This window comes from Saccostrea cucullata, unplaced genomic scaffold, assembly GCF_032062105.1.
Source record: "Saccostrea cucullata isolate Sc308-1 unplaced genomic scaffold, CSIRO_AGI_Scuc_v1 ctg866, whole genome shotgun sequence".
Classification (NCBI taxonomy): Eukaryota; Metazoa; Mollusca; class Bivalvia; order Ostreida; family Ostreidae; genus Saccostrea; species Saccostrea cuccullata.
Window position 1 is genome coordinate 106 of NW_026941041.1, and position 128996 is coordinate 129101.

The 128996-nt window shown below is 32.7% G+C and overlaps 11 protein-coding genes, 2 long non-coding RNA genes and 1 pseudogene across 13 annotated transcripts in view; 4 read left to right on the forward strand and 10 right to left on the reverse strand.

The window, feature by feature from the left end:
• LOC134256995 (uncharacterized) overlaps nucleotides 1-554 on the reverse strand; it is a 659-nt gene extending 105 nt beyond the window's left edge. Inside the window, exons 1-3 of the long non-coding RNA XR_009989836.1 lie at nucleotides 396-554; nucleotides 151-240; nucleotides 1-12 (exon numbers count right to left, since the gene is read on the reverse strand). The exon at nucleotides 1-12 is cut by the window's left edge and continues 105 nt beyond it. This is a non-coding gene — a long non-coding RNA (uncharacterized LOC134256995). The remainder of the gene's footprint in view (nucleotides 13-150; nucleotides 241-395) is intronic.
• A 20336-nt stretch (nucleotides 555-20890) lies between these two features.
• LOC134256996 (uncharacterized) lies at nucleotides 20891-22833 on the forward strand. Its single transcript, XR_009989837.1, has 3 exons — nucleotides 20891-20979; nucleotides 21114-21177; nucleotides 22654-22833. It is a non-coding gene; the product is annotated as an uncharacterized LOC134256996 (long non-coding RNA).
• Nucleotides 22834-25321: 2488 nt separating this feature from the next.
• On the forward strand, nucleotides 25322-36620 carry LOC134256999 (von Willebrand factor D and EGF domain-containing protein-like). Its single transcript, XM_062739660.1, has 9 exons — nucleotides 25322-25521; nucleotides 25678-25942; nucleotides 26890-27045; nucleotides 29951-30134; nucleotides 31995-32185; nucleotides 32267-32533; nucleotides 34908-35028; nucleotides 36187-36319; nucleotides 36420-36620. The coding sequence occupies exons 1-9, from the start codon at nucleotides 25322-25324 to the stop codon at nucleotides 36496-36498; spliced, it is 1596 nt and encodes a 531-aa protein (XP_062595644.1). The 3' UTR covers nucleotides 36499-36620.
• Nucleotides 36621-44594: 7974 nt separating this feature from the next.
• LOC134256994 (von Willebrand factor A domain-containing protein 7-like) lies at nucleotides 44595-60674 on the reverse strand. The gene is made up of 21 exons (XM_062739657.1): nucleotides 60526-60674; nucleotides 60167-60342; nucleotides 59577-59699; nucleotides 59011-59184; nucleotides 58759-58834; nucleotides 57494-57579; nucleotides 55907-56089; nucleotides 55439-55666; nucleotides 55228-55347; nucleotides 54879-55055; nucleotides 53968-54083; nucleotides 53717-53882; nucleotides 52459-52514; nucleotides 52185-52338; nucleotides 51671-51843; nucleotides 51428-51539; nucleotides 50854-51052; nucleotides 50697-50766; nucleotides 49092-49321; nucleotides 47880-48015; nucleotides 44595-44891 (listed from the first exon to the last, which is right to left on the reverse strand). Exons 1-21 carry the CDS (start codon nucleotides 60534-60536, stop codon nucleotides 44724-44726), a joined length of 2934 nt encoding a protein of 977 aa, XP_062595641.1. The 5' UTR covers nucleotides 60537-60674; the 3' UTR covers nucleotides 44595-44723.
• A 2338-nt stretch (nucleotides 60675-63012) lies between these two features.
• On the reverse strand, nucleotides 63013-71873 carry LOC134256993 (uncharacterized). Its single transcript, XM_062739655.1, has 13 exons — nucleotides 71765-71873; nucleotides 70891-71106; nucleotides 70040-70143; nucleotides 69308-69446; nucleotides 68847-68950; nucleotides 68639-68695; nucleotides 68264-68431; nucleotides 67807-67937; nucleotides 67125-67267; nucleotides 65691-65775; nucleotides 65506-65564; nucleotides 65125-65229; nucleotides 63013-64846 (listed from the first exon to the last, which is right to left on the reverse strand). Exons 2-13 carry the CDS (start codon nucleotides 71089-71091, stop codon nucleotides 64760-64762), a joined length of 1383 nt encoding a protein of 460 aa, XP_062595639.1. The 5' UTR covers nucleotides 71092-71106; nucleotides 71765-71873; the 3' UTR covers nucleotides 63013-64759.
• Nucleotides 71874-72534: 661 nt separating this feature from the next.
• On the reverse strand, nucleotides 72535-73492 carry LOC134257004 (uncharacterized). The gene is made up of 2 exons (XM_062739663.1): nucleotides 73415-73492; nucleotides 72535-72965 (listed from the first exon to the last, which is right to left on the reverse strand). The coding sequence occupies exons 1-2, from the start codon at nucleotides 73457-73459 to the stop codon at nucleotides 72609-72611; spliced, it is 402 nt and encodes a 133-aa protein (XP_062595647.1). The 5' UTR covers nucleotides 73460-73492; the 3' UTR covers nucleotides 72535-72608.
• Nucleotides 73493-79126: 5634 nt separating this feature from the next.
• Nucleotides 79127-82489, forward strand: LOC134256997 (proton-coupled folate transporter-like). Its single transcript, XM_062739658.1, has 4 exons — nucleotides 79127-80368; nucleotides 80771-80854; nucleotides 81746-81902; nucleotides 82359-82489. The coding sequence occupies exons 1-4, from the start codon at nucleotides 79258-79260 to the stop codon at nucleotides 82420-82422; spliced, it is 1416 nt and encodes a 471-aa protein (XP_062595642.1). The 5' UTR covers nucleotides 79127-79257; the 3' UTR covers nucleotides 82423-82489.
• A 1649-nt stretch (nucleotides 82490-84138) lies between these two features.
• On the reverse strand, nucleotides 84139-84995 carry LOC134257000 (uncharacterized; annotated as a pseudogene).
• A 2114-nt stretch (nucleotides 84996-87109) lies between these two features.
• On the reverse strand, nucleotides 87110-88385 carry LOC134257001 (uncharacterized). The gene is made up of 3 exons (XM_062739661.1): nucleotides 88347-88385; nucleotides 88036-88120; nucleotides 87110-87607 (listed from the first exon to the last, which is right to left on the reverse strand). Exons 1-3 carry the CDS (start codon nucleotides 88383-88385, stop codon nucleotides 87168-87170), a joined length of 564 nt encoding a protein of 187 aa, XP_062595645.1. The 3' UTR covers nucleotides 87110-87167.
• A 1007-nt stretch (nucleotides 88386-89392) lies between these two features.
• LOC134256998 (colipase-like) lies at nucleotides 89393-90620 on the reverse strand. Its single transcript, XM_062739659.1, has 3 exons — nucleotides 90528-90620; nucleotides 90042-90239; nucleotides 89393-89627 (listed from the first exon to the last, which is right to left on the reverse strand). The coding sequence occupies exons 1-3, from the start codon at nucleotides 90570-90572 to the stop codon at nucleotides 89463-89465; spliced, it is 408 nt and encodes a 135-aa protein (XP_062595643.1). The 5' UTR covers nucleotides 90573-90620; the 3' UTR covers nucleotides 89393-89462.
• Nucleotides 90621-90958: 338 nt separating this feature from the next.
• Nucleotides 90959-100036, reverse strand: LOC134257006 (universal stress protein in QAH/OAS sulfhydrylase 3'region-like). The gene is made up of 4 exons (XM_062739666.1): nucleotides 99876-100036; nucleotides 96633-96713; nucleotides 91970-92076; nucleotides 90959-91688 (listed from the first exon to the last, which is right to left on the reverse strand). The coding sequence occupies exons 1-4, from the start codon at nucleotides 99949-99951 to the stop codon at nucleotides 91470-91472; spliced, it is 483 nt and encodes a 160-aa protein (XP_062595650.1). The 5' UTR covers nucleotides 99952-100036; the 3' UTR covers nucleotides 90959-91469.
• Nucleotides 100037-102321: 2285 nt separating this feature from the next.
• Nucleotides 102322-104006, reverse strand: LOC134256992 (fucolectin-like). The gene is made up of 2 exons (XM_062739654.1): nucleotides 103462-104006; nucleotides 102322-102575 (listed from the first exon to the last, which is right to left on the reverse strand). The coding sequence occupies exons 1-2, from the start codon at nucleotides 103742-103744 to the stop codon at nucleotides 102361-102363; spliced, it is 498 nt and encodes a 165-aa protein (XP_062595638.1). The 5' UTR covers nucleotides 103745-104006; the 3' UTR covers nucleotides 102322-102360.
• A 10141-nt stretch (nucleotides 104007-114147) lies between these two features.
• On the forward strand, nucleotides 114148-115581 carry LOC134257003 (uncharacterized). The gene has a single exon (XM_062739662.1). It carries the CDS (start codon nucleotides 114148-114150, stop codon nucleotides 115579-115581), a length of 1434 nt encoding a protein of 477 aa, XP_062595646.1.
• A 3995-nt stretch (nucleotides 115582-119576) lies between these two features.
• Nucleotides 119577-120389, reverse strand: LOC134257005 (fucolectin-1-like). Its single transcript, XM_062739664.1, has 2 exons — nucleotides 119996-120389; nucleotides 119577-119818 (listed from the first exon to the last, which is right to left on the reverse strand). The coding sequence occupies exons 1-2, from the start codon at nucleotides 120276-120278 to the stop codon at nucleotides 119604-119606; spliced, it is 498 nt and encodes a 165-aa protein (XP_062595648.1). The 5' UTR covers nucleotides 120279-120389; the 3' UTR covers nucleotides 119577-119603.
• Between the last annotated feature and the right edge of the window lie 8607 nt (nucleotides 120390-128996).

The following is a 128996-nucleotide window of genomic DNA, read 5'->3' on the forward strand; positions in this document are numbered from 1 at the left end:
TCTGTTTTAACACTGTTTGAAAAAGAAATGTTAAAAACGTATTTTCATAATAAATGGTTTTGTTTGCCTGAAAATTAAAAAAACAAAAACAAATGCATTTACATAATTTTTATTGAAGTATCAACATATATAATGAAATGTTATAGATACCGGCTACTCCCTCATTTCTGTTAGTTGATTGAATTATCCCTGTGCTGGTAGTGTCAGCTGTTGTAGTTGATATGTCACAATGGTAGTCTCCTTGAATTAAAAAAAAAAGATAATGCTAACGTATTGTTTTCAGATAAAAGGGTTACTTGTTGGTGTTAGCATACTAAATACAGACACGATTCATTTTTCATCTAAAGTTAAAATTCGTTGTTATGAAGACTGTACATGTATACAGTTTGGATTACCAAAGCAATATCGTTGAGAACATGCAGATATGCCAGTCAAATTAAAGCTGATAAAAGATGTGCAGTTCTTCATTTGAATGGTAAAACTTGATTCACAGCAAGATATGGCAGACCTGATACATACAGTTCTTGTTGCAATTCCATCCGCTTTCGTAGGGTATGAATCTAAAATTCCACGGCACAGACGTTTATTATAAATAATTCATAAACAATCAAACTGATAAACTTTTAAAATTTTATAAGCATAAGTGGGTATTTTAATTTTTTTCCAGCAATTGCTGCGACGCTAATTCCCATACTTACAACCATACACAGCATTTTATAAAGTTTATATTTACATATGTATTAAAAACCACATTTGTTAACTATTGTTTTTAAGATAAATATGTCATTGTATGTAGAACTGATGGAACAACCATTGTTTACGAAAACTACACACGCGGATTGCTCATTTTTGTTCATGCACTGATTAATGACAATGACAAAAGAAATAAAAGAAACAATATTCAGTAGATGTAGATATTTTAAAATGAAAACCATTACTTTCATTGAGGGAAGATAATATTAGGCAAAAATAAAAGTAATTAATTATACCATTTAACCAAACTGGATTATCTGTTCCACAATGGCCATGTTGTGGGCAAAATTGCGGCATGTCTAATATTTTGGATTTGTCTGCTGCAAGAATTCTGCGCCACCCAGAGGTAGAATTATCACATAAATCATATTCATCTCTCTTACAATATGGAGAGCGAAAACCGTCATCAATTATATCAGCCTCTCTGTCCATATCCTCACAGGGATCTTAGAATATAGTACACGGTAAAAATAATAGAAAATACAAAGTTAAACGGGGAAAAAAATTTTCAACTAGAATTAAAACAAGAAACTACATAAAACTTGCAACAACGATCACCGTAGGACTTTTTCAGGCAGACTTATTCTTTAGCAACAATTTTTTAGATTTATAATCTAAAACTCTGATAACATGATTATTATGGCCGGATCTACTCTGGCGGCCATAAGTTAAAGGACAAGATAGGGTAGCAGCCGAATCTGGCCCCTTATTTGATATAAAAATCAGAACACTGGTAAAACTGTGATAATTTGCAGTTAAGAAGTTAAACTGATGCTTACTTCAAGACAAGCACTAATTTTGATTCAAAGCCTACATGGCAGCCACTTGAGGGTAGACATTTTCCCAATTTTCAATTCTGATGGAATTTCATCATATTTGGGATACAACGGGAAGCACAGTTGCCTATCTGAGATTTTTACATATATACTGCATCTGATATCAGTGTATAAAATATATAAATTTAGTAGATAGGCAAGCGTGTGCTCTATGTTTTCCAAAAGAAAATGTGCTGTAAAATTAGTGAAAAATTGCATAAAAATGAGAAATTTAGAAAATTGACCTATTTTTCACTCTGACCCCTGTATTTCCTAAATCTTAAAACCAACATTCATTTTGTGGCAGGGGTGAAAACAGGTTTTCATGGATAAACTGTTGCATCATTCAGAAAGACACCCCAAATCGGGGGCCAAATACTGTTCTTACCCTATCTTGTCCTTTAACGAACTTCATAACACAAACTTTGCTCTAAGATTGTTTCTGACTGGTTTTGAAGGTAAAGACTTTAATAGATTTTTTCTATTATATATTCCTATAGCGAATATTTGATCACTTATTCTGGTCCATCTTTTTCCTGAGGTCAAGATTTGAAGAAAAAATTTACATTCCAACTGGAGGATGTTTCAGTATGACTAAACTATGCTTTGTTGTTCTTAGGAAGAACACTTTTAGAAAATATCCCTATGTAAAGATTTGATTGCACGTACATTCTCGCCTACCCGATAACTCTGGGGATAATAATGTGAATAAATTTATTTTTGCATTGCAAGAGGATGTTTTCATGACGATCATAAAATGATTAAGCTTGGATTTAGTAGAAGATAATAAAACCTTTATCATCTTGTGAAAAACGTCATTGTCCATCATAGCTTACGTACCTACCCTGGGGTAATGATTTGAACTAATTTAAATGAAAAGTAAGGTGATTTCCATATAAATATAACCTATCATGGCTTTGTTCTACATGAAAAAATAAAGGCAACAACTACAGACTACGGGAAAGAATGATCAGGAAAAAGGTACTTGAACCTTCGGCTAAAAGATTTACTTTTAATTAAAAAAATACTTACCTAAAGGCGGGCATGTCACATTTGTTCCTATTCAAAGAAAAGGAAACGTGTTAGCTGTTAACGGTATAGCGGTCTAAAACAGTATAACAATTTTGTTTTTTTTCCCTTTATTTGCATTTTTAATGTATGTTTTACGATTTTACTCTGACGATTGGATGTTTGAAAATTGAGTTTAATTGAAATGTTATACGGTCGTTATTTTTATTCAATGTTGATTTAAATGTACAAAAATCCTAGTTTTTAAAAGTAATAAGTGCGAGGGTCATTCAATAAATAATGCAATATATCATTTAGAAATCAGAAGCGCACATAATGCAATTTCTTAATAGTTTCAATCCCCCGTTAGCCTTTACACATGTCTTAGGTCTCTTTTTCCATAACCAGAAAACAACAGCAAACTCAACTTATTATAAATATTATTTCCCATCAAAAATCTTACATTGTGCAATCCTCCGTTGATTTTTACATACGCTTTCATTTTCATCTTCTTGGCAGATATCATTAATTTATAAATAGTTTTCAGCTCAGTCTCATGGTATCTTTTAAATTGATTTTCTTTGCGATGACAAGAGGTATATACCTGGGGTTTTCTGTGTTTTTAACTATAAAAGATAAAATCAAATGTCCAAACAGTTTATAATGATATCCTGCATATTGCATTACTTATTAAACGACCCTCGTACACTTAATTAGGTATATACAGAATGATAATTAAATGGATTAAAGTTTACTTGATATACACACCAAAGCAATATCCCTCACTGTTACTTGTACTTCGCTTTAAATAGTATACATAGAAACCAGTACAATTTTTCACAGATATGTTTATAGATACGAAGCATTCATCTAGATGTGAAGTAAAACAGACTGTTCTGTTAGCTTCCCCTTCCTCAACGGTGGGATGTTGGCCTGTAGGAAATAAAATGAAGCTGGCATTTTCTCTGATGTTAATTTAAAATAAGTGCTTAAATTCATGAATTATTAAATCTAAGCAAAATTGTTTTATCACATTGAGATATGGATTTTGCAACAACTTGAGGAAAAAATGTGTTACAAGTGTAGCAGAATATAAATACTTTTCACAGAGTCTGACACATCAGTTTTATACTTGGATATTTTACTTGAAAAGACGGTATTGGTAACCTAACGACCAAGCTATATGATAAACGTGAAGACTTTAACAAATTGCCTTACTTATGCAGCAATATACCTTCATCACCTGCATATGGAGTGTATATACATGTATCTCGGTTGATTCGATACGCAAGAGCATGCTCTACGTATGAACAATTTCTATCAAGCAAGTTGGTGAAACAAGCGTATCAGCAGTCTCGTTTAAAGTCATCATTTCGTACGTTCTATGGTCGATACATCATCTCGGGTTTTTCCGTCAGAGGTCGGAAAAACAACCTCGAATGTATTAACATCGCCGGATGTTAAAAATTTATACATTTCCTGTTTTAAATTAGTCAAATGTAGGATAGACGGAGTTAGAAGTCCCTTCCATAGTATATTTAAGGTAATACCGTTACATTAAATAAAGTTAAACTCCATATTCGACAGATAAATGGTCTTCATGCATTTATTTCAAAGATCATGAAAAAGGAGGGTTGTCATGGCGTCTACCATATACTTTCGTGGTCGTTTTTCCGCTAGTCGGAAAGGCCCGAGAAGTTGCGATTGGGTCGATACAGTGACCTTGTCAGCAAATACAATTTATCATTGAGTCAAATGCTTACTGGCGTTTTTCACAAGAATTGTTAATCCATTATTTATACACTGAATTGACAACGGATTTTTCGGTTATTTCCCGATCAAGACAAGGAGTACACAGCGGGTGTGACCGGTCGGCAGGGGATGCTCACTCTTCCATGGCACATGATCCCACCTCTGATGTTTCGGGGGTCCATGTTTGCTCTCCTCCTATTTTGTTTTGTTTTATGGACTTTGATTTTAAATACTGTTCGTTATCTCCTTATCCTACTTACATAAAAAATGCAGAAGAATTGTAAGAAAATATATCCAATTAAAATAATATTTATTCTGTATTTGACTGTTTTTGACAAATTGAAGTACAACTTTACTTCTGTTATTAAAGTTCACACTTTATGTAATTATCAAATCATTCTGAATTACTAAGTCTTATTTTAATTTAATGCTAGACTTTGGGGGTGTATTGAGTCTAAATCTGTTTATTTTAACCGCATTTATTGTGTTTACACATTGTTACAGCTTATTATAAAAAAAACTCTTTCGTACTTCTTATCAAAAAGTAAATAAATTGCTAAAAATTATAGTTACAGAGTTACATCTACTTGTTTTTACAAAGGGGTTACGCAAAAATAGTTCTATAATTTTTTTAATGTAATATTTCGCAGTCAAGATTGTCATTTCTCTTAAACATGTTAAAGTATTAAAGAGAGGGAGAGAAAGAGAGAGAGAGAGGGACAGATAGAGAGAGAGAGAGAGAAGAGAGAGATTTATTGATTGTACCAGACATCCATCCAGGAAATACAGTGCTGCATTGAAAAATGGGAACTGGTTCTGTAGGCATTGTCAGAGGCCCATCAGCACCATTGATCTTGTACCACTGCTCTGTTATGTCCCTGTCAGATGTCGTTTTGCCTATCCGGTGTGGACATAGAGTGCCCCTGTATTTCTCCCTGTACAGAGTACCGTGATTGCCGTCATTGCAAGGATCTAGAAAGAAACATTTTCATGTTTTTATCATGTACAGTAGTTATCATTATCGTTAATTATGATAATGTTTATTTACTCACAAGCTGTGGTTTTATGTGACATGTGACATATTTGTTATGTCATTGTCATACTTTTGACTACAAAGTTACACGTATGCATGGCAAATACATAGGGCTTAAAAGCTAACAGTTTAAAAAATCTGAATGTATTTTATTTTGTTGATTTACATTTCCTTTAACAATACTCAAATTGTTTTCAAATAAACGGTTTACTTTGTGTTAGTGTTATGCTAAAAGAAATTCCTTTATTAGATATAGCTCTTCCTTTTTCTCTTCGTAAACATTGATATTGTCTCAAATGATATTGATTGATATTGTCTCAAATGATATTGACAAGTTATTAATTTATTGGTTGCTAAGACTATAATTCTTTTAAGGATATATTTTTATTTAACTTTAGCAAGCAATGCATAATCTTTGTGGAAAAATCTGAGAGGAATGGCGATGAATGATGTTTTATGAATCATATATTTCAGTGGCGGATCTAGGAATCCTGGAAGGGGGGCAGTTTTGGGTAGAAGGGGCACACAGCCACATAAAAAATAGGTTTATCAAATGTGATGTATATTTTGGACTCAAAAAAGGTGCAGGCCCCCCTGGGCCCCTCTAAATCAGTTCAGTGATATTAATGCTTAGACATAGTCTTACGAAAGTAATTGCAATTTGATATCCTATAACGGTTAAAGTAATCAAATATACAAATACACGTAAACATATTTTATCAAAAAAAATAGTACTTTTAAAAAAAGAATAATTAACATAAAAAACATAAAAAATACTCACCATTGTAAGACAGGATTTTCTCTGGTAAAAAGGTAATAAACATCAATAGTATTGCTTGTGCATGCATGTTGTATGGAATGTCGACATTGTTGTGTGACTGAAATGTTTTATTCATTTATGACACGTTTTTATTTATTGTAACAATCGGTCAATATGTCAGAACATATTGATTGTGCCATACTGAATTTATAACATTATATTAACAGGAGAGACCTGATATTGATTTATGCACACCTTTAAATTGTAAATTTAAAATGCCTCATTGCTACGGGGTCGGTAAAGTCAAACGTTTTCCCAAGATAATAAATCTTTTAATCTTATTGGCATCAATAAATATTGGCAAACTGCATCATAAGCAGACCCACTGAGACAAAATATACTAAATCTGTAATATTTATAACAGTACGTCATAAAACTCTCAAACCTCAATAATCAAAGAAATATTCTCAGACGTTTTTAGAGAGAGAGAGAGAGAGAGAGAGAGAGAGAGAGAGAGAGAGAGAGAGAGAGAAAATATACATGTTGCAAATGGTTAAAGAAAAAGAAATAGTGTTGGAGGAGAGAAGGGAGAAATCGGAAGAGACCAGGCTGTTAGAAAATATACGTTATATTTAATATTGAATAGAATTGTATTTTGTTGTCCAATAAAAAATCCAATATTCTATAAAAATAGAACAAATAAATTTTTCAAGAAATTATCACGTATTTTCCTGTTAAAATCGTGTTGACTTGTATAAAGTCAGTTATCATTTATCATAAGAATTGACTAAACACCTTCAGGCAACACATGTTTTAGAATGATTGCTAAATTAACTGCAGGAATTATTTGTATGATTTGTCATATAATTTTATTACTCATCTTGAAGAATGAAAAATACATACGTATAAAGAACCATGAAATATCCAGAAAAAGAGAAGGAACAGTTGCTACCTATTTTTTATTGACTTGTGTCAGTCAAGGTCGAGATTCGAACTCACGACCTTCCGAACACGGAGCAGTCACTCCACCGGCTGAGCTACCATGTTTTATTTACCATGAAGAAATCCCTTACAATTCCACAGTTAGTTTATGCACACGCTCTATTTTTTAATCTAAAATTATCATTTCCATCATATAATTGACACTTTTCCTTACATTTCTGATGCTAATTTATTCTGTTGGAGGTAGGATCCTGCCATCAAAAGTAATGAGAATTTTTTTATCAATTACATTTTTAGAATTTATAAACAGAGCTTTATCAAAAATTAAAACAAAAAATGTGGTTAAATGCGCTTCTTTTGGCGCTACAGAGCATTTAATTTTACCTTTTTGCACTGTAAATAAGTCTTACACATTAATAATTTTTTTAGAAGTTTTCCCTCCAATATTTTTGTGTTAATAAATTATGGGAACAGGCAGTCTTATTTTATAGACACATTAAATTTTGTGCAACGAAATTTTTTTCAAAATACTCTGTATGTACAATTATTTGGCCTTTTTGCATTCAAACATTTTCGTTTTTCAGGCATTAAAAATTTAACAAGCGTAATAAAACATTTGAAAGTAATGACATGTTACCGTATTTAAGAAGAATGGTCAAAAATATCGTATTTATTTATCGTTTTTTTCAGAAAAGAAAATTAAAAGTGGGGGTCTGTGACATTAATTTTAAGAAATTACTGAAATGGTGCTAATTTTACGCTAAATTTAGTGCTATTTTTTTTCTTATCACAATCTATTTACAAAATTTATCAAATATAACGATAGAATTCATGAATTCATGAAATTATGGAGAGGACATATAGGCAGTGCCTGCTGTCCAATCCTGTTATATTTATTCATAATAAGAAATATTGTTTAAGTTAAATAGAATTCATGACAGTTTATTAAACTGATAATTTAAGGCAGTATAAATAAACAAATGCACACACACAAAAAAAAAAAAATCTGTGGACAGACTGCATGAAAAATTGGAAACCAAAATTAACATACTTTAAGGTAGGATTCTTCTCATATTCTTGTATTTAAAAATTGAAATTTTCACAGAATCAAGAAGACAATATCACTAAGTGATGGTATCATTGAAATTAAATTTGACTGTTTTATATAAGAGACAAGGTAAGGCCATTATCTTTTTCGTAGACTTTATTATTAAAAAAAAATGCTGTTTCCATTTATGCAATCCCTACTTGTATTTCAAAACATTGAATATTTTTCTTTTTGGATAAAAAAAGATGCTACCATAAAGGGTTTATATGATGATAGTACTAAATTGACATAAAAAATTCAACTAAAACGGATATTATCTAATCCGAATTTTCTATACTCTTCACAATTTTTAGGATATATTAGTTATTTTATAGGCTTCTTATATTGAATTTTTTCTCATTTTCACATACTGTAAATTCATTAAGTTTCATGGGGTCAAATTTTTGTGGTTGGAGGAGAAAATGTTGGTTTGTGGGGATTTGATTTCGTGGATGAAGAACTTTTTAGTAGTTGTACATCTAAAATTTTACATTTCGTGGTGGACATGCATTCGTGGGTCTCTTCATATCTCGAAAATTAAACCCCAAGGAAAATAAGTGATTTCACAGTATGGTAAAAATTTCACAAAAAGATACAAAATGATACAAAAACAAAAAAGTTTTGATCAATTACTAAGAGAGAAAAAATTCTTTGTTTTGAATTTTGGCTCAATTCTCTATTCAAATTGGAAGCTTATAAAAGCTTACACAATTCTAGTGTGTTTGAAAAATCATATTCTTTCGATATATTTAGGAACATTAGTTCCTTATTATCAATTCAACTTACATTTGAAAAGTTCTTCAAGTCTTTCATTGTGTAAAAATTATATCTAAAAGAATGAACTTCAAGATATTTTCATATGCCACTATTCCGCCAAAAATATAGTCCCTGCTAGTTTTCAAACGCGATTTACGATTTCTGTTTTAAGTTGTACAATTGTGATGAGGAAAGAAAAATGTGGTCTTTCAAATCTCTTACACCTAAATATATTAAATATATTAGCTTAATGATGTACTTTGAATATTTCATCTAGTCAGAAAAGAAGAATCTTACCTTGAATTCTTCAAAAGAAAAAAAAAGATCATTTTCTTTAAGAAAAAAAACCCTTCCGCCACAAAATTTAGTCCCTCACTTTATGGTTTTGATACTGCATTGTGGCAACACACTTTGAAAAAATTACGCACTTTGAAAAAAATTTTCAAAGTGCGTTAAAATTGGGACAATATCAACACACTTTGAAATTTTTTTTTCAAAGTGCGTTAAAGTTGGGACCAACTCAACGCACTTTGAAAAAAATTTTCAAAGTGCGTTAAGATTCTACATCAATATATTTTACCATGGAGACACTTAACGCACTTTGAAAAAAATATATTTTGACATGGAAAGATTTCATTTGTTATTTTACTTATTTATCTTTCAGAAAACTAAGCCTAACCCTAACCTCAAAAATGAATTAATTTAGTCCCGTCGTAAAGAGGAGAAGACGGGTATAAGATCCCTCAGTCCAAATCTTCATCTTTCCAATACATAGGTGTCGGTAACAAACGGGGGAGGGGAGCAATAAACCTAAAAAGGGTACGCTGCATTTTCAATGCTTATACGATGTAGATATCTTTCCAAAATAAGTGGGGGGCTTAACCCCTCATCACCTCCCCTGGCCCTTCGCCCAGTCTCGATGTCTATGCTATACTCAAAGCATTCATAAAATTATGTATTTACTTAACTGGTATGACGTTGAAAACTTTCAATAATAAATGAGTGAATTAAAACAGATGAAAACAAGAAATTTTTAAGTACAGTAAAAGTATGAGAGAGAAAGAATTTTCATAGTTTTGAACAATCAAATTGGCCCCTTTTTATTATGATAGATACTAAGTTGCTCGAAGCTGTCCTCTGTTAGTGTCCCCTATACACCTTCACATCTACTTATCAAAGACTAGAATTAAAAAAAGAAGAAACGAATTAATGAACTAAAACAATCGTCATTCTTTTTTTCAAGACCCTTTAATTTTCTCTTTTATTTTATCAAAACCTTAAATATTTAAAACGTCAATATCTCAGGTCCTACTGTGACTTTATCATAAAAAAGTTATCAAACCAGAATGTGTTTTTTATCAAACCGATTATTTGAAGGAATATTGATCAATCTTTACATTTTTTTTCAAAGTGCGTTAATATGGTCGATATTAACGCACTTTGAAAAATTTTTATTTTTTTCAAAGTGCGTTAGCTTGGTCCCAAATTTTAACGCACTTTGCAAAATTTTTTCAAAGTACGTAATTTTTCAAAGTGCGTTGTAACACTGCATTTAATTATGAAGTTTTAACTGAATATAATTGAATTGGCATTGTGAAATCCAAATTTACTGTAAGAATTAAAACAATATGCAGAATTTTTAAAATATAGGTTAAGATAAAAATCTGCTCAGAAGCTCAACAGAGAACCTCATTAACGTCCCTCTCAAGAATTTTTCACTCATATGGAGACGCCACCATTTCCAGGTGGAGAGCTCCAAATTTTGATTTATACTCGGCACTCAGGACCATTGAGCAGTGAGGGTTATTTTTCGTGCCAGTATTTACTGCGACACAGGACCTCGGTTTATACGGTTTCATTCGAAGGACTGGTTTCCACGTCCGACAGTGGGATTCGAAACAGCGACGAAAGCAATACCCATATTTTTATTCAGAAACAGATTTCAAATCAACAATCCAAATGGCAATCGGATATTCAAAAATCAGGAACAATACGTTGCTATGGACTTGCCGAAACCAGTTAGGTCTCGAATTCCGGTGCGGGGTGCTCCCTCTGCGTACGAGACTGGTCGCTTACTTTGCGAACTTCTTAAATGTGATCTATATAAATTCTGTAGACGAAAGGGTCAATATAATGATTTAAACTCCCTACTTTGCGACTCCAGATCAGACGCAATAACCACTGCGCCTCGCGGGCTACAATTTATTTTCATTTGGTATTTGATTAATTGTATGCTGAACATAATGTAATTCATGTACTCATCATGTGACATAATCTTTTTGCATATACATGCTAAAAACTTTTCTTGATAAGAATGTATGTTTTGCGTGTTTACCTTTTATACTTCGAGTGTTATGTTTTCATTTGAATCAAGAAATCAAGAATAAAAGAAGCAATTGTGCATATATCATTACATTTGTCAGCATTTTGGTATGTAGAAAGATAAATAACTGAAATACATACATTGTTTTTAAAACACTAAGTTTCATAAAAATAAGAAGATTGAAATGCTCCACTTTAACTTTATATATTTAACCAATTGATAAAAGGCGTTCAGGTCTTTTCACTCTCACAGTTTCAATGGATCAAAATAAAGAAACTTTATTTTCATTAAATTTAGTTTAAATTTACCAATAATTGGAAAAAAATGTACAGGTTGTTATATTGCTTAATAGAAATATAGACATAAATAAACAGAAGTACCTGTCATCATTAAATTAAAGATCACGCATTGTTTGTGAAGAGTATTATAAAAATTATGTAAAAACTGGTTCAAATGCAAAATTCTGAAATTTACGAAATATTTGCTACTAATAAGTGAATATCAGGCAAACTATTTTACATTAGAAGTGCAATGAAGAAAATGCCTGAATGATTATACCGAGAAAGAGCTATTGCCCCTGTCAACAATTTTTAAAGAAAAAAGAATTGATTGGAAAAAAAATAGATACATTTTTAAAACTCTTTTTCTTAACTATATTTATTATGAAACCTATTGAACAGCATTCTTTTAAGAGATATTATTCTATCAGGTATGCGTTTTGATAAATAACAAATTTTGCAAAAACCTATATCTAAAGAGGATGGAAATATCCTAAATGGCATTTTTCCTCAGGAAAATATATATATATATATATATATATATATATATATATATATATATATATATATATATATATATATATATATATATAATCATACAAAAATAACGAAAAAATAAATTCAAATAAAAATGTTTCTCAGTTCGTTGTCCTGATGTCAGGTGTAATTTTATTTGTAATTTTTTTCTTTGCTCACTAAACATTGAAAACCTATACATTTATTTATTTCCGGTTTAATGACATGACTTTTAATCAAGTTAAGATCGTTTTTATTCCACTTAAATCAAGTTTCGATGAAATAATTCATTAATAATGTCAATGGATATAATTCAACGGCTTTTTATCAGTTTCTTTTTAAAAAAAAATTACTTAGTAAGAATCGTTTACAATATTGATATTTAAATGCCTTTCTTCCTGGTTTTCTGATCCTTATATTTATCCTTGTTCAAGTACGCTTATAGCACTTGACCCATTTCTTAAAAATATATCATAAATATCCATTCGACGTATTTTTACAGTATCAATTCCCAACCCCAATCTTCAAGATTGAAACAAATATGTAAGTATCTTAAGTAGGATGATACGTTGACAGATTTATTATTGAACGCCTTCATTGTATAAAAACATTTTTTAACATAATGTTTTCACAATTAGTTGAAATGCATCATCTTCATTATTTTAAAGTTTGGCTGATATTATGTAAAGTTTTCATGCTGGTTTCCCTTGAAGATTTTGAAGGGATTTTGATTCTTTTAAAACAATTGTTAACATGTACTTTTCTTTATTTTTTTCATGAACAGTATATCTGCCCTGTGGATACACAGATCCTTGTGATGCCTCGGTGTACAAACAAATACCATTTGCAGGATCAAGGTATGTGAAAAATGTAATTAGTCCCGGTGACGGGGATCCAGTTCTAGGAGACAGAGAACTTCCGGAGGGATGGTACAGGGCGGGAGACGAGACCATGCCTACAAATCCCCCGCCTCTATTTTCATGTGGAACGGTCTTCCCTATGTGGTTTGACGGTTTGTATTTCATTTCAATCGACAGTTAATGCATCCTTAAGGATATAGAATTATATCTTTTAAATACCAAATAATCTCATTTAAAGATTCACTGCCAGTAAATCCAGGCATTGAAGAAAGCATGAAAAGGGTTTGCCAAAATGGCGTGGATGGACCTTGTTCTTCTATACAATATATTTCTGTGAAAAACTGTGGCGGGTATTACGTGTACAAACTATCAGCATCCCCTGGACATGATAGTGCTTATTGCTTCGGTAAGAAAATCGATATGGAACTTATTCGGCTATATGATCTTCAAAATCGAAAATGACCTTTTATATGTTTATCCTTTAAAGATGATAAATGTGACGCGCCAAGCAAAAACCTCCCTTAACGAAGAATTTTGACATTTTCAGTTTTTTATTGATTCTTGTAGAGTTTTTCTTTCTCTTTCATTTGATGTATAACATGACATATATTTCTGTATATAAATGTATAAAAGATCGCATGACAAAGACGGAATATTTACTTAATTTGACGTACAATGTAAGCGTGCGTAACTGCATGAATTTTCATAACGTAAAATCCTAAAATGACGTAAAGCTATATAATAATTGGATGATATTCATTATTATTAAACTTTTTATTTGATTGCCTTAAAAGTATCAACAATTAAGATTTTTTCATTGTAATAATAGAAAATAAACATTCTAAACTATATCTTTGAGAAACAAAAAGCGGGGGGGGGGGGTGGACCGAAATCATCGTCAAGGGAATAAAAAACAAAACTCAAGACAAAATCAAAAATCTTCTCTTCCTCTGGGAGATCTTCCAATTCATGGCTTTTCAATGCAGTAAAATGGCAGAAATCTACATCACTGAAATTGTAAAAGAAAATAAGCAACATTTGGATAAAAAAAATCCTATTGTGGTAGTACAGAGGACACACGTACGGCTTCCTACTAGCTTAGGCTAGCGGGATAACCTTAAGCTTATTCGGTAAAGCACAGAGGCCTCGGGTTCGTTCCCAATTAAGCAGAGGCACGTAATTTTCTCTGTTACCCTGTCAAAGTATTTATCTTAAAAAAAAGTTCGAGACAGCCCTTAAAAACCCCCTCCCCTCCCCCCGGGCATTAAAAGTCTATACAATACACAGAATAGATAGAAAGTATTGCAATAGTACCTGAAATTTTAAGGAGTGCGACAGGTTTTTTTTCTATCTAAAGGAAAAATAACATTTAATTCTTTTACCAAAAGTTAATTATTTACATGTTTTAGTTTCGAATGTTTTAATTCTGCATGAAGACTTTTTGGCTTATTGAAAAGATATTCTGCACCCAAGAATAAATTGTATTTGTCTCTTGTAGTATAGTTTGATCCCTTTCTTCTTCGGGTGTCGTTATGAAATCAGTCTTTCATTCACAAGAAGAACTTGAAAGTTGTCAAACGTGTTTCCAATGCTTTTTTATAATTCAATAAATGCATGTTTAAATCAAATCAATAAAGATTAGGTGCATCAAATTTTAAAGTATCCAATCATTATTTCTTGGTAATTTTTAACATTTGATTCATTTTTCCTGGCCTTCCGTTTCCTATTTTATATTTATGTTTAAATTATAGAAAATAAATATATTTAGAATTATTTTTGTAACTAAATGCGTCTGCATACCTTTCAGTGAATCAGAATGTAACACCCATCCCCACCCAAAAAAATTTTTAAATCTTGTTAAATAAAAAAAAAATCTGCAATTTATATGTATGAAGTTAATCATGAATTAATTTTGGACCGAGCATTGTATATGAGCCGAATAACAAACCACAATACCAGAATATATAAGAATCCCAAAAGTGACACGTACACTCCACAACTTCATTTCTAGACATAGAATATAAGGCATATACTCAGCTTCACTGTTACCTTCCTGAGAAAGTACATGCACACATTATGATTTATTTTAATCATATTAAATGCTATTTGCATTTTAGAATTGGTTAAAACACGCATGTTAAAAATAACAACAGAAAGTAAGAGAACGGGTAAAATATTCTTCATATTCTTCGATCATCGTAAACGGGAGGGGGACATGTCTCAGCTATGGACATTCACGCTTAATTGATTACCTGAATTAATTGATACAAGAACAAGGCACACATGTACAATCTTCAGTTGTAACTTTTGTTATTTTTTAAAAAATAATTAATTGTTGTAATTAATACATTTTTTAAACACGAGAAGCTGTACATTGTGAATGGGTTAGTTGATCAAGCTCGCAATATTCAAGCCGACCAACATGTATTTTCTATGTTCGATAAATCCTTTATTTTAGAATATAGAGCGATTTGATCATTGACTTAATAAGTAAAATATACATTGTATTCAGATATTTATATCCTCCAACTTCAATATATCTTGAACAAATATAGGCATATAACCACGGATTAATATATTTTGCATAGGTGTCGGAACCGGGGGGGGGGGGGGGGGGTAGGAGGTCCCCCCCCCCCCCCCCACTTTTTTTCCCCAAAGATAGACTTAGTATAGACATTGGACATTGCTGCGTAGGCTTAGCCCCCCCCCCATTTTCCATAGACATGTTGCAGTATAGGTTTAAAATGGGGAAAGTGGTGGTGTTTGGAAAAAAAAATTTGGAACTGGAATTCGAACCTACCAAAATTTACTGACATTGTTAAAGTTTGTTACATGTATACATTTAATAAATTACGTATAATTGGTAGCAAATTTTCATAATTTGAAACGCAAAGACATATTCATTTAATTGCGATTCAACTGAAGGAAACAAGATTATTATTTTTCGAGGTAGATGTTAAATCATGAAAATTTGGTAGTAAAGTCTTTGTCGTGGAAATAATTACTAAAGGTTAAATAATCCTTAATACTGAAGGTTAAAATAAAATCATTAAAAGAAAGAAAGTCTTTAACCTCTAAAACGTTTAATGTATACTTTCATACTGCATTGATGTTTTAAGCTAAGAGGGCTGAATGAGCACCGGAGACGTTACTACATATATGTACATGAAACAGCCTGATTCAGCAATTTTATAATTGACCGAAATTATGGTTGTTTTCAGGAATCCAGAACTCCAGAATCTTCGTTAGTACATGTAGATAAAGAATGCACAAAATAATAATAGGTTGGAATGTTTTAAAAGTGTTCAGACAAATTGTATGAATTTGTAACAATTTGTATTAATTATAAAATTTTAGCGATGTATCATGTTTGCCATTTTCACAATTCGGTGTATTGAGAATAACCTCATCGAACAGATTAGGAAAAGGTCGATAAACGATAAACAGATGTTCAATCTGTTTAATTCTCAATCATGAAATAATTTAAATAGTGGGACTGTAACTTACAATGTATGCGAGCATCCGTAAATTCAAGACGAAATTTGCACGAAGGATCCAAAGAAATAGAGCAGACACGCGACACAGGAGAAAGGGGGGCGAATTTTTTCTACATTTTTTCTACAACATGAGAAGGTGTTCAACAATAAAATAGATTGAGAAGCTCAAAAGGTCTTTCTTCAAAATATTCATTTTAAATCGACAACTAAAACTAATTCCGGAAGAAGTGTCCAAATAAAATACTCTGTGTCGTATCTATAGAGAATACTTTTTAAAAAAACTAAACTTAACTATTTATCAATAACAGTTCACGTTTTCTTTGAAATATAAACGGTAGCGTTAACTGTCCCAACCCAGTTTATACCGTATAAATTGGGTAGCTGTTAAATTCATTCCATAAGTAAAAGAGAAGTAAATCAGGTCAATTTTCATTGGATCGCTATTTAAATAAAAATACCTTAGTTTAATGCTCCTGTAAAATTGCATGTGCATCACGATGAAACAGCTGGACATTAAATTTAAAAAACTATCTTTAAAAACTTGTTTGTTTGACCTTTTAAAATGAACCGACTAAAATATTTTTAAAACTTCCAAATTATTCATTCCGGAATTTTCTCATCCTATCAACAACTTTTTTTTTATTTCAGAAATGCCTTCAATCTTTTTCAACACTGAAAATTTCCGACATAAAAAAATTCGACCTACCTACCGATGTAATTCTTTAACCCGAATAGGGAGAGGGCAAACAAACTTCATTTTAAAAACGGCCTTACGGGAATTTTTCAGCCACCACTGGAAATCTTTAAAAAATACATGCACACTTAATTGTGAAAAGATCACACAGACACTTGACGCAGACTAAGTTTTAAAGGAATAAACTACATCAAATTACACCCAAGAATGCGTCTTAGCATATAAATAAAACAACATCCCCTTGTTCTACTGGGGAGAGTTTCTCTCAAGGAGACGTTTTTACGTCGCATTCACCTTATTGACTTTAGACGCGTCTTTTGACGTTACGTCATAATAGACATAAGGGAGGTTTTTGCTTGGCGTGTCACATTAATAGATTTCGAAGAGAAGGATGATTGCTTCAATCAAAACTATTGTAATCTTCTTTATTGTTATCCACAATAATTTATTCACATGTTGATATTTCAGGTGAAGGCGTTGCAGGTGAGTTAATAAATATAACCTATTATGTTTAAAAAACTCTATTTGTTTTTGAAACAATTAAAAAGATACTACAAAAAGTACATCCTTAGGTGCAAGGCCAAATTATACACCCCAAGGTGTGACAGCTACCGTTGAGTTAGACAATAGTCAAGGAGTGTCTGGAATATTGGTTGCCAAGTGCAATTTTCAAGATGATCAACTGAACGCTGGCGTTTTACTTTACCAAGTTACTTGGCTTTTTGACAATGAATTTGGCTTGTCTACAAACACAGTGCCGTATAGTGACAGAGAAAGTTCCAACATAATTCTTGATAAATCAAACATAAGAACACTTGGAAAAATGGTAAGGTGATTTAAATATAAATCATTATCTTTTCACAACATTCATGTAGAAATATGATAAAATATTTTTGTTCGAACAGGTATCTTGTTCTGTAGTAGCCAAAACGGTAGACATGGGCCCCCCAGGAAGAGAGGGAAAAAGTGAAGCAGTTTTTGTCGGAATAGAGGTATTTAAAATAAGGACTTCTTGATTTTACTCACAGAGATTATTTTTAATCCAAAAAGATAAAGTGAATGTGTTTGTTTTTGATTGTTTAACATCCTTCTGGACAGTTTTTCACCCAAATGGAGAAGCCACCACTTTCTGGTAGAGAACTATTGCTACAAATAGTCCTTTCTCGGCATTTATGTTAAGGACTATTAAGCAGTAAGGAATCAATTTTGTAGAATATCTTGCAACACAGGACAATTGTTACAATTTTGTAGTGCCTGAGTATACCATGTTTTTAATTACCTGGTCAGAAAAAAAACTATATAATTTATTTTTTTGTATTCTAGCCTCTCATGCTTTGATTCAAAAAGGGAAACGCAAATTATTCTGTATAATCTGGTTTGGTATGGAGACACGCTCCCTTGACAACCAGATGAATCATCTGTATCTATGCAATTCCCTCATGTCAAGTCCTCGGGATCCATTGAAAATTTCAGTTTAATAATTGTACCTTTAACTTCAAACAGTAGCCCGATCTTACCTCATGTAAACAAACATCATGACTGTTAGGTCTATGTATCAGTTATTACCTCCCCTCGTTTCCCATCACTCCCGTTACTACGGTTGCATTACTGAGCGGCAAATTTTAACTTATGAAAAGCAACACAATGTTACATTTGTTGGTTTAGCAACCACCCACCCATCCACCCACCCCCTTTCAATTTGCTTCCGATGCCTATGCTATGCCACAGTTTAAATCTTATAGCGAGCGCAGCATCGCGAAGAGAAAAATCAGACTACAGCAAATTCATTCGAAAGAATTTTTTTCGCAGTTACTTTGGACCTTCGCAGTTACTTTGGACCAATAATGCATCACTTCGCGTGCACAAAGGCTAAAGGAACGTTCTCGCTTGAATAACAACAAAAGTCGAACGATTAATAAACTTGCCTTTATTCAATGGATTTATTTTTGAAAAATAGTCAATAAAATGGTTCTTCATTAAAATCAGCCCAGTTCAGGCTTCGATTTGGTAAACAACATGCATACGACTTTATGTGACTTCAGAGTCTTAGACTTATCGAATGCGATTTGAAGAGCCCGATCTAAATGAGAACTGAATAGGTATCTGCGCTCGCCCTACCGGTCGCACCTTTAACATATTAAGGTCAATATTTTCCATTTATATATATGGATTTGTACACCTCTTCTTAAAGAATTTTTGATGAAAAAATATCTGAAATTCATGTTTTGTAATTTTTGTACATTTTTATTTAAATAATGCGAAAATTTTCAAAATTTGATATTTTTTCAAAACCCCTGGTAACGCATGCTGATTTTTTGTCTAAGAACATGTAATGATATTATACGTTTAAATTTAGAATATCTTGGAAAATTATCAGTAGGTAAGGTACGTTGCGTATGTCCTTAAAAAGTACAATGTCTTCAATAGCATACTTGTTTGCCATGTCGTAGATTTACAAATTCAAACGTCCTGTAGAGTCAAATTTATACTTAAACTCTTCAGAAAAAAAGAAACGCATAGTAGAATTTTAATGAGACATTGAACATAAAGATTATTTAAAGATTCAAAGGATCTTCTCAAGAACCACTGGGCCAGAAATGCTGAAACTTATTTAGAAGCATCCTTGCAATAGGGTAGTATAATCAACCGCGTGGCGCCTTGATTATAGCATCTGCTCTAGAGTTGTGGAATAAGGAGTCGATCTTTACCTCCTAGTTTCGAATCCCACTGTGGGACCTGTCAACTTGTCCTTCAGATAAGACCGCAAGGTAAAGTTACGCAGTAGGTGCTGAAACGAAAAAGATCCTTCATTGTTCAATCGCCCAGTGTCGAGTATAGGACATAATTTGTAGGTACCCAACGGCAAGTGATGGCATTCTCATATGAGTGAAATATTTCGACTCGAGTTGTACGTTAAACCACATTCAAGCAATCAGTCATTGGGCAGTGAAGATTTATAATTATTTAAAGCAAGACCCCAGGGGATAGGGCTGGGCCATAATGGGGATTTACCAGTTTTACATTTATTAAAATATATATGAAAAAAAAGCTTTTAAAAATTTCATTTCAAGAACCACTTTGCATGAAACTTATTTGTAACTTAATGCATTTTGGGGTGATAAAAATTGTTCATACCAATACCTTTTCGGGGATAGGGTTACATGTACGCTATAATAGGTAAACGTAGCAACTGAGAGTGGCTGGTAAAGAACAGCATAGTCAAAGAAACTCAGGTGAGCGTTGTTGTCGATTGACCTCTTGTTTAAATTCATTTATTATTTTTTCATTGGATTTCATACCAAAACATTAAATCAATAGACCAAAAGCATTGCTAATCTATTTAAAAAAGTACATTGTATTGATTATTGTAGGTGCTTACTCCTATTGTTAAATTCAAAAGAGGAGGAACTGGGGAAATACGATTAAGACCAACGGTTGGAATAGGTTGTCTTCACTCGAATGGAAATGTTGATTATTGCAAATTGAGCGTCCGGATGGTTAACTTTGACACAAACAAATGTTCAGCTAATGTAGGGGTGGATAATGATATTGTTGATCAGGAAAGGTGTTCTAAAGAAATTCCGGCATATGACTGGAGTAAAAACCATAGTATAATTATTTCGGCTCGGGAGGAGGAGTTCCACTTATATTCTGCCACATACACAGTAGAACTAATAACTGATAAACATGGACATCACCGTATATGGGAAGATTACAGATTACAAGACATCATTGTAAGACTTGTAATTGAGACATTTTTGTGATGAAAAAAGGGACGTACTCGTAACTGTACATTTTTGTTTTTCATTTTATTAGGTGCAAATTGAAGAGGCTGCCGAGACCCACTGGTCTACAAAATATTGCCAGGCACAAGACGATCCTCATTATTTGACGTTTGACAAACGGTATCCTTCAAACTTTTTTTTTCATATTTTTTCTTCATTTTTTTTTTAAATCTAAAAGTGTTAAAAGAATTGAATTTTCTATTCATACTTTCAAATCTTTAATTTATGTTTATTCGAAATATTTTTTCTTTAAGTCCATTTGATTTTCACGCTGCCGGGGTTTTCACAATGTACAGGCATATGACAGAAGCAATCGAGGTGGGATATAAGTCATCCGAAATAATTATATTTTTAAAACAAGAGGCCCAGGGGCCACAGCGCTCACCTGAGCACATCGGCTAGGAAAAAGCACATATCAGATCAGAACTAAAAGTTTACTGAAGGGTGGGGGGGCTTGAATTTAACCCCCGGGGGTTCATGATTTGAACAAACTAGAATCTACACTACCTGAGGTTGATTCCATATAAATATCACTAATCATGGCTTTGAAGACTTGAAAAGAAGATTTAAAAAGGTTTCCCTATATATATGTAAAATTTGGGTCGGCCATTTTGGCCCCACCCTGGTCCCGGGGGTCATAATTTGAACAAACTTGAATCTTCACTACCTGAGGATAATTTTACATGAGTTTCATCTTTCCTGTCTCAATGGTCCTTGAGAAGATTTTTAAAGAGTTTCCATATATTCCTATGTAAAACTTTGATCGGCCATTTTGGCCCCACCCTAGCCCTGGGGGGTCATGATTTGAACAAATTTGAATCTACATTACCTTGAGGATGATTCCACACGACTTTCATCTTTCCTGGCCCAGTGGTTCTTGAGAAGAAGATTTATAAAGAGTTCTCCTATATATTCCTATGTAAAACTTGGGTCGGCCATTTTAACCCAACCCTAGCCCCAGGGGTCATGATTTGAACAAACTTGAATCTACACAATCTGAGGATAATTTTACACGAGTTTCATCTTTCCTGTCTCAATGGTTCTTGAGAAGAAGATTTTTAAAGATTTTTCCTATATATTCCTATGTAAAACTTTAATCGGCCATTTTGGCCCCATACTTGCCCCGGGGGTCATGATTTGAACAAACGTGAATCTACACTACCTGAGGATGACTCCACATGAGTTTCATCTTTCCTGGCCCAGTGGTTCTTGAGAAGAAGATTTTAAAAGATTTTTCCTATATATTCCTATGTAAAACTTTGGTCGGCCATTTTAGCCCCACCCTAGCCCCTGGGGTCATGATTTGAACAAACTTGAATCTACTCTACCTTTGAATGATTCCACATGAGTTTCATCTTTCCTGGCCCATTAGTTCCTGAGAAGAAGATTTTTGAAAAATGCCATTAATTATTCACTAATTCATAATTATCTCCCCTTGGAAAAGAGCGTGGCCCTTCATTTGAACAAACTTGAATCCCTTTCACCTAAGGATACTTTGTGGCAAGTTAGGTTGAAATTGGCCCAGTGGTTCTTGAGAAGAAGATGAAAATGTGAAAAGTTTACGCCGACGACAACGACGACGACAGACGACGGACAAATTTTGATCAGAAAAGCTTGAGCCTTCGGCTCAGGTGAGCTAAAAATATTCATCTTAGTAGAATTTGCATAGTGACCCTGAAGATATCATTTAATTTTATGTTTGTATATATCTTTGAGATATATCAAGAAAAAAGAGTTATAAATAGATTCATTGAATGGTTTTTCTATCGTTGTTTTAAAAAGTATTTATTACAGGTGCAAGTCAGGCAAGAGTCTTGTGGAGGCGGCACTGTTTTTTGCACTTGTGGTGTTGCCGTACGAGTTGGTGGTGACGTTTTTGTTATTGACAGATGTGGGACAACATATACCAAAAAAATTAAGTATACTTCATGTCTTGATGGGCAGCTTAGTGTTCACAAGGAAACAAATTTAAAATACGTTGTAAGTGTAACAACGAATTTCATGATTTAATATTTTTCAAAGTTCTATACAACATTTGGGCTAGCATTATTTTTTAATGTTTACAAAGCTGCCGCTAAAGTTTTCAATTTTAGTATAAAGTATAATAAAATTGAGAAAAATGATTTTTTTTTTCTTCCCGATGTCTAATTTGACTCGGGATTGAGATTTTTATTTACAAACTCGTATTTGCGATTTTAGATAAATTGGCAGGTAGATAAAGTTACTTTGAAAAGTAGACCTGTATAGTCCATAGCAACATCATAGCTTTTTTTATACTAGTGCAAATGTTTTCGATTAGAGTTCATTAAAAACTTTAATATAAGAGGACATATAAAATGCTGACGACTTTGTTGCATAATGACTTGTGGATAAAATTTTAAAAAATTGTTACACTTGAAAAATGTTGACCCCCTTACGAATTCTTCCTGTATGTAATATGATAAAATATTTTCTTAGGTCTTATATATAATAATATATTTTTTGTAAAGCATCTGAAGATAGAATGAAAGGCCTAAAGCTTTAAATCGAGAGCGAGACTATATACATGTATATATATATATATATATATATATATATATATATATATATATATATATATATATATATATATATATATATATGTATATATATAATTTAAGAAAAATCCAGTGTTTTGGTACAGTAAAATATATCCAATGAAAAAATATTTTGAAAAATTTTTTGAAATTATATACATTTGAATGTATAGAAATGTTCAATATATATATATATATATATATATATATATATATATATATATATATATATATATATATATATATATATATATATATATATATATATATTGAACAATTTCTATACATTCAAATGTTGTATATAATTTCAAAAAATGAAGATATTTTAAAAGAGTTAATAAAATTATTTTCTTTTATTTAAGGAATGAATTTAATAGTTACCCATTTTATACTGTATCAACTGTATGGGGCAGTTCACTCTTTATAAACAGCGAAGCGGTTTATAAATTATAAAAAGCGTAAACTGTTCCTACCCAGTTTATACCGTATAAAAAGGGTAGCTATTAAATTCATTGCTTATGATTTAATTTTCTTTCATTTGGTGTAAGAAAAAAAGATTATTGTTCTAACAAATGACTTCAATTTGTACATAATTTGAACGTAACGTCAGGCGGATTGATACGTTTTAGACGAAAGTCATTGTGACATGGGCAACCCATTTTATACATGTACGATATTAAAAAAAATTATCCAGTCAAATACAGCGTTACAACCAGAATTAAATTATTTATATTTTGACCAACATCTTATAATTTTTATAACTCGGCACACATGGCAAACAATGAAAAAAACAATTAAACGTTCAGCCTTCTAATTTAAAACCATTGTGTGGCAACAGAAGGCATCAAAGGAAGGAAAAATGAATTAACAAAAGTCGTTAATATATCAACAAAAAAATAATTTCCTCCTACTACGGTACATTTTTATTCTGGTGTTCGTTAACATTAAAAAAAATGCTGGCGTCGGTATTAAGGCAACTGGCTTTATGTATTTAATATCAAGACATTTTTTGACATTTGACATTTTTGTCTCAATCATTTACGAAATCTGCTAATATAAAGGGTGTCAAGAAATTTCGTTCAATGATGAAATATTTTCAAAAATTTCAAAGTATTATGCTTAAATCAGTTGATGCACTTGCAAGTATGACAAAATCACAAGACTATTCTTTAGATTTATAGCAATTAATTTAGGACACGAAGTTATATTATTTTTCTTCCATATGGAATATATATATATATATATATATATATATATATATATATATATATATATATATATATATATATATATATATATATATATATATAACATGTTTAAAGCACTCGAACGATAGATATGCTGGTCATTTGGAGTGAAAATAAAGAATAATTTACTTTTGTTTCCTCATAGCTTCTCTTGCATAAGACAACCTGATGAGCGTAGGTATAAGGATGATAGATCACTTTTCAAATGAATAGGTTTGACATTTAGAAATTTTTCAGCGACTTGATAATTTTTGCAAAGTATTTGAAAGGATACTTTGACCTGTGTGTTCAATAAATGTCAAAAATATGCGTCATTCCTAATTATTCTGCACAGACATAATCTATTTTAATACCTGCCCTATTCTTATTAATTCAACAAAAGACAATTAAAACCTCATCAGAGGCAAAAATGGATTCTGTAAACATGAAATATCAAAAATTGTAAATATATTCTCATCGTATTTCTTTTCGAAAATAAAAAAAAAATGTGGACTGAACTTTCTGAACACCCTTTAGAAAGTACGCTGTAAACGAGGACACACTTAATATATGTAGTTGATATTAGTTGTAGTTTCAAAATTTGTTTTTTTATTCTTATTTTCGTAGATGTACACACCACTAGGCACACGTATAGTTGCTTTACTTTACGGAGGGACGTTTATGACGGTCCAAATATTCCCATCCCTCCGTGATGTTGGTAAAACAAAGGGATTATGTGGTACCCTCACTAATGATTGTAAAGACGACTTCCTCAAATCGGATGGAACACATTTTACAAACGGAGATACAGCAAGAGAATGTAACACACTTGGATTGACAGATTATAGCTTTCAGCCGGATGAATTTTCTTTTTCATGGAGGTAGAGAAGAATTTTATAATGATTTTAAAACTATGAACTTTTTTCATTTAATAAATAAACATCAGGCTAGATGAATTGAACAATTTATATATAAATGAATTTATCGTTTGGTTCTTACATGTCCCTTTTCTCGTTTGCTGTGTTTGTTTCCTTCAGAGTCGATGAAGGAAATAATCTTTTCAAGGAGGAGCCTACTTTTGATGGAAATCACTGGGGAGCCAACAAGCAATTATGTATTTGTCGAAAAGACACTAACAATGTTGACGGCGATGAGTACATAGATTGTTCGTCAAGTTCAATTGTTACTTGCAACAGAGAAGAGGAAGTGAAAACTCCTCAGACATGCAGCTCATTTTTAAAAAAGACGTGGTCAGCTCCCATCATACGAAGATCAAGATCAAAAAGATCTCCGTATATTACAGTATTTATTTCCGTTTTTTTTTTTCGTTTTAAAAATTCAACAAAGTAACATTGATAGCATTTTTTAAAAACTGAAATAGGATAGGAGAGTTTAATTAATGCTTGAAAGACATAATTTAAATATATTAAGAGGAAATGCAGGTTCACAACGTTTTTATATTTTATGCAAAGTATTCCTTGAAAATATTAAAACAATTAATTAGATGCAATTACAAGTAGAACTTAAATTTCTTTAAATTTGAAATATATCCTTTTCATAAAATAGAATTGGAAATAAAATAATGGAATAATTTTGTTTTTGTTTCTCTTTTTGACTTAAAATCAAAGCAATAATTTTTGTAAATAGTTTGAAAGCTTTAAATTTCTTATTAATGAATAATCGACTCTTCAACACTATCACAACTAATTTTAAAACACTGCCATTTCCACAAATTAGAAAAATATTCTAATGCAATTGTTTTGTAAAACACGTTTTAATTGGCTAATGCGCTGATGTTTGAAGCAGTAAAATGAGCATTAACGTAAATGAAAACTTTTCATTATGACGTCATAATAGAGCGACGCAAAAACACAATGCTCCGTGACGTATTTTATGTAATGAAACGCAACAAAATAAGACGTAAACAACAAACAAAATGCATGGATTGCATTAGATTGGGAATAACTAATCTTCTAATTTGGTTTTTGCGACCGTTAATGCTGATTTAACGGTCGCAAACATTCGTTTTACCGGCTCCACTGACGCACCACCGGTAAAACTCAGTTTGCGATCGTTAAATCAGCATTAACGGTCTCAAATACCAAATTAGAAGATAGTTATTCCCTAATTAATTCTATAAATCTAGTTTTCCTATTCAAAGTTCACTTCTTATATATTTTATATCTTAATAAAATTAGAGACAAAATAACAGGAGCATACTAGACCTATTGATGCTTTGTATTTTTCAGTCACAGGAACTTGATAAATCAGTAGCATGGACTGAAGCTGAGGCAATTGAACAATGCAGATTGTTTATGGATAAATCAGCATCTTTCAAATTGTGCAAAGATGTTCCAAACGTTGACCCTACCATAGCGATTAACACTTGTGTTCTAGATATCTTGGTAAGTCTTCCTCAAATTTTTAATACTCTGTATATTGGAGAAACATTTCTAAAGAGCAGGAGCCACTTTACGTCTTATTTGGCCCTGAGAATTTCTGAAAAATCAAAACCGCTCAGTTTAGGTTGCAAATACAGTTTTTATCACTTGGGGTGTTGGTGACCACGTATCTACTAATGGTGACGTAATTTTTCATCTAGTCAATGCATTATGACGTCATAAAATGCGTCATTTTCCTCATATCCTGTACATTCCTTTGAAAATGACTTAAAGTTGAAGCATTTTTAGGTCACCTGAGTAAACTCAGGTGACCTATTGCTATCAGTTTTCGTCCGTCGTCGTGCGTCGTCCATCGTCCGTCGTCCGTCGTGCCTTAACATTTGAGCATTTTCAGCTTCTTCTCTGCAACCACTGAACCAATTTCAACCAAATTTGGCACAAAGCATCTATGAGTAAAGGGGAACAAAAATTGTGAATTTCATGATCCCTGCCCCCCTGGGGCCTGAGGGGTGGGGCCAAAACCACTAAAATTAATGCAATCTTTAAAAATCTTCTTCTTTACTCCTGGACATCAAGCAGTCAAACTGTTTGCATGATTATAATCAGCAAAGAGTCTTCTACAAAAATTGTGAAATTCATGGCCCTGGGGTCAGGGGTTCTAGTGCTAGGGTGGGGCTAAATAAGTAGTTACATGTAGTGAAAATGCATTATTTCTTTGAAAATCTTCTTCTCTGCTCCTGGGTATTAAATAAACCAACTAAGTACATAGTTATGATGAACAAGAGTGCCTCTACCAAATTTATTAATTTTATGGCCCCAGGGTCAGAGTTCTGGTGTTAGGGCGGGGCTCTATTCATTATATAGTGAAAATACATGAATTCTTTGAAAATCTTCTTCTCTGCTCCTGGGTATTTAATAAACTAACTAAGTACATAGTTATGATGAGCAAGAGTGCCTCTACCAAAATTGTTAATTTTATGGCCCCAGGGTCAGGGGTTCTTGTTTTAGGGTGGTGCTCTAATGATTATATAGTGAAATGCATGAATTCTTTGAATATCTTATCCTTTGTTCCTGGTTAATATACTAATGATCTAATTACATATTTAAGGCCAGGATTTATTTTATTTTCAGTTTTAAGAAACTCCACTCAAGGTTTTGAATTTTCAGGAAAAATTTTTTTAAAAAAATTCTTTCCGATGTCAAATATGAGTCGGGATCGAGATTTCAAATTAACGAACTCGCACTTCCGGTTTTAAGATGAAACAGACATGAAACAGCGGGTAAATAAAGCTAGATCTGAGAAGATAGCTTGGTTTAGTGTAAAATTCATCGATACGAGTGCCATTCAAAACGTTTCACCCGTTTGACGACTTTGCTGCACAATGACATGCTGGTGAGATAATTATGTATTCGTTTCAAAAGTATCTGTCTGTAAATTATTTTCCTCCCCCAGGTTTTAAACTGCCCGTGGTAGCTCTTGCATATTGCCAGCGACATTGTTACAGTTTAGGTCTCTGTTATAGCTTACAGTCTAAGCATCATTCTTCAGAAACGGGTTGCTAATGCATCAGATGTAATGAGTAAAACTATGGGAGAAGTTAAGTCCATTTGAGGAAGAAATAAGCAATAACCTGAAGAAATAAAAAAAAAATTCAACTATTAAAAGGCGGCAAGAATATACATATACAGGCATGTAGTATCATTTGTATCAGCCCGAAAAATTATTTTACACTTAATTGAAAAAATGTTCACCCTACTTCCCAATACTCCCTGTCTGTTTTATGATAGGAATTATAATTTTAGGCATCAAGTAAATTTTAGAACAATGTCTACACATTCACTTAACACATATTTAAAAAATGAAGATGTATTGAAAGACTTTTAAAGAATAGATTTTTAAAAATATATTTTGACCAACATCACAAAATTTATATAACTGGCCCAAACTGGCAGATGATGAAATAAGCAATTAAATGTTCTACTTTCCTTTTTGTAAGCATTATGTGTCCAGTGGTAAGGAGCCTTTTAGAATAGCATAAAAAAGAATGTACAAATGTTCATAATTGATTTATCAATTTTTTTTTTTATTTCCTTCTCCTTCGGGACTTTTTTATTCTCATGTTCATAACTAAACCTGAACATAAAAAAATGCTGTCCATATAATGAAGAAAGGGGTCTCTTTCAAAATAGATAATTTCAGGGCCGCTGGGTCAGGGGTACCAGGGGGGTACTTTGACTAAAAATAAATTAATGCTTTGAAATCTGCCCTTTGATAAGCAATGGTGCCTCCTTCAAAATTTTGTGAATTTCATGGCTTTTGGATTAAAACACGAACCAAATACAATCGCTGGAAAGTTGGGCCTCTTGTTTTCAATATTTCTTATAGAGCATAACCTCTGATCCAAAATATAAAAATACATAATGCTCTGTTTCTGAAGATAATAAAGCAAGTTTATTTTTTAGATCATGGGCTGTGCTCATATTTTACATTTGTAATTCTTTGCTGAAGGTAGTCAAATACGTATGTTTTCTGCAAATTTCAAGAACATTGCAATTTCTCCAACCTGTTTTTTTTTCTAATATCTGTATTCTCAAAACGATATTTTATAACAGAATATGAAAGCACCAAGTGTCTACTTCATTTTGAAATATGACATGGGAAAGAGGGTGATAGTTAATTAATTGATATAAGTACAGGGCCATTTTATGCATAAGATGGCTCTTGCTCTTTTGATAATTTATTTTTGGTTAAAGTCATATTTTTCTAGTGATCAAAATACAATTCCAGATTATGTATATTTACTTTAAAAAAAACTATACTTATCAGCTAATTTTCTCATCCATATTTTCCTTGCTTTAGACAATCATTTACTTTTCATTTTAAATGCAAATTCTTTTGTATTTAAAGCTTACAAACTCTACTCAGTGGATGATAAATGCAAGAGAGGGCATCAAGGGTAAATGCTTAGCGGAAGTTAGAGTAAACGCGACACTGCAAAATGAAACCGAAAGTGGAGGAGCTTCCATCGCTGAAATAGTAAAAAATGCCAGCTGCATTAATGATTGTCTTGAAAGGGGACGTTGTGAGAATGGTATTTTTATAGAATTGCTTCATATTATTTTTGTTAAATTTATGTTCTAAGATGCAGGCATAGTTACAGAAGCGTATAAGTGCCACTTGGACACTTTATTTTTCTTTATTTCTACACTTTTGCCTGTAAAATTTACACTTTAATCTGTAAAATATACACTTTAATCTGTAAAATCACACTTAAATCTGTAATTTTTTCACTTTAAAGTGTAATTTTTACTTTTTTAAACTTTAAAGTGTAATTTTAAGCTCACCTGAACCGAAGTGAGCTTTTTAGATCACATTTTCTCCGTCGTCCGTCCATCCGTCTGTCTGTCTGTTTAGCTGTCCGTCTGTAAACTTTTCACATTTTCGACTTCTTCTCAAGAAGCACTGGACCAATTTTGACCAAACTCGGTACAAAGCATTCTTGAGTAAAGGAAAATTAAAATCGTCAAAATAAAATACCAAGTCCCCTCACAAGGGGAGATAATCAAGAAAAGACGAAAATAGGATTGGGTCATTAAAATTCCTCTTCTCAAGAAGCACTTCTCCAGAAAACCTGAAGCTTATGTGGAAGCAGCCTGGGGAAGTTTAAATTCTAAATTGTTTAAATCATGGCCCCGAGGGTAAGGCAGGGCCACAATGGGGAATCAAAGTTTTACATAGAAATTATATTGGAAAATCTTTGAAAATGTTCAAAGAAATATATAAATGTAGGACAAATCTTTAAAAATCTTCTTCTCAGAACCACTGGGTCAGAAAAGCTGAAACTTATGTGGAAGCATCCTGGAGAAGTGTAGATTCTAAGTTATTCAAATCATTACCCCAGGGGTAGGGCGGGGCCACAATACGGAATCAGAGTTTTATATAGAAAAATATTGGAAAAACTTTAAAAATCTTCTCAAGAACCATTTGGCCAGAAAAGCTGAAACTTATGTGGAAGCATCCTAGTGTAGTGTAGATTCTAAATTGTTCAAATTATGACCCATGGGGTTGGGCGGGGCCACTATGGGGAATCAAAGTTTAATATAGAATTATAAAGGAAAAATCTTTAAAAAGCTTCTTCTCAAAAACCACTGGACCAGAAAAGCTGAAACTTATGTGGAACATCCTGGGGTAGTGTAGATTCTAAATTGTTCTTCTAATGACCTCTAGGGGTAGGGCGGGACCGCAATGGGGAATCAAAGTTTTACAATGGGGAATCAGAGCATCCTATGGTAGTGTAGATTTTAAATTGTCTACATTTTGATCAGGGGGGTAGGGTGGGGTCACAAGGGGGAAATCTGGTAAAGAACGGAATTGTCAAAGTTTCTCAGTGAGCAATGTGGCCCATGGGCCTCTTGTTATACTTTAATCTGTAAAATTTTCACTTTAATCTGTAAAATTTACAACCACAATTGTTTGCATATACATGTACATTTATATAATATATATGATAAAAAAGGATAGGCGATTTATTCATTGGCCTAATAATCCCCAGCACAATATCGGGAATCTGCTTTCAATCCAATGTATTTCCTTTGTTGTACGATAGTGCGACAAACAGTAAAAATATATATATCAAAGACTTTTTCTTCTTATTTTCAGTTCAGATTTATATTGCAAGTTTATATGATCATGATGATATAAAGTACAACATGAAAATTACGATTATTTCTGAACGTAGCAATAAAGAAACGTCATTAGGTCAAATGATATAAATTTCTTTGCTGTTCCAAAATTAATGTAAGTCATTATAATTAACGTCATCAAAGTATTTATATATTAAAAATTCATAATTGATTCTCCTAAAAATATATTGGAAATATTTAATATTCCAAAGTGACTTGCCTATTTAAAAATGTGAAATTTGCTTGAAAACAATTCATGGTGTCAATAGGAAGTTGTATTTGTGACGACGGTTATGGCGGAGGTGATTGTGGAATAGACTTATCCATTCCACCGATCATTTATGGTATGATTGACAGCGGATTGTGTGACCAAAGTTTGGTACCATGCACGGAAGCATATATTGAAGGGGACGGGTTTACCAGTGAAGGACGTCCAAACTGCAGAATCAAGAAATTTCAAGTATTTACTTTTTTATATGAAAGCTGCTCTTCACATATATTTTTATAAACCGCCAAAAACAATATCTTTTGTGTATTTCAGATTAGTCTTATCGGGTCATTGCAAATAGAAAACCAGTCTGTAGACCGAAAAGGAGATCCTAGCACTTTAATGACAATGTTCTGTCCTATTAGTAGTAGTACGGCCAAAGTTAAACAATCGGTCCAAGAGCCACCGTTTATTACTGGATATAGAATATCAGTCAGTAATGATGGTTTAAATTTTGGGGAAGAAGAGGACATGTTCATTTTTAACTCAACATACCAAGACTTTACGGTTGTGGACGGGAAATATCAGTTTTCTCTCAAGGTAAATGAGATCATGAGGTTTATTGATCTTTTATTTACAGCTTAAGGATATCCGATCTTCTGCAAGGAAGGATAACTCCAAAAGTTAATGATTAATTTGAAATGCATCAAAATGAAGCTTGAAAAGGATTTTTTTTTCATGCAACAATTTTCATTTTATTCAACTTTATAAGATTCAAGGTTTTTGAAAGTCTTAGAAAAGGTCTTATAAAAGTTGAAATTTGTACTTTATAAAAGGAAAAAAATAATAAAGTTGGAAAAAAATTATAAAGTTTTAGAGAAATAAGATTTTCTTGAATCCAGCTTAAGATACCAATGCTTATTAGCATGACATGACAAAATGTGATTGTGGTTCTTGCAATATTTTTAGCTCACCTGAGCTAAAGGCTCAAGTGAGCTTTTCTGATCAAAATTTGTCCGTTGTCTGTCGTTTTCGTCGTCGTCGTCGAAATCATCCTCAGGTAGTGTACATTAAAGTTTGTTCAAATCATGACCCCCGGGGGTAAGGTGGGGCCAAAATGGCCGATCAAAATTTTACATAGGAATACATGTATATAGGAATTTTTTTTGAAAATCTTCTTCTCAAGAACCACTGGACCAGGAAAGATGAAACTCATGTGGAATAATCCTCAGGTAGTGTACATTCAAGTTTGTTCATAAGATCAAATCACGACCCCAGGGGTATAGGGTGGGGCCAAAATGGCCGATCAAAATTTTACATAGGAATACATAGGGAAAATCTTTAAAAATCTTCTTCTCAAGAACCACTGGGCCAGGAAAGATGAAACTCACTTGGAATCATACTCAGGTAGTGTAAATTCATATTTGTTCAAATCATGACCCCCGGGGTAAGGTGGGGACAAAAATGGTTGATCAAACTTTTACATAGGAATATATAGGAAAAATCTTTAAAAATCTTCTTCCCATAAACCACTGGACCGGGAAAGATGAAACTTATGTGGAATTATCCTCGGGTAGCGTAGATTCAATTTTGTTTAAATCATGACCCCTGGGGGTAAGGTGGGGCCAAAATGGCCTATCAAAGTTTTACATAGGAATATTAAGGAAAATCATTAAAAATCATCTTCTGAAGAACCACTGGGCCAGGAAAGATGAAACTCATGTGGAATAATCCTCAGGTAGTGTACATTCAAGTTTGTTCAAATCACGACCCCCGGGGGTAGGTGGGGCCAAAATAACTGATCAAAGTTTTACATAGGAATATATAGGGAAAATCTTTTAAAATCTTCTCCTCAAGAACCATTGGGCCAGGAAAGATGACACTCATGTGGAATCATTCTCAGGTAGTGTAGATGTAGTGTAGATTCAAGTTTGTTCAAATCATGACCCCGGGGGTAGGGTGGGGCAAAAATGGCCGGTCAAAGTTTTACATAGGGATATATTGGAAAAATCTTTAAAAATCTTCTTCTCAAGAACCACTGGGCCAGGAAAGATGAAACTTATGTGGGATCATCCTCAGGTAGTGTAGATTCAAGTTTGTTCAAATCATAACCCCCTGGGAGGTTAAAATTTAACACCCCCCCCCCCTCAATAAACTTTCAGTTCTGATCTGAAATGTGATTTTCCTAGCCAATTGTTCAGTTGAGCGATGTGGCCCCTGGGCCTCTATTAATGATAGTTATGGCTTTCTATACTATGTAAAAGTATAGAATGCATGACGGAAATAGAGGACAAAATATATCAAATAAGTATAAAATCATAACAATTTCTCTGAATGCCTGGATACCTATCGTTTTTTAACTTAAAATATATTTGTTGAGGAATTTGCACTTAAAAGAATGCATTGCTGATATTCCAATTAGCTTTTTCTGCAAAAATATTAATGATTTGATAATTTTCCCTATATAATATGATTTAATTTGATTTTTTTTTATTTTAAAGAAATACTGTGGATACATTTTCATAACTTCGTGGATTCAGAGTATTTTTTAATAAAAAATTAATCAAGCCTGTCCTGTATTATGGTATAAATTATTTCATAAAACTTTACTGCACTTAATATATTGTGTACTTAATTGGTCTGTCCGTCAAATTGCAGTGATTCAAAAAACATTTAAATTTAGCCATCTTAATTAAAACTCAGATTTCATTATTGTGATGATCTAGATAGAATTTCTGTCATATCTGGTGAAAAAAAAGTACGTGTAAGATATCTCACTTTGTTTTATAGTTTTTCTTGTCTAAACACCTGTTTAAGTATTTTAAAGAAAAAAAGTCAAGAAAAAGGGGACCTTTGACGTGGATAACCGTTGGACTATGTTTTCAGTTGCCCTTGATGGAATAAGATTACTAATGATAAGTGTGGAACTAAAAATGAAGGAATTAATTGTCATATGAATTTTTTTTTTTCATAGTCAGGATTTTGCTTTATCGACGGTGATCCATATCTTGAAGGAACAGTGTCTTCCTTTGACGTTTGTCGAGTGTGTTTACCTGGAAAATCCTTAACGGAGTGGTCAAGCAGAGCTGATCCAGGTAATTAACAGATATAAATGGATTTTTACTCTACTACTCGTCTACTATATCACACGTCAAAGAAAATTGTAAGTGGTGATGCTTTGAAAATTTAATTTTTAAATGTATGTGTGCATGTACTGAGTATTTTTTTTTTGAGTACTTTTAACAAACCTGAGCCAAAGGCTCAAGTGAGTTTTTCTGATCACCTTTTGTCCGTAGTCCGTCAGTGCGTCCGTCCGTACGTTACCTTCTCACATTTTTGACTTCATTTCAGAACAACTGGGCCAATTCTAACCAAGTTTGGTACGAAGCATCATTGGGTAGAGGCGGGTTTTAAATTATAAAAATGAAGGGCCAATTCCCCGTACAAGGGGAGATAATCAAGAAAAGACAAAAATAGGGTGGAACTTAAAAAATGTTCTTTCCAAAAACCATTGGACCAGGAAATATGAAACTTATGTGGTAGCACCCTGGGAATTCTAAATTGTTAAAATCATGACCCCCTAGGCGGGGCCACAATAGGGAATCCGTTTTACATAGATATATATATATATATATATATATATATATATATATATATATATATATATATATATATATATATATATATATATATATATAAAAGCTTTAAAAATCTTCTTCTCAAAAACCTCCGGGCTAGAGGAGCTGACACTTATATATGTATGAAAATATCCTGAGGTAGTGTTTTACTTAATTTTCAATTGTTAAAATCATGACCCCGGGGGATAGGTCGGAGCCACAATAGGGAATCCATGTTTTACATAGAAATGTATAAAGAAAATCATTTAAAACCTTCTTTTCAAAAACCACTGGGTCATGAAAGCTGAAACTTATGTGGAAGGATCCTGGGGTAGTGTAGATTCTAAAGTATTAAAATCATAACAGGGTAGGGGGCCAAAATAAGTATAAAAAGAGGGAAAATCTGGTAAAGAACTGCATCAACCAAATTACTAAGGTGTGCGATGTGGCCCATGGGCCTCTTGTTCGAAACTACTTTTCGACATTAAACTACTTTATGTGGTGATTTTGCACGTAAGGAAGCTACAATTTTCCTTATAAATTATGAAAATAATTAAACGTGGATGTTCCCGAGATATTTAGGTCACAGGAACATTTCGAGTCGAAAATGAATAACAGTTAAAAACATGATTTCAGAATGTAGAGTTGTGTTAAAATCAGAAACAACTTCCGGTTTGGGTACCGGTGCTATTACTGGGATTGTAATTGGCGGAGCTGTTGCTATTATTTTGGTTTCCGGTCTAATACTTTGGAAATACAAAAGTGCAAGGTAAAGTATCAAATACATGTATTAAATGTATATATATATTAATGAATTTCATCCTATCTTTAGACTATTAAAATTGTCAGTGATCTTTGATACATTTCAGACCAAAACGTTTTAACTCCAAAGTTAGTATGCACGGTTTGGATAATGAAACAGCTGTTACAATGCAACGAGACGCATAGGAGTATGAACATATATTCTCATTTGAAGTAAAAATCTCTGCTAAAGATTTATGAGTGCTACAAGAATGACTTGATGCAGCAGACAAAAATAAATAAATATATATATATATATATTAGATATATTGTTTATTTGAAATTCGAATGCACTTTTATTATTCCATATTCAGAATACTAGATGATTATACAAAATGTAGATGTATTATTGAAAAAAAAATAATTTCATACAAAAATAAAGAAATAATAAAATATATTCTTAAATGTGTTGATCTAGCTTTCTAGAAAGTCATTTTTCATTACAGTGCAAGAATATTGAAACTCGAAAACAAAATTATTTTCTTGTTTTTGTTCTCCTTCCTATAACTAGTCTTGCTAGACACGTCAAAACTGATAATGTCAATAAAGTTGAAAATATTACGATCTTAACGCAGTTATTTTGAGAGGTCCTACATCCAAAACCATTACATTATTATTAAAAAGGAAAAATTGATATTACAGGAATTACAAGCTCATATCCCTTATATAGAAAGGAAGTGAGAAAAATAAATAAGAAGCTTAATGTTAATTGCACAAATAGAGAATTAAGAGGCGAAGAAAATATAGAATCTACAATAATTACAAGAGAAAGAAAACAGATTTTGAAAATTTGAGAAAAGAAAAGCTGCAAGATCATGTTTTAAGGTCAGGAGCCAGATGGGGTGAAGATTGAGAAATTTGTAAACAAGAATCTCGTAATTATTTAAAGGTTAAAATTTTAAAGCCGCTTTCAAAAATACCTGGTCTGAGTAGCCCTGTCATTCAAATGCATTAAGGTCCTTCATTGAATGCTAGAATTTGACTAATTTGACTTTGTAGTCTCTCTGTTTACCCTGTACACCTTCTTATGCACTTTTGGTGATCTTCAAACCAACTTTTGATCTTTGATAGGTACCGCTCGTGGTATACTTTTTAGCTTGAGAAAATTTTAAGCTTGATAATGTAATGTAAAATATCTTTAGTAGTTGAAGGGATCAATATAATATTCTTAATGAAAATATTCAAGAATCAGCCTTTGGAATAATAACTTTTCTTTCAATTGATATTTCTGTATTAAGTTTGATATGCATAAAGTGGATTATTATATAATTGAAAAATCATCTCTCCCTGACATGATTGGCTGCAGTACTGATTTTCAACAATGTAGGGTCGCCCGTGTGGCGCAGTTGTTAGAGCGTCTGCTCCTGAGTCGCGAAGTAAGGAGTCAATCCCACTATGGGACGTGGACACCGGTCCTTTTGATATCTTATTAGATTTAAGTAAGTATAAAATAGAAGGAATTCGGCAATAAATTGAAGATTAAATGAACTTTTTAAAGTGCGTGAAAATGCGTGATTGCGGGGAAACGGTATATGCGTGATTTTGCGTTAGAAATAGGAAATGGTATATGCGTTAAAATGCGTGACTGCGGGGAAGGGGGTTAAAATATATTTTTTACGCAAAATCGGCAATATTTCAGCCATATTTCGGCGGTTATAGATAATTGAGATGAAATTTGAATCATTGAGAACTTTTTACTTCTAATTAAAAATTGTCTCTAATTTCCCCAACACAGGTTTTGACATCTGGGGGTATTTAAATGTGTATCGAATCACTTCCTGTGTGTAGGGTTGATTAGGCCCACGGCCCCTCCCTCACCCAGAATTTATCAAAGCAGAAGAAACGACTTAATATTCTAACAATCAGTCAGAAATTTTAAAAAGAACTAGACGTACCTTGAGCACTGAGCTGACTAAATGATACCCTCGCCTCCAATATCATTACAATGGCAAAGAAATGTTTTGCTCGAAATACCCGAAATAATTCTCAGATCAAAAAGGTAAAATAGAAGGTGCACAATGGCATTATGAAATAAAGAAAATGCGAAAGTATCATTCAATTCTATTTTGCAGTAAAGGAGGAGTTGCAGATAAGAGATTTCTACCCTTCAATATTATACATGTAGAAAGAATGACAGTGTACATGTTTTGCTATGGGGAACCTAAAATATATGTCCTATCCAAAAGTAAAAGAGGAGGTGCATAATAGCATTATATATGAACAGAGATTTTTTGAAAGGCTCATTAAGTATCTGGTATGAGAAGATTTGTGGATAAGAGATGAGTACATGAACCCCCAAGTGCAACATCCCGATCACTATATATCTTATATATACGAGTATATCTTCCGATTTTTTAACCGGGGTTATAATTAAAAAAGCATCTCAAATCACTATCAACTTCTCGATATAGAACTGGAAAAAATAATTACAGTTACTGAAATCTTACCAAATCACTTGAGGGAAATATCTTGGAAAGTGAAGTTCTACAGGTGTTAAAAACAATAAGTCACCAGTGAAGGTTTCTGCTGCATTTTTAGACATTTTGGTCTGATTCAAAACATTCTGTTGTACCTTTCATAAATAGTATATTTCTGAAAAAACTCCATATTTCTCAAGAAGAACGATACTAATATGCATTCAAAAAGGTGACAAGCCCAAATATTTTCTGAAAAATTGGCGTCCTTTTACACTTTTAAGTGTGTTTTATAAACTTATATTAAGTTGTATACGTATTAGTTGTAGAATACGAATATATTGAAAGAAGATGTCGACAGGGAGATCCGCCGCATCATATCGATTGAAATTCTCATGGGTACCAATTAGCAGACCTATTTCCATATTCATACGAGGTAAAATTTGTTCAAAGTCTTTTACGTAAAAAGACGAAAACACTTGTAGTGGCCTTCAACTCGAAATTTAAAAACATCGGCGACGTATTGTCAATATAACAAGTAATTTCAATTTTTATGTCGACACTATATATCTCGCTGATCTTGAAATAAAAAAATATTATTGAGACGTATCTATTTAATTTTTGTATATTTTACAAGGAAAAAAAGACTTCAATGGTTATTGAACAACAAAGATTTATGATAAAAAGATGACGTTATCTTTACAATCATCAACTTCCCTTACTTATACGTCAAACCTTCGCCTCTTGCATCCCGGGTTTTATTCTCTCAGTTGATTCGATATGCAAGAGCATGCATTTAATTACATATGAACAATTTTTAAAACGAATTAAACTATTGACAAAATGCTGAAAACAAGAGAGTTGTATGGTCGATAAAATGATCTTGACAGCATATACATTTTTTATCATAAAGTCAAAATGATGACTGACGTTTTTCATACTAATTGTTCGGCCATAATATACAATTTCTTTGTGCAGAAATACCTGCAATTTTGATTAAACAAAATTAGAGCTTTAGATAATTGTAACCAACGAGACAAAACATGTATAACTCAATATTCAGGTGATACCTGGCTTGCCCTTAATGGTTCACCTGAATCTTTCGGGAACAAATATTGTTTGGAAATGTTAAATAAAAATTTAATCAACCTTTCATATTCTGGAAACCTGAATGGGATTACACAACTTCCAAACTGATTATTAATATTAAGCGAACAGGACTCGTAAATAGGTATATGCCATTTCGATATCATTACGATACATCAACAACAGGGTATACTCTTCAGAATCGTCACAATAGACTGCTTTATTGTCACCGTAATGGGCGTAAAATGGCGACCTGTGTTCGTGATGGTTGTCTTGCATTAACTTTGTTTACATTTTATTGCAGTAACGGGTATCTTTCTTTGTTTGTATATTGCACTGACCTGTACATCTATAACTGTAAGTTCCTTTGGTATCTTTCTTTCCTGCATTAGACGAAGTAATACGTTATTATTGTCGCTACTGATTGTTGTATAGCATATGTCCGTCTACACTGGTGTCTACTGATTACACTGAACAGTGACAAAGTCCTGCCCTCTTTATAGGGGTCTGCAGGTATAGCGATTCTTCGAACAAAAATGGCGGACACATTCCTTTTACGAATTATGTTCAGCTTTAACTATAATGTTCAAATACCAAAACATTTCTGAATGACTTCATGAGCATTAAATTGATTTCATTTGTCAAATGTTTGCATTATACTATAGGACAGTATTTATCTGTGTTATATATAGTATATCCAGGTATTTAAAAACAATGTCTATAGACAAATTCTGTGTTAAGAGACACCCTCCATTTTTTTTTTTGAAAATATTTAAATAAATGTATACGTGAAGTGCACAAAATTATTTACAGATGTTTGATTAGTAATCATGTCACTTCTACATCAACATTTAGATGGAACCAGGAACTGTCAGTGTTTTAAGAATCTGTTAAGATGTTTGTATGGTTTATTTTACGTGTAGAACTATGGATTCTTCTGCTCAATGGTTACAGCATAGATTCCTTCATAAAATCCTTCCAGTGAAATATCAATTGAAGAAACTAAATAAACCCCCCGTACTAACTGTTCAAATGATATTACCAAGTTAAAAGTTTTTTTTTAATGTTAGCCCATGCTGTTGAGTGTACAAACTTTAATAACTGAACACATCGGCCGGTGAATCGTAAACATTAACAATAACAGAGCTCACACTGAGAACGGATTGACAATGCTATAGTGGGGTGGTTTTACTTTCGAGCATTTCTACTTTTAATTTTCTTTATTATTGATTATAATTTCATTAGTACACAACCTTGCAAATTTTCTTAAATATTAAGAATAAAATTATAATTGGTGAAAGTGCAAGGACGTTTCAATCAAACCTGTCCAGAAAGAGCTAGGTTAACTTTATGCATAAAATGGCCCTGTATTAAATATCAGCATCTTTCCAATTTCATATATCAAAATAAAGTAGAGACTTGGACCTTTCATTTCCTATGATAAAATTTCTTTTTGAGAATTCAGAAATTGGAAAACAGGCTTAAATTTGAAAAATTGCAATGTTCTTGAAATACGCAGAAAACATGCGCATTCAACTACCTTCAGCAAAGAAGTAAAATATGAGCACAGCCCACGATCCAAAAAATAAAACAATTTCATTGATCTTCAGAAAGGAACAGATCTTTTATCATGTATTTGCATATTTTGGATCACAGGTTGTGCTCTATATGATATATTGAAAAAATACTTCAGCTTTAGACCATTTTCAAAGGAATTTACAGGATATGAGGAAAATGATGCATTTTTTGACGTCATAATGCATTAACTACAGGGCAAATTACGTCATGATTAATAGATACGTTGTCACCAACACTCCAAGTGATAAATACTGCTTTTGCAACCTATTGTTATATCATATCAACCTATTATTATATCATATATACTAATATTTTAGTCGTGATATTATACAGAAAGTGTGATAAAATATTAAATTCAAATCTGCGTCTATGAACCTATAAATAAATAGTTTTAAATTTGTTTATACCTCAAATTGAGAGCCATTTTTTTTATAATTACTTGAAATTTAATGTAGGAGCTTCGGCACGCATAATTTCATAGTCTCATAATTTCTCCAATCTCCCTATGATTAAAGTTTTTGATATCCTTAACTAAAATTAGGCAAAACAAAACTTTGTTGCTATGTATTATAGTTACCATGGCAACATGTATTAAAGTTTGAAAAAAAAACGGCATTTTTAAACACGTTTTTTTTCAACATTTTTTACCATTGTTAACATTTGCGGCAAAGCAAACAATTGACAATGATTGTTTCGTTGAAGGCCTGATGTCTTGAATGCATTTTGGGTCAATCAACTATTATAAACGTTACTAAGGTAACAAAGTATTCACAAGTTAAAAAATATTCATTTAATTTTATAAAGTCAAACACGTAAAAAGAAAAACCATTTATAAGACGAAATATGACCAAATAATACAGAAAAGAGCCTAGAACATATACCAAGAACAAATTATGATATATGTTGTATTTCATTTTGGTTGGGGAATGTTACCAAGGTTTTTACACCACAGAGAGCCTTCAAACTCTTTACACTCTGTATGTTTAAATCTGATCGTATCTTTTAATAAAGCACATTTCCTTATAACTGATGATCAATATTGAAAGGTGTTGGTGTTTTCCAAATTTTCCGTTCTTAAAAAATCAAATTAAATTCTTAAAATAGAGCGTTGCAATCATAATGGCAGAAAATGCATGCTTTAGAAAAACATTTTTTCTTGGATACTTACCCTTAAATGTAGATCCCCATATTTTTTTATTTTGACTACTGTGGTTTCATCAATATTCGTTGAGCACCAATTTTCGTGGATTTCGTTGTTGAGCAGATCCACGATTTGAAATGTTCATTGAAATACGAAATATAACATTCATTTGTATTGGCAATGCTTTTGTCCACGAAATTACGTGTCCTCGAAAACGTCTGTTTTACAAAATCCACGAAAATTGATGCCAACGAAAATTGATGAAACCACAGTATCATCCAATCTCTAACTGGATGCAAGAAGCTGGCACTCAGAGTTTAAGATTAATTATTTAAAAAATCGAACATTTCCTTTCTTGGTAACCATAGCAACAATGTTGTTCAACTTTAGTTTTACTAGATAATTTAGGGAATAACTATCTTCTAATTTGGTATTTGCGCAATACTTCGGTCGCAAACTGAGTTTTACCGGCGACGCGTAAGCGGAGCCAGTAAAACGGATGTTTGCGACCGTTAAATCAGCATTAACGGTCGCAAATACCAAAAGAACAGTTATTCCCATTCTAATGCAATTCATGCATTTTGTTTGTTGTTTACGTCTTATTTTGATGAATTTTGGTACATGAAATTCGTCACGGAGCATTGTGTTTTGCATCGCTCTATTATGACGTCTCAATGAAAAAGCTTTCACGCTCGTTAATGCTCGTTTTACTGCTTCAAACATCAGTGAACTAGCCAATCAAAAGCCAATCAAAAAGTGTTTTACAAAACAATTGCATTATAATACTATTCAAAGAGAATCGTAAAATATGTTTCTCGGTTTAATAGCAAGTAAAATCTAAATTTCACTTTTAACAACTGGTACGTTGTTTCCCTGGTAACACCGTAAATAAGCAATAAATCCTATGTTTATGTTGTTGTAGTTGCAAGGTTCTAAACCTTTTTTGTCAAGACAGTAGGATTAACACAATATATGTTACTGATTTTACTTGATAACTGTGTTACCATGGTAACTATAAAAGTGATTTATAAAATATTGCTTATACCGATATACTTAAGGTCAAACATTTTCAATTTTTTTCTTAACTTGTTGATTGAGCTTGAGCATCTAACAACTACAATTAGTGAAAACAGAGCGTATTGCGGCATTTTAAATGTATTCCAAATGTACCCTTGGTTACTACTAAACAGTTTCTTTACAGTGTAAGTAACAACAAGATGTTATGTTTTTGTGAGAATGGTTTGTTTGCTTTTCCTAGTTTTTATTAAGGCTCAGTAACGATTTAAAGTAGCTGAAAATATCTTCTTCTTTTTTTTTTTTTTTTTTTTTTTTACATTTTTCCGGCAGTTACCATCAGGGAAACCGAGACACATAGCAACAAAAATTATTTGATATAAGTTTCTGGTGTCAAGTACTAAGAATGGGTGAAGTTTCATAAAAATCGGTGACCAAGTCAACGAAGTTAAGTGTTTACAGTCTATGGCTCTTATATTAAAAGGTACTGTTTTTCTGCTCGTCCGATACATTTGTGTGTTACATTATATATTTATATCAGGACAGGGTACTTATTTCCCTATATATAAGGCATTTTTTTAATATAAAAATGTAAGCATTGCCGCCCTGATATATTTACATAAAGTAATATAGTATCGCTCATGGGGATTGCTTAGGTCCATATAAAGAATTCTTTCCGAGACTTTAATTGTTAAACGTGCTGATAACTACTTAACTAAATCAAACCAAGCGAATAATAACAAATTAAAAAACGTTTGTGGTAAGAATATTTAATGAAAGAAAGAACCCTGTCATTCATGAATATAAACGCAGAAAATGTATACAAGCATGCAAATCAGAAATCTTATATTCAAGAATATTAATAATCTTCGTATATGCATTTTAAATAAATGATAAAATAACGTATAATATGTGTTTAAAATTAATAAATTCCTTACAAACATCAAATCCATATATATGATTTAAGATACAGGGAATAGCAACCTGTGGACATTATTTTATGCAATTTTTTGATAATCTTATTCTTTTGTTTAAAAAGGCTATATTTGAAGCAAAGTTACTTTAAATACAAGAGTTAAAGTATTTCAAAACAGCCACTTTCATATTACAGATTCATTGGACTACATTTGAGATTTACTTTAAGAAAAGAACCCCAGATTATGTTGACCTTCCACCTTCCCGGTAAAATCTTCTCGCTTCTTATATGCATTTCTCTTATAGACTACAGCAATGACTGTGAAAAGTATTATTACACAGACTACTGCTAGGATGCTGAAGGTAATAATCCAAGCCCAGTTTTTGGATTGCTACAATTTTAAAAACAAAGATTCAATACACATATCAACTTTCGTTCACATAAGGTTTGTTTTGAATCGACATTTAGAAAAATATTGACGACGCATTATCAATAATTATTTCCGATTATATGCTGAAAAGACATATCCAAATGAGTTTGAAAAAAAGAAACTTCAGAGTTCCAAACACATCTTTTTCGTGCTTTGATATTTAACTAGGGAAACAAACGTATGGTTAATTTAACCTAACTAAAATGCTTTATGATAGATGTGAAGACTTTAATTTTCAATCGCAAACTTCCGTTCATTATGCTGCAATATTTACATATCAACTGCATAATAGGTTTTTATTCATCAAACACTAGCGTTGCGATCAAATGAACAGTTTTTTAGGAGAAAATATTATAGAAAAACAAGTTGGTGAAACAAACATATGATCTGTCTTGTTAATATGAGCGATACATGACATTGTCAGCAAACAGAAAGTATCATTAGGTTAATGAAGGCTGAGGAACAAACGACCTACCGATCACGGAGCAATCGCTCACTGACTGATCATTGTTTAATGTCGCGATCTTATCAAGTTAGAATATCTGTGTTTATCCTTAACATGCCTGAGTGACAATATAGAAATATATATATGTGGACCATTCTAAAAAATCTAAATATTTCTAAAATATCCATGAACACCAATATTAATGTCTAATACACAGTAAAAGTTAGTAAAAGTTAATTTGTCATGCGTTCAGACGAGATTTATTTACTGCTAGTAAATCCTCATATTTTCATAAAAAATAAGGAAAAGACGGATGAAGAATTGTAAATTTTTATAGAATAAGTTTATTTCCTTACTGTTTGACTAAAAGACTAACTTTTGAATGTTCCTTAAAGACCAGGGTGGAAATCCGATCCACTAATTTAATGATACGAAAGAAAAGGACCTTTATGATTCCAAGGACAAAGAATGGTATAAGAATTTACACATGAAGAAGGAAAATTTATTAAAATTTTTGTTTTATGTTGGAAAATGTTTTGGCCTCGGTCCTTAAGTCTGTAGAAGAGCCATTGGGTGTAAAGAAAAAGTGACTGTTGCAATCTACTGATTGAAGTCTTCAGCAGAAATAAGAGGATTTGAATCTTTTTGGTGTTGGGAAATCTACAGTAAATCAAGTGTGTGGGGCTATATAAAATATCTGCTTGAATATGATACATGAAGGATATGGAGATAATAAACAGTATTCAATATCAAGGTCAATAAAACACTAAAAAAAAAAAGAACCAGAGCAAACACGGGCATCCAAAATATCAGAGGTGGGATCAGGTGCCATGAAGGAGTGAGCATTCCCTGCTGACCCGTAACATCCGCCGTGTGCTCATTGTCGTGATCGGGAAATAACGGACAAATCCGTCGTCAATTCAGTATACATGTATACACAATTGACTAACAATTATAGCATGAAAAACGTTAGTCATGTAAATATGTATTTTCAGTAAGAATGAAAAAGATGAAGAAAACTAACAATGATTGATCTCAAAAATCTTTGAACAATACAAATATGAGAATAGGAAATTAACACGAAGCCCTGAACATTCATGCTGGGATCAGATGCCAAGGAGGATACTTACAAATGCTTACTTTCAACAAGTTTATTGAAATTCCAGAAACATTAGCTTATATGTGAGTAGCTTGCCTGACAGAAAGGTGAAAGAAAGTCATCAAGAGCTAAATGATGGAATGCATGTTCCTATCATAGCCCCGGAGCATTCCAAAGGAGACAACTCGTATAGTAAGGACACTACTTATTGATCCTACATGGCTCTTGCTTGCGACCACAGTTATATCTTTAGAGACATAAAAATAGGTTTGCCAGAAACGTTGCAAGATGCCCTCGTTTTTTTAGATACGAAAATTTATCTCGGAGGAGATATCAATAATGGCTCCTTGTTTAGAGTTTTGTCTTCTAGCCACCATGTTTACCAACTAATATTTTATAGGCCAATGCATACACAACCAAACAAAACTTAAAATGGAGATTTATGCAATAAACAAAACAAAATACATACATAAGTAAATTTGCTGTGTGTTCATACAACAAAATTTACACACATGAACCAATAATTTGCTACAAAGTGTATGCAAAAGTTGATTTGCAACTAGTCCTGACCAGGTGTAAATTTACTCAACTGTGCAGTATTTACATATGAGTAAATCAGTTAATACGACACAAATTACGTATGTGATGTGTAAAATACACTAACTTAAAGGTATACAAATCACGTCGTATGAATGGGGTTTAAGTGATTGCATGTATTTATTATTCACCTCAAGGATTCATACACTCAAAAAGGCATGTCGCCATATATTAGTCGGGGGAGGGGGGGGGGGGGGGGGGTTCACATTACATGTACATTGCAAACCGAACGGCTAATCACTAGGCTATTGTGATTTTTGTGAAACATGATTGACTCCTTCTGGATGTCACGATTTTCGAATTCTATTCATTAAAGTGATAGTCAATCTTCTGTTTAAATAACAATTAACATAAACTTACTTTAAAATTATAAAATCACTCAAAACAATCATTTAAAAGATGTATAATCAATTCCATTTCCAAATACATATACATCGTCTGGATGATATTTCTCACATCTTTGTAGAGACACCTTCGGTGTGTTTGTGATAAAGAAGTTATATCGCATACTAATTTATAAGATTAAAAGTTTTCCATAGAAGATTGAACAACAAATGCTAGACCATTTTTTTTTCACACATTTAATTGATTACAGATTTTTCTGTTTTTCATAATCTTGACAATGAGCATATCGTGATTGTGATAGGTCAACAGATGATGCTTACTCATTTAAGGCACTATATCCCAGCTCTGATGTTTTAAACATCTGCGTTTGCTGTGCTCCCGATTTGTAATGTTTTAATAAACTTTCTACCTCGAATACAGTTTCTATCTACATATTTAGAACGAATTATATGTTGTTTCTTACCCCGCTAGGTGTATCTTGTCTTGTGACCTCTTCCACATCTGCCATTGGTTTGTTAGACAACACATGAACACATCTAGCAGTAAATCCATTCTCGTCAGTCGCACTTAAGACTACCTTTTCGTAACAGCATTGACCACTTAAATTAGGCATTAATATAAATTAAATGCAAATACGAAATCACGAGAGCATTGCAACAACGTACTTTGAAAAATTACTCGCTTGAAATTTTTTTCAAAGTGCGTTAATTCTGGAACCAAATTAACGCACTTTGAAAATAAATAATTGTTTTTACAAAGTGCGTTAATATCGACCATATTAACGCACTTTGAAAAAATGTGTATGGTCGATATTCTTGCAAAACTTAGGTTTGATAAATAATTTAACCTGTTGGACAACTTTTCGGTGGTAAGGTCACTCCAGGATGTGAAAGGGAGCGATTTTGAGTTTTCTATACGTTGATAATTATTTCTCTGTTAAATGTTTTTGTACTTAATTTTTTCCAGTTTCCATGCATTTTATGTAAACTAAAACTTATTGAAAGTATTATATATATATTAGTTATGCAAATACATATATTTGGGTGTAGCATACGCCTCGGTACCTGGAGGGAGGGGGATTCATTAGGAACACAACTGTTATGCAAATTTATGTATATATAATATTAAAAGTTAGGTTTTAATTTTTGTTGGGGCAAATTTAATTTGCAATCCTTAAATTTTTGTTTCATACAATTATGGTAAAAAATGTTGATGTGCATTATCAATGCACTTTGATTTTTTTTTCAAGGTGCGTTGACTGTGTCCAAAATTTAACGCACTTTGAAAAAAAAATTCAAACTGCGTTGATTTTGTCCCAATTTTAACCTACTTCGAATTTTTTTTCAAAGTGCGTTATTTTTTTTTTCAAAGTGCGTAATTTTTTCAAAGTGTGTTGCAACAGAGCATATATATATATATATATATATATATATATATATATATATATATATATATATATATATATATATATATATATATATATATATTGAAATTTTATTGCACGGCCAATATCTTTGAAATGCGTTAGGTAATAAGAAATATTTATCACTCTTTTAAGTCATTATCTTAATTAAATATTGTTTGCAAGGTAAATGATTTTCACATCGTTCTTATCGTACTTTTCGGTGACATGCTAATTTTTTTATTATATGTTCTTATCTTATTTAGTGCTTACCTTAATATGACATTGATGGGCCCCCTTTCAACTTCAGTGACGTCCTTATGGACAATATTTACCTCCTTATTTGACACGTCAATACTCGATAGCTTTACGCCAGAAAAATCCAATAAAGATGTAACATTCCAGTCGTAGAGAGAACAGTTAATAGTATTCATGGCCTCCGGTGGACAGAGAGGTGATTTCGATTCCAGTGAGGTACACATCGGTCTATTTATATCTGAAACCTGTATGGATATGACATAATTCAAACGCATATGCTTTAAAAACAATTAAGGAATGTTTTTAAGTTTGGTGTGAGTTATTCGTGTGTGAATCACACAGACTTGTCACGTAGGTATATTTCATTAGCGAGCTAGGGCTTCATGAAAAATATGCCTGGTGCAATTCTGTGTGATTCACACACCAATAATTCACACTAAACTTTAAAACATTCCTTATATTTACATTTTACATGATTGGGAGCAACAAAAATATTCTCAATATTTAAATTCATCGCTGACCTATATCGTTGCATTTTACTAACGTCGCTGCAGACTCATTGTGGCGTCACCTTAACGCACGTTTCTCCGTGTGTATTTCTACGCGTGTGTATACACGAAAATGGTTTTCAAATTTCTTTCACAGTTGACTTAGTAGAAAAACACAGCGAATGTAGATATTCGGAAATGTTACTTAATGGATGATTATACTGAGAGTTGTCTATTATATGACATTTTGGACAAAATCAATGGATTCAGCTAAAGCACATGTAAAAAAAAAATAGTGTCACTCAATTCAATAAAAATCTTTATCATAATATACATAAAAAAATCATATTTATAATTTTTCAAATTAATTTTTATTTAAAGGTGCATAGACACAGATCTATGTCCATGCACATTTAATATCTTCTACAAAACTACATCGTAAGTGAAGTGTAGTCTGCAGTGTAAAAGGGTTAGAATACTGCCGAGAAATTGTCTACTTAGCACATTTTACGAAAAGAATGACCTCTAGAGATGTTCGGTGCTGGTTCAGCCTCAATTTTATTAAGGTATCCGACCCATATTAGGACCAAAATTTCTAACCTTAAATATTAATTGTTTGAAAATATCCTGATATTATTTTAAAGCATTTAAGAATAGAAAGGGATTAACCAAGAGAAAATTTCAAAAAAATTATTACCTAAGCAGAAATTAATTATTAAAGATTGCATTGAAGTCTATGGGAGGAAGTAAGTTTTTTAAGGTAAAAAAATAAATACTTCAAATGTCAAAATATGCTGCGGTGGAAAGATGTATTTGATCATAGGAAATAGAAAAACAATTAGAAATAATTTTTTTAACAGACAGATTTTTTTAAAATTAATTTTTATTGAGTAAAATCAAAGGGAAATAACTTGTCAATGGCAGGAAAAGGTCATAAATTAGGACATGTCCCACTCTTACATTCTGATACTAAAAGATGAAAATTAGTTCTAACTACACTTAGTATTCAGCCCATACATATCTATTATGCATTCAATTACATTTAATCTGAGGCTAATATGGATCGGATACCTTAATTCATTTTAAAGTGTCATTTACTTTTTGTCTTAAATTGGTCAAAACACGAACTTACAGAGTAGGATCTTGTATAGGTCTGAAGCATTTCATTGGTGCGATTATCTGTAACTGTGACTTTTATCTTGCTAAAAATGCAAACAAATGTTTTAGTTACAGTCTTATCATTTTGTATTTAAAGAGAAGCATCTGAAGTCTGTAAAGCAATAACATACATAATGCTGGGATATTTATTCGCCCGAACTGTGAAACTGCCATTTCCATATTCTCCCGACTCTAATGCAAAAGGTATTGATACTGGATCCAAAAGGGAACCTTGATCATCAGATATCGTGACCAAAATGTCAGAAGTAGATTCACCATAATTAAAAACGGTATAGAAAAATGTGTCTGAGGCATTCAATGATAACTCCCCTGCTCAAAGACAAAACAAAACAAATACAATACATGTAATGATGTATAGTAGTTTGTGTTTTAATGTTAAATATTAATGTTGAGTCTTTTAATAAATAAAGATCAATGTTTCAACTTGGGTTCCGAAAGTTTCCTTCTATACACTTATTGTGATTGAATTATATACTAAATCAGTGAATAGTTTGAAATTGACTGAAAAATATAGTAAATAAATATTTTTTTTCAATTTTCTATTCATATAAAACTTGAAAATTCATTGTTTAACTATCCATAAAAATAATGAAAAATATTCCTTCATAATTTATATGCTACCAAATTAACATCATCAACATAAGAAAAAGCAGTAAGATTGTATAAAACGTATTGTTACAACACCTATAAAAGGATTCACATCTAGTTTTATTCCAACAGGCTTTACAATGAAAGGTTTTGTTCGCATAAATTTATTTCCTATAGAATCTCGGCCTGTAATCAGCACAGAGTATATCTGTAAAAATGAAAAATAAAAAAAAATCTGTATCATTCATTTTTTTTCTCTTTTATGACTTTGTACTTTGTACCCATTTAATCCTGATCAAGAATGTCTTTTCCACATAATCCTTACTTATTTTTGCTTACCGGCGTTAAAGCCATACTGAATGAAGCAAAAAACCGCCAAATGTCCTCTGTTTTCACACCTTGTACATCTAGGTGAATAATCTGTGATCCATTCTCATTAAGTAAGAGAACTGAATCACACGTCGAATTGCCACGTAAATTCTGTACGTCGAGTGCAATCGTATATTTATGGCCTAAAATGAAAATGCAAACTATGACATTGCTAATTATAAGTGCATATTCTAAAAAAAAAAGATTAATGATATATATGTATTCCTTTTCATTACTTCTTCATCACCTTTTACCTTGCAGATATATATTCCATTGAAAAAAGGATACAAATTGCTTTATCTTGCATAGAAGAGTTGCAAACCTGGATTCCACTACATGTACTCATATTTTCGGTTTAGAATAATTATATTGAAAGTTTGAATCTTTCAAAGATTTCGTTTCAAAGCCATTTTTAAAGTTATAGTACATGTAGTACGAAACAAAAGTTATAGGAATTCTGAATATTTCATTCATATTTACAAACCTGATATTGGACTTCCAGAAATCTGATAATTGATTCCGTCTTCAGATGCCTCTAGCAGAACTACATCGAAATCTAATTGGCTTTGTGCAGTGACATTGACAGATATTTTTTTACCCACGACCATGGTCATTTTCCATACACCAGTGCTTGGGTACTATTGTAGACAAAGAAAAAAAATCTTGAACTGCGAGGTGGTTTCAAATTATACTAAAAGGAATTCAAAACCAAGTGTTTTAAAGTGTAAAAAAAAAAACCAAGTGCATAAATGTATTACCAATGTTGTTACTTTGATTATATTGTCCTTCATTGAAAATTCTGTCCATTCTGTGCCTGAAATTAAAAGCAACCGGGATACAGATGTAATTTCTCTACATATTGTTTAAAAATTTGAGGGGTTATCAAAAAGTTCGTGGACTAGCGTCGTAAAATTAAAACCGCTTTAGGCACATCAATGAATTTTAAAATATCTTTCTATCTTTTCTATCTACAGAATAAATCACAAATCATGAATTTTATTTTTTAATAAATAAGTAATGTTTTTGTAAGCAATGGTATGTTCAGGCGGCGCGACCTCGAACACGATGTTTTTGCTACCAATGTGTGACTGAGACAAACTCTTTTGATATGAACATTTGACATCCAAAAATCCCGTTAATTCTGGTATGTGTCGGGACACAATTGTTCCACAAAATATGAAATTTTCACTTCTTTCTTGAAGTTCTACGAAATTTTATCGTAAGTTTTACACGGAATGTTCAAACAAATGAGGCCTTGAAAATGACGTCAAAAGGGGGGGAGGGGTTTCCGTTTCAAACATTCTAATAAGTTTTGCCCCTGAAAAAAACTGGCATAGACCTAAAATATGTTGAAATTGGCTACAGAGAAATAATATGCATCAAGAGTACTTGTCTTTTGATGTCAAAATAGATTCAGAGAGAAAAGGGATACACGTTTAATGTCGATTTGCAGTCAAGGTGTGAAAAATCAATCATGTCAAAAATGACGTTGATCATGTGTTGTAGATATTGAACTCCCCAAAGCAATACATGCCAGCACAATCAAGCGAAGATCTCTCCCAATGTATTAATCCTTTTGGAATATGATATTCATTGAAGGCCACTGTTCATGACATTATAAAGTCAGATAAACAAGGCGGGTTTGGGTCCATACTCAGCTTAAGGGAATCTCGTCAAAAAAAAGTGTATGAGGTAGAAGAAGTGGACATTGAAAAAAACAATGACGTCATGAAAATAAACGACGACAGCGCCGGGTGATCATATAATGTCGTTTTCATTTTATAATAACTTGGCAAATAATGAACGTATCAGGCTAAAATTTTCAACATTTCTTTATTTTTTGTTGTTTTATGTTCCATATAAATTTTGAAAGCACAGACTAAATACTACTAATTTTATAGCCTCAGTCCACAAACTTTTTGATAACCCCTCGTACTTAGTTTAAATTTTGTTTCAACACTTTTTTTCAATATTTTTTAACTATTTAATGGCAGTTATTTTTTTCCCATTTTATACCGTTTGGCATTTGAACCGAAATATCGTCAATTGAAAGAACGCCTCGAATCTCAATCTGTAGAAAGTTTATGGTACTGTCAACGAAAATTTCAGTGACATTTGTTCGAGAATTTGAAGGATCTAGTTCAAACCATTGGACAGAAACTGTAGATGACGGAAACGTATCCTGTAAAATATTAATAAAAGTCTTTAGAACCTTTTTAGAATAGATACTTTTATTTAAAAAAGTATTTAAAAATCATTCAGCCTACCTCGATCTCTTTAATGATAATTTCTTCCATTGCTGTACTATCAGTTAAAAACAGTGATCCACCACTTTCTTCCGCAATGCTTTCAAACACTTTATAATAGTTAGGTTCTGAAAATGCTTGAATTAAAAATGAAAAAAAAAATATATATACACTTTTCATTACTAAATTGAAAATCGCATTTAAATACATAGCATTTTTAGTTTTATAATAAAATTATATATCTTTGTATAATTTACAATAGAAAAAAAAAAAACGGAAATATTACATGCAACCTTACCCCATATGGTATGACAAACGTAATGATTTCAACTTTATTTTAGTTAGCTTCCCATATTCATATAGTAATATATAACCCACTATTATCACCTGAATATTGTGTCTCCCAGTTTCTTCTATAGCCGCTAGATATGCACAATGTCTAAAACAAGTTAAGCTACTGACTAAAAAGTCTACTTTGAGGTCAACGCTTGTCAAATTAGATAATAGAAGTAATGATCGTATCAGGAAATACAATCTTTTATTTATTCGATTGTTGACTGAGTTTACAATTTTTAAGGCAAGGCCTTTGTTTTCATAATAAAATGTCTATTTCTTTTTTCATTTGTCCAGTCATAACAATGAGCACGCTGTGGGTATGACCGGTCGGCAGGAGTGCTTACACCTTCATGACATATATCCCAGCTTTGAGGTTTTACTTGTTTGCTTTACTTCACATCTGTTTAGTTTCAAGACACTTTAGCATTATGACTATTTGTGATCTTCTCATGAAAAAGATCTCATAAAAAATTAGAAACAATACGAATCTGTGAATAGGGAATAAACACCCCCCTCCCCCCGAATATACCAAGGAGGAACAAAAACCTCTTTTTCTAATGAATGATTTTGAATTTGGATGATTTTTAAAGATAAACCTAGTACATCTTTTCTTCTTTGTTTCAAAACAATTCCGCAATGGCCAGTCACTAGAAGAGTAGGTTTTATAGACTTTGCTCTCAGACCATCTATGACTTCCTCCTTTTTGTTCCCATCTTTTGGGCTTGCGTCCGTACAGAGAAATATCTTTGAATTCCGACCAGACAATTCTATGCCTGTAAACATTTAGTACATAATTTATGAGCTGCTTTTAATTGCTTAGATAATGAAAATAAATGAAGTAAAGACATTGTTAAGATAGGTTCGTAAAACTTTTATTCTATCGTTGCATATAGCTTTGAATTTAAAAGCAGTTTTTCAAATGTTTGATGATTTCAAGCAGCACACCTTTAAGCATGCCGGACAGAGCAAATTCCGGACAATCACCCCCACCATCGACTCTTATAGCCTCTATCCATCGAATCATCTCCAACCAATCGCTAGTTTCCATCCCTTTCGTTAGCGACTCTGCAAACATCATACAATGTATATTATTATGTAATATTTAAATATCCATATTTTAATACCAAAATGACTTGCATTTTATATTTTACTCAACCAGGATCACTGAAAGTGACTAAGACATATTTTGAAGGAACGAATTTCGAGGTTCTTGAATTTTCAACGATTGTCTTCAGGGCTTTAATAACTGAGGCAATGTCACCGGCCATAGATCCAGTAACATCGACTACAAACGTCAACGACGTGTCTACAACAGATTCCTTTGTTTTAAGATGAAATACATCCTGAAAAAGTTGTCGTCCAAGAATATTGATAATGCCAACATCTGAAAAAGAATATATCGACATAGAAATACTATATTCCCATAAAGCATTTTGGAAAATACTATACCTAGAAATATTATATTTTAATAAATAAATGAATGGACAAAAGACAAAAATAATAAAAAAAAAAACAATATTTTGTGATTGCATAGATTCAGTATTTGTAATTTCAATAAACAAAATGTTTGTTGAAATTCAGTATAAGCAATGTATAAGCATTTTGTTGATATAAAAAATAATACCTTCATTCATGAGGAAATATTTAGTTGCTTTTATTGCCGCCTCTACTGCTTGTGTGTGAAGATTATAATGAGGAGCCCCCTGTTTTGTACTGCGTCCTTTGTAGATTCCCCCTTTTGCTCGTATATTTCTGCTTTCATCTTTAGATGTACCTATACTGCATTTTCCTTTCTTAATATCTTTTCCTGAAAAAAGTTTGATAAAATGTATGCGAAACTTTTAAAATTATCATACCAATAAACGAATATCATTGTTCAAATCCCCTATTGAAAATGTGAATACCCAATTGAAAGGCTTTTTAAAAGCAGGATACTTATGTAATCTTACTTTGGCGCCGTCTTAGTAGTTCCCTTAAAACCGTTGGATCCTGATATTTAAAGTCTTAAACATTTTTGCCAAGTGTATATCTAGTTTTTACATACATACATGTAGCTTTATTAAAATTCAAATCAAAACATGGGGGTAAATATATATGCTTCATTTGGTGCTACAATACATTTAATATGACATTTTTTGCACTCATCTGAAATTTGTGTCTTAATTAAAAATTACATCTTTGACGTTTTCCCTCAAATACTTTTATCCAATTTAAGCATGAATCAAAATAAACTTTAAGTTTATTTTTTTTTTTTAAAAAAGACACTTAAATTGTGACTAAGATAACATTTCAAATTGCTTCGCATAAACAATTATTTGACCTCTCTGCACTAACAAAATGTGATTTTTCTGGCATTGAAAATGTGATAAGCAAGAACAGTATTTTGAAGCCTTAAACTTTTTCTGGATTTAAGCAAAGAGGTCAGTTATCTCAAGTATTTAGAAAAGAATATCAAAAGTGGGTTATGTGATGTAAAGTTTAAGATATTTCTTTTTAAAAAGTGTCATTTTTGCGTTAGATTTGGCTCAATTTTTCCCTGGATTTTTATAATATATTTACTATATTTGTCACAATTCTTGAAAGGATTCAAAAGAATTAATTAAATAGATATTTCAGAACCAGCATAACACATTTCACTGCAAAAAAAAAACAGCTTTGTGTGCAACCAGCATGGAAAAATAGGACTCTACAATTAGCAGTATTGTTATAGTTCAAACGGGAAAAAACTGATCATTTTCTTCAAAAAAAAAAAATCTTCTGCTAAAAATATAGTTTCTTGCTAAATTCTACTTGAATTGAATTTAATCGCGGTTTTTTCATTGGATATACATGTAGTTCAATTTGCATTGTAGAATTCATATTTAATGTAACAACTTAAAAATGATGCAGAATTTTATTAATAAAGGACAGGACCAAAATCCACTCAAAAGTTTAAGATCGAACTTCCTTAAATTCGCACTGACACACTGCTCTTTTGCGTATTAGAACTAAACACAAGGAACTGATCTTCGATAAGTATATGTTGTTTAAAATCATAATATTTATTTTATCTTAATTATACTCCCTTACATAAGAACATTAGGTGATGAGGGACCCCCCCCCCCCCCCCCCACACACACACACACTCTTGCTCAAAAATTAAACAATTTTTTTAATTTACAATAAAACACATTGGATAAACAGATGTAATTGTATGATAAATATAACTCACCAAGAATTTTTACGATATCTTGACCAGATTTATAGCCACTTGTCAATAATGTCGTAATTATGTTAGCCTCACAGGTGAACACGCCGCTATAAAGTAAACCCAGTGGCAGATTTATGTTTAAGCATTTACAAGTACCAAATATTTTTTTAATTTGTCACAACTTGAACTGGCAATGTATTTGGAACCTTTTACTTTCTTTTTTCCTGTTTTGCAATGTGAGTAAGCAAGAAAATCTTTAACTGCTAAAATATTAGCTTTCTTCTAGGAAGTAAATTTTCTTCAGATTCACATTGCATATTTCATTTAAGCAATCCAAAAAAAATTGTATAGCCGCTTTGTTTAAAGGAATCAAATATGCATTATTTACAAAGCAATTTACAGTGACTTCAAAGCAGACTGATACTTCAAGTCTGTGTCATATATCATATGATAAAACATTGACAATTGTTTTTTTTTTTTTTCAAATTTACCCCAATACTTAAGCAGAAGACAACACACGTGATCAAACAAATATACATCTGTCGCTTTATGATAAAAGTGTTGACTTCAAATTTCCAATCCGCAACTTCCCTTACTTTTAAGCAATATTCCCCTATCACCTGCATATTGGGTTATTGTCTCTCAGTTAATTTTAAAGGCAAGGTCACGCTATACATATGAACAAGTTATGAATTTAGGCAAGCTATTGAGAATTCAGGTCTTATTGTTGATACAAAGACTATGTCAGCAGAAACAATCTCTCATTTTTCATACTTATTGATATGTCATTATTTACACACAAAATTTTCCCCTTCCCCCTTTTTTCTCTTATCTTTTCAAGGAGCACACGAAAGGGGTGTCTGGTCGTCAGGGAGGATTTTTCTTTTAAGGCACCTGATCCCACACCTGAGGTCAAACCTAAGACACAAACATAGGTAGTGACTGTTACTTCAACATACGCTCCGCACTAGAAGTGGGAGTCACGAGTCTTTCGGAAATGACCTTAAAACCGTATGTTCCGCATCATAGTAAGCGTTAACATAAGGAACCCTCATTGCCCAAAGGCCCTGGGTGTTGAGTATAGCCCTAAATTTGAAGCCCTTCACCGGCATACAGTGACGTCTCTATATGAGTGGAAATTTCTTGAATGATCGTAAACAATATTCAATCAAAGAAGAGGATTTGTAAAAACAATTGTAAAAGTGTGGAACAGACAAACTATTAGATTTTAAATCAATGCATACATCTAAAAAAAAATAAAATAATTCAGATAAAAAAGGTCTCACTCTTCATCTTTGTTACAGTCCACACATGTTTCTTCGTCATTACCAGCAATCCCAGTTAACGTTACGTTTTCCTGACCTACAAAATGAATAGTCCTTGACAGAGTGAACAAAATATGAGTTCACTTCCTTACGTTTTCCCAACTGGCATCATTTGATTCTTTGATTCTATAAACTTTGATTCTAGTAATAAAAAGATCCTATAGAGAAATCGCTTAATTAAATTTTCATGGATGAACAGAGGAAATGTCATACCAAAATCAGAGTAAATCGTATCTCCATTCAATTCAACCCAATTTGTATTGCTGTAAAATTCCTGAAGTGTGTAAAGAGCATATCCAATCTTTTCTCGAATCAATTCGATGTTGGGGTTCGAGGCTTGCGCTTGGATTTGAATCATGTGCCGAAGAGATCGGATGTAATTATGAGCTATATAAGTAACAAAAGCAATGTATTGCAGATCTTTGTTTTATTTTAAAAAGAAGTTCATATTTTGAAAAGATTTTCAAGTCCTTATTGTCGAAATCATGCACTTCTGGTATATTTTATTTATTATTATTTTTATATCATTCGATTGTTTATTCATTATATTGTATATTGAATTTCACTTATTGTAAATTTGTATAACTGTAAAATACACACAAAAAAAATATAGAAAGGTGACACATTTATAAAAAAAACAGTATTTCTATATGAAGTTTGGAAATTGAAAAAATTGGAAAAAGTGAAAAAAAATTGAAATGATAACATGTACATGTTATATATATATAGAAAGTTTACAGTTATATGATCTAAATTTCACAATTAAAAAGACAAAACACCTAGCTGGATCTGTTCTCCATGGACATGGTAAAATGCTATATTTCCAAGAGAAACCTGGATGTCATTTTCACTTCCAACAATTTTAGAAATTGTTCGGAGATATTCAGTGTATGAGTTTGAATCTGAGAATAAAAAACATTCTTTTGAATGATCAATAAACAATATTTCAAGCTTTTCAAAATTGCCTAATCATCTGTTGAAATTTATATTAAATTCTATATAAGAGAGGATATAACTGGATATTTTACATGAATGGACTTCCTAATGGAAAATCATTTAATTTGTATGTCATGTAATTTTATTTCTTCACTGACAATTAATACTTTATACAATATACATGTATACAATTATAGGGAAAGCATAAGTCATTTTTTGTTTTATTTATAAAGATATGAATCACCAGATTTCGTGATGATTTTATTTGACATTGCATAGTAGCAATATATCTAAAGCATAATTAATTGATTGTTTTCTATTAAATTTTGTATTGAGATTTTAATCTTTTTTTAACAAAATTTTTCAAATACCCAAAAACAAAAGAGAAAAAAAAGAATTTCACGGTTTGGAGCTATTAAGTAGATTTACATACCTGTACCAAAGAAATCCCTTACTATTTGGGATGTAGACTGGCCTGTATTGTTCACATAATTATACCTGGTCAAAAATTCTGCAGCTGTTCTGTAGATTCCTAAAAACGTTATGCAGCTATGGGACTTTGTGCCGATCTCATTTGTAATTGCTTGTGGTGGAAAGGCAAAGTTTACTCTAAATATGAGTACAAAACAACTGATAAAATATCTTACATGCATTTTTGTTAAAGATAGGATTGGTAAAATGGATTAAAGTTCTTTCTATATATATACAGCAAGTACTTCCTGTATATGTAGCAGAGTAATAAAATTGATAAAAATGATTTACAAGACGAAGGTAATAATAAAAGCTACTTACAGAGAAGTCATTTTGTCCCAGCATAGTCACGAAATAGCTTCACAAAAAAGGAAGACATTGAGAACAAAATACTTTTAACATGTTTAAGGAGAATAGTCAGAATACAGCTTATAACAACACAATGTATGATTTAAATGACTTTGAACCAACATAACCTAAACGCCATACATGTATATTTTAGAAATGTTTATCCAATATTAAGATCAATTAAGCATCTGCAACGATCAAACTAATCATTACATTCGATAATATGTTAAGAATATGTTGATTTTAAACTATGTTGATCTGTTGATAGAGAAGATACAATGAAACCGATATTCTAGAAAATGATTCGGTACAACAACATGGCATGTAATAGATTAACGCTATATAGTCATTTAATGGCCTACGATAAAATCACTTAAAAATTAGATTTCATATGTACTTTAAGGTTATATTATGAATAAATCTACATTTGCTTATAGCGTTTTTATTTATTTATAAGATAATGTAGATATCGAATTGGCTGAAAATTAAGTAAAAATGAATAATTTGGTTTTCATTTCATTTATCGAATTAATAAACAGCCTGACTATCTGACTTTCTATGCTTACAAGAAGTTTGCGTGACTATGAATTTGTGGTGTTTGTTTAAGGTTTATACATGTATGACATTTATGACATGAGGGGATGCCTTGAATACCTGCCCTCTTATGTTTTCCCATATGTTTAATGCAAATGTTGTCCAATAGAATTTTACTTTTTATAAGTTTCATAACAAATGCTACAGCATCATTAACCAATCAGTATTTGTCATTAAATTGGATCACTGACCTTTTGGTTCATGTTCAGTTTTTCAAGGGAAAATACCACTTGATAAATTAAAGTTGTAATGTACAGTGTTATATATAAGGAATGAATTTAATATCTACCCAAGTTATACTGGTATAAACTAGGTTGGGGCAGTTTATGCTTTTTCAGCCGAGAATGCTCTTAAGTATACAAGCAGACTGTTGAAGTGTTATATAAATTTACCCAATAAATAATTCGATTTATATCATACAATAAACGCAAGTCTATTTCTTGCCAACGTAAATAAATAATCCTTCAACTCAAAATGTTTAACAAAGGAATAGGTACTTTGAACATAAGTCACATTTTAATGATAAAAATTCGTCTTCAACCTTACTTAAGTTAAAATCTACACACTGCATTCCCAAACCAACATTAAACCACCCACTCACCCCTCCCCCCACCGAAAGATTGCAATCTGTTTTACATGTATGTTATCAAGGTTCCATAAAAGTTAATCTTTTTGGACCAGTTTATTTTAAGACATTTTTAAGTACAAATTTTCACGAATTCATCAATATCACAACACTTGAAAGAGGATGTAGCCATCATCAGCTTTCAGCTAATTTGAGTTAAAAATGATCTAGATTCAATGTTCTTAAAGAGTCCTAAATACAGGGAGCCTTGTTCTTTCATGAATTCTGTCAAAAATAATGAAAGACGATGAACTAGATATGAAAAAGTAAATCTAAGCCTTTTACCAAAATAGATTAAATGTTTTAGAAACGAATAGAATATTGTATTAGAATTAGAACAGGCAATATGTAAACCACTATCACATTAACTGATTGATTAAGTGATCAAAAAATTCAAAGGACTTTATACTTAAAATGTAAAATTTCCATCCAATAACATTGGCTTGTAACAGTGTTACGTTTGGTTGCAATGTACATTTTAAATATTAGATTTTTGAACTCCCGGAAAAAAATCCAACTACTCGCACTTCACTTTCTAAGGATCCCAAAATACCATTTAACATGTTTAAGTTTTTTTTTTTTAAATTTTTTCATCATTTGCAATGAAATCAGGTCAAAAAATATACATCAAACAAGGCATTCATTTTTGGTTTGTATCATCTGACCTTTAATAATCAACATCATTTATTTGTTTGTAAGATTCATAATGTTTATTGTATATGTATTTTCAAGGAACTTAAATTTATTTCTGCAAGTAGCATTGATTTAAAACTTCTACCCTTTCTAAGGAGGAAAATTCTTAAACTCATGTCAGTTTAATTTATTTACATTCCCATCAGTCAAATTCAACTTAAATTAATATGCCTAATATATTATACTATGTGACTGTTTTCTATACTCCATAAAAATTATAATAAGAATAAATGTAGCAGGTTCCACTGATTGTGGAAGTAAGCTTCTTTCTTATCTTCTCACTAAAATACATTAAACCAGAAATAGCTATAAATACCACATATATAGTTCTTTGTACATATTAAAATGTTTATTTGTTCAATAATAAATATAGAGCATTTTAAATTTTGTTTTGATATGCACAAGGTTATATAGAAATAAAATTACATCAAGAAAATAATATTTAAAAGGCCTTTTTAAAAAGTTTTATATTCCTAGTGAGTAAATACATGTAAATACTACATGTAGTAAATTAAGTGTACAAAAAATATGATAGGAGTCTCAAAATTGTTATCATTAATTACCACGATCCTTTATTTTTCAGCTGGTACATTAAACTCTACATTATTTTTCTCCAAAAATTATTTCATTTCAGAGGTCAACATAAAACAGAAGACAAACACCTCATCTCCTAATATATCTCTTTTTTTTCAAATATATTTTCCAGATCTTACCTAGAAGAATCTCAGCATTTAATTATGTTACACTGAAATTAAACTTCATTTTAGATATTACATAAAATTTAAACTAACAATATGAACTTCAAGGTAATAATTACAAGGAAATCAACTAACAAAATATATCATTTTACCCATAAACTTTTATAAAAGATGTATGACAGTCACTTTGTAAAAAAAAAATTACAATATTATAATTAGATAAAAATATATTTCTCTGTCAAGAAAAAAAAGAGAATTCAAACATTCATTACAAAATAGTACATGCCATCATAAAATCTTATCAACAGAAAGAATTAAAAACAAACAAGCAAAGTAATTTCATGTACACAAATATTTTCCAACAACTGTACTTTGCTGCATTTACATTACAATGTTTTCATACTGGTACGATTATACTGTCATGATTATGTTTAACCTCCTTGTACATATTCCAAATATAGATATAGATCTTCTAAATATTAATAAATATGCTTTCGAAAAAAATCTTTATTATTGTGTCCACTAAGTTTTTTTTTTAATTCTCAAGTCAATAGTCTGATGTTTCTATTATTCTAGCTTTACCCTGCTCATTTATACATCTACACTAAATCTATTACAACAAACATTACACTACTACAAGTTTTTAAAAACCCTGTTATCTTCAAAGGAAAATCAACATAAAAAAATACTGGTACATGAACCCTTCGTCAGAGACATAAATAACACAAACTGTTAAAGTTTGAAATCTCAAGATTTTGTTTACTTTCTTTAAATCTTGCATTATTCAAATCAAATAAGATTAAAATTAATTATGAAGACATTTTTACTGATTTCAAAAAATTATTCAGAATGTTTTGAATTTACTTAAATGTCTTTCTCCTTTTTCTCTTTATTGCTATAAACAAAGAGAAATCTAAAGTAAACTACTGTTGACATACGATCTGCCTTTCGATTACTTTCCTCTTTAATTTGCCCAATTTGCAAACTTTTAATTAACTTTTGCTTCAGAATTTCAACAAATATATATACTTATACATGATTTGTATTATAAAGGGCCATCTTTAGAATATTGTTTTCTTGCCCTTTTCTGACTCAGGGTAAAATGATTAAGCTGTCAGGTAAGTTAGACAGTTTTTTTCGTGAATATTTCAGCATATTCGGGATGAAGGAAATAAAAAGAAAAAAATGTGTAATGAAATTAAAAAAAAGTTTTGAGTCAAGCCATTGTTAGTTAGTTAGTCCAAAGAAGGCAATCAAAAATATTTTAAAGATGGTCTAATAAATCAAGAATAATTAGGACTGTCATATATGTAGCAACTGAATCTGTTAATGACAAAGTTACAAGTCTCACTTATTTATGTTTCTATTACATGTATCTATGAATTGTACCTCCACTAAATTAAATCGATTTTAAAAATAATTCTCTTGGAATGTAACACATAAGGCCATAAAATTTAAAGCAGATAGTAAACTGACATCTCTCACTATGGATACTGTCACACAACCATACATTAATTAATCTCAGTTACACCATTACAATGTAGATTAATCTCAGTTACACCATTACAATAAATAGAAGTCCTATTTAGCACCACTGTTACGTTTTTCTCTTTCTGTCTCTTTTCTTTATGGATTTCCTGATAAATTGTATGACTTTGTATGGATCTGTGTTGGCATTCTGAGCCTGAAGAAAAACAAATATCCCAACTCTGGATACAATATATCAAAAATATCACTTTTACTACATGTATTACATTTTATTAACTTGTATTTTTGATGATGTCAATAAGCATGCACGGAAACAATGTTGTAAGATGCAGGCAAACCAACTAATCATTTAAGATTATGTATTATGCCTCACTGTAAAGTAAATTTATGTTAATAATCTGTTCCATAAAATACTACTTGAATTCATTGATTAACTGAAAATACTTATTTCCGGCTTTTTAATATTCAACTCACAGTAAAGAGTTCTAAAGAGCTCATATCAGCCCGTATGTCTTCTACTGGGCCTCTAGTAATCAGACGTGCAAATGCAGGAATTCTCCCCAGCTTATCCTCCCTGTCCTAGGAAAGACAAACTGGTGTCAGAATTAATCATATTCCATACAACGTTTTCTTAATCAAATATTTCTAAGGAATAGATCACTCACCCCCATCCCCCACCCCAACCCTTTTTTGTACTGACGTTGTTAAGTAATATTTCTTACTTTTTCAACATCTTGTGTTTTGCATAAGCTAATTGGTTATAATATTTAAGATTCTTACTAGAATTGCACATGTCATAATATATATAAAAGGAATACTTTATAAATTGCATTTATATTGTTAAATTAAACTTACAAAACTTGGTAGACCCACTCCTGAACTATAGCACAACTTCTCCATATCATCAATGAACGCTGAAAAATATAAAATGCAGATATCTATAATCATATTTGAAAAAAAACATATATAATTTAAACATTCCAAATGTAATAATTACTTTCTCTTTAAGATAACAAATTTAATATTCATTATAAACATACCTCTGTATGTGAAGTACAGGAGATCATAGAAGTCCTGGTCTGCCTCTTCACTGATGATAATGACTTCATTGTCCTTCTTTGGTAACTATTACAATAGATAAAAGACAATACAGTTATTTCTAAACCAAATATACACAACTCTGTAAACTGTAGATTAAGGTAAAAAAAAATTGTTTTGATTTTGGCCACAGTAACAGTGATGCTAATTAGATAAATTATCACAGGTACCAGACATAGGCTGAAAAATACTGGCTACTTGTGTGTAACAGAATTCCTGAATACATTTCAGATTAGTAAAAGAAAATTTTAAAATAAGTGATATTACTAAGAATGAAAAGTGAAAGACAAGACTTGCCTTAAGGACGTTCGATCCTGATATTTTGAGCGTATTTCGCGCAGGTCACTTATTCATAAAATTAAGCATCATTTTTAGGTTCTAACAATAAAACTGAATTCTACAATGCAAATTAAACTATATTCAATGAAAAAACCGCGATTAAATTCCATTCAAGTAGAATTAAGCTAGGGATTATATTTTGTGGCGGAAGGTTTTTTAGACGAAAATGGTCAGTTTTTTCCATTTGAACTATAACAGTACTGTTAATTGTGGATGCCTATTTATCCATGCTGGTTGCAAACAAAGCTGTTTGTCGCAGTTAAATATGCAATGCTAGTTCTGAAATATCTATTAAATTATTTTTTATGAATTCTATCAACAAAGTGTGAAAAATATAGTAAACATATTCTGAAAATCGGGGAAAAAATTGAGCCAATTTTAACGTAAAATTCACACTTTTTTAGTAATATCTGAAAATGTACATCATATACCCCCACTTTTGATGTTCTTTTCTAAATATTCAGGATAACTTTGACCTATTTGCTTAAAATCAGAAAAAGTTTAAGACTTTAAAATAATTTTCTTGCTTATTATATTTTCAATGACAGAAAAATAACATTTTATTAGTGCAGAAAGGTCAAATAATTGATTATGCGAAGCAATTTGAAACTGTTTCTTAGTCACAATTTTTAAGTGTCTTTTTTTAAACAGACTTAGAGTTAATTTGTTTCGTGCTTTAATTGGATAAAAATATTGCAGGGAAAACGTCAAAGATGTAATTTTTAATTAAGACACAAAACTCAGTGCAGAAAGGTCATATTAAATGTACTGTAGCGCTAAAAGAAGCATATTGACCCCCATTTTTTGATTTGAATTTTAATTAAGCTATGTATGTAGAAACTAAAAATATACTTGGCAAAAAAAGTTTAAGACTTTAGATATCAGGATCGAACGTCGATAATTGGACATATATATTACTGTCAGGAAAACTACAATCTTCTTTTAATTTTTAAAACTGGATGATAAATATCAATCAACTTTTACTTTCTAAATTCTCAGCTGATCAATGACCTTTTGACCTTAGTACATGTACTCACCAATGAGGCGAGAGCTGCGGCCTTGCCATACTTCACCCCCAGCCCCAGTGACATGTGGATCATAATGAGATCTGAGAAGTAATTGTGTTTAGGGAAATCCCTGGTGTAAAGGTTAGCTGCCATTCTCCAGTTTTCAACAGCACCTAGAGGAAACAGTCATATGTTAGTACAGTTTATATAGGTGCAACAGAAAAGAAAGTCAGATAGTCTTTCTTGGATAAGAGAAAAAGAAAAGCCATGTTTCTGTAATTGATAATTGACTGTAAGAATTTAGGCTACATAAATATAATTCTTAGGATCTCAGGTAAATTTTCTCCAAAACAAATGTGGGAGGTAGGCTCCTTTTTATCAACATTTTATTGCCGATGAAGTTGATGAGGGAATTATTTTTTAGCATTACCTTCAAATGTATTTTAAACAAGATAACCAAGTCTCTTTGAAAATGGCTACCCTAAGTGATATTTGAGTTCTAAACTATGAGAAAATGAGGGCTGAATTTTTTTCCAGATTGATCTCTTACCAACTTATTACACTATCAAAAAACAAAAAATAAAATTTGAAAAGCAGCTAACTGAAAACAAATGTGCATGGGCCCGAGAACCTTAAATTCAATTTTATTAGCCTTACACAAGAGAACAATTTTTATAACTTGGTTGTTTTATTTCTCATGTAAAAGTATTACCTTGGTACCTGGTTTGATCCAGGAAGTTGTGTAAGTGGGGGTGGACCTGACTGGCCCCACCGTGAGGTAACATGTCCCAGATAAACATGGGGTATTTATAGCTCTTGTCCACTGCATGCGCTTTCTGTAACCTTCAAAGATCAATATTATTTGAACCAGTATTTCATTCAAAGTACACAGAACAAAAATAAATTTGCTACAGTTAGTTTATACCTGATAAGGATTTGCCATCCCCACAGGAAAGATATAACTCTTCAAGAAGATAAATATTTCTCTACACAAAAGATAGTCTAATAGATATTTAACTGGAACTTTTTTCCCCAAAAAATATAAACATTTCTTTACCTGCTTTTTTTTATTTTATGATCCCAATAACACTGCAGATTTACCCCTATTTCAACCAACATCTAGGGCTGAATCTGAAACATGGCTTTGAAATTTTGCATTGATTAATTACCAATTTCGTGACGTCTGCATGAGGTCTGTAAACTGTGTATAGGTCCAGTTGAGGGGATGATGCTTCTTAAATAAGGCCAGTGTATGCCAGGTGTCCAACTTAAAAGTGTTGGCTGCCGTAAAGGAATAATCGGACTCTACGCGACCAAACACGTCCTCCGAAGTGTGTCTGCTCAAAAAAGATTGGAATAACTTTCTGTCGCATAACTGATTTACACAGATTTTGAATTTTACCATTGTTCAATGACCACTGCTTGCCATTAGGTACATGTATATTTAGTGTCTAGAACTGTCTACCTTCGTGATATTTAATATGATAAAGATATTTAATACAATGTACGACTTAAAGGTACATGTATATATTAAACTGACTCACGTTTTGTATCGGCAAAAATCACAAGTCTCAGCAGTTTTCTTTGAGATTTCCTCCACACTGGAAAAGAATAATTCACATTTTGAACTACATAACCATCTACATGTATGTAAAACTAAGAACAGAATCAAGAAGATTTTTTTTTAATTTGTAAATAAAAATTTACATGATATACATTATTATGCAAGTACATGTGCATGTATACACTCACTATTCTCGTTCAGGTCTTGGAGGTTTAGACATGGGTCTTTTTTCTCTTAGAGGATTGTATACATTTTCCTCCCTTGTATATTCATTGTATATGAATAGGATTCTCTGCAACAAAAAAATTTAATAAATAAAATTTTCAGTAGTAATTTTTTATTGAATTAACAAAAACTGCTAGGAGACCTAAACACAAATTAATCCTAATATTCAACATATCTTAATAATATAAACCTTGCATATTCTGAGCATTTAAAATCTTAAAACAAATAACTATGTTATGTTCAATGAGAAGATGGTTGGAAAAAATGGAGTTCTATATACAATGATATGCCAGTAGTTGAACAGAAAAGGACTATAATACTTCCTATTATAATCAGTAAAATAATGAATAGCATTTTGTCAAAAGCTTATAAAGTCCTAAAGAATTTGAAATTTAAAACAGTATATTAATACAAACGTACAAACCTGGTCTTTGACATTGTTGAAAAGCTCCTCATTTCCTCCCAGCCAACCTTTGACCTTTGCAGCAAAGGTTTCTGGGATTACTACCTTGGCAGGGTGCTCAGTAATTGTGAAAATTGAAGAAAATCTTTTATACATATCTCTGCAAGTGTAATGAAGTTATATGTCAATTTATATGACAATAGATTTCAAGTTTATGAGAATATAAAATAAGTCAATAAAAAATTGATGCAAGTTTTATGCCATGCAAGTCCATAAAATCTAGCAGTGAGGTCAAATAAAAGAAAAGTCTCATATGGTGCAGTGTACATGTACCTCAAGTGGTACAGAGTACAAGTATATCAAGGAGTAGAGTTCATGTGTATATCAAGGTATACTGTGTATGTGTACATGTGTAATGGATGGGGCCGTGGATATCGGCCTGGATAGATCAGTTGGTAGAGCACCTGACTGGAGATACAGGGGTCCCGGGTTCGATTCCCATCCCTCCTTACATTTTCTCCTTTCCTGTTACATACGTATATAAAAGGTTACAGTGTACCGGTACATGTATATCAAGGAAATGTGAATTACATGTAACAATTTGATATGTTGATGTTTGCAGGGTTTTTTTTAGTTCTGACTTCTACACATGTACAAACTTTCATAATATAATAAAGAGTTCATCATCCAGCCATCTAAATTGACATGGATTATAAACCCATCTCTGGTTCTCTGGTTTTTAAGAAGACTTACTGACATTCAAATGCTGTAGATTTTTTCCATTTATCCAGAATCTTCGGATAGTCTTCCAAGGAGAGTGCGTCCTCCGACTTCATGCAGTATTTCTTGAACCATGCCTTAAAAACAGAAATAAACTAAATTAAAAATATAAAATGATTTTGATTCAGCTGATTTAAAAACTTTCCTCTTGTGGTTTTGTAGTTTGAATAAAAAAATATATTGATATGCTAAGATCTTGAAAAACATTATAGCTGTACAGTCTGGAATGTAAGAAGGGCCTATTATTATACATTTTTCATTCTTCTATACTAGACATTTCCAATATCATGCATCAGTAAGATTTTTTTTCATCAATTTTTATTTTAGGAGAGGGGGTTGGTATCGACTTTTATGAAAGCTTTGACATTCTCAGCTCTTAACCCCCTGCTGTCTGTAGTACTTTGATATACTCATATATGAGTCCCCTGCTATCTGTTGTACTTACAGTTGATATACTCATATATGAGTCCCCTGCTATCTGTTGTACTTACAGTTGATATACTCATATATGAGTCCCCTGCTATCTGTACAGTAGTACTTTGACATACTCACTTCTGCATCCCCTGCTATGTGTGGTATTTCAACATACTGTATTGAGGGAAATTTTTTGCCTCCGTTTTATTTTCGCACATTTTGTCCTCTTCAAAGTTGGTGAATTTAAAATGGAGCAAATTTAGAGAACATAACATAATTTCTTATACAGAACCAGACTGGGTGAATTTAAAACGGGGCAAAATTGTTAGCAAGTGTATAAGGGCGAAAATAACATTGTATACAGTACATCTCTGAACCCCCTGCTATCTGTAGTACATTGACGTACTCACCTCCGAGTCCCCTGCTACTTGTAGTGCTGGCCACTCTATGTACTTGTTATCTCGATGCTTGGTTACTGTGTATTGAGTTTTGTTTGAAGGTCGTAGAAAGGAGGTCATCAAATACAACAGAATCACTATGGACACCAGTAGAATCAACAACTGCCATTTCTTAAAGCTAATTACTTTTGACATTTCACCGTTTTGTTTCATTACATGGCTTTTAACCTGAAAGTAAAATATTCAGGATTTAGTGATCATGTTTATTAAAATCATACAGAGATAATATATATTATATATTCATAGACTGGTTGAACTTTTGTCATAAAGAAAAATCTGCATTGATTTTAAAATCAGAGTAAATATAAACTTTGTGTGAAAAAAAACTATAAAAAAAACTGAAGCTCTGTAGAAAAACATATCATTTTACCTGTGATATATAAAAACATGAATCAATAACAAATAACAAAGATATGTCTAAATACATTATTAAGTGGCAACAACGTCCCAGTATTGCCCAACAGGCCCAGCAACGTAATGAACGCATACAACCAGAGGCAGAACAAAGGTAAACGGTCAAGGATGACTTTTTCGAGTCTAACGTTACATCGTCCTATTGTGGTTTTTCATTTACCATCAATACATAACAACATATGGGATGTTAAAACCTTTTCTTTTAGGGGTGTATGATAAGAAACTCTTTTGTTGTGTAGCTTGAATGATCAATCGTTACATTGTTCTCTAACGTTACTCATCAGTTTGTGTACAATCCATAAAGACGATCGAAATCTGCGTCAACATTAAAGATCGGCAAGAAAGATGAAGAAAATGGAGAGAGAAAAACGATCAAAACAATATAAAATCCATAAAAAATACGTATAGTTACCTCTGTTTGCCTGTCATTAATTGAAATTTCGAAATATTCCTCAATTTGTTGACTCAAAGCAAACTGCTGTCTTCTCTCATGGTCGCAGACATGTTAATCTGTTTTAAATGAACGCCGAACCCGAACGGAATAAAAATCAAAGTACTAATAAAAATACTGACAATTGCAGGAATGACAACTGCTTTTTGTCTATACATGTATACATATCTAAGTAACTCTCTTTCCTTCACAAATCCGAGAATTTATAACACTTTTATAAATTAAGGCTCGTGTACATACATTTTCCACGCCTACATCACAGACACCTGACGTTACTTATTTTTCTTTTTATAAAAAAATATACACATACCTAATTATTAGGTATGTGTATAATATTTTTATCAAAAGAAAAATAAGTAACGTCAGGTGCCTGTGGCCTACATGTAGCAATCACTATTAGAAGACTCAAGTATTTAATTCAAGCTGACTATATCTCACGGAGAAATAATATACAGTTTATTCATGAGCTTACTCCAACATGCAGTCATGTCTTTTTTTAAAAAAAACCCTTTTTTCTCATAAGATTCTGACTCCAATATGATCGACATACAAAATTGAATATTAGAATAAACACCATGCGTTGATATCGTTTACTATAAAGAAAGAGAATGCACGTGTTGATATCGTTTAGAAAAACGTTATTCATAATGTACAATGTAAAGGTATGTGGTGGTCCCCAATTCCTTTAACCAAATGACAAATGAAAGTTAATAAACAGAAATTTTCAGCTGTATTGATGTTAATGACAATATTCAAAACCAGGTTAAACCTAAAACTAGATACACATGTACATGTACATCATAAATCAAAAAATCATTGTGACTTGGGGAGAAGTTGGATTTGGAGCCTGCGTAGTGGAGACTTCCGCTGAGGGTATACATTTGGGATTGTGATGCACGTGCTGACCGCCGTGGACCTCCACCGTCTCCCCGCGGCATGTCAGCCCCTCCTCACACGGACAATAGTTCATAAACATATTCGGATTACCAAAATCGTGGACAAGAAACACGTGGCAAGTCTGCCCTTGGTATCGGCGTGCATGGCAAGTGCCTTTGGATGCCCCGAAAATGAATCGGCGCATGCGCCTGTCTTCTGCAACACAGCATTCTGTGTCTCCACAGTCCGCGGAGGATGTGCACGACTCTCCCAGGGAATGTACTGTCTGTGAAGAAACATTTCTGTGATACAATGTTTGTGCAAGGGAAAAACTAGGTATAAATATCATGTATAAAAATGATTAATTAATTAATTTAAAATGTAGTTACGACAAGTTCTAGTCAAGGAAGTATAAAAACTTTATATAACATTGTATTACGATTACTGATAAATAAAATTACATAAAAGATTAGGAATAAGCACAATTATTGTTCAAAGTACACACGATGGAAGATGCAAAATGAAAAGACTCAACTGAGAAATGAAAGTTGTACTTTCTTTGTAAACACATCTGATTAACCGACTACAAATATACTGTTACACCTATACGTACATTATATTACTGCATTAGATTTATTTCGATCTATTTATTTTGGAAATTACTTGAGTACTTTTAGGCTGATGGGCGTTCATTCATTATTTTGTTGAATACGTTTGATTTTTTCTGACACTTACCACTAAAATATCCACTATCACCAAAAAGACCAGAGAGAACTTCATGTTTTCTTATTTCAGTACACTGGGAAACACCAGGTGGACGTATACTACATCTGTAAATGTAAACTGACGAAATTTATCAAAGGGGAAGGGAAATTTCCGAAAATTGTCTGCACTGTAGTTTAAAGTTTTAAGATAATTAAATATTTTTTTAAAATAATGTGATTATTGCACGTTAATGGTAAACAATATGCACTTATCAGTCTAGTAATTAAAATTTCTTGTTGACTTATTGATAAATATATTATCTGGATATTCTAGATTTTAATTTCTTTAATGGAGAACAATTTAAATGATAAGGATTTGTTTGTTTTTGTTTTTTTTTTGAAACAGCAGCATTATTTCAATACAATTACAGAGGTAATGGACCATTCGGTGGACCTTTCATACCACAAGAACAATTTGGATTACTTATGATATTACATCTATACAGATCATTATTTAAAATGCAATTGTGTCTTAATTTTGTATGTATAATGTTTAGATACCTTCTGCCATATGAAAAATACTTAGGAGGCTTATCATAATGTAGTATTTACTTACAATAATAATGAGATTGAAATTGTAAAAGAATTTAAATATTTAGGAGAGTTTTTTTTTTTTTTTTTTCAAGAACTGGATCATTTTATAGTACTAGAAAATATACTGTGCAAAGAGCAACAAGAGTTATGTACGCCATAATAAAAAAAGCACGAGAATTTAATTTGTCCATTGATTGTCAAATTGATATGTTTGATGAAATGGTTATCCCTATCCTTCTTTATGGTTGCGAGATATGGGGATTTGAAAATGTAAACATTATTGAGAAACTTCAACTAAAATTTTGTAAACTTATACTTCAACTTAAGACATCTACCCCAAACTATACGGTTTATGGCGAGCTTGGTAGATATCCATTAAGTGTAAATATTAAAATGAGAATGATAAAATTTTGGGCAAAACTGTTGAAATGTAAAGAAACAAAATTATGTCACATTTTATGTAGTTTTCTATACAGTTCATCAATGTACAACAATGTTAATTGTAGTTCTAAATGGATTGAAAGTATACAAAATATTTTACAAGAATATGGTTTGAACTATGTCTGGATGTCTCAAAATGTAGGAAATGAAAAATGGTTGTTAAATATAATGAAGCAAACACTCATTGATCAATTCATACAAAATTGGAATTCAAATTGTGATGCATCGAGTAAAGGCAAAATTTATAAATTGTTCACTAATAGTAATTTTACATCTAGGCAGTATTTAAATATCAATGTGTCAACTAATACTACAATTACATTAACAAGATTTAGAACCAGTAATCATAAATTACCCATAGAAAAAGGCCAATGGAGTAATATACCCTCAAACCAAAGACTATGTACTCTATGTAATAATGATATTGGAGACGAATTCCATTATATTATGTCGTGTCCAGCTCTAAATGATAGTAGAAAATTGTGAATCCCATCAACATATACAACTCGACCAAGTGCTTTCAAGTTTTCAAATTTATTTTCATGTAAAAAAGTATCCGTTATCAATAACCTTTGTAAATTCATTACTATAGTTAATAAGAGAGTTACCCCTCCAGGTTAATGTATACCATACAAATACTAAAGTTTTGAGTCCGAACATTATTTAATCTAAAACAATAAAATTCAACTAGTATACATTGTGCACATGCGTGAGACGAAAGCGGTCACGAAATTTTTGCTCTTACTGGAAAGGAACTTTTTTGAAGTTTTAAATGGTATTTGTAAATATTGAGCCACGAAGATAAAGATATTTGTGTGATATGTCTATTGGAGTATTTAGAAGGATTTAAAATGGCCGAATTTGAACGAAGAAGACTTTCGTCTGATGGACAGACACCAAAACCCCCGACCAAGATGTTCAAGATGGCGGCACCAAGCGGTGAGTCTAATACAACAGACAGCTTTGAAAATAAAATGATTGTCCAAATGACTATAATTGCTAACGCAATAGATCAACTCCAGGATGGTCAGGCACAGTTAAAATCAACAATAAACAGTAAATTAGACAGAATCCGAAATGAGTTTATGGCGTCTATCGACGAAAAGCTCAAAGCTATCCGTCCCGACCTTGACCTTGAACTTGGAAAACAGCAAAGCCAAATCGAATCATTGTCACAGTCTGTTATGTCTGTTCTTCAGAGACTACAGGTGGTTGAAAATGTCGTAGTAGAACGCCCGGACCTTGCACTAGAAAGTAGGTCAGCAGGTGAATCGAACACGCTGTTTGAAAACAAGGGGAACCCCCTGAACAATGCGGAATTAACAATTATAGCTTCAAACATTCCACAGGAACCGGACGCAGACATATTGGAGGTCTCCAAGGAATTGATACATTCTCTAAATGCATCAACTAATGTGATTGCTGCTGCTCGACTGAGAAAGCGGAAAATCGGAAAACCAGCTTTAGTTAAAATTAGCTTTGAGTCCGTCCAGGATAAAATACTCATCATGAGAGAAAAGAAACAATTGAAAACAGTGGAGAAGTATAAGCATGTGTTTTTGCGTGGTAGCAAAACTCATACCGAAAGGCTTTTGGAATTGAATGCGCGTACACTACTAAATGAATTGCCTCATGGAAAAGATTTTCGAATCACTTCAAACGGCCGAATTGTGAAGAAAACACATGATAGATTGCAACAAGATTTTCAGGACAAAAGTGAAGGATAGGATCCGCTCCGGTTCATTGAACAATCGTTAACTTTCTGTCATTTAAATGTTGGAAGATAATGGAATACTCTCCGACACACAGAACGGATTTCGACGCAATAGATCTTGCAAAGACCACATATTTTCCCTAACCAACCTAATACAAGATCGAAAATCTACTTTTGTTACCTTTATTGATCTTCAAAAAGCGTTTGATTTTGTAAACAGAGATCTCTTGCAGTACAAACTTCAGTTAAATGGAGTCAGTGGTCCAATTTATAATGCTATTTCCAGTTTATATTCTGAGACATTCTCTTGTGTATGTGTAAATGAATTCCGGACAAACTGGTTTGTATGTCCAAACGGTGTACGTCAACAGGTCCAGTCCAAAGACTATTTCTACCTACGTAGCTATTAATAGCTACCTAGGTATTTAAAGCTACCCAAAGTAGCTATTTTTACCTACTTTTTATAATTTCTGCATTTTGCGGCACAAAGACTAAACGGCGCAACATGGTGAATACCATATCTTTTGATACAGTCACACTAATGATGAATACAACAAAATTTTGGCCTAAAAATGATGACTTCCTGAATCGGCAATTTTACATTAGTTTCTATGCAAAATTGATAATATACGAAGTAATAATTGTTTGGCCTAATATTTGTCATATCCATCTTCAGTGTGACTGTATCAAGAGATTTTGTGCTCACCATGTTGCGCCGTTCCTGCATTTGGCCACAAAATGCAAGTAAAGCAGAAAGTAGGTAAAAATAGCTACTTTGGGTAGCTTTAAATACCTAGGTAGCTATTAATAGCTACGTAGGTAGAAATAGTCTTTGGACTGGACCTGGTCAAGGAGACAACTTGTCACCCACCTTATTCTCCCTGTTTATTAACGATTTAGCAACAGGAATTTCACAACTAAATACAGGAATTCCCATTGGAGATCAAAAGGTAAGCCTTTTATTGTATGCCGACGATATTGCCATTCTCAGTGAAAATGAATCAGATATGCAGAAATGTCTTGATACTCTGTCCAACTGGTGTAAACGGTGGAGATTAAATGTGAATTGTGCAAAATCTAATGTCATGCACTTTAGGAAACGCCAGGTACCTCAAAGTCTATACAAGTTCAAAATAGGGGAAGAAGAATTACAGTATGTTAATCAATATCGATATCTCGGTATAATCTTTCACGAGAAGATGGACTTTAACATAGCGGCAGAAACTCTTGGTAAAGCAGGAGGAAGAGCATTGGGGTCATGATTTCGAAAATTCATGATTATAAAGATGTTGGACATACCTACGAAAAGCTTTTTCAATCTTGTGTGATCCCTATTTTAGATTATTGTTCCGGGGTTTGGGGATTCAAAACATATCATTCTTTAGAAGTTGTACAAAATCGTGCTATTCGATATTTTTTTAGGATTACATACCGGGTAGATACGCACCCGCAATCGCATTAAACAGTGAAGTTGGATGGATAACACCGACATACAGGCGCTGGATTAACATGATTAGAAGGTGGAACCGATTAATTGAAATGGACGACGACAGACTCATCAAAAAGGTTTTCTTATGGAATTATCAAAATAGTAGAACATGGTGTTCACAAATGAAAGAAATCCTATACAAATTAAATATGCAAACCAATTTTGATTACCTCCGAATATGTGATTTAAATCAAGCCAAATGTGAATTGTTTGCGCTTTGCGAAGAAGAATGGAAATTGAAAATATCGTCGTTACCGAAATTGAGAACATTTGTGACCTTTAAAAATAATTTTGAAATGGAACCTTACATAACGATGGACATGAAAAAACAAGAACGCTCCACGATGGCTCAGTTTAGAGTTGGTATCCTTCCGTTACGAATAGAAACAGGCCGATTTAAAAACGAACCGCCACAAGAACGTTTTTGTGTTCTATGTAATGACGAATCAGTAGAGGATGAAAACATTTTTTATTTCATTGTAAAATCTATGAAAATATTAGAGAAACTTTCTTTCATAATGTTAATTTAAAAAGAACTGTAGCTCCATTTGAAAATTTAAAAATTTTAATGAAAAATCATCAGAGACAAACTGCCAAGTTTTTAAATTCATGTTTTTCACTAAGACAAAAATATTTATATCAATCAAATTAATATTATAATGTCCATCATGCGTGCTTTAAATGATTATAGTAATACTGTACATATATTAAAGTGACAAATAGGTCCAATGGGCCGGGTGTGATGTATATATACGTTTATATTGTATTTACTTGTTGTCTATACACATGTCACTATAATAAAATATTTACTTACTTACTTATATTATGTAAACCTATTGGGTCTATTATTGAGAGAGTTGGTTGCTTAATTTAGGAAATTGTCATTTTTCATTGTTGGCCTTATTTTTCTCACGCATGCTGTATTATATGTATTGTACATCATTTATGTTTGTATTTTCTCTATACTGTTGTACAGTTTAAGAGAATAAACTATTGAATTGAATTGAATTGTGTTATATTAACTACTCTGTACTTTATCTTTATTCAGAAAAAATGACTGACCCTTCATGCAAGAGCATTATCTATAATTCTGCATTTGATTCACTATTATTTTTAAAAGACAAGATACCTAGAGGGAAGATATTCTGAGCGAGGAATTGGTGGTTATAAACACGATATCGCGGTTATCTCTTCATGTTGAGAGAAATTCATTGGTTACTAGTATACATACATCATGTACATCGGGACACTTTTTCTTTCATACTGATTTGGCAAATAAAACCTCTGGACAGTATGCATGTCCCCATGTTAAAAACCAGTCCTCCATACCATGCGATAACAAATGTGTATTCTCTCACAGTTGATATGTACGTTGAGTACTGATGAACCCAACTTAGTGACCTAGTAACTTACAGTTTGTTTAACATGATAGCTTTTGCTCGTGTATTCACGAGTCAATCTGTTCACCTGACTTCAAGGCTTGTACACTGTTGCTACATATGTTCATGTATCACTTCATAAACAAATAATTTTTGTGCGTTTATTTTGATACATTCTTTCAAGGCTGTGAATTTAGAAAGGATGCTTTTGGTACATTTTGTTACTTAATTAAATATCTAAAATCTTCATCTTAAAAATGGACTCTCTGAAAGAAAAAACTCCATTAATTCCAAACAACGAGGACGCCATTTTAAAAAGCAGAAAGAAGAGGGTACACTTCTGTTTGTGTTTAATCACGATTCTTCACTACGTTACATCGATCATCGGGAGTTTAGTTGTGTCGGAGTACACTTTCCAGTATATAAGTGACCAAGAAGGAGAATCGAGCCAGCTGACTTCGCGTCACGCGAGTTCAAACGAGAATTGTTCCTCCCATCAAAACGAGGCTCAACATAAGTCTGCTCAGTGGAACGCGTACTATGAGTATGTTGAATACGTTCCGGCTCTTCTTGTCGTTATTTTCGGAGGAGTCATGTCTGACTACTATGGAAGAAAACTGTTCATTATACTACCTGTCTTAGGAACTTTCCTCCAATATTTTGCAACTCTCGTTGTTTTACAGTACAATCTCCACATAAAATATTTATTTGTCGGCTGTGTGCTAGCTGGAATCACGGGGACCCATTACACATTAAATGTGGCGCTCTGTGGCACCATTGCAGACGTTTCGAATTATGACAATTCTCGGACGTTTAAGATAGCGTTGTTACATCTTTACGCAGGTCTTGGATCCGTAATGTCACAGCTATCCACAGGATATATGATTAAGTACCTTGGCTTTACCATGCCTTGTTTAGTGGCAGTAACACTTTCTTTTCTCAATCTTTTGGTTGGACTATGCATACCAGAAACCTTAGACAAATCAAAGCGAAAACCTAACAAGGATAATTTGTATCAAAAGCTCGGTCGATTTTTCGCTTTTTACACCAGTTCTTCGAATCTCAGAGATGGAAAAGTGTGGCAATTCGTTCTGTGTCTGCTCGCTTTATTTGTCATCATTTCCCCCTATACAACGAGACAGAGTATGGATATACTGTATTTTGTAGGCCAGCCATTTTGTTTTTCATCAGAGGAAATAGGCTGGTACAATTCCTTAAGCGGTTTAACCATTGTTGTGTCTGTCTTTCTTTTAAAGTTGCTCCACTTTTGCTTAAATGACGAGATAATTGCTATTCTAAGCTGTTTCTCCGGTATTGCCTGCTTTTGCGTGGAAGGTTTAGCTTCCGGTTGGTGGATGTTAGGCATTGGTGAGTCACTCCAAAATCTCACCAAAAGATTTATAGAATTCGTGTTTGCAGAGAACCTACAGAAAACATGCATGTATAGCGTACTAAATCATTTAATCTATTGCTTTGGCGGGATTTCAAAATGTCAAAACCGATGGTAACTAAATAGTACTGATTTGACTTATCATTTCCTAATGTATAAATAGACTATAGACAGAGTTTTATATAATTCTTATGTCTTAGTTCTATCTATGTCAGTTCCTGCATGCGTGTCTATTTTTGAAATGAGAACATATTTTCATCACATACGATCACCGCTGTTTTGAGATCCATTTTTACGCTTTTTTAACAATTAACATAGTAATCATCATTTTTTTTAGAAAGTTTGCAGAAATTGTTTATTCTCTTCTTCTTCCTTTTCAGCAATTGGATGCGGGGTGATCGCCCTAAATTCACTTCCAGTCATCAAAGGCATCATGTCTCGATTGGTCAATGAAAAGGAACAAGGTACATTCTATATGGGTCTTGGGGGCGGGGCAGCATTTTAAATAGTTTTTTTCTTTCGATTGATGGAAAGAAAAAAAATCACGATTGAACCTTCTCCCATCTTTGCAACAGTCATTATTATGAGTGAACCGTATAATCTTTTTTTACAAGTATATACATTGTAAATGTAAAATAAATGTTATGTTTATTTAGAATTTTTATGAATTTAAAGGGGCATGGACACAGTTTCAGCTTAAAATTTTCAAAATTATTTTCCCATTTTCACAAATATTTAACGAAGGTCTTTCTAATGATCATCAAAATTTGAACTTCAGTTGTCGAGATACAAGCCAGATTTAATTAGCCTTTTTATGCAAAAAGTTTGCAGGAATGTTTTTGTTTACATCATTTAATATACTAATATATGTGCGTTCAAAGCAGATGACTTTAATGAAGAAATTACTTCTAAACAATATTAGACAGTTTCAAGTGATTTGATGAATTTCATTTTGTTCTAAATATGATATTTTCTATATGATTGATTGTTTGTATATTGTTTAAGGTCCCTCTCGAGAATTTTTCACTTATATGGAGACGATATTTTCTATATGTAAACAAAAACAAGGCACGAGCCTTGTTTACATTATGAAGAACTTTAAATTCTGTATCTCGAGTGTTAATGAAGAAATGATGTTCAAATTTTTGCTGATCATTAGATAATATCTTAATTGGGAATTATGAATATTAAAACTGGTTTTTAGAAATCAATTAAAACCGTGTCTTTGTCCCTTTAAAAAGGATGTAATATTTTTATTGAGTATTGATTCTTTTCTGATATTCTTCCTACCAAAAATAAAATCAAATTATTCTAATTAACATTTTAATAATTTCTCGATTATCCCTTCTGTGCAGGTGCCCTTTTTGCTAATGTATACCTCCTGGAGACCCTGTGTCGGTTATTTGGCTCCACTGTTTTCTTCAATATTTACGCCGAGACCCAGTACTTTATGAGGGGGTTCGTGTATTTTGTTTATGCTGGATTTATTGCCATGGGAGGAATCTCAATGATGTGAGGAGTTTTAATATCTTTATTACTAATTAGATGTATAGAAATAACTTAATTCACTGTTCAAGACTAAATAATGTATAGTTTACTAGGAAATTTTCGCCCACATTTCATTTTCGCCCCTTTCCCCATACCTTGGTTGGGCGATTTTAAAACAGAGAGAATTCAAAGAATACAGGATTATTTCTTATAAGCAGAAGTGTTACTGGCGAATTTAAGACGGTGCAAAATTGTTTGCAAAATTGAAAGGGCGAAAATAAAGCGGGGCGAAAATAACCTTGCATACTGTATTGTAAATATAATAACCTGTAAATTTTTTTTATATATAAAATATGTTCCCTGAACACAATGGAAGGGGATTTATTACGAACATGTCTTAAATATCAGTTGATGTTTATATCTTCATGTACAGGTATATCTTCCACCTGATGAAATATAAATGCTTTCTTTTTTCTTTAGACCTGTCCTGATTTCTGCTCATAGAAATCCAAAGAAAGTAACAGAAATTTCGATACAGGGCTGAGAGATTTATTTTAGGCTTGCATGCTGCAAATACAGAAGTAACCAATTTGTTAATTTGAAGAAAAGTTTACCAAAATGTCTATTTATGAATTATATATAGATATGTGGGCATGTATGTATTATCTTTTAAAAGGTTATGAGAAAACGCGTAAGCATCACTAACAAGCTGCTTGTGGAATAAAATATTTATTTCCTATCTATGCTTGTATATAAGCTTTGATTGGTTATATGAACATGTAAGATATATCTTCCACCTGATGAAATAAAACGCTTTCGTCACAATGCATAGTTTTTCTATAATACAAAGCAAATCAGAAATTTCGATACACACTGAAGATTATTATGGGTACAAGGCAAATACAGAAGTAACCAATTTGTTAATTTGAAGAAATGTTTACCAAAATGTCTATTTATGAATTATATATATATATGTGGGCATGTATGTATTATCTTTTAAAAGCTTACGAGAAAACTCGTAAGCACCACTTCCAAGCTGCTTGTGGAATAAAATATATGTACATTGTAAAAGCTAAAAAGATTTTCCTAAAGTTGACACAGTTTCAACAGGGTTTTTGAAAACTATTTTGATGTTTACATTTCCTAACTAAGGCAGCCGTCTATTGTTAAGTCAAATGCTGACTTATTTTCTCATGCTAATTTTTAGACTATTAATTAAATGTTGAATTATTAATAGATGTTTCCGTTATCAATTTCCTGATCATGACAAAGAGCGCACGACAGATGTGACCGGTCGGCAGGAGATTCTCACTCCTTCATGGCACCTGATCCCACCTCTGATGTTTCAGAGATCCGTGCTTGCTCTGGTTGATCCTCTTTTGCATTGTTTGAAAGGACTTCTGAGCTTGTATATAACCCGGTATCTCCATAATTATATTTTAAATCATACTTTATATTTAAAATATATATTTTTTGTCCGAAGCTGAGACGCTTATCACGAAACATTTTTGTTAAAGAAGCATGGTATGAAAAATTGAATAATAACTTTTTGGTTGTAAAACCAGTAACATAAAATTCACTTTTACAAGGAGCATTTAGCACTTGAAAAAAATCCATAATCGAAGTAAAGTAGACAGACAGAACTTAATTGTGTTTATAACACTAAATCTTTTAAGCAGGATTATAATTGACCCAACAGTCACCTGAAAGGTCATTTAAATTAGAACACAATACAGGCACGACACTAAAGTACTACTAGACCGAAATGAAGTTAATTTGTATATTAACAGATCATAAAATATTTTAAAATATTGTGTACAAAAATTTATATACATGTAGTTCATGCATACCAAAGCCAACATTTAAGAAAATAAATAATGATAAATCAATTAACCAGCTTATCTGTGTGTAACAAATATTTATGTATTTATTTATTATAAATTTATTAAAGTTGATATCTTCACTATAATTCAAAATGGAATGTAATATCGTTAATTTTATGTTATTTTAACCCCCAAAAAATCCCATGCATCCAACACGTTGTCTTCACACATACCGGGTATTTAATGTTTCCTGCTTGATGGAGATTCTGAGAGAGCACCATATGAAATCATCCTTAAGAAATAAACCTCAACCTTCAACGCCAGTTGGTCATTTTAGTCTTGAAGGAAGAGGTGGAATGATGTTCCTTTTACAATTATATGTAATGAGCATATATATCAATAACTATAATATGCACAAAAAAGATCCGTTTTTATAGTGGCAACGATCTAGTAGACCTAGAATTTTAAATGTCATTTGATGCCAGGTGTTTTAGTGCTTGTTGTTATATTCTGGTTAGATGAGGTAAATGTGACGAACTTCGTCACCAGATTTTTGTTCCCCTTTTCTAGGTATAATTCCTCACACCATCCCGGACACATGGAGTATGTACACAAAACTTCTGCTATTTTATTGGCGTAGTGATGGCAGTTGTGCGTAAAAGAGTTGTATCGCTGCACGAAACGCTTATTGTAGTACACTGCGCATTTCCGGATGCAGTCGATATCTAACGTGCTGTACCCGGCCGGAAGTGGTTCCCGTTTAATTTGACAAAACTTGGATTTTGCCGGTCTCCGTGTGTGTGGTTTGTAAAACAACTCAAAGTACCATCCATCATAATAGACCCATCTATGATTCAAAGACCAGTACTTTCGCTCAGGAAGTGGATATTTGACTAGCGCCCTCCTCGGACGTCGACGTATTCTTTGCATGCACTCAACGTTTGTGGTACCGAAATAAAATGGACGACCTTTTCTTTTGCCTACACGAATAGAAAGGATATGTATGACAGGAATTTATATTAATTTACCTGTTTTGAAAGTTATAGCTACAGAGATAATTATTTTTATTTTTTTTTCATTATTGAAAATTATAAGTTAAGAGAGAGAGAGAGAGAGAGAGAGAGTCCTACTTACTTCCACATGTTGAAGTCTTTGTCCATAAGTCAATTTGATATGATTCGTGGAAATAGGCCAATATAACCCAACAAATTAATAAAACCTACAACCAAATACATTTATTTGTAAGCTTAAAGCTTAATTTTGAACATGACTGGATAATACTAGTATATTTCATTCGCTTTAATCGATAATATCATAAGTACCATTTTAATGTGTATTTAAAATATTTTTTTTAAATATCAAAAATGAGAATTATATGAAAATAAATATTTATTTCAAATGATTTCATAAAGTGTAGACTTTTATTCCACCAGGAATACTGTATGTAAAATAATTATTAAATGTTCTTACCAAAATTGTCCAAAACACGCATGTCTTTTTGACCATTGCTTCATGATCGTGTACATTTCATAAACTACTCTCAAGAATACATCGTGCAAAGTAAACCTCAAAGAAGACGAAATCCTTAGAGTAAACGAACAACAATACACTGCTCTTAGGGTGCAATGTCGGATTAAATTTGAATGTAGTTCAAAGGTCACTGTGTCTTTAACACCTTTAATTTGCTATTTAATCCTTAAGTATTTTAAACAATTTAGTTTAAGTATTACATTAGAATTGAAAGTATTCATTTTTATAAGGAAATTTATTATGATGAAGTGTACAACTTAAGTAAAGAAAAGGATAATTAAAAATTGAATTCTTTTGATATTCATATTTAAAGGACAATTCACAGTACTAGTCGTCGATGTTAATATTTTTCACTAGTAATTACTTTACAAGTCTTTACTCTTGGTGGGTGGGGTTTGGTTTTGGTGTCATTTAATGATGTTTCTATTTTATTTTTTCTGATTTTGACTTTTTTTTTTCAAGCTGTGTTATCGATTTGTCTTGAATTAGAGAGTACAATAACCAAATATAGCAATGTAAAGTTGAATTTTTTGGATCTCGAAGCATCGTATTTTTAGTTACAATATTATTTAACATGATTTGATTTATTTATTTATTTAAGGAATAACTGTCTAATTTTTTGATTTAATGATGTGATCAATCGATTGGCTTGCGTGAAACGCAGAAAATTATCACGCAAGCCAATTGATTGATCATCGTCATGAAATCAAAAAAATCCGACAGTTATTCCTTGTAATTATTTACATGCGCTTGATTGGAAATGTAAATATTAGTAACTGTGAGGGCAGTTTTAAATGTACATGTGTTCTGATCGGTGATACCTAATTTGTTTTTATTACAATTTTATTTCGAACTTAATCTATTTAAATTCTGGTGATTGTTTGGTATTTGAATTTAAATCTATCGTTTAACCAAAGAATCAATATACACTGTATCAACTGAAGTGAGGCATGTAAAACAGCCCGAGATTATAACGTTTATTGGTAAAGAATATATGAAGCAAATATTTGTGGAATATCTAACAACATATAAATTATGAGCAATTCTGAATACACGCACATGTAGATCTTTGTTTTGAAATTAACATTATGCCATGTCATTGGTCAGTTGCAAGTGTACAAAATAGAACTTGAAAGGTTGAACCTATATTACATTTTATATTATTTTTTTAGATTGTGTTTCTTAGATATAGATATTTCTGAATATCAATAGTGGAAAATGAATACGTTTACAGTATATATACGTGCACGTCCATGTTACAAATAAACAACCATTAGTTACCAATAAACAAATTAATAAAAAAAAACTGTAAAATTTTCAAAACAGAATACAAGCAATGAAACAAAACAATTAAATTATTGATGCATTATGTAAGACATTAAATCGTAACAAGAGGCTTATGGGCCACATCGCTCACGTGGGTATCTTTTACCATGCTGTTCTTTACCAGATTTCCCACTTTGTAATACATGTAACTACTGTGGCCCAATCCTTACCTCAAAGGTCATAATTTGGACAATTAAAATCTACACTTCTCGGGAATGTTTCCTATAAGTTTCAGCTGCATGATTTGGCCAATGGTTCTTAAGAAGGGTTTTTCCTCTCCTATATCTGTATATATTTCAATGTAATACATTGAGTCCCTATTGTGGTCCGGCCTGTCCCACCTCTTGTGGTTCTTGAGAAGAAGTTGAAAATGGGAAAAGTTTACAGACAGACAAACGGACGGATCGGCAGACGACGGACAACGGGGGATCAGAAAATCTCACTTGAGCTTTCAGCTAAGGTGAGCTAAAAAGGAATGGTACCCAAAGATACAGAATGGTCCTATATATGATTCTGCCTTAAAAGAAATAAATAACAGTTGTAAACTAAATCTTAGAAAATTATATTTTGCGTTTATTTTTAAGGGGAAAGATATTAATAACTTTTTTCATCACAGTGAAGCTGTTGTTGAATTAGAGAGATTATCTTCGAGACACCGGTCGGGGCAAGATTTGCTGATACACAGGACCTCGGCGAGCTTATTGGCATAGTGATGACAATTCTGTACGAAGGGATCGTAACGCTTCTCAAACCGTTCATTGTAATAAATGGCACATCTGCGTACACAGTCAATGTCCAAAAGTGTGTACCCCGCGGGAAACGGTTCTCGTCGAATTTGGCAATTTTCTGACTTTGCAGCACGGCGGGTGTGGGGTTTGTAGAATAATTCAAAGTACCAGCCGTCATAGTAAATCCATCTATGATTGAGTGACCAGAACTTCCGGTTTGGCAAAGAGGCTGAGTCGAGCGACCTCTTGTGGCGGAGTTTTATCATTCGCATGCAAACTACATCCGTACTGCCGAAATAAAATGGCTGACCATTGATTTTATCTGAAAATATAAAAACATCATGAAATTTCATTACATTGTAAAGAAGTGTATTCAGCATGTTCTAAGCTAAATCTGGGTGTGTAAAAATATTCCCCCTTGCAAATTAACCCTATGGTCACAAGTCCATTTAATTTAAATGTTACTTAATATTAAATTTGACAACGCAATCACATGAAGTGGACTGGAAAGGGATACAAACAAATACGGTAGGTTTATATATTTGTATTTTTAACTTTAGATATGATTAATCATCTTTAACATTTCTCTATTCTTTAATACACATCTTCTGTTTTAATAAAAAATTGAAAGTATATTTCATAGTCACCATTATTCATCAATTATCGACTTTGATCATTAATTCACAACATCCCAAGCCTAGGAAAAATAAATCCGAGATGAGCGCATGCGCCATATTCACAGAAACTTACCGCCACATGAAGAGCTCGTTTTCCAAAACACCACATGAAACATTTCCTGGAAATAGGCCAGTAAAATAAAAGATACAACGCCTCCCTGAAATAAAGATCAATATGACATCAATTTTTGAGAATAGCAGTTCGTTCGAGTCAAATTCGACATGTCCCAGCTGACTTTTTAAAGTTAAATCAACTTCTGTCCTTAATCATCAATCATTATTATTTTCAAGCACAGAATATAAAAATTTTAGTATAAGTCGTGTAGTACTAGTAATTAACAGTATACAATTAACTAAATAAATCAATGAGATGACTGTACTCACAATCATCAGATACCACATCCATTTGTAATCTGACCACATTCTTTGAAATCATCAAACTTCAGTTCCAGGATTCAATACTAAAACTGATAAGAATCAGAGACTTGCCACTTTCATGATTTCAAAGTTGTTGTCATTGTAACGGGCCATTTTCTGACATTCCATAAACCAGACACATGGATGAAACATTCAAAGAATTTTCTCGAGTTCCTATCACAAATCACGTTTTCATAGACTTTCAGGTTTTATAAATTTAATTTGTTAACTTCTTTCAATGCAGAACACCATATTGGGATTGTCAAATTTGTTTAATATTTACGTGTCGACATTGAAAATTTGGCTTATCTCTTAAGAAAACTTAAGGATTCGAAAGACTTACAAATAAGACTTTTTGAACAATAATTTCATAACTAAGTGCCATAAGAGATATTTAAATATTTTGAATATTTAGCTGTTGAGTAAGAAGAGATAAAGGGACAACCAACAAAATAGAGTAATCTTCATCCACATAACACAGACATTTAAATAGCAAGAAACCCCCCCCCCCCCCACGCATCAAGAAATCTATGAGTTAAGATGTATATGTGTGTACATGTACATGTATGTACTGGTCATTAAACTTTTTTAATGTTAATCAATTTAATGAAAAAAATAAAACCATTATTAAAATGCATTGCAATGAGCTATTTTTCTTTTCTAAGTTTTCAAACTAAACGCTGCTCGATCTCATGTATAAATTGTGAAATATATACATTGGTCACGATATAAATTATATCAATGTTGCAAAGTAATTTTAAAATTTTACCTTTGGGTGGGGGTGGGAGGATTAAATGATATATGTAATCATATAAGAAATATTTAATTGTAATAATTATCGATCTGTTTTATTCAAATTGTTAAAAAAAAATCTAAAAACTTTCATATCCAGATATTTATATATAAACGAAAATGCAGAGTAGGCTTATAATTTGAAGCTCTGATTGGATTCAGGAATTAGTACGTAATGAATGCATATATATATATACACACATGGAATTGGTATTTAAAAGAACACAACAAAATTAACAACTTTTTATTCCATTCACGACTAGGAGGGGCTATATCTATTTGAGGGACTATTTAAGATTCCGGGGCCTGACAGCGCGGATTGTGATGAACCACTGAGTGCTCCGCCTCGTCTACTGTTTGTCCTCGACACTCCAATCCTTTTTCACAAGGGCAGTAACTCTCGTACAACTCATGGTTGAAGATATCGTGGGTCATAAAAGGCATACAAGTCTCATTCTGAAAAACAACATAAATATCAAATATCTGTATAAAATATTTTGGCGTGTATGTGTATTTTTGATACAGAACTGCAGCCCACTGGTTAAGAAAATTTTGGCAAGCAATGTTTTTTTTTTTCTTAATCCAGATGGATACAGTTCTGCAGCTAGACTTAAGTGCAACAAATATTTTTTTTTTTGAATACTATTTTTACATATAGCACAGGAGTAGGAATTTATTCATTAAATTAAAATTACTTATGTAGTCTGTTGTCCTTTAACTAAAAATACTGAAAGGCCAAAGGTACGGGCAACTTTTTAAAAATAACATCGCTGCAAATAAAATTCCTCAAAACAGTTCGACGCACTTTCAATTCATGTATTGAGAACTTTATGAATTCACTGAAGAATTCTTGTAGAACTTCTTACGTACAAGTCTTCTATGTGGTTGACATTTTCCGGTATCGTGATTAAAGAGTCCATCAAAGAAGAGCCGCTTTCTCCTCTTTCCCATAAACCCGCTGTGAGCGCAGCAGAGCGAGGCCTCGCAATCTGATTGGTGGGAACAAGTTCCGCCCAGCGTCACACTTCCGGATGGGCGAACAGTTACGGAAGGGTCGGGTGATTGAGACTAAATAGAATTGTTTCTTTTAGAACTAGTTCCACAGGTCATATGTATACATAAATTAATGTTGTCAATGTCTATACCCTTGTAAACACCAAATTGTATTTTATAACATAATGACCATTCCAAATAACATCCCCCTCCCTCTCACTAAAATATTTTCAATAATCTTTTTGGAAAAGTATGTATTTCTTAGCACTTCATTATCTTAAGTCAGGTAATTGACTATTTGTTTTTTTATAAATGGGAATGAACGTGTAATACTAGACGTTTTTATAATTCAATAATACTCACAGCAACAAGTGCAATGATCAGTAAGAGAATCGGTAATGTCTTCATGTTTCCTGTCGCTCTGTAAATGAGAGAGGACGCAGCTGTCTACAGAAGATAAGGACAGAGTATACGGAACATTTACCTTCTCTGCTGAAATGGCGGGGAAAAATCAGGGAAAAGGCACAGTACAAAAAAGTGCAGATTGATCAATCGATCCGTGTGTTTAATAAGTAGGTGTATTTTTTAATTCATTACAAAACTGTACATTTGTTTTGTTGCATACTGCTCAGATCGCTCGAATTTTTTTCCATTACTCGTACTGCATGTAAATTTTCGTGCGACCTTTTTTAACACCTATTGTTATGTATAAACACTGCAGTAAAGGTTTTGCACGTAATAATCTTTCTCTGTGTGTGCATTCATTTCAGGTTGTACAATTGATATAAGGCAAATAAATAAATGGCACTTTATTTAGAAATTAAATTGTGAATCTTAAATACAAATGACGAAGACAATTTCGTTCACATATATGATATAAATGTTCATACATACATTTGTAAATTAATATATGCTACTTAAATAGATATGCCGCATTGACCAATATAATTATCTACTGTGTACAAAGAATGTTTTGGTTCCTAAAGTTACACGTCTATTATATTACTACATGTAGTTATATTCATCCTTGGTTATAACTCATCGTCAGTATGAATATTAACACCTCAAAGTTAATTGCTGTCTGAAAGTCCATGTTAGTGTAATTATAAAATAAAGATTGTTAAACTCCAAAACAAAACCGAAAAAATAATATAGCAAACACTCAAATCACAAAGAAAAAATATATACCCAAATACAGAAATTTAACTAAAAGTTTGTCACTTGTAGAACACACAACCAATACATTGTTGTAGTTTGGCCAATGAAGAATCAGTTTCTGAGGACAGGCACAGGAAATGACGTCACTCAATGACCTTTACCATGGTGATGGTCCTTGTGACGGCAGACGACGACGGGCACGTGAGAATGGTGGACGATGTAATCACTAACACTACCCATAAAGGTTCTTCGTAATTTTCCGTGACCACGTGTTCCACAGATTATAACGTCAGCACCCTGCGCATGCGCTTCATGAACTACTGCTTCTCCGGGTTTACCATGGATGGATTTCACTTCTCCATTTAACTGTGTATGAAATAAAAGAAAGACGGTGTATTTCATAGATAATTAGATACGAAACATATTCAAGCAGTAAAACACTTATAGAACTGATTTTGTTAATAGACATTCGAAACAGATTAAAGAGTTTGTGTTTTTCAAATCCATCCTTTACGAAACATGTATTGTCATGTGACAAATTGATATAATAATATATATGTATTTGTTAAGAAAATTAGTTACTGCTCGTGTAAAGGTCGTTGACACATAACACTTTATCACATATCCTCTGTAAATACGAAACTTACCCCAGATACTGACTCTAGCTTTTTCTGTAACTTTTGAATTAGAGCTTTACTCTCCTTGGCTTCCTCCTCCAGAACGTTACCGAGAGCCTTAACATCAGACCCTAAAGCTGTCAATAGAAAAACAAAAGTTTTTTATTATACTTTCATGTTAAATACTAAAATCTGATCGGTTCAAACGCAGTTAACAATCCGTTCTATTACCCTCAGCCTTAGCAACACACGTGGCAACGGGTAACACAACGGTAATGCCACATGCATGGAAATTATGCGCGTACGGTTCACCGTAGAATTCTCAATACGTCAGTTGCGCGTTTGAAAGAACCGGAATAAACTTGATGTAAATAAAAGCTTGCGTCTGATGTAGCTTACTTAAAAGCAACAAACAACAGACGAAACATGCTTGCGAGTGCTAGATAACGAAACTTTAGATGATAAAGGACTTTTAGAGTATCAAATAAACAATAAAGAGGTTAGTAAATCTTTTTCGAAGTAGCGGGGAGTTTGAAAGCTTTCTATAAACGTGAACGTAAAGACAATCGACGATTTTTTTGCAAACATCTTTTAATCCAAAATGACATTCAGTATAATAAAATAAATGGTGCCTGTTTTGGAGGGTAACAGTTGAAAATGACACCCCTTGGAAAACCATTGTCAACCTCCGCTGACGCGTCGGTTGACAATGGTTTTCCTTGGGGTGTCAATTTCAACTGTTACCCTCCAAAACAGGCACCATTTATATAATACCGACAGCCTTATCATCAGACCTTGAAGCTGTCAATAGAAAAACAAAACTTTATACCGACAGCCTTAACATCGGACCTTAAAGCTGTCAATAGAAAAACAAAACTTTATACCGACAGCCTTAACATCGGACCTTAAAGCGGTCTATAGAAACACAAAACTTTATACCGACAGCCTTAACATTGGACCTTAAAGCTGTCAATAGAAAAACAAAACTTTATACCGACAGCCTTAACATCGGACCTTATAGCTGTCAATAGAAAAAAACAACTTTATACCCACAGCCTTAAAACATCAGACCCTAAAGCTGTCAATAGAAAAACAAAACTTTATACCGACAGCCTTAACATTGGACCTTAAAGCTGTCAATAGACAAACAAAACTTTATACCGACAGCCTTAACATTGGACTCTAAAGCTGTCAATAGAAAAACAAAACTTTATACCGACAGCCTTAACATTGGACCTTAAAGCTGTCAATAGAAAAACAAAACTTTATACCGACAGCCTTAACATCAGACCCTAAAGCTGTCAATAGAAAAATAAGAGGCCCATGGGCCACATCGCTCACCTGAGAAGCTTTGACCATTCTGTTCTTTACCAGATTTCCCCCTTGTAATACATAATGCATCCCCACCCTACCCCGCTGATCTTAATTTAGACATTTTGAAATCTACACTACCCCATGATCCTTCCATTTTAACATAAGTTTCATCTTTCCTGGCCCATTGGTTCTTGAGAGCAAGATTTTAAAGATTTTTCCTATATTTTTCTATGTAAAACTTTAATTCCCTATTGTGGCCCCGCCCTTCCTCCAGGGGTCATGATTTTTACAATTTAGAATCTACATCGTGTACACTACCCCAGAATGCTTCCACATAAGTTTCAGCTTTTCTGGCCCAGTGGTTCTTGAGAAGAAGATTTTCAAAGATTTTTCCTATATATTTCTATATAAAACTTTGATTCCCCATTGTGGCCCCGCCCTTCCCCCGGGGGTCACGATTTGAACAATTTAGAATCTACACTATACCAGGATGCTTCCACATAAGTTTCAGCTTTTCTGGCCCAGTGGTTCTTGAGAAGAAGATTTTCAAAGATTTTTCCTACATATTTCTATGTAAAATTTTGATTCCCAATTGTGGCCCCGCCCTTCCCCCGGGGGTCATGATTTTTACAATTTTGAATCTACACTATACCAAAATGCTTCCACATAAGTTTCAGCATTTCTGGCCCAGTGGTTCTTGAGAAGAAGATTTTCAAAGATTTTTCCTATATATTTCTATGTAAAACTTTGATTCCCCACTGTGGCCCCGCCCTTCCCCCGGGGGTCATGATTTGAACAATTTAGAATCTACACTATACCAGGATGCTTCCACATAAGTTTCAGCTTTTCTGGCCCAGTGGTTCTTGAGAAGAAGATTTTCAAAGATTTTTCATACATATTTCTATGTAAAACTTTGATTCCCCATTGTGGCCCCGCCCTTCCCCAGGGGGTCATGATTTGAACAATTTAGAATCTACACTATATCAGGATGCTGCCACATAAGTTTCAGCATTTCTGGCCCAGTGGTTCTTGAGAAGAAGATTTTTTAATGACCCAACCCTATTTTTGTCTTTTCTTGATTATCTCCCCTTGCGAGGGGATATGTCCCTTCATTTTAAGAATTTAAATTCCCATTTATCCAAGGATGCTTTGTACCAAGTTTGGTCAAAATTGGCCCAGTGGTTCTTGAGAAGAAGTCGAAAATGTGAAAAGTTTACAGACGGACGGACTGACGGACGGACAGACAGACGGACGGACGACGGACAAAATGTGATCAAAAAGCTCACTTGAACCTTCGGCTCAAGTGAGCTAACAAAACTTTATACCGACTGCCTTAACATCGGACCTTAAAGCTGTCAATAGAAAAAGAAAACTTTATACCGACAGCCTTAACATCGCATCCTAAAGCCGTCAATAGAAAATCAAAACTTTGTACTGTAAACGAAGAATCATTGTTAGAATATCAAAGAATATCTTGTACAATCACTCCATTTGTTTTCTTAGATTATCATAATGGATAGAGAGTTATTTCTTCTTTCATTTTACGATAAGCCGTATGAAAACAGAGAAGGAGTTTTTCAAACTGCTAAGTATTATTTTCACGCACAGAAGTGGTGATAAGAGGAAGCACAGACATTAAAAGGGATTTTTCTAATGGAAAATATGAGCTTCTAATGGCCATTATGACTCCGTTATGATACATCTCTCTTTCTTTTCAGTAATAAGCCTCTTATCATTTTATAATGAGACACGTGTATCCTGATTTATTCTATAAGAATTTCGTTAAGTGACTCATTTGAAACTTTTTTTTCCGCGTTATATTGATTCAAGAACTCAAAGTATGGCTGTATGCATCTTTAATTATGTCATTGAGAGCTGTATATCTAGCTAGCTCTGAAGTGTACTGCTTAGTTGAAATAAAAAGCGTTCGCATTTTGATATTAAAAACGAAATTTATTTTTTACCGTGAAAAATGCAAACTGGTCTTTTACTGACAAAGTAATGAAAAATTATATTAATGTCTCTGTTTTTAAGTGAACATCTATCAGTAAGTTTCTTCAATTTTAGAAAATAAAAGGTTTTCGTGGAAAAGTTTCATACATGTAACGTTTACATCGTATTTCACAGGCACGTAGCAACAGGAGGGATGGGGGGGGGGGGGCAGCACTTTTTTCCCCAACATTACCTTTACGGGTGCGTATCATTACCGCTACATTTTCAAAATTTTCATTACCGCTACATAGTCATTACCGCTACAAAAAACCTTACATTACCGCTACATAAAAAAGTATACATTACCGCTACATTGTCTCTTTCGTTAGCCAGCCACTTATGCGTGTACAGTACAACCTATACATGCATAAGACCCGTTTCCCCTGATCACTAAGGGTAGGTGAAAGTAGGACTTTGGATAGGATGGGTTTATTATTTTTTTTAATTAAAATCAATTTTATTTCATTAAAAACAGAAATTTAAAATCAAGCACTGTTCATAGATAAAATTCTGGGAGAATCCTGTTTCTTACAGCACGTATTTTCATGTAACTTTTTTCAAGGAAAAGTTGAATATTGGCCAAAAAATCAAAAATGCTCGGTTGTGAACTATATTTAACAATAATTGTGCCGAACTCTTTGTGAAAACTTTTACACTCAACATCTGCGTCTGCCCAAATTGTTGGTGGAAATGACGATGACCGCTCAATGTGCCTCGGAAACACATCAAACACAAAGCACTCTTCAACTTCTCGAGGATCCAAAAAACCCAAATAGAAGAAAACTTTCAACCACTGTCCAAATACTGTTCATTATAGAACTCATATATCGAACATACCTGTCTAAACTGATATGTAGCGGAAATGAGTTGTTTTTGACTGATTCAATATGTAGCGGTAATGAGTTGTTTTTTGCCGGAAAAATGTAGCGGTAATGATCGGTCGAAAATCTGAAAAAATGTAGCGGTAATGAGTTGAAATTTTTGGCAATGTAGCCATTGTAGCGGTAATGTTGACTATTGAAAAAATTGATTGAAAGGTTGGTTGCCCCTCCCCCCACTTCTTACTAAAGTAAATTAATACATGTATGAAGGAAATGTAGCATTGTATGCAAGGAAAAATGGAAGTGGAAGAAAGTTGGCATTGAAAAAGTTGGCTACCCCCCCCCCCCCCCCCCCCCCGAAATAGGATTTTCGAGTTCCGGCGATTTTCTTTGTTTGTTTGTTTTGTTTTTTTTTTTGGCTTGTAAAGGTTTACATGTTGGTAAAAAAAAATTCTGGCTGCCCCCCCCCCCCATCACTTTCAAAAACGATGCTACGTGCCTGTTTCATTAGTCTACAAACAAGCCTGCTAACACACAATCTATCCCGCATATATGTATGGTATTACCTGCATGCGCAATACTTTTGGCTTCGAAGCTGTGGACAATCGTTAAAAAGTCTCCGTCCATCTTAAAGTTCTCGACATACCCTGTAAATAATTTAAATATTTAATATCATGAATAATTAAAATCAGTAAGTTATATGTTTGTTATTTCACCAAGGGCAACGCAAAGCGAAGTATCACCTTGCAAAGAACATAGCTATGGAACACGGGGACGTTCGACCTAAAAATTGCGACACTTCTGTTTCGCACAGGATAAGCTAACAAACGCACACACGACTGCGTTACATCATTTCCTCAATTTCCGTTGCGAGGGTCTAATATGCAAAGTACGATATGAATGTTTACTCTCTTTTATATGCATTTGTAACAGACATTTCTTGAAACCCTGACAATTAAAGTAGGCAGTTGTTGGTGAATTATAGAAAGAATCTTTTAATTTGCAAATTGTATGTAGGATTATGTCTGTAAACTTACAGAAGTACTTATCGCACTCATTAACAATTAAAATTGCTGAAACTCAAATGCATTATTCGGTGTTATTTGGCGAAGAACGAAAGCAGACGACAAAAGGACATCATGGGTCACACGTCTGCCATATAAACACGTCTCAAAATTAGATGGATTTTACACTATTTTTATATGCATAAGTACTCGGATATTTCAAATAAACACGATGCCATCTAATAATCTATTCAAAGTTTTTCTTTTTCGTCAATATCATCCAAATTATTTTTGGCCCCCCCCCCCCAAAAAAAAAAAAAACAATAAAAATAAATAAATAATAATACTAGTATATGAAATTTGAGGCTTTAGCAAAGAATTTTATATTTATTAAAAACATTTCGTGACCGAGGTAGTTCTCCTGCATTTATATCATTAACGTTAGATTGTACAGTATGTATTTTTATTTAATGATAATCGCTTTGAAATCCTTTTCGTCGAACTCGATCGATCGATCGAGAGATCTTTATGGAATATATCCTTTACTTTACAGTTAATGGCTATATACAGTATATCTTTTGTGCAAAAATATGCACACGGAATTATTCACCTGACCTTCATTTCTCATTATGTAGTCAACGGTTACCCTAAAAAGTTTAAATGTACACGGGTACCTGCAACCTGAGTTTCAGTAAATTCCGACGCCTTAGTCTGTGGACAAAGGACCTAGCTTATTGTACTCCTAATATAGACAGAAATATAATGTAGCACAAAGTGTACAAAATATACACCATGTACATACACAGTACACACACATTAATACTGCAAATGTTACGATTTACATTGTTTGAATGGCCGAGATAAAAACAATATATATAATTTAGGGTATCTATATATCAGAAGATTTAGCTCATAACTGTAATAGTCCATTTGATATACATATACACTGAGGTCTAATCCACGATGAGAGTTTTCCGATGAAATATGGTAATCCTATAAACTAACGATAGTTTTATGACCTTTCGGTTTAATATTATTCAAATATTTTCATTATCTCGGTCAAACCCCCTGTTCATGAACGGAAAGTATTTTCTATCATATCCCTACCGCTTGTTAATGCTACATGCGATTTGTATATCAGGCCTGGGGCCATAAAACTTAGACGAGCTCACTTTTGATCTCAGTCTCACTTTTGCACTATATATTCCTTTTAAAAAATGGTCAATTTGAGTTTTATGGCCCTTTTTAGCCTTATTAGGACCATCTGTTTCTCTCTCTTAAGTCAATTTTACACGTAAGGATGAAAAAAAAATCGATTAATATACAATCGTTTTTTTAACATGTTCCACTAATATAAATAATGCTGATTATGATTTTAGTAGCGCGTGTGAACATAAAGGGGAGAACAAAATACACATTAATACTAACAAGAAAATATAAAACGGAATAGCACCTGACATCATATCCTTTAGCTTGTTCTGTTCTGTTGTGATTTATGTAACCCGATCTAATCTGACCTGAAAATCACAGGCGGTTAAGAGTTAATCATTGCATTGTTTTGATTTTAAACTTAAACAATCAAATGTTCCATAAACACCCATGAAATAAAAAAAAATTGGATCAGAGAAAAAAACTGTACAACTAAAATTGGGTGGGTGGGTGTTGGGTGTGTCGGGTGCTTAAATTCGGCCCTACATGTACCCTAAAACAAGACAAAGGAGATAAAGGAATTAGCCAGGGAGCCCACATGAAGCCTAACTGTCCTTCTTGTAGCATTTTTCGTTCCTCTGGCATACGACCTTTTGTGCTGTTCATTATATTTTGTGTTCATATGCTACAGGCAACAAGTGCACGAATTAGGATTAGTCACATACATTAATCTAAATATCTTATCGTCTAGTAGTAAACTAACACACCAGCTTGCAGGGGACATGTTGTTGCACTTCAGACTCTATACCAAGAAATAAAGATAAGACATTATTTGATTATTTCATCTTAAATTTTAATTTATCGCTTCTCAATATTGAATAGGACGATAATGGATAGCCTTATCAAGTTGAAGTACATGTACCTTGAGTCTCCGTGAAATGAAAAAAATATTGTACAGTAACTGTATTAAGTAGGTCTACTTTAAAAATAGGAAGACATAATGCTATATATAGTGCACTCAACAGTATATTCATAAATTTTAGTTATTAAAATAATTAAATATGGCTGAGAAAAGGTGAAAACAAATATGAAATTAAAACTAAGTAATTAAATTAAATTCTCTTATTTCATGACTAAAAGAAACGGTGACATAATTTCATAAATTGAATATGCCTAGATCTGTAGGCCACATATGATACACAATTAAACGTATTGAATTTTCATTTGAAACCTAATCCCGAGTAGAGAGAATATTTAGAAGTGTCCTTGTTTTTGCATGTCCATTTATATCGAGAGCAGCATTCCTCCGTATCTCATAAATTATCACAGACCAACGGTCATGTCAGTGTGCTGACCACGGTGACATAGCCTAATATTTGTGTACGGATGACCCGAGGCGACTAAGGGGTCCACTTAAAATGTATAAGTAATAAAAAAGTTACATACGTTGATAGTGTGCCTAATTTAAATATAAACAAAGAAAACTTTAAACATTAACATATTGAAAATTTATTTATAAATCCGCGTGTGTAAACAGACAATACACAATACACTGCATTATCCATATACACCCTTCTGCATGGCGTAGTTTGATCGTAAACAAGTCGATATATCCCGCGCCTTGCCCTAAATTGACTAACATTATGACATACTTACAATTAAAAGCATAGTCTGCATATTCACTCCCGTCCATTGCCAGAACCACACGGCGTTTTGTGGAGTCGACATCCATGATTTTACCTACAAATTGCTTCTTCTCACCGGGCCTTGCTCAGTTTCTCAGGGAGGTAAATAAGGTCACATCAGGTCAACCGTGAAATGGCGCAATCAGCTATTTTTAGTTAGAGTTGTCTTCCTTCGGTCTGTTCACTGATTTGTTTTGAACGTAGTTTATTGATATCAATCAAAAGGATTGGAAACAAGTTCTAAATAACTTAGTGAATTCCTCTCCTTATGTTGACTGAATTACGAACTTTTCTATAAGCAGCCTTATCGGATTTTTTTAGATTTATTAGCTTTCCTATGAAGACGGTTTCTTTTCCTTATTGTTTTACGTAACATTGAATCCATCCATGGTTTGTCACGAGGGCGAATGGTTATAGTTTGTTCAGGTATGCATTCATGAACACAGGAAAGGAATTCACTGTTCACTGATTGAACGTTATCTGAAAATCTCTGTTTTGAGAAGGAGAACTAATAAAAGCAAACCCCGTTTTATTTTTGCGATGATCGATGGAATTATGATCAATTTTATTCGGTCATTCTGCAATTTTTTTTTTCGTGTTCACTACTTTTTGTAATCCATCTTGGCGTATTTGTTTTGATAAAGATCAAACCATGATTCTTGTAAAATGAGCAGCCAGCCAGAATGTTTTCTAATAACATAGCAAAGTTTACATATGTTACTTGAAACGTTCGTAGTGTCCATTTCTGTAACTCTCCGAAAAAAAAAAATATATTGATAGTCCGGTCTATCAAAAAAAAAAAAGATATATTTTTTTCGGAGAGCTACAGATCTGCAGCTACCATTTATATTGACACGTCGACTGGAGTAAACTTTGTAAAGAAGGGTTACATGAAAAAAATACACTGTTTGAGATTCGTTTGTTAATTTTATCAGAAAAAAATATTTTCAGATTTTGATTAATATGGAGGGAGAAAACGAATTCAACGCTTTTTTCCCTCGAAAAATCCGATGATGAAATTGTCACATATTATATTATTAATTTCCTAATGCCCTAAAATCATCAATGCCGATGATCTATTTGTATTGATTTTTGTCCCATTCAATCAGATTTCTGAGCAAAAAAAATGTTTGACCTATTTTATATACATTAGGGCATTAAGCAAAAAACTCGGTGTGAGATCCTTTAGATGCTGTAAGTGAAAAAAAAAATAACCGGATGTACTGCAGGTAAAGAAAAGTTTCTGTGCTCTATTTATGTATACCATTATACAGATTGAATTCTTAATAGGCTCTGTGAATATGTGAATAGAATGCACTGGTCTATTCATTTTCGCAAACCACGGGACCGAAGATAAAAGTGTAAATTATGTAAGTAAATTATGTAAGTAAAGAGCTTAATTGTTTAAATGCATAATTCCGATGCTTAAAGTGCCAATTAAAATACTGGCTATTTATAGGATACTTTTGAATTCTAAGTCAGGGAAATTCTTTTACATGATGTATATTAAGTATACAGTAAAGAAAATGTCTTCAATGAAGATACCCAAGAAGGAGTTATTGTCCGTATCATTTTTTTCTTACAGATTGAAAATAAAATACATAATAAAAGATATACAATAAAAATTTCTTTACTTAACAATATCTTTTTTTATAAACCATTGAAAACACTCTGCAAAAAATAATGTTCTATTGTGAATGATATTAAATTTATTACAGTTTTTGCAATATCCTATGACATCACAGGAGGCCGATGGATAAACATGCACCTCAGTTAACATATCAATCACCATAGGTACAGGTATTTCAACGGATACTCCACAGGTGATAATAGGACGCGTACTACATGTACAAGGTGAGGTTGGATACTTCTTGAGATAACTCACCCTTAAGCAAGTATTTCTGCTGACATTGGATTTTAATAAGTTTATGTATATACATGTATATAAATATGATAAGTATAATGAATTTTTGGTTGAAATTTTTTTTTATTCCTCTTTTCAGTTCATTTTCCTTAATAGAAAGAGCAATTCAAATCGACATATATAATGAACATTGACACCCCCCCCCCACCACCATCACTACTACCACCACCAACACCAAACAACCCATTAATTTTAACGATGTAAAGTTTACTGTAGAAAACATACTTGTAGCTACTTCATACATGCACGTGTCCCTTCGATAACTACCGATGACCTTTTTTCGCTTATAGAGGTATTTTTGATTGGTAGTCCACCCCCCACCCCCCCCCCTTCGCGCCCTGAAAACATTTGAATGTTCTCCTCCGAACTGACCTTGCTTTCTACGAGCCTGTTACCAGGGCCACTAAGTAATAGGGTAATCATTTCAAATTAGGACTAGATATGCGAAGTACTATGTATAATCTTTTAACAATAAAAGAAAATCAACTGAATATAAATTCCTTTGACATTTATTCCTTTTTCAGACAAACAATTACAAACGTCCCCAGACAATAACCTCCGCCACGGAGAGGTAGTTGTTCCACCCCTCCACAATCTGTATCTCAACATAACGACCGAATGTGTTGTACGGACAAAACACTGCGATCCGCTCCCCACCTCTGGTAGAGGGTCCTGTAAAGTGGCCACATAGATGCATGGCGTGTAGATCATTGCCTACACGTATATCTACGTCATGAAGCCGTTCAGCTGAAGAAAAAATATTGATATAGCAAATAAATGTTTGATGTTATCAAAGCTAAAGAGATAGAGGAAGATGAGATTTTATAATAAATAATTATTTGATTCTAATATTGATCAGAATTTGCATTTGAAGGCTATTGCATGATATAGTATATCCGTGGATTTAATTTAATATATTTACAATAAGAACTGTAACATTTGACAATTGTATGATGTAAAATGTTCTATTTAAGGAATCACTGTCTAGTTAGTATAGTATGCCAGGACATCGACGATAGTGGGAAACATTAGATTTGCGAAGCCCGTTATGAATAACATATCCCATGTTGAAGCCCGTTATACAAATTATCCCATGTTTCCCATGATGTCCTTGGCATACTTTACTATCTAGACAGTGATTATTTATATTTCCATTTCATTGTGAAATAAAATTGTAAATTTAGACTTTAAAAATGTAGAGATAGATTTAATTTACACGAGGACTCCCATGCCTATTTTAATAGTCCTCGCCCACTGACGTCAAACACATTGGCATCCGCACGAGATTTACAAGCATATTTGGCCTCCTTAGCGTCAGACACAGAGACAGATGCGCATGAGATTTGCATGCATATTAGGCCTCCTTAGCTCCTGATCTATCAACCTGCCTAGTTTACATTCTGGTAGAGTTATGAAGAAATCAACTCCGCTAGCTTTCAAAGAGTTATCACAGAGAAAAAAAATTAGAAATGGAAATATATACAATAACATGTCGTTGTAACAAACACTAATTACATAAAAGTTAAATAAAATATTTCAAATAATTATTGGACAAGCCCCAAAATGCTGTTTAATTTTAAAAAGTAAAAACATTGGCTATCGACAAGTGTAAATGAAAGCTTAGTAAACCTACGGCAACAATCTCTCCTGTTAAATACTTCTACTTCATGAACTGTGTAGTTCCTTCCCAGATCGATTCTTATCCATGGATTTTTTTCTAGTTTCGTATGGGTGAAGTCCGTGAAGACACCATTGACGGCATAAGACGCTGGTATATGGTGATAAGTTGAGCTCTGTCTTGCGAATTTACCATACGCCACATTCTTTAAATTACGCGGAAGACGGTGACCCATCGTGTTTTGGATATCACAGATGAAAGCCAAAAACAAGACCGATAGCAAAGAGCAAATCACCATTATGATATTGTTAAAAAAATCTAGGGATGATCTTCCTTGCGTTTGTCTTTTTTTGTAACTAAGTGTCGTGATTTTTTTCACAACAATAGTTATTGTTGACAAATGCACGGGTGATCGTACATGTAACAGGTGTGAGCATTATTTTTATTGCATTTATCAGTAAGGGGAGACTTGTAACCAGATATATGTACTAAAACTTAAAACCGAAACGTGCAGCATGCACTATGTAAAATAATAATAAAATCTCTATAATACATCTTAATGTATTTAAATAATATCAAAATAACTTGCAAAATTAAGTTTTGTTCTGTAAACATGTATATAGGGAGTTCTGATAAAAGTTCCCCCAAGCCCTTTGATTTATAACTACATGTACTAAAAATTGGTCGCAGTTAAGGAAAAACACATGAGGAACTGTTGAATAAAATATTCTTCAAGTGGGATAAAACATATTTGATTACTTCAAACCCCCAAGGTTATTTTCAAAAATTTAAAATCACATAATTTTACCTTAATAAAAATCATAGAAAAGTGAAACTTTCCAACACTCTATTTAAGCCTTCCCAATTAAAAATTAAAAGTCCTGGCTTCTTGTCACCACAGACAGCTTTTTTGTCCTCCGCTTTCGCGAGAGCGAGTGGACATTGAATCTCATTTGTCTGTCCGTAAGTCTGTGCGTCCGGCACAAAAACTTTAACCTTGTCCATAACTTTTGATTTAGTAGAGCTATAACTTTCATATTTCACATTCCTTGAAATATAGAAATAAATAGAGAAGAAATATGGCTTTCATATTTGACATGTGCATTATCTATGACAAGATATTTCCGAGCATGCTTTGATTTCTGACCCATTGACCATTACCTTTACGATTGACCTTATTTTTAAAAAAAATCAACTTTGATGATATTTTCTGAAGAATGTCATATGATAGGGTTTCATATTTGAATATTTACATTTGCTGATGTCTTTCCTTATATAACAATGCTAAAAAATTAAATTCAATATTCAATGACATGCAGTTGGTCCCATGATCAGACTTTCTTGATTATAAAAAACGAACCGCACGATCCATTTGAAAAATTCCGATTGTGACGTCACATGACGGCGAAGATCTTGCATTTCCAAAGCGAAGTCTAAATAATGCTATATTTCTTTGTAACACGACAAAAAACGTCAAATACAAGTATAAGAAATAAAATATCAATTTTAGAGTTTCATTGGGTATGCCATAAGTCGGTACGTGATCAAATCTACTATAACGCCCTTCGGGTGTAATAGAATTTGATCACGTGACCGACTTCATGTCATACCCCAATGAAACTCTAAAAATGATATTTTATTTCTTAACACAATATGTCATAAAAATGACATCTGACCCACAAAGACACCGAAAGCGGGGGGGGGGGGTGGGGGGCACAATTCTTTGAATTTGCGTCTAAATAAAAATTTTCATTAATCAATTACAATAGTTTGTTATTTAAGAACATTCTGACTGTCCACAAAAGTTCTCCTCAGATAATACCGGTTATTAAAAAGATGATTGAGTTTCTGATTGCCTTTATCTATGTAAATTTTGGAGATCGTCTTCCAACAATATGATGGTCCAGAAATTTTCATAGGTACCAACTGCGCTCCATTATTATCAGACTTCACACTTGGAGCAGAATGCATTCAGAAACCTATAAATGAGAAGTAGAAAACATTGCAGTGGCTTTCTCTCGAAATTTAGATACATCAAAGCATTATTAAATAATAATGTTCATTAAAATTCTTATTTTATTTCAATGTATCGATATCTCTCTGAACTCGGAATAAACATTTCAAAGAATCTGAGACATCTTTTCCCACATTTGGATGTTTTATCAGAAAAAGAGTTCAGTGGTAACCGACACATCTTTAGGATAAAAAGTGATTACTTTTATATTTATATCGTCAATTTCCCTTACTTAAGGGTACGAGTATGAAGCAATATACCCTTATAAACTGCACGGGGTTTAAGACTCTCATAATTAATTGCCTGACGTCACGGCGTCAGGCTGTATAAGGATTGATATTTCTGAGGTGCGAGGAGAAGAGGTCACAGTTAGCCAGCAAAATTTTGTGCATGCTGATTATCACTGGAATTTGTTACCTCCGTTTCAACAAAACATTTAGCAGAAAAAAATAACCATCTTACTGATACAATATATTGATGTGTTTATTTCCTTTAGTTTTGTTGCATGCAGCTGTTTATTTCATGCGATTTCATATATACGGACATGTCCGTTTGACCTTTTTTCTGCGTTTCTGTACTATTGGATGAGTCCATTTGTCTTCTAGGTAAGGGGTGTCACAATCATCGTGCATCAAATGCCACGTGTATATCTTCGCGCCCTTTTCCTGGATGATTCTACTGCACTGAATGGAAATGAAAACCTCAAGTCTGTTCTTTTTATCGGGACCCCCCCCCCCCCCCCCCCCCCCCCCACCCCACCCCCCACCCCCCAGTTTTCAGAGATAAAATTCTTCCTCCTATAGAACACAGAAAATAGATTTCCTAAAGGAAAAGTGTCCCTCCTACTCCAGGACTGAGGAATATAAGGAACCGCCGTCAAGTTCGTTGAGTCAATTATGCGTAACGGGCTGTTTCCAACAATCGTTGATGATCTGGCATACCCAACAATTAGCTGCAGATCTGTAGCTCTCCGAAAAAATATTGATAGACCGGAGAGCTACAGAGCCACCCATTGAAAAAACTGTACATTTTTTTGCGCATAAAAAATGCGCTCGGTTCTCGATTTATTTCTCCATGTTTTTAGAGACGTAATTTCAAAATATTACTAACCGTGTGTTCCTAACATATTCTTTGACTCTTTCCACAACAAAACATTCCTCAAAATTGTTGTTAATAGTCCTCCTTATCTCTCGCTTATTTATACTGCCATTTTGGTTTCAAAGATAATTCGGTCCAATATGCTTCGTTCAGATGTCATCTACGAAAGAACTTGATAGAGGAGAGAGCAATTTTTTGAAATCTTCCATTTTTTGCAATTGAGGTAAGAATTTGGAAAAATTTATCAAGAATCGAGCGCACTTTTTTGTGCGCAATAAATATACAGTTTTTTCAATGGGTGGCACTGTAGCTCTCCGGTCTATCAATATAATAATATTTTTTTCAGAGAGCTACAGATCTGCAGCTAACCCAACAATCTAGTACTTAAACATATTCTTCATGTTGATCATAACGATTCATTTATTTCTTGTAGCTATCATATTCTCAGCTGTCTTCCTGGTAGTCTATGCAGTTGAATCTAATTCTAAATTTTAATTTTAAAATTAATACATAGACACGGCTTTCCAGCATACATTAATTCATTAGTTCATTTCCCTTATCTACATCTTCTAAAACCATTTATAGTGTTGCGGAATGAGGAGTTGAGCTTTACGTCGCGGGTTCGAATCCACTGCAGGACGTGGAGATCGGTCATTAGGATGAGACCGTTTAAAAGTCGCAGTATGTGTAAGCAAGAAAAAAGATTACATGAAACTGCTCATTGGTCTTGAGTTCCAAGTACTCCACAGGCGTCCTTATACAACAAACGAAAAACAGTCCAAAACCAATTTTTAAAACATACAAAATATATACCTTTTAAATAAAATCTCACTGTTCCTTTTCCATCAGACACGTAGCAACAGAGGGGGGGGGGGGGGGGGCTGTCCCCCCACTATTTTCCCAACCTTACTTTTACTATATATTGGAAATGTTAATTCTCTAGCTGCTCCCCCAACTTTCAAAAACGAGGCTGTCCATTGCTTTCATGAGTAGCAAACAACTTTAAATTAATGAATGATGTTTTGTTCGACGTCATCATAATTTACTCTTATGAAATAATTACCCCTCACCCCAATGTAAACGTTAATATAAATAACTTATCATGATAATAGGTTCAATAGATATTGATTGCATTAGTCAGGCAAGCTTTTTTGAAAAGCTATTACTTGTTAATTAATTATATATACGCAAGAGCATAGTCTACGTATGGACACATTTTAAGTTCAAGGCAATCTACTGACAAACAAGTCTGGTTTAATGTAATAACTTTGCAAGATCTATGGTCAATTTAATAACCTTGCTAGCAAATGGAATCTGCATAAGCACCTGATCCCACCTTTGATTGTTTTAATAGACTTTGAAACATGATTTTCATTTTTTGTCATCACATTCCATTTGATTTTTCCCGTTAAGATTTTCCTGAGACATGAAATCTTAGATACTAGATATCAATTAATATGAATATTAATAATAAAGGTTCATAGTTTTTAAGTTTTCTAACAAACTATAAAAAACGACAATCTTTATTTCAATTCCTTCAAATTATTTAAGATTTTCTTGTTTTGTTTTTGTTTTGTTTTTTTTTTTTGCTCTTTTGACAACGTTCTTGATGAATCATAGCCAATAAAATGTAAAAGTAACTAGAAAGTCTGCTATTGCAAGCAATAGAGCGTGTGTCGCCCCGAACTAGACAAGACTTTAATTTTTTCATTACTTAAACAATATCCATTAGCTAAGCTTGGACAACCATCAACTCGTATCAGTCCTTTTGGTACTTTGATTTAAAAATCAAGGTTAAAGCATTTTCACTTTTCTCCAGTTTCCCTGGCAACAATTGATATAAAATTTGCAATTTTTAAATGAAGCACGTACAATTACAGATACTAATCATTAAATCAATAAAGTTTCTTCATGTTCATGACGAATGTCCAATGGACCAGAGAGAACACTCTCGGACAACATTTGTCGCTTTTTGCAGGTTTTCATGGCGACGGTAGCCATTTTGAAACTGAATGACCACACAACACAACTACAACTAGTGATACTCCTTTGAGGAAAGTTTCAGGAATATTGTCCCTGCCATCTCCGAGAAACAGCCCGAGGAACAAAAAACATGCGTATAATCGCAATATGTCGCCCGACTTCGTTGGGCGTTTAATATGTTGATTACCGTATAAGCAGAAATTTAGCAAGAGTTACATTTGACATTCTCTGCAAGGTTGTTGAGTTTGTTAAAATTTAACATCGCTTATAATTCAATCCATCAAAATATTACCTTTCTATATGCATCATAAAAATTTCTAAAATAACTTCTCGCTTAATTTAATACACTTGGCTTGAAGAGTTTGGAGTGCATTTTATTCATTCCCAACAATGCTTCAACACTGGAATTAAATTCTAAACCTCATTATTAGGCGGAAGCCGCCTTTTACTTTTGCATGCTTTGTTGACCTTTCGACCTCTCAAGATGTTTGCCCCGCTTCATGGTACTCCAAACGGATGTATCTTAAACTAAGGGCAGACAACCCGCTTAATCATATTTGACCCCTTCCCAATCTTTATCGTTATTATCAAATCAAAAAGCATGTGTTATGGCGAATTTATTTTAACAATTTATTTTGATTAATGTAAAAATGTCCAATAAAAATAATAGCCTAATAATAGAACGAATAGTTACTTTGTTACTGCTGATACGTTTCACGTTTGAGAGAAGAACGAACGACAACTCTGTATGTCTAAACATAAACAAATCGGGTTCAACATTTGATTAGCACGGGGTACTGAAGCGATCTTTAGAAATACTACGAGAGACAAAATAGTTCAAGTAGGTAATTATGTTTAAGAACTAATGACAGGTACATAGCTACTGAGGAACTTATCTTTTTAATAATTTTGTATGAAATAGAAGAAAAGAGGTATGTAACTCCTTTTATCAATTGTGTACTTCATTCGCGTAATAATTAATCTAACATATAGACGATTCAGCGTGAAATTATTGTCAACAAACCCACTTGGAGCACAAATGATTTACAATGATTGACTGGAAGTGACAGGCCTTCTCTTCAAAATACATAAGGTAACTCACGCTGTGTGATTAGCCTATCTTTTATTGTCGCCCTTATCTTTGATTGTTTTAACCTGAAAATGTCGCCTCCCTATGCAGGCATGCTTTAGACATGTTAGATATCGCAATATGATAGCTGTTATGGTCGGGTCTTATCGAACGAACTGGTACTCTAATTACCATGATTACATGCATGGGAGAAATTATTTGAGGAATTATCATACCGAGTTTGTGTATACATTTATATATCCTTTCTCATTTAATATTAATACATGTATGTTGAAGGATGGGCCAAAACTGTAAAATCTGGACAGAAATTCAAACGCAAGCATAAGAACTACGTTGTGTTTTGTATAGATGTGTCCCTGCTACGGAGGCAGCTAACAGAAAGGGGATATAATTAAGATTGCATTGTGGATTTGTCTTGTTCCACCTCTAAATGGCAGAAGAAAACTCAACTCAGCACAACCAGAAACACTTTTCTGAAGGTGAGTACATCAATTTATTATATTTCTAGATAAGTGGAAAAAAATTTTCGTAACTTATGATACATATTTTTTTATAGCATAACAAATCATCTTGTTTTGATGGCAAAACTGAACCGAATACTATTTTTGAAAGTATATTTTGACTTTTCTAATTTTTGTTGACTTATTTTCTTTTCATTTTTTTTTTAAATACATGCAAATACATGATTACTTATAATAGTAGGCTTTTGAAAGAGAAAACAAATACAAAAAAGTATTAGAGAAGTCAAATCAGTCAATATTTATCATGTTTAATAATCGCTTACTCGATATCTGACTTTTTCATTACATGTACAGACAATTATGAATTCCATTGGAAATAATTTTTGGTACGAAAATTAGTTATTAAATAAAACACAAATGCACAATACACCCAAAATTACAAAAGGTTGTTTTAATTGGATCTATTTGAAAAACTGCTGTGTACACATGTAGGTTATATAACTAGCGAAAGAGAGGGGACATATGTTGTTGGTCAGGATCGCTAGTCTTATATTGTTGGTTAGTCTTATATTATTTCATTTGTTGGTTGTTTCCAGTATATTTACACTAAACTAAATACTACACAAGTTCACTTTCCGCAGTTTTGAATCTTTTCTTATTTCTATATACCCACTTCACTCTTGAAGTTGGTATAGTGGCATTAATTTCTTTGCATGTCAGATTTCACTGAATGAATGAATGTAGATCAAGGCGATAACGGGTGTTTTACAGCTAGGTGTAGATGAAGACATGCTAATTACCATTTGCATGTTTTAGTTATAATTGATAAGTTTCTGATAAAAATGTGTACCTTGTAAAAAGAAATAATACACATCCGAGTAAACGAGTAACTTTTTTTTAGTATTCGATACTTGGACCTTAGATCGCGTACCCGGTAAAGTTGACTTCCCTAGAAAATATATTAAAATAACCGGTATATCATAAAAGGTTATTTGAAGTCCTTGATTTCATTTATTGAAAGTCAGATACATAATGTGAAATAATTTTTGTTAAATAAACATTGTGAGATATTCTTAATTTTTTTTTTTCAATTATACACTTTGTAGAAAATTCTGCCAAGAGACAGTTGTGAAGGGAATCGTGTAGATAATCTCCAGAAAAGAAATCACCACTGATATTGGGATGTATGTACCAATATTTTAATACAATCATCAAAGACAAATTTTTCCACAGGAATAAAAATAAAACTGTCTGGCATTCAAGGGCCTGCCATGGTAGAAGCTCTCCTGAAAAAATATTCCATTTATTGTGGACATCATGACACAGGGTTCACCTGTCATCAGCATTAAAGACTTGTGTGATTTGTTCTACCTGGGCCATACATGTATTGAATGAAAACTATTCATAGAACCACAAGAACATTGTAAATCTATGTAAGGTCTTCTGTGTATGTTGTATTCCTTATATAATTTACTGTTTTATAACAAGACTTTGTTTCATTGGACAGACCAGGTACTAAAACTTAATACATGTACACATACAAAACCAAAAAACAGTTGTGATATTTATTGTTTTTTATTACTCATTAGTTCTCATTTTTGTGTGAAATTTTATAATTTTCCATTTCTTGTTCCCCAAAACCATATCTTACAAATGTTAGGGTATATTCGGGTAATTCCGGACAGCGGGTAATTCCGGACAGAAATAAAATGCCTCTGTTTTATGTTATCGTCAATGAAAATCGTCTTATTTTCTCTGAATTGTGTGTATCATTTTGGAAAATAAAACCTTTATTCTTTTCTATCATATTCATTTTTAATCAAAGGGAATTCCCGATTATTTAGCATGACGTCAATAAAATGACCTTTGCACTTTCTGTTTTGTTGTTGTTGTCGATTTGCGGGAAAATTCAACTTGCTTACACCAGAGACCAGAGTGAAAAAACTACGAAACAAGTAAGTATTAAATGAAAATATTTTAATAACCGTAATATTTTAGTTCAAAGAAGTTAAACATCGAAAAAATTTATGTTATATTATATTTTTATGTCAAATTTTAACTTAAAATGAAAAAAATAAAATGTCCGGATTTACCCTACCAAAAAAATTAAGTGAGGGTAATTGCGGACATAGTTAAATTGTGTTCTTTTAGCATTTCTATGTGATTTATTTTCATCTGGGCCTACATTAAATCTATAAGATTACGAAATTCTAAACTAGGCCTATTTGAATTAGTTGTTTACATAATATCATACATAATAAATTAATTTCAAGAATGTATTATGCTGTATCAGTGTATGCTACAGAGACTCATGCAGAGTCACGCACTGGGGGAAAAGGGTCGCTGCAGAACTGTAGCTCTCCGAAAAAAAAGATCAGCCTATTGACAGACCGGAGTATGTATTTTTTTTCGTATAGCTACAGTTCAGCTAGGGAAAACGTGTGAGGGGGCTCTTAAACTAAAATTCTCGGGCACAGATAAAGCATTTTAAAAGCTTTCATAATCATCAACTCGTGTGTGCGCAGGTGTGGGTGGGTGATGTCCGTTACAGTTATCTACTACAAAATGTATCTACTAAAAAAAAATGAAATACTGATTATTTAAAAAAAAATAAAACAGGGGCCAAAATGCGAGTTGGGCGAAGAGAAAATCAAATCCATAGTAACATGACGGGACAGTCATAAAGTGGAAGAGCTCAAATATATTTAATACTCTGTTCTGCCCCCCCCCCCCCCCTTTTCCCCTATAAAGCAGCTCTTTTTTAAGAGTGAGTGATGATATAATATTTTTTTTTACAATTTAAACGTACAAAATAAGGTGCCTATAATACGCTGGAAATATTTATTTAAAATTATACTTATGAATTACTCAAATCTACACACCGTGACACGCTTAAACATAATAAATTCTTCCTACATCTTATCCATTTCAGTTCTATACATTTCCGCAGAGATGCCAATTTTAGTCATCCACAACTTATGGGCCGTCGGAATGCACCACTGGGGACCTAAAGAATTGGCAGTGGGGGCAGGGTATAAGCTCCAACATGAAGAAAATAATCCATATGATTGTAATGCGACGGCAATATTAGACGGGCCAAATAAGAAGGCATATTTAAAACGGACAGATGCCAAAATAGTATCGTCTTTGTTTACTATTGTACCAGGGTCAAAATGGTTATTAAAACCTAAAGAGGTCCCAGTAGTACTGAATCAACGTGTTGGTCCACAACAGCGATGTTCGATAGGCTGCAGGATTTCGGACGATTCTGTACTTCAACGAGTTGTCCACGAACTTGATTCTTCAAATATCATTTATGAGATCAAATATTAAAAGTAAATGACTGTGTGATATTATTTAATTAAATAAAATTCCGAGAATTCTTTTTTTTCTTCATTCAATCGAAAACATATAGGGAATGAAGCTTATTCCTTATTATTAAGTGTAGACAATGAGATTTTTTTTTCTTCCGGAAAAGGCTTCAAATTTTACACATTTTCAAAGTTATGTCAAGCGGAGTTATATGTTTTTGACGTATTAAACTCATTGTAACGTACATGTAGGCAAGTTATGTTATACAAAATGGGGAGGGGGGATGCACAAACGTGTCGGTATGCTGGATAACAACTTAAATTTTTCGCTTCCAGCATTCGAGCTCAGGCACCCCCCCCCTACTTTTTTACTAATTCTATAGAAATGTTAGTTGAAAGTATTGTTCCCCCCCCCTGTTAGTGATGTGCGCAAAAATGTAGTAAAAAAGTACAAAAATTGGTCCTGACAGTAGTTGACACCCCCCCCCCCCCCCGAAATAGGATTTTCGACTTAGGGCAATCCCCCCGCCCTTTTTTTTTTGCTTGACAACATTTTCAGGTAAGTTAAATTTTTTTCTTCTTTTCTCCCCCCCCCTCACCACTTTCACGATGTTACGTGCCTGGATCTGAAAATCAATCTGAATTTAACCACAATTTCTCGGCTATTTCAGATGAAAATAAATCACATAGTACTCATTTTACATATCATTCAATAGAACATAAGGTTAAATATTTTTACAGAACATGCCAAAAGCATACAAGCAACGGAAAAGAGAACCTTACAGCTCTGAGAGTATGCAGAATGCAGTGTCCTCTGTAATGAAAGGCACTTACTCCATTAGAAAGGCTGCAGAAATGTTTAATGTAAATAAATCAACCTTCCATGACACGATTAAAAAAAAGTATAAGAACCCTGGTCAACCTGGTAGAAAAACAGCGATCCCACCAGAAGTTGAACAAAAGATAGCAAATGCTTTGAAGGAAGCATCTAAACAGGGCATGGGCATTTCAAGGCGGCAATTATTGCGCCGGGTAGGCAGTTTATGCAAAAAAATGAAAATCGAGGTTGATCAATTTAAGCAACAGACCCCCGGAAAGGACTGGTTTGTTGGTTTTATGAAGCGACATCCAACACTGTCAATTCGCAAACCAGAGAAGTTAGCGACAACAAGAGCAAGGATGACAAATCCGGCGATAGTCTCAAAATATTTCGATGATCTTGGGCAAATTCTGAAAAATCTTGGCTTGTTATCAAAACCTGCGTGCATATGGAATTGCGATGAAACTGGAAAAAGTTTTGAGCACACACCAGTAAAAGTCATTGCGGAAAAGGGATCTAAGGCTGTGGTAGGGAGGACATCATCATGCAGGACAAATATAACGGTCATGGCATGTGTGAATGCTGCTGGGGGTAAGATGTCTCCATTGTTTATTGTCAAAGGCAAGACATCCAGATCCTTGCATGGATTTAACACCCTTGCTGCCCCACAAGGAACACGCTGGCACTACCAAGCTAATGGCTGGATGAATGACGACATTGGCGAAAAATGGTTTGAGGACGTTTTCCTTATGGAGTGTGGCACAGAAAGGCCCCAGCTCCTGATTCTGGATGGCCACTCCTCCCACGAGAGTCTTTCCATCATTGAGTTGGCCATCCAGAATGATATCCACATTCTGAGCCTCCCTCCTCATACTACACATGCCCTTCAGCCTCTTGATCGCTGTGTATTTGGTCCGCTTAACAGCGCCTACAACACTGAATGCTCAAACTTCCTTAACCAGAACCCACTCAACAACATCAACAAATGGTCATTTCCAGGTATTTTGGCCGTTGCCTGGGAAACAGCTGTCTCCAAAACAAATATCCAAGCTGGTTTCCAATCATGTGGCATATTTCCGTTTAATCCATCAGCTGTTGCTCCTGAGCTGTTGAAGCCTTCCATTCCTTCAGATAAGCCCAAACCCCTTCTGTCTTCCGCAGATGAAATATCATCAACCACCACTCTTTCTAAGCATTCTGAGGTATCCTCTGGTCCCCCCTCGGTTTCTGGTCCTTCTGTATCTTCTTCTAGTGGTCCAGTATCTTTCACTATTGTCTCTTCAGGAGTTGGTTCATCCTTATTGCCTACAGTCACCCCATCTACACGACAGGATCTTTCCATTAATGAGGCCCCTTAAATCAATGACAGTCAAGATAGTACAATAAGTCTTGTTTCACATGTTGACAATATGACAACTCCTCCCTTGGCAGATGACCCAGAAATGCTACTTGCATTGATAAATGATGGCCATGTAGAAGTATTTACCCCAGACAAAGAGGGCACAGTTGAAATTCATCAGTCTGGCATTTGGGATTCCGCCATATCAGACATTTTTCTCCCACTTCAGTCTGTTGAACCAAATAAACCAGCTGAGCCTAAACCGAGATCAAAGTCTTCATCTCACAGACTCTTGACCTCGGAAGAAATTCTTCTGGAAAAACAGATGATGTGGCAGAAGAAGGAGAATGCTAACCTGAAAAAACAAAAGAGAAAGGAAAAGCTTGATTTAAAGAAAAAAAAATGAACCCCTTCATACATTTAATCTGATGACAAAAGTTTGATTGACAAATTGTTTATTTATTGTTTCTGTTAAGCATGATATTTATTTCATTGTTGATGACGAGTATTTTATACTTAACAAGGCACCACTACAAGAATGAATACCTTAAGTTTCTGTATTTTTATATGTTGACAACTGAAAACGAGTCACCAGAAAATTACTGTAAACTGGTTAATTTAAATAATTCATACTGTTAACTGGTTAAATAAATAAATACCCTTTCTGGCATGAAGTTCCCAGCTGTAAAATAATTTCAATTTCTCATGTCTCTTTTTAAAGGTGTTGATTATTTAAGGAATGAATTTAATAGCTACCCATTTTATAAACTGGGTTGGGGCAGTTTACGCTTTATAAACAGCGAAGCGGAAAAGGCGTAGAAGTGCTCCAACCCATGCAGTTTATACCGTATAAAATGGGTAGCTATAAAATTCATTGCTTATAATTTAATTTTCATTTATTTTATGTAAGGAAAAAAGATGATTGTTCTAACAAAATGACTTTTAATTTGTACAAAATTTGATTGTCGTCAGGCGGATTGATACGTTTTTGACGGAAGTCATTGTGACGTAGGCAACCCATTTTATACGATATATAAAAGTAATTTTTTTTATCTTATTAATTACAGCGTTACAACCAAAATTAATTTATTAGCAACTTGTTGTAACGTTATTTTTAAAAGGTGTATTCTACTTCTCCCAAGATCGTATGTGTGTGTGTGTATATCCTTACTCTGAGTTTCTGATCAAATTAAAGTATTTTAAAGTTCCTAAATTAACTTACCATTGATGCTTTTCAGTTACGATGATCTTAGCGTTCTTTTTTCCTTTTGTTAATATATGACTTCTTCTCCGCTGTTTACAGCTGTATAACTTGTCATCAATGCGACTGACGCTTTAATTTATATATCCAATGGCTATTCCATTATACCAAGGGGTTGTCAGGTCATTCCATTGATTGATGCAAAAAGGCATTGATTTTTTTTTACCTTTCAACGCGTGCCTCAACAAACAGACTTTCAAGGGACTGTTGCGTTTTTTTTTTTTGTTTAAAGTCATATACGCTATATGAACGCCGAATTTAGGTTGAAACAAAATGATCAACGATTTAAAACACATGAAGTATAATAAAAAATAATACTTTCCACAAAATTGTACTATAGATGTCGTTGTAATAATAAAACAATTAAACAATATCTAGGAATCAAGTATTCAGTCTTTTCATGAATATTGATAAAGGAAGTGCGTAAACAGTAGGCCTATATATAGAAACACATGTCCACGGGAAATCACAGACAACGAGGTATGTGGCATTTTGACAACAATTATTAATGTAAGGTTAATATGCATCATAACAGAGAAGATTGTTGATACTTAAATACATTAAAAGGTAAAGTACCATTAAGTATCCACGTCAAAAGTGAGTAGTATCTCAAACGGTCTACCTTGTTTTCTTTACGCCACGTGTGTTTATCAATCTAAAAGTACGGCGTCACGTGATGGATTTATTTAAAAATAGCTGTTTTTCTTTCCTTGCAGGATAATAAATAATTATAATTTGATAACTTTGTAACGCGTTTAATTTTAATGGTGTAATTTACAGTATTTTCGTAACTTTTCTTGATAAACAAATTGTATCAATTTCCAATCCTATTTTAACTGGCGCAAGTTATAGCGTGTATACTTTTAAACGGAATGAAAATGTTTAAATGAAAGGCCGGTCTCTCTTTCCGGCATCAACTGAAGTTTTATTCAGTATCACTATGGTTAAATTATGATCGCAGTTTCCCGGTAGATGTTTATTAATGTACCTCAGCGATTTTAATGTCAACCAAATATAAAAGCTCGCTTAAAAAAAAAAGAAATTCAGATTAATAGCGATGTCAACTTGTCGAAATGATATTTAAAATTCATAAATACCCCCCCCCCCCTCATCCATCGAAAAAAATCTTACTTTGTACATCTTCTGTCTCATTCTTGGCTTCTTCTTTGATGAATATTCATTCATTGTGTTTAGAATAAAAGAATTTGCAAAAATAGATATTCTGACGCAAAAAATCGAATTATTGGTCTTTTCTGTACTTTTAGCCTAAATTAGTATTTACTATAAAGCCACAGTACACCACATAAATAAACAATGATAAAGTTATACACCAAAAAAATCGTAGAATTTTCATACACATCCATATGTGTGTGTTTGTAAAGGGAAGGGGGGGGGAGTAGTGACATATCAATCAGGATCGGATTATTTATGTTATTCTCATTTGATGGTATATAGTTTTATTCTTTTAAAGAACAGATTATTTATTGTAAAATGCAAACTCCCCTCTCATCAAAAACAAATGGTCGTCCCCATAGATTCTGAAGTCCAAAAGTAACAAACGAGATGTAAGATACTAAGAAATTTAATTTTAAATATTTCTAAATAGAACTGTATTAACAACTGAGATGCTTTATATAATCGTGCTGCGGATCTTTGAAATCTTACAAATAATCTATTTACTTACTGTATGCTATTATTTGGCATTGCACGTTTACGCCGCCATACAAGATTGGCCTGTCCGGATTTACCCGCATTGTGTCCGGATTTACCCCACTCTGCCAATACGTTTTATTTTGCTAATATTTGAATAAGACCTGGGGGAAAACAATCTAAAACATCAATTTATCGAGGATTATGCATGGAATTCACACATCGATTCAAAACTGGGTTACCCATCAATCAGTTTCGCGCTGCTACTCCCACCGAACAACGCTTATGTGAGTTTTGTCCGGAATTACCCGAATTTACCCTATGTATTGCAACTTGCTTTTCAATTTTAACTTGTTATACTTGACAAAAAACAAGAGGTACTGTGAGCAATGAACTGACTAAATGATACCCCCGCCTCCCATATGATTATAATGGAAAAGTCCATGTTTTGCTGTGGCCGGGAAACCCAAAATATTTGTCAGGTCAAAAAGTAAAAGAGGAGGTGCACAATGACAATATGTAATAAAGATTCTGTGAAGGTTTCATTAAATTTCACTCAGTGGTATAAGAGGAATTGCGGATAAGATATGAGGACATATTGTTTATTCTTGTTCCTTGGTTTCAATACTACAATCCATCAAAATATTTATCACCCCCCCCTTTAAAAAGATTATGCTTCAAATATATGTCATTAAAGTTTTGCACATGAGAACCTGCAAACATGCTTCCGCCTATCAGTACTCTCAGTACTTTGATTTTTTTATTAATTTTTGTTTTTCTGAAATTTAAATTTACTGAAAATCTATTTTATCAAATACTTTTACGTTTCAGCACTGTGAAAAAAGATGATTTAAAACTAATTGACAAAGTGCACTTTGTATGCCAAAACTTATTATTAGAAAGATGATAAGAATAAAAGTATTTATTCAAAATTAAGAAAGAAAACAACCATATGAAAGTATTTTTAGTGAGAGATTATGAAGAAGTTAAAACTCGTAGATGACTGATGTATTGCTTTTAACTATAAGATAAAAAGAATAAAAAAAAAAGCAAAAACTATCCAGCTTATCATATGAGAAAGAAGTTCATGCAAAGTCCTCCCGTTTTTCGAATTCTTCATCAGATTAAAATTACAAACGTCCCCAAACAATGACTTCTGCAACAGAGAGGTAGTTGTTCCATCCCTCCACAATCTGTATCTGAACATAACGACCGAATGTGTTGAACGGACAAAACACTGCGATCCGCTCCCCGGATCTGCTGCAAGATCCGGTAAAATGGCCGCATAAATGCATGTCGTGCAAATCATTGCCAACTCGTATATCAACGTCATGAAGTCGTTGAACTAAAAGAAGAATTCAAAAAAAGCGAAAGAATATAGAGTAATACAGTATACTACATGTGTCTAAAGCTACATTTACAGATACAATTGTAAGTGAGAGAAGACCCAAGAAAAACCCTCATCTAATCTACAAAGGTGCTTACAATGCAAATGTCAATGATAAGATATAATGAAACTTACAACAACAGTCTTTCCTACCAAATACTTCTACTTCATGGACTGTGTAGTTTCTGCCAAGATTAATTCTAATCCATGGATTTTTTTCCAGGTCGGTATGGGTGAAATCCGTAAAGACACCGTTTACAGCATTACCTGCCAGTGGGGTACTTCCCCAACTGGGGTCCGTGCTTTGAGAGGCAGACTTTCCATATGCCACATTCTGAAGAACGTTGTGACCAATCGAATATTTGATTTCAGAGTTGAAAGCCAGAAATATAATAAACAGCCGGTAACAATTTATCATTATTGAATTGATCGCGAATATCTCCCTTGTCGTTACACTCTCCCAAATCTAAAGCTTTCGTCACCACCGTTTTGCTGACACTGTTTAACACAAGGAAGACCGTTTTGCTGACACTGTTTAACACAAGGAAGATTCTTATAAATGCGAAGTTCATTTACTTGAAGTCATTAATAATGAGACGAGAGCACTTGAAGCTAACTACATGAAGTTTCAGTTAAAATTGATATTCGTTATTTGGTACATCATGTTCTTTTAACCTTATATCTGTAAGCTGATTTTTTTCTGTTTTGAGCTACATGTATTTTTTGTTTGTACTCTTTTTTATAAATGAATTCACAGTTAGAAATGTCTATGCCTTACACATTGACATTTTTAAAATCTATACTTACCTATTCTACAACTTAAGAAGCTGTAAATTATAAAATCATGGAAACATCTATCATAGGCTCATCATCGAAGATTTCTACTCTAGTAGCGAACAACCATGAGCATCCATACCAGCTCGTTTGACTTGACAATGTGTGCCAACAATAACATGTATTTGCCTCATTGTAACATTGCCTGGTGCATGTGCATTGTGTTGTAGTTGGCTCTTTGAATCAGTAGTTATAATTTTTTAAAGCCTGATAGTGGACACAATGTATTAGATTCTTTGTTTGCTATTTAACTTCCTTCTCCAGATTTTTTCACTTATGGAGACGCCTCCACTTGCCGGTGAAGGACGGCAAATTTATACTCATGCCGGTACTCAGGGCTGTTGAGCAGTGAAGGATCTTTTTCGTGCCAACATCTACTACGACAGGTACCTCGGTTATCTAATTTTTCCTTCCCTTAATTTTTCCCCATGAATACTCTATATATAAACTTATGATTGTCTCTACCATCAGGGAAAATTTCATTAGTATACATTACATATATATCACATCATGTAAATTAGTGAAGTACATTTAGTAGTAGTAGTACATGTATGTTAGTAGTTATTTGGTATCATCATCAGGTCATCATACATAAAACAAATACACAGAATTTTAAAAGACGAAAGTTGATAATAAAGATTTTGTAAATAGATAATTTAAGTAAAAACATTTTTAGAAATAAAATTCAAGGTGACTAGATAGATACCAGGATATCCCATTAAAGCTCGAGATCTTATTTCCAATCGGGTCCTATCTTAAATAACTTTAAAGAATAAATAACAATACAATGTAATGAATGTTCCATCATTAAAGCACTATAATAATTCTGGCACAGTTTGTTTTTAGCATAAACATCTAAATTGAGATTAAGTATGATATCATTGACATTATCAATAAAATAATAAAATATATTTTATAAACTAGTACATATCACTTTCCTCCTCTAAAATGCCTTTTTGTTAGACAAAACACTTGACCTGTTTCTTAAAAGTATTCTTTCCTTTTATACACTTGATAGAGGCTGGTGAAAAATTCCAGTCTTTTATGCCTTTATAGTAAAAAGTGTCTGCTTGACATGTTATCACATGAGGTATAAAAAAATCTTCATTAGTGGATGCTCTGGTGTTGCGTGAAGACACAGCTGATCTTAGAGTAATGTTAATGTTACTTAATGTTTCAAAACTCTGAAAAAGAGAAATACTAGTACCTGCACATCGCCATTACAATGGAACAGTTTCAGTCTGCTTATTTCTGGAAACTATTTGCAATAATACATATATAATACGCTGGTATGAAAATAGCTAGAGAGTGCAAGCTGATATTCTAGAACAGTAAACTGCTGTAAAATTAGAGTCTTATTCTTCCTTTTTTCTTTATTAATTTTACCAACTTATCATCGTACATCACTCCGATTTAGTTTGTACTGAGGGATTGGAGAAGTATTTCCTAATATAACAGGATGTAAACCATGTTTTTAGGGCACATGTATCAAAGTAAGTAGGAAGAATATTGTGATCATTTTCTGCAGCTCTTCTAACTGGTTGGTGACTACAGTTCTCATAGTTCCTATTTATATTAAAAAGAAATCAAAATAGCATTTCTAGTTTTTTCGGGAAAAAACTAAACTCGATTAAAATATATCATAAAAAGCATCAAATATTTTCATAATATTTGACTGTATTGTAAAGCTCTGAACCAACCTCTGTCCACCATAATTCAAAATGGATGAATTGCCGTCATTTTGAACGCGCGTTCCCACTTTAACATCTCTCAAAACATCATCATATATATCTGACAATTCCAAATTTTTATTGATCTATTATTAATGACTTCTAAACAAAACACTCATGTAAGAACTTATTATTAGCCCCAAAAATCCTTTCTTATCTGTTGGGTTCACTTATTCAGAATTCTCATTTGGGTCCAAATCTTTTAACACTTCTCAAGTTCCTCGCTTTGATTCTCTAAGACCTTGAAATAAACTTCTCTAACTTCAAAAATATACATGTATATACATAATTAAAAAAATCGAAAAGTAAACCACTCAGAATTAAGTTTTTGACGATTTTGGGAAATTCATGCGATTGCCATTTTGATTTCATTAGGACCACTGTATTGCTAGACTCAATAATATTTTTTGACGTCGAAACTTCTTTCTTGCCACCTTTTTTTTTTTAATCAGGTCAAGATTATTATGTGAAATTATAACGAATAACGTAAAATATTAGATATGCTTTTACATGTACTAATTGATGTCAGCTGGCGGCATTTAGAATAAAAATAAATATAAAATGATTTTTATTTTCTGTGTTATCTGAATTTCATTGAAACGCATGAAAGAAGTAGTATTTGAGTGCTAATGTAAGCTTAATTAACATATGGAGATAACGAACAGTATTTAAGATCAAAAGCATTCTAGATATAATAAAATCACAATACTCTTTACTTCCGACGTTTACCGACGACATTATAATCCATTGTTATCATGACTTGTCGAGATAGTTATCTTGATTTGACATGATATGCTACTTTTCACAAAAAAGGTATGTGGATGGCATAACTATGCCACCATATTTTAGTTCTGCCAGACCGAGATACCTCTTTCATGACTTGAGTCGTACTTGGATGTCATATTAGGTCGTCTATTGATCAAGCTCCTTATAAAAGGGTATGAAACAAGAAAAGTATAAAACACTTGTATCTTCCTGAGAGAAGTCTATTTTCATAGACGGCCAATTAAAATACTTCTACTCTTAATTATCAATGGAGCTGCTTTGAATGTTTGTGCATCTAGTAATCTAACTAAGTCATTTTGTTTAGTTTCCTTATTTAGTAGAAACAAATGAATTATCGATGTCTCCTAAAAATACCTATAATCGGCATCATTATCAACTTGAAAATGGGTTTCTTTTGATCTTTTTATCTTTTTTGTTGATATTCGTAATTGATATCAACTGACCTTCGGTCATTTTGTACAAATATGAGATTATGATAAATAATGCATAAACTTATAAAGCGTTTGATATAATTAAAATTAGCTGTAAAGCGCTGTAGAAAAAAACTATAAAGAAATAAATCAAATTTAAATATATATGTTATTACAAATTAAAATTTTACAATAAATCTTAAATAAAATTCATACAATTACATACACTCTTCAAAAAACTGGGAGTGTAAGGGCATTTTTTGTTGCTAAAATGTATGCGACAAGTCTAAAAAACTTTTTTAAAAATATCATTGTCTTCAAATTTCTTTAAAAAATGTCCAGGAACTGAATCTGTATTATGTTATAAGGAATGTCGTTTTAAAAAAAAGGCTGCTGCCCAACTGAGCTCCGATTGCAGTGATCTTGCGGACTTGTATTCAATTATGAAACCAACCCTCGAACAATGACATTTTTTAATCGAGAAGACAGTACATAATACTTACAAGATAAAATTTATCTTATAAGGGCAATGTTTGAAAAGAATATAATAAATTCTTATTACCAAATTACAGTTTATCTAAAAATGGTTTATCAGAATTATTTTCTTACGAATAGAATCAATTGAGTGGGCAATGTGAAACGATATGCCAGTGAAAGGGTATATTGCTTTATAAGTGAGAGAAATTGGTGATAGAAAAGTTAAAATCACAAGTTCATCATAATATTTGGTTGTGAGGTTAACATTTTCGTCTTTTTCTAGTAAAATATCCAAATGTTAGACCGATGTTTCATATTATATGATTAAAAGTTTATTGAATGGAAAAACAAGGCTTATGAATGCAAAAAATTATGGCTTATTCATAATACATGTAGTGATGTTGTCAGTATACTTAAAATTCGAGTTGAAAGCCAAAGACAAAATCTTTTTCTTCTCGTTTATAAGTGTTTTTTTTTTATATATTACATGTAAATTCTTCAAAGGAACGCAATAATACTGTAGATGTACTTTTTTCCACGGGGTCATAATTCCGCGAAATCTCAATTTCTGTTTAATCCGCGGGTAGAAAATTACGCGGATTTTCTAGATTGACACTATATGCCTTGCATTTATTTTAAGTACGCTTGGACAAATTTCCGCGGAAAATTTGTGACCGCGTACATAGTGTAAATTAGTACCACGCGGAAAAAAGTACTTCTACAGTAAATAAATCTCCTGACAGCTACGTAATAATTATCAATCACAAATTCGTGCCTTTTTAAAATAACAAGTTTAGACTCATTGATCAAAATATATCTTTTAGCCAAATAATTTTGGAAAAGACTGGCGACAAGGTAAATAAATTTACAATTTCCTTTTTTAAAGCATCTGTCTATAATGTCTAAAACAGGATTTGATTTCTTCGTTGGAAACTGTGGTACATGTTTTTGAAAGTGGAGATGAACAGTTGAAATCTTTAAAATTAATAATTATGGTACATTCTTACTAGCCACATTTTCTAAAAGTTCCTTGAAGTCTTAAGTATCGATCTTATTTACACCACCTTTCGAATACATTGTTATATTCGTGGGCCTTCTCTTTTATTGCATTCAGTTTAATGAGATGTAAAGAAAAAATGGTTTGGTGGAACATTAACTTGGACCGACAATGTATTTTGTATGTAAGGATTTTCTCAATTTTTGGAGTCCAGTAGGGAATGGTAATTTAAAAAGTCATTTGGATAGTTGGAACATTCAGTTTATCTAAAGCTAACATAGTGGTCATTATTTCAATAGCGGTTAATCAAATGACCATAAAGAAAGAAAAAAGAACTTCATTTGAATACAATTCCCTGCATGAAGCATTTCCATAATAATGACATAAAATTTATCAAAAACAAATAGTTTGAAAACGTTATATGCAAGGGAGAATATACAGAATTTAATTCTATTTAAGTAAGCATAACATGAAGCACATCAATATATTTACATCCGTATTATAGCCCTAACAACTTATTCAAAAAAAATGAAAGTGCAGGTAAGTCTCATATCTTAACTAGCAATGTTTACATGTACTTCTTCCCTTCACATGATCCCGCCTCTGAGATTTTAGAGGCTTTAGTTTGCTCTTCATATGCCCCCAGTTTTGATTGTTACAATGGATCATTCTTTACTTTTTGTCATTTGTAATTGCATTTAAGATATAATGCTACGTAAAATAAGACCATGATATTATCTCAGATTGGCTTATGTGTGTGTTGACATGTTATTTTCACTTATTATGAATTTATTTATTCATTGATTTGTTTTTTATCGCTGTTTTTATTATAAGTAGACTGCATTTCTGTTCTTTTTAATTAGAGGTGTTTGTTTTCTTGCATACAATATTAGCCATTTTTTTCAGATTTAACCACTCTTTATTTATATGCATAGTAAACCATGCTACATTGTCGCGAACATTATATATAATAAATTAATTATTAATTTCAATGCAAACTGGTTGATAATAATTTAGAATTAATGGGTCTGAGAGATATTTGTGTGGTAGCGAAAAATGTTTCCTTAGTTTGCTTTAAAATCCAAGCATTATATTTATATAAAAAATATTTTAAAACAAATACATGTAACATAGGAATGATACATTTCTTGCAAATTCAATTTATTCAGAATTCATTGAGCGAATACAAATGTGCCCCATTAATGAATTGAGAAATCTTTGATCAATTACAGATGTCCCCAAACAACCACTTCTGCCGGGTCAAAGTAGCTCGGCGATCCCCCGACGTTCTGTATCTGTACATATCTGCCAGATGTACCAGAAGGGCACCAAACAGAAAACTTTTGTCCATCTTTTGTAGGTCCCGAGAAATGACCACAAAAATGCATGTAGTACGGTGTTTTGCCTACTCTGACGTCAACGTCATGAAGTCGGCCACCTACAGTGTATATAAATATAAAATGAAGAAAGGTACAAAAAAATGAAACATTAAAAAAACATGATTAAGGCCATCTTTCAAAAAAAAAACCTTTATTATAAATATCTTTTAATCTTTATCATATGTACTTCTCACTCTTTTTTCATCCGTTAAAATAAGTGATAAATATAATTATTATACAGTTATATATTTCCATTTAGTCACCCGGTTATAACAGGAAATGATGATAATTCAAAACAAATCTGATGAAACAATATGTTATCACTGGTGAGTTTTTGTGCACAAATAACTAATCAAAAAATGAGATGCTGACGATCGCTGGAGTTTACAGCTTTTATCGTCTTTATTTCATATTACACGACGTAAGTCGGTATTTGTATCCCTTTTATAATCTTCATAATATAAATATCCCCCAACCCTCAAAAGGACAAAAATGAAGTAGAAAAGCATGTCACGTCTATACATGTACTTGATTTCTTTTTCTTACTGGCGATTGGAGTTTTAAACCTTTCTTAAGATAAAAAATACCCCAAATTATTATCAGAGTATGGGGATTTTTTTTAATTATCTGATTAACTGTTGATAATAAGTTGATAGTTGACCATATGTGGAATATGTGCATACTACTTGAATGAGCGATCAGCTCAATTGCACATAGATAGAGTTAAGGAAGTTCTACTGTTGTATATTTTACTATTGAACCTTGCCCCAAAACCATAAACTGAAAACAGACTTAAGTCAAAATTTCAGATTAATATAACTTTGGAAATAATTTCGATAATAAAATAAAACTTTCAACAAATGTTTGAATTGAAGTATTTTACACAGTTGCAAACTTATAAGCTAATGCTTCGAATTGAACTGAAGATATTAAAAATTAAAATTTTGACTTAAGTCTATTCTCAGTTTATGGTTTTGGGGCCTTGTTTATATTTCCTGTACAGTTTATCAGTTTGAACAATCCCTAGATTTTCAGTGTAAAGAGCCACTGCTGAATACTTAATTACTGTCCGTCCATTTATCCAGTGTTAAACTTTCCTTATACTTTGGAAACTAACATCGAATTATAAATTAAGCAAAAATGGTTAGTGTCAAATGATCTTAAAATGAAAAGTATTTTTACTTTTTACACTAGATCTTTTTTTCTGTGCATATATGTTCTATATTTTAGCATTCGGTGATTAATTATGAAATATTAAATTCAGTTCTCATACTTTTCAAAATTATTCTTTTATTATCATTATTATTTAATGTATTTTTAATTATATCCGGAAATGCACTGTAATACTTTAAGTCAAGTTGTCTTATGTAAGACTCTCCAAGGGGCTTTTGAAACTAACATTGTTTAATAAAGTAAATAAAAAATGGGATGGCTAAAGTCATATCAAAATGAAATGGGGATGGTGATAAAAGTGGGGACAAGTACTAGTATACCTGACCAGGTTTTACGTATGTCATAATATTTTGATTTTTAATTAAACAAAAAGGGGTGAATGAATTTAGGGTAAATGAAATCATGATAATTGTATGTAACCAAGAAGCATATGTTAAATATCAAATTAGTTTTCCTTTATTTTGAAATAGATTATAACGTTTATTTATATGTTTAAATGTATTGCGCAGTTTATAGGCTTCCCTATTAAACTTACTATGAATAAAATGTATAGACATGTATCTTTTTTATGTCTAATATACGAGGACTGTTTATTAAACAATGCCATGAGATGTCATGTCATGAAATACAACACAGAAATCATATGACATTAAGTTTGACTTTTAATCATTATGGAATCTTTAATGAATTGATAACAGTTTATGTGACCGCTTCTCGTCACATAGTTTCATTGTGGGAAGCTGGGTAGCAAGGGCAATTCGAGAGACTGTATTAAAATGAATGATGAAGAATCAGTAAACTAGAGTGAAATTAAACGCTTCATTTTACAGGTAAAATCTGCTGTAAAACTTGATAAGAATCCCAAAGAAATATTAACTGAAATATGTGGAATTTACAGCAACCAATGTATGTTTTATACACACATGAGCAGATGGACTTCAATGAACAAAAATGATATAATGGTCATCAAAAATGGGCACCGTCCTTGGCGACAAGGACTTACAGCAACCAATTTACGGTTTTCAAAACTTCAACAAATTTTAACTGATTGTGTTTGATTGACTTTTAGACATATGGCAAATTGGATAAACATCATTCTGGGGTATTTCACAGTGTTTTAAAGAATCATTTGACAGTAAAAAAGCTTAATACTCAAAGGTCGCCCTATGTTTTGAAAATGAGTGAAAACGACCGCCTATAAGAAAAGCTAACAATTATTTTTTAAAAATCTAAAACAATACTTATTCAAGTTTGTCAGAAATTAAAACAAATAATGAATCTATTACTTTAGACCCTTAAAACAAGTTTACAATAAGATGCACTGAAGGCCTGAGAAGATCAAATAGTACA

Excerpts from the sequence above, each read along its gene's own strand:
- LOC134256993 (XM_062739655.1), bottom strand. The coding sequence starts at position 71,091 with ATGAAACAAAACGGTGAAATGTCAAAAGTAATTAGCTTTAAGAAATGG. Across the intron at positions 70,144-70,890 it reads AAGTAGCAGGGGACTCGGAG|GCATGGTTCAAGAAATACTG; the intron begins GTGAGTACGTCA and ends TCTGTTTTTAAG. Across the intron at positions 68,696-68,846 it reads CCAAGACCTGAACGAGAATA|TGTGGAGGAAATCTCAAAGA; the intron begins GTGAGTGTATAC and ends ATTCTTTTCCAG.
- LOC134257006 (XM_062739666.1), bottom strand. The coding sequence starts at position 99,951 with ATGGATGTCGACTCCACAAAACGCCGTGTGGTTCTGGCAATGGACGGG. Across the intron at positions 96,714-99,875 it reads TGCAGACTATGCTTTTAATT|GGTATGTCGAGAACTTTAAG; the intron begins GTAAGTATGTCA and ends AATTATTTACAG. Across the intron at positions 91,689-91,969 it reads AGCTAGAGTCAGTATCTGGG|TTAAATGGAGAAGTGAAATC; the intron begins GTAAGTTTCGTA and ends TTTCATACACAG.
- LOC134257004 (XM_062739663.1), bottom strand. The coding sequence starts at position 73,459 with ATGAAGTTCTCTCTGGTCTTTTTGGTGATAGTGGATATTTTAGTG. Across the intron at positions 72,966-73,414 it reads TGATAGTGGATATTTTAGTG|ACAGTACATTCCCTGGGAGA; the intron begins GTAAGTGTCAGA and ends GTTTCTTCACAG.
- LOC134257001 (XM_062739661.1), bottom strand. The coding sequence starts at position 88,385 with ATGTGGTCAGATTACAAATGGATGTGGTATCTGATGATT. Across the intron at positions 88,121-88,346 it reads GGATGTGGTATCTGATGATT|GGAGGCGTTGTATCTTTTAT; the intron begins GTGAGTACAGTC and ends TCTTTATTTCAG. Across the intron at positions 87,608-88,035 it reads AACGAGCTCTTCATGTGGCG|ATAAAATCAATGGTCAGCCA; the intron begins GTAAGTTTCTGT and ends TTATATTTTCAG.
- LOC134256999 (XM_062739660.1), top strand. The coding sequence starts at position 25,322 with ATGACGGTCCAAATATTCCCATCCCTCCGTGATGTTGGTAAAACAAAG. Across the intron at positions 27,046-29,950 it reads CTTGTGTTCTAGATATCTTG|CTTACAAACTCTACTCAGTG; the intron begins GTAAGTCTTCCT and ends TTGTATTTAAAG. Across the intron at positions 30,135-31,994 it reads AAGGGGACGTTGTGAGAATG|GAAGTTGTATTTGTGACGAC; the intron begins GTATTTTTATAG and ends TGGTGTCAATAG.
- LOC134256994 (XM_062739657.1), bottom strand. Across the intron at positions 51,844-52,184 it reads TTCTGGAAGTCCAATATCAG|GCCATAAATATACGATTGCA; the intron begins GTTTGTAAATAT and ends TTTTCATTTTAG. Across the intron at positions 48,016-49,091 it reads CCCATCAATGTCATATTAAG|TGGTCAATGCTGTTACGAAA; the intron begins GTAAGCACTAAA and ends GCCTAATTTAAG.
- LOC134256998 (XM_062739659.1), bottom strand. The coding sequence starts at position 90,572 with ATGAAGACATTACCGATTCTCTTACTGATCATTGCACTTGTTGCT. Across the intron at positions 90,240-90,527 it reads TGATCATTGCACTTGTTGCT|TCTCAATCACCCGACCCTTC; the intron begins GTGAGTATTATT and ends AATTCTATTTAG. Across the intron at positions 89,628-90,041 it reads GTCAACCACATAGAAGACTT|AATGAGACTTGTATGCCTTT; the intron begins GTACGTAAGAAG and ends GTTGTTTTTCAG.
- LOC134256992 (XM_062739654.1), bottom strand. The coding sequence starts at position 103,744 with ATGGTGATTTGCTCTTTGCTATCGGTCTTGTTTTTGGCTTTCATCTGT. Across the intron at positions 102,576-103,461 it reads TAACAGGAGAGATTGTTGCC|CTGAACGGCTTCATGACGTA; the intron begins GTAGGTTTACTA and ends TTTTTTCTTCAG.
- LOC134256997 (XM_062739658.1), top strand. The coding sequence starts at position 79,258 with ATGGACTCTCTGAAAGAAAAAACTCCATTAATTCCAAACAACGAGGAC. Across the intron at positions 80,369-80,770 it reads TTGGTGGATGTTAGGCATTG|CAATTGGATGCGGGGTGATC; the intron begins GTGAGTCACTCC and ends CTTCCTTTTCAG. Across the intron at positions 80,855-81,745 it reads GGTCAATGAAAAGGAACAAG|GTGCCCTTTTTGCTAATGTA; the intron begins GTACATTCTATA and ends CCTTCTGTGCAG.
- LOC134257005 (XM_062739664.1), bottom strand. The coding sequence starts at position 120,278 with ATGATAAATTGTTACCGGCTGTTTATTATATTTCTGGCTTTCAACTCT. Across the intron at positions 119,819-119,995 it reads TGGTAGGAAAGACTGTTGTT|TTCAACGACTTCATGACGTT; the intron begins GTAAGTTTCATT and ends TTCTTCTTTTAG.
- LOC134257003 (XM_062739662.1), top strand. The coding sequence starts at position 114,148 with ATGCCAAAAGCATACAAGCAACGGAAAAGAGAACCTTACAGCTCTGAG.